At 41.0% G+C, this 102,888-nt stretch overlaps 4 protein-coding genes and 2 long non-coding RNA genes across 8 annotated transcripts; 5 read left to right on the top strand and 1 right to left on the bottom strand.

The window, feature by feature from the left end:
- Positions 1–857: 857 nt before the first annotated feature.
- tp53bp2a (tumor protein p53 binding protein, 2a) lies at positions 858–34,983 on the bottom strand. Of its 2 annotated transcripts, XM_034681551.1 has the most exons (20): positions 34,683–34,983; positions 34,242–34,391; positions 18,964–19,111; positions 17,799–17,912; positions 15,507–15,577; positions 14,649–14,750; positions 13,305–13,479; positions 12,893–13,074; positions 12,623–12,787; positions 10,686–10,733; positions 8,855–9,038; positions 6,493–6,615; positions 6,170–6,291; positions 5,634–6,042; positions 3,860–4,701; positions 2,955–3,092; positions 2,687–2,820; positions 2,401–2,567; positions 2,109–2,308; positions 858–2,019 (listed from the first exon to the last, which is right to left on the bottom strand). In XM_034681551.1, exons 2-20 carry the CDS (start codon positions 34,266–34,268, stop codon positions 1,978–1,980), a joined length of 3,393 nt encoding a protein of 1,130 aa, XP_034537442.1. In that variant the 5' UTR covers positions 34,269–34,391; positions 34,683–34,983; the 3' UTR covers positions 858–1,977. The 2 variants fall into 2 exon arrangements, with proteins under 2 accessions (XP_034537442.1, XP_034537443.1); XM_034681552.1 differs by lacking the exon at positions 10,686–10,733 and having other exon boundaries at positions 1,154–2,019.
- A 1,566-nt stretch (positions 34,984–36,549) lies between these two features.
- Positions 36,550–52,532, top strand: LOC117811559 (exportin-5). The gene is made up of 33 exons (XM_034681906.1): positions 36,550–36,651; positions 37,175–37,296; positions 37,392–37,464; positions 38,275–38,412; positions 38,669–38,851; positions 38,960–38,986; positions 39,091–39,276; positions 41,802–41,878; positions 41,974–42,018; positions 42,106–42,196; positions 42,317–42,400; positions 42,530–42,655; positions 42,736–42,826; positions 42,908–43,036; positions 43,350–43,465; positions 43,546–43,701; positions 44,112–44,153; positions 44,240–44,329; positions 44,447–44,646; positions 44,730–44,832; positions 44,936–45,117; positions 45,383–45,483; positions 45,581–45,677; positions 45,789–45,925; positions 46,047–46,144; positions 46,257–46,303; positions 47,194–47,300; positions 47,865–47,924; positions 48,013–48,107; positions 48,195–48,302; positions 49,296–49,433; positions 49,914–50,078; positions 50,335–52,532. The coding sequence occupies exons 1-33, from the start codon at positions 36,550–36,552 to the stop codon at positions 50,479–50,481; spliced, it is 3,663 nt and encodes a 1,220-aa protein (XP_034537797.1). The 3' UTR covers positions 50,482–52,532.
- Positions 52,533–54,440: 1,908 nt separating this feature from the next.
- LOC117811990 lies at positions 54,441–58,383 on the top strand. The gene is made up of 4 exons (XR_004631103.1): positions 54,441–54,537; positions 57,181–57,323; positions 58,107–58,148; positions 58,364–58,383. It is a non-coding gene; the product is annotated as an uncharacterized LOC117811990 (long non-coding RNA).
- Positions 58,384–59,286: 903 nt separating this feature from the next.
- LOC117811790 (cystatin-SA-like) lies at positions 59,287–60,851 on the top strand. Its single transcript, XM_034682261.1, has 3 exons — positions 59,287–59,642; positions 59,715–59,810; positions 60,710–60,851. Exons 1-3 carry the CDS (start codon positions 59,433–59,435, stop codon positions 60,797–60,799), a joined length of 396 nt encoding a protein of 131 aa, XP_034538152.1. The 5' UTR covers positions 59,287–59,432; the 3' UTR covers positions 60,800–60,851.
- A 3,652-nt stretch (positions 60,852–64,503) lies between these two features.
- LOC117812009 lies at positions 64,504–75,479 on the top strand. Its single transcript, XR_004631105.1, has 3 exons — positions 64,504–64,708; positions 67,513–67,612; positions 73,445–75,479. It is a non-coding gene; the product is annotated as an uncharacterized LOC117812009 (long non-coding RNA).
- A 1,037-nt stretch (positions 75,480–76,516) lies between these two features.
- On the top strand, positions 76,517–101,789 carry efemp1 (EGF containing fibulin extracellular matrix protein 1). 2 transcript variants are annotated; one of them, XM_034682529.1, is made up of 11 exons: positions 76,517–76,727; positions 77,325–77,428; positions 77,587–77,632; positions 77,782–78,072; positions 92,162–92,284; positions 92,413–92,532; positions 96,224–96,343; positions 96,474–96,593; positions 97,418–97,544; positions 97,632–97,821; positions 99,625–101,789. In XM_034682529.1, the coding sequence occupies exons 2-11, from the start codon at positions 77,348–77,350 to the stop codon at positions 99,784–99,786; spliced, it is 1,380 nt and encodes a 459-aa protein (XP_034538420.1). In that variant the 5' UTR covers positions 76,517–76,727; positions 77,325–77,347; the 3' UTR covers positions 99,787–101,789. The 2 variants fall into 2 exon arrangements, with proteins under 2 accessions (XP_034538420.1, XP_034538419.1); XM_034682528.1 differs by having other exon boundaries at positions 76,523–76,737.
- Positions 101,790–102,888: the final 1,099 nt, after the last annotated feature.

The raw sequence follows: 102,888 nt of genomic DNA on the forward strand, positions 1-102,888 counted from the left end.
GCAAGTAAGATAAATCTTATAGGAGTTAGGTTGGAGCCCAGAGGCCAAACATAATGTTCTGATGCTGCAATCAACATTTTCAGTCAATTCAAAAATAAGTAAGCTGACTGAATCTCTATTTTTCCATGCAAAAGTTGCATTGTTGCACATTTAATTGAAGAAAACACTACTCACACATGTGCAGGACAAAACCAGTAGAAGTCATTTTTACTACAGGGGTCGACAGTATCGATGCAATGACAGAGTTCCTCAAAAGGATCTTCAAAAAACATTGTGGAAATATTAAAGTGTATGTATTTTAACTTGCAGTATCTGAAAGTTATTTTTCTACAGAAAACAGTTTGTGTGAAGTGACCCAAGTTACATGATAAGCTAAGTTGTATCATTAGAAAATCTTAAGCTACAACAGAAGTCTGTATTCATTCATTCTGTTTGTCTTTGGGCAACGTTGTAATAATTATTATTATTAACGTTGTAATAATACACTTCTTAACATTGATCTAGTCCAACAAGGTATTATCTTACATGGACCACCCAAACACATTCTTAATATCTGTCACTAAGGAATTATTTTGAAGCAATTGCACATACACTAAGCACAGTGCAGTGAATAAAACTCCTCATACTTATCACTTGAGCAAGAAGTTCCAACTTTAACCCCCCTTTCTTTACCATATCTGGATTCATGCATTAATGTGTCACCTCCTGTCCACAAGAGGGCAGCAAATCATGTATAAAAGAATACACTGAGTACAGATGAACATCAGAACTAACATGGCATCTACTCATTTTTATCAGAATGATAATAAAGTTGGATGAAAGTCACGATTTGGGGTCTTAAAGAAGCAGACTATACATTTAGTACAAAGTATTTTATTGTAAATGTTTGAAACACTACAGTACATGTGTGGTTATAGTCCTGGCAAAACGGCTAAAGAAAAAGCAGTAACAAAAATAAATACATCTGCATGATGAGGTGAGCTTTGGGAACTCACTGTCTGAGCTCCATCTTTTTTTTATCTTTTGTTTTGACATATAAACTGTGTGATCTCTTGATAAGAGCGTGTGGTTTTGTTCTATTTACTACAAAAAAGTGAAGGTTTCTGGTATTAGACATGTCTGTCTACATTACTGTGTTGTCATGGAATGGCTGTAAAAAAATATTCAATTTATACTGCATTACAAGTCCATCTTGGTCAAAGAGCCTCTTAAGAGTTTAAAAGTACATTTTCATTACAACTTCCTTCCTACAGTAACATTTGACTAGTTTCTGTGACAGAAATACATATAGACACAGCAACTATGGCATCTCAACCATGTGCCAATGCAGGGGCGCAGACTGGCTTTCCTGGTATCATGGACCACAGAATAACAGCAATAGATCAATTACAGGCTTCAGAGCCTCTTTTAGCACTCGTTTCATTTCTTCACACCTCCAGTGCAGGTATGCAGAGGTGCAGCCTCTCAACAAAGGTGTGGAGAAACGAGCCTCCAAAGATTGTCAAGGTGACAGAGCATTTCATCATCATCATAGTCCACTTCATGCGATGTAGAGCGAAGTATGTTGGAAGGTAAATGATAGCCCATAAAACAAGTTTTATAAGACTATTCACTAGTGTTTAAAAAAACACTCAATAGCAATAAAATACTGCTTGTTCCATTTACATCCCAATATGTGATTTTCTGTCACTTTAAGAAATAGTTTCAGACACAAATTACAAAAACAACAAAAATAATGGAATAAAGGAAAAACAATGCCAATAGTTTCATAAGTACACAGTGCGGCCTGGAAAGTAAGCGAGGGAGAATCCCTCTGTTGTAGATTTAAAATAAAAAGTGCCACAGAGCTCAAAGTTGATCCTTCATTTTGTTTGGTCTGTCCTCATTTCTTCATTTCAGCAGTGTCCTTCTCCTCCCCAGTCTGTTAAAGCCTGTGTGTGTGTGTTGCAGACTGGAATGTGCAGGGGTCTTTGTGTTTTAAGCCAGGGTTCTCTGTCTCGGCTTTATTCTTGGGTAGAGCTGTAACAGACAAAAAAGGAAACATGTCAAACACTGTGAATTTGTACATGCATGCTTTGAAGTGTTACTTCAGTGACTCGGTGACTCACCCCAAGGAGGTTGCGGGGAATGTAACCTTCAGTGTCACCCATGCGTGCCCACCACCATTCAATCTCGTCCTCGTCTTCTCTGCGGAGGATGGTCATGCAGTCTCCCTCGCGGTATGGGAGCTCGTCAGGGTTTTCACTGTTATAGTCCCACAGACCGTAAACCACACCCCTGTTCATGATACCCATCTTCTCTTGCACGCCTGAGGACAGAGAGACAGAAACATTGTCACAAAGAGGGAAACATTTCCTCAGGACACACTTTACATAAGGAAGAAGCAAAACTTTCACTGACCATAGAGGAACTGAGAGCACTGAGTGTAGCCTTCCTCCATCTCTTCACATTTATCAGCTGCCGTTTGCATGTCGCTGTAAGTCATAGCAAACACTGCTGCACCGGACTCCACCAGGAACTTGCACACTTGCACATTGTTGCAGGATGCAGCACAGTGGAGTGGTGTCCTAGGTTAGAGAGGAGGGGAAGAGGTAGTATATGTTAGTGGAGGTTTAGGGTAAAAGTCATCCAGATTTTTGTTGAAAAGAAAAAAAATGTAGCATACATAAGATTTTTGATAACTTACCAGCCGTCACTGTCGGCTGCATTGACATTGACGCCAAACTGAACCAGAAATTTGACAATCTCTGTGTGTCCGGCACAGACAGCATTGTGTAGAGCAGTGATTCCTTCGTCGTTAGGCAGACTGGGATCTTCCACCTGTGAGACATGACAAGGGGCAAGTGACACTTAGTCTCATTCTCACATCAGATAATGGAAAATCAAAATTTAGATTATACATTCAAAGATAAGAAAGTAATTTGAATTAATTCTTGTTCCAAAATTTTTCTTACTTCATAAATGATTCTCTGGACCAGGTCGAACTCTCCCTCCAGAGACGAGTCCAGCAGCAGAGCCAGGGGGTTGAACTTGACTCTCATGCTGTGATCAATGCGTTCAGAGCCAGTTTTGCGCAGGTTGGTCCTCTTTCCCTAAAGACACAATCATTATTCAGCCATTAAAGACAGTAAAAAATAATTCATATCAAAAACACAAGACTGTGGAGTTGTATCCTGGAGTTGGTGGAAGCATCCACTCTCTGCTGTGTTCAGTCTGGACTGAGAGAAGTGGAGTGACTTATTCTCTCTCTCTTAGTGCGTAACTAATCCAGTTTGTCAGCGCAAACTGTATGAGACTAATTCATTTCTCTGAACCATGATTATGCAACCAAACGAGTCTTAAATGGGCGTAGTAGAAGGAGGGAAAAAAGGGAGGAAAAATGGGTCATAACACTGATTTCTCATTGGTTTGTGTTAAAAGCTGCGGCCTCGTCATAAAACCTGCTAAAGGGGTTTCACTAAGAGCTTAGGAACAAGAACATGTACACTACGGTTTGTTTCAAACACAGACTATGTTAAGTAAACTGAGAGGGGGGTGGGTATCTGCTTAGTGTAAGCAGAATAAGGCCCGTTTTCTCAAGAAACAATGAGCGCACTTGATGTGGATTATCTTATTACATAACATTAGAACAGGTCAATAGTGTTAACCAGCAGGCCATTAATTAGTGTGGACAAACTGTAACTCATGACCTGCCTCTGTGGGAGCGAAAAACAAACATGTGAGGGGGTTTAAAAAATATGCGGCACTAAATAAACAAGAGAAATATTTACAGTGGACTCAGGAATGCATTAACCAAAGCTCTTTATCTCATCTCAGAGAGATGCTTAATAAAAGTGATTCAGCAGTTTAAGAGTCATACCGGTGGCAGAGTGACCTGGCCGGTGACCTCCGGTGCCTTCATGTTAAAGGTGTCCTCTCCCAAGCTGTCCTGCTCCGCTCCGCTGGGGTATGGAGGTGGTGGGTAAGGTGGGAACTCTTCCAGGAAACCATCTGGAGGTGGAGGAGGCAGGTTGGGCATCACATCATCTGAGCCCATAGAGGGCAGTGGTGGGAAAAGCGCATCATCAGGCCTCGGGGCAGGGTGGGATGGCGGAGGTGGGGGGATTATGTCCTCACTCTCTAGGATGGCAGAAGCTGGTTTGGTCTGTTCAGGAGGGGCTGGAATGTGGATATTAGCACCTGGGATGTGGGACGAGGGCTGACCTCCCTCCTGAGTCTGTCCCATCTCTGATGGGTGGGTCTCCGCACCACTCAGTGGGCTAGGAACAGACCCCTCTGATGCTTTCTCTGCTTCACCAGCAAAGGTTGGAGTGGTTGGTGTGGTCAAGGTCTCCATAGCTGCCAGTGTGGTCTTCTGGTAGAGGAGTTTCTGGATGTTGGGCCCTGCAGGACCCTCTGGTTCAGTGATGGAGCTACGTTTCTTCAGGGGCCTTGGGGCGTTGTACAGCTTCTTTCTCAGAGCTTCTAGGTCACCATCACTCTGATGCCTGTAGGGGTTGGAAATGAAGGGAAGCAGCTTGGTTGGGCTCAGGGGCCGGGGGATGCGCTCAGTTTCTGGTTGTGTGCCCTCCGGTGGGCTGGGACCTGTGTAGTGGGCTCCATTATGGTCGACTTCAGATTCTAGGGCGGGGGAGCGGCGGTCCAGGTAAGGGTTCTCTGGATGTGGGGAGCCTCCGCTGGGGATTACTGGTTTACCATACACTTTAAAAAAAAAAGAGAGAGAGAACAACAGTCAGGATTGCAATGTCTGCAGAGATCATTGATGCCAGGTGCTGCAAAGATGCAGAACCAACAAGTACTCATCCTAGGTCGTTATTGCAAATGAGAATTGGTTCTCAATTGACTTACCTGGTTAAATAAGATAAAATAAAAACATGCTAACACCTGAGAAGTATGGTGCTCTTTTAGTTTCAAACACCAGTTAATCCTTCAGTACTATATAATAAATTATTAATGATCTATTGTGATCAAATTGGCCTTCTCTATAGCTATTTAGTAGACTTATGTACTAAATTAAAATCCTTTGAACAAACTCAGAAGCAGCAGGTATGCGTGCCAGAGATAATGTTTGAATAGAAGAGATGTAACATATGGCTTATTCTCTCTGGCTGCTTCTCTGATCAGTGGCGTGTGAATATTTCCCTGAGTGTGCTGATGACGAGAACAGCAGAGCAGAGTTTTCCTCCGTGACTTTATCTCAAGTGACAACGTTCTAGTTCATAGTTGCATTGTGGTTGCATGGTGTTAAATCTGGTTCTTTACTCCTTTACTGCTCATTCCTTTTGAAGGTTAACTCAGTACAGTGGATAAATGCAAACTTTGAGATGTATGTGCGAAACTACACATAGATTTTTTTGAATGCTGGATTTTGTATGTTGTTTTTTTTATATAAACTGTATTCTTTGATTTCCACATGCTATCTGTTCAAATGCCCCAGAAGCTTGTTCTGAGACAAGCTGTCTAATGTGGGCTTAATGTTGAGGATAAGGATACAGAACAGAGACTGTAATGTTCTCATTATCAGCCACTTTTGGGTCTTATAGGAACTAAAAGAAATAATGACTTTTTTTCATGTGTGAATTTAACAACACTGTTAGTCTATTCAATAAAAAAACATAACAGTATAATCTTACCACTGATGAATCCATTACTGCGGTTCTGAGACCTGTTGAGAGCGCCCTGCACACCAGGCGTGAAAGGCTTCCCTGTGCCTGGCTGCTGCGTATACATGGAGTAGATGGAGCTGGCCGCTAAGGTCTGGGGTTTACTCAGACTGGAGTCTTTGGAGGAGGGAAGCTCAGGTGTGAAGGGCCGTACGGTGGCTGCGGGTGGAGTGTCCTGCTTGGAGGGTAGGGGGAGTGTCTGGCTCTGTGAGGGTGGGAGCGGGCTGCGGCCCTGTGCAACGTGGGGCTGCTGGCTGTGGGGCTTGGTTTTTGGGAAGGTGCCTGTGTTGAGGCCTTGTTTGGTGTGGGGCATGACACCAGGGCCTTTGGGTTTGGTGGGGACAGGAGGAGGCACCTTGACTGGAGGCTTGGGAGCAGACTGGAGAGACAAAGAAGCAGATAGCAAATGAGATGGAGGGGTTCATTCCTGCTAGAAATAAACAGACCTGACTTGCGTTTTTTATTTTCATTAGGATATAAGAAGTTAGTTTTTTGGTTCTTCTCACCTGAGCGTCCCTGACGAGGTCATCACTGCTCTGGTTTTTGCGTAGGGAAGAGACAGGAGCCTCCATTGGCTCAAACATGGAAAACGGACGCACCTTCCTGTCTCTCTTCTGTTCTGCCTCATCTATTCACAGACCACATGAAGAAGTAGAAATCAGTTTCATCTCATGTTCATGTACAATGTTATTCATAACAATACAGAACATAAGGCTGCTCAGGAGCTTTAATCTGCCTTGACCACAGTTACTGTTTCAAAGCTTACAGGGAGACCTTTTTAGTGTAATGCTGTTCCTGCATGAGTTGTTTGAGTGTTTATATCTCTTACCCTGTTCTGTGTTAGAGTTGGAGTGCGAGGCCATTCGAGGCAGTGTTGAAGCTGGACCATGGCTGTTGGCGTTTGATTCTGGACCTGAAGAGCCCCAGTCTGCCATCTTGGATGGCTGGAGACCTTGGGGACCAGCAGGAGAGAAGGGAAGAGAGGAGGGGAGAAGAACATAGAGGGACGAATTAAACAACAGCTTTGACATTGACCGGAAGGTGAAACAAAGCACAAATACACAGAGGAAACGAGCTTCAGCCAATATTTGTCTTGGTTTACACAAAGTCCACAGAGGTGTGTGTTGTGTTTTTTCACACTGAGCAAATATAAGTGGATTTTTGAAAAAGTTATTGTCACATTATTTTCTCTTGTTCCTCTTGACAGTCAGTTGCTGAAGATGTCACCTTCAGTCAGATGAGCAAAATAGGCCTCCAGCTCTGGAAACTAGCAAGATCAGCATCACATCAAAGATGGTAAAAACACAAAGACTTCCACTGCGACGCCCGAGGACTTAAGAAGGTAAAACCTCCATCTCAAGAGATGTTGTACAAACACACCAACACAGATCCAGCTAAAAAAAAAAGACTTGATTCTATCTGTCAGAGTCCACACACCTTGTTGGTTCAACTAAAGATTATGTGTTTGTTTCAACTGACCCGTTTAGAGCAGCAGAACAAACTGAGGAGAACGCTCAGCAGACACACTTCAACAAAACAGCAACAAACAAACAAAAACCAAAGGTCGTCCATGAGAGTTTCTTTCTTGAAAGATAAACATCCAAAGAATCGAGCAGCACACACGCACACATGGAAACACACGCGTGTACCTTTTCTCTTAGCCCGCAGCTCTTTCAGAGGCTTAAGTAAGAACATGGCTTCTGAGGAAGTTGCATTCAAAAAGACAAGAAAAACAGAACAGCCTTAGATCTCCCTTTGCTTCAAACATGCCATTGGTTAAGCCCAGATAGGGACCTCCTGAGGGGCCACAAAGACACCACCATCACAACCTCAAGGAGCCCTCCTGAGAGAACGCTCATCGTGTCCCTGCTACAGAGGAGCTGGGATGTACAGATGAACAGATGTAAACTGGATCTTCCATCTCGTTCTCTCCTTTTTCTATACAGCAAATCAACTCAGCATGCGGAAATTATTGCGTGCTTTATAATAAGAGTCAGAGTGGGAGGATCTGTTACTTTTACTTACTGTATGTAGAACTGCATTAAATAGGAAACATGAGCTGGGGGAGAGAGGGAGGGGGTGGTATCCTTTCTGCTATTGTTTGGTGATTACTTATTCTGGTGTCATATCATTAATTTTTAAAAACATGAAGTGCACTGTTGGCCTACCACCCACAGTGGGACTAAGTTAGAGTAAGAGAGTGAGTGTGCAGTATGGAACATGTGAGAATGATACCGTGCAGGCCTCACAGAGAACATCTTTAAATGGGATTTGTTGCCCTGGTCTGTCAGTGATTTGGCTAGACTTTGTTTCCCTCCACTGCACAGCACACATGCTGCTGCAGTCCGTGGGGAAAAGGTGCTGCTGCAACGACAGCTCACTCCAGACCACCTCTACATCCTGACTCCAAAAAGGAGAAAAATCATCACTGTATTCGGTCTTTATTCTGTCATGAAAAGGAGTAAAACCAATGTCCTATTTTCCTGTAAAGCCAGGACTGACCTGAGAACACTTACCTGATAAAAGTTTTGATTATAAATCAAACTCTAACTTACTGAGTAGAAGGAAATTAGTTTTGATCATAATTTAAAACATCTGCTACTTTGCCTGATGTAGATTCCTACACTCACAAGAGACACACACCAAAGCAATCAAAACACCAGTTCATCACAGCAAAACATGTCAAAGGTTCAGGAAAAGATAGTTGTGTTCAGGCTCAGCAACACTAGATCACAACACACCATCCAGGAGGTTGCTACTTGCTACCTTCTGAGCTCAGAGTGACATCCAAATCAGCAGCTGTCCCAGACTCCTTTGCTCCTGCTGGATGCAGGACAGTCTTGTCACATTTCAGTTTTTAAACAAAACCAAGTGCATAAAGAGATGCAGAAAGACAAACAGAGAGCAATAACAAATGATCTGTATAACTAAAGACACTTTTGGTTTCTCTTCTATCCATGATTGTGGACTTCAGTTTCATTTTTGAACTCTGCTGCTAAGAAAGCTTTTGTAGAAAGACAGAAGGGACAAACAGAAGGCCTGCTGTCTATCATCATTGATGGGCACTCCGCTCAGACTAGACTTGGATTCTTCTCTGGTGACTCAGACTCGACTCATATTTGAAATCCGAGGACTCAAGGTTTGCTGACTGTACTACAACAGTGGTCCAGTGTAGCTCTGCTGTAGCTCACCTGTGCCGGCCTTGCTCTGCTGGTCGTGGGATGGTAGGGTGGCAGTGCCGTCTGGGTAGCCTGGTTTTACAAGCAGCTCGTGCCTCACTGGGCCCCGGGGCATCGTGGACGACTGGATGTACGGGCCGACCGCCGCCACCCGAGACGGGCCTGACTGCTGTCCAGCTTGGCCATCAGAAGGCAGCTGCAAAGTGAAAAGATAGAGAAAGAACTCATGTAAATACATGGATGAAAAAACTGTGACTAAAAACTGAATTCAATATTTTGGTTCTGATTGTTGAGATTTGATGAGTATTACTGGAAGCATGCAGAAACTGCTGTTAATATTGAAACAATGAATAACACTGTAAGTCTAGAGCAGCTCTTTAGAACTGAAATGATCATCACATAAAAAGTATGGTGGATGAAAAACAACATGACAGTTTAATACTTTATGACCCTCGTCATCAAGGTTTAAAAAATAACGTGGACTTTGCTCTGAGAGTGGTGCCAGAGGAGGACTTGTTTTATTCACATTAACAGGGTGTATTAAGGAAACTGTGTAAGTATTAACACATTTTTAATAGTGCTCTTCTTTGTTGTTCTAACCTGAGGGTTGATCTTCCAGATTGAATACTATTATGAGATAACTGCGAGGGTTACCTCTTAAGCACTAAGCACTTTGTCACTTTATTTGTCATTTATTGTCCTGTGCTGTTTGGTGTGTTAATGTTAAAAGGAGGTTGACTCACTGCAAACAAAATCTACCTACGGGTACAAATAAAGTAACCTTGGACCTTGAAGGGGTTTGAACTTTGCAGGAGTGCTGGCTTGAGGATGAAGGCTTGCAAAGGGAAAACTTTGACCCATATTGTAGCAGTTACTTTGCTTAATCAGTTGTTGTTGCACTGTTTGTTTTTCTCTATACATCTCCCCTCTTTTTGCATCTTCTAAGTCAAACACAGCAGCAGATGGCAGTTCAACATAATCCTGGTTCTGCTCAAGGTTTCTGCCTGTTAAAAGGAAGTGTTTCCTTACCACTGTTGCCATGTGTTTACTCATGGTGGATTTATGTTGGGTCTCTGGCTATAACACAACAAACAGTCAAGTCTAAACCTGCTATTTACCATATGTTAAGTGTCTTGAGATAACATTTGTGATGAACTGGTGCTACACACATACAAATCTAATGATTTTGAGGTCTGTTGACAGGTTGGAGAGTAAAAGAAATATGGACCCATTCTCCGAAGAACATTAATGTTTATAAATAAAAACAAATAAAACAGGAATAGGGAAATAACTAATGTATTAAGATTGTGAAGAAACCCATCTGTTTAGTCACTTTCAAATAACTACATTGTATTTCAGTTACCCATTTAAGAGTTATAAAACTTCTATCACTCTTTTCTCCAAAGTGTGGTATTTCTTTGTATTTGAAAAAAAGCTGGAAAGGCTGTGTCCTCTCCTCCTTTGATTTGTGATGCAGATAGTAAAATATGTAAAATGCTGTAGATTAAAATGGTACCTTCTTTTAATAGAAATCTGGATGTTAGAAGTTTGTATAGTTTTCTTATGTGTATCATCTTACAGAATAACTTGAATTCCTTTGTGTTCTCTAAATATAAAACTTGGGATAGGACTTTGACCATCTTTCCAGGCATAGCTCAACTCCTGGACAAAAAAAAAAATCTGCAGCAGCTGGCATGATCACAAGCTGTCACCTAAAAAACAAGATAAGCATGGCTCACTTTGCCTGGTCAACCGTTGAATCTAATGTGCCCAGTCATGCTCAAAAGGTCAGATCAGAAAGAAAAGAGACACATAAGTTTACCTCCAACACTAGTTTAGTTACCTGAAGATGAGTGTCTTTTGAAGCCCTCTCTTTACCAGGATAGCCATTCTTGAAAAAAACAAAAGCACAAACATGCAACAGCAGTTCAAAATACCAAATAATCCCTTTTTCCTAACTGAATCAGAGCCTTCTCTCAGTGTTTCCTTCTCTATGTGTCTGAGACTGTGCGGGATGACTACAGGCTGGCAGCTCTCAGACTACCTCTCTGTAGTCAGTGTGCTGAAACGTGCTTTTTGGGTGATGTCAGCCAGACACTTGCTGTTTGGTTGGAGGAGAGAGCGGCTTGGATGGAGTGTGTCTTTGTGCTGAAGTGAAAAAGGCTCGCTCATTATGATTCCAGGCAGGGTGTGGGCAAATCACCTCCTCACTAGGGCCTATTCAGACCTTCATCTCTAAAGCACATACACCCACAGGCTTGCTCAGAAACACACATGCACGCACCTTGCACTGCGTAGCTCTAACTTTATTATACTGCATACGCCAAGGGGACATCAAAAGAAAAGCTGGGCTTCTTTAAAGCTGCATGACTGAGCAAGTTGCTCATTTATCATAAAAAAAGTTTGCAGCAGAGTTCCTGAAGAATATGTTAAAGCTCCATTATAACATGAATTTTTAATGTTCAAACTTATAGGCCACTTAGAAATTCTGCACTGCATCCGCTTTGTAAGCATTAAATGCTGCCTACTGAGGAGGGTACAACACATAAAAGATAACATTTAAGATGGTCCTGTGATTTTTTCATCAAAAGTTATGATTCAGGATCAAATAATACAAAACAATACATGTAGTTAATGAGCTGAATGTTGATTTGGTTGAAAGAAAGATGGTTAATAATGAAGGTCAATGGAAAACTAATTGTGGCTAATAGGAATTCAAACTGATCAGGAAACCAATAAATTAAATAAATCATTTGGTAGAGGATAGAGTTAAAGGATTTGAGTTATTAAAGAGGTTAGATTAAAAAAAACAATAAATCATCCATCATCCAATCAGATTATTGTGTTTTATCTTTTTCATCCTTTCCCTTCATTCAAAAGTTCTCAACCTCAAGCATGTGAGCTTTTCTTCCTCACAGTCTGTTTCAGAGATTGGTCTGTTGACTCTTATTTATAGTCGCATGGCAACTTCAAAACAACTTCTGGAAAGAGGAGCGAGGAGCAGAGGAGTCAGGGAGGAGCGAGGACTCACCACTGAGCGGGTTCAGAGCCAAAGCACTGACACCTCTGGTACAAAGGCTGAACTATTTGGCCCACTCTTTGTAGGATATGTTGAGTCCTGTCTTGTCTTTTGGTATAAAATGCGTTCAAAAATATTTTTGGGGCGGTGGCTGCGCGTCTTTAATAATCTAGTTATTCGCCTCTTCCCGTTTCTGTCAAGCGTGCATCCAGACAAGATAACATCTCCCCTGACATTCCTGCCTGTCTGTGATGTCAGCCTACGCTCATTACTCCTCTCTCATCTTCAGAAGTTGTTTCTGTCAAACGGGACTGAAAAACACAGCTGAGTGAAGAAGCGTGAACTCAGATGAAACTCTGTGACATGATCAAAACAACGATCAATCCCCACCAGCCATGTCTCAGACAGACGGATCATAGAAAGGAAAAAAGACGGAGAGGATTCATCTCCTTCGAGTGAGGAGATTTTTCCACACAGAAGATAGTGAGGTTAAGGTTCCTTACATTGGCAAGGGGGAGCTCTGCATGCCGGGGCATTTGAGGCTATTTGAAGTAAAAACAGACACAAACAGCCTTTATTGAAAAGGCCACTAGAGGGAGCTCTAATCAAAACCAAATCCATTCCCTCTTTGCAGCTTTGAATTACAATTGGCCTGACAAATTGATTAAGTCATATAAACACAGAGCTGAGTGAGCTCCTTTCACAAAATAAGAGCTCATCTGTGACAGAGATCTGTATTTATGTGGTTTGATTATACTTACAGGTAAGTTTTCTTTCTGCTGCAGTGCCGCCTTCTTCTTCCACAAACGATCTCGCAGCTCACTGATCCGTTTGTCCATGGAGGCCACCTCCAGGTTGCGCTTGTTCAGGCTCTCTCTCTGCTGCTGTAGCTTAGAGTTCTGGTCCTGATTGAGCTTGTTCCTCAGCTGACCACAGAGAAAGACGAGACATAAGGACAAAGAAAAACATCAAATATGTGGACCTTTGAGTTGGATTTGTTCTTTGAAGCTTTTTGTTGTATTTCAGCACACCTGCAGCTCCTTGTAGAGGCGGTCTAGTTCAGCCACAGAGCTCTGATTGTCATGGAAGTTGTCCATTTTGCCATTTTTAAGCAACTCAAGCTGTCGACTGAGATCCTCCACCTTGGATGCAGCCATCACTAGTTCTCTCTGCTTCTGCTGGAACAGGTTATTCATCTGCTCGATCTCTTCCACTGGAGAAGGAGAAGGTATGGAGGGGTAGGAGATGAGAATGGGTCACAAGAAGTAGAGAGCGGGTGTGTGATGATGAAGATCCAGGAAAGGGAGAACAAAAGATGCAGGGAGAGACAAAGAATATCATGACGACAAAGAAAGACATAGCCTTATTTCAATCTATCAAATCTGAATCTTTCATATTTAAAGGAGACCTCAAATCATAATTTCAAACAGTCTGCAAGCTTACCCAGTTTGCCATTGCTGAGACGTTTCTGCTCCACCTGGCCCTTGAGGGCTCTAACCTTCTTAAGTCGAGTTTCCTGGTTCTCAATGTTCTCTCGGAGACGCTGCAGTTTCTCCTGCTCAGAGGCCTGCTGCTGCTGACGCTGCTCCTGCTGCTTCAAGTAGCGTAGCCTCTGCTCCTGGAGAGAAAAGATAGGAAAAAACAGAGCAAGGAGCAAATGTCAAAAACATAATTAAAGACATCTCCGTAAACTCTTTTTTGAGTAAACATGGCTGAGTAAGCTTTCTTGAAATGTTACTGTCCGTGCGCCCTTAGGCAAGACATTAGACTGCATGTTCTGATGAGATGTTCAGGGGCTGGCAGTAAAAGAGATGTTGCAGGAGGAGTATCATTTATTCTGCGGCTTCTCTTTCAGGCTGTTAGGAATGTATCTTATATTAACATGCCTGACTGAATACAGAGTTTAAAAGCATTATCAGGAGCTAAACAGTGTCAAACTTGAACAAACAATCGTCAGTATGACACAGGGTACTACACACCACAGCTCTGCAAAACTGGTTCTTCAGTGAGCACAACACAGCATCTATCCGGAACCGTTTCAGGTCATGTGTGCCGATGGAAATACCTGTCTGTTTACTTGACTTGAGTAACTGCACTTGGCTGCTTGAGGAAACATTCCTTGACTTGCAACATCCTCCTCAGGCACACATACTAAAGTAACTTGATGACACAGGTTGTAGCCTCAGGGGCATATTTTAGGAACAGCACAATAGAGAAAGACACTGTTTTTTAAGTTATCTCAAGGCGCCACATGTATCTGGATCAGCAGAATGGAAACATTAAAAGGTGCCTCAGCGAGAAGCAAAATAAGTGGGAGAAGAAAAATGGTCAGCCAAGAATTTAATTAAATCACGCCTGTTTTCTGTCAAACACCCCCCTGCCATCATCAATAAAGCCTGAGGAGAATGAGAAACAAGTCCAGAGCAAGAGAAAGGATTCCTTCAAACACCAGATGAGTCCTGTGCAGTGAGAACTAAATGCAGGCAGCTGTCTCAGGCTTCTCAAATTATAAACACTACACCTGCAGCCATCAGCATTTCATCTAACCTGTCTATCACACAGAACCAACACAAGAGCTCTATCTCAGGATCTTTATGTTTAGAAGTGCTTTTTAAGTTTGTTTACCATCTTCCCTATTCTCTAAACAACTCTCTCTTTAATCTTCCTCCAATTTTTCTCTCCTCCTCCTCCTCCTCCATATTGTGCTTTCATCTCCTCCACTTAACCTCTTCCCTGCCCCTGTATCCACCCATCTCTCCTTTCATCTTCCACTTCTCCCGTATGCACCTTGGAAGCTAGGAGCTGTTGTTGAGCTTCTATCTGTTGCTGCTGTCTGGCAGCCATCTCTTGTAGTTCGGCCAGCGTCATGTCCATGCGAGGGGTTGCCACCTGGGAAGAGGGCGAGATGGAGGGTATAAAAATAAAAAAAAGACACTATTCATCCTTGTGTTGATCTATAAATTACAATGGTAGAGTTATTTTAGATCTATTTCAAGACAATAAGTGAAGCCTTGAAGTCAGGAAAGCATTTATTTTTAAAGCAGAACACAGGAGGAGGTACGTGAAGTATTGCAATCCTCTACCTTTCAATCAAAACCCTCAAAGGAGAACAAAGGAGGCCTCTTTGTGAGGGCAGGATTTGTGGGACACATTTATTACCCAAAGGGTGTCATTCTCAGGTTAATATTTATAAAAACTTTGTCAGTGCTCTCATGTTTGATTAAATTTTTTATTTGCTTTTATCCACCGCAGGATGTTTTCGTGAGCTGAATTAATTATTATCCCAGGAGGACTAGTCAGGTAGTTGTTCAGTAAACAAAATATTATTCTAGGTTACAAAATGTATGTCATAATCAAATCCATGACCCACATTACCGTAATGAAGCATAAACATATTCACAGTCATATAATGAGTTACGGAGGTGTAACAGTGACTCTGAAGTTATTCCATTTAGGTGCATTAAAGTAAGTGTGGGACTGAAATCAGGTAATAAGACAGAGGGACACATATGGGTAACAGGTTTGCAGGTTTGCCTCATATTAAGTATGTCATGATGTTATTTTCCTCTCGTCCTAACCCACAAACAAGACAGTGAACACGACCTGCAGCACACATTTCAGATGATGCTCAAAAAGATGACTTACCCCGTTCTCCATTCTTCTGTCTGGGGGACCCTTCACTCCATTCCTCTTCGGCTCTGAGCCTCTTGACCCCCCTGAGTGAAACACATGATAGAAATCTCCATCAGAAAGCACAATCTAATGCAGAGCTTTGTGTGAGGCGGCTGCCTAGGTAAAGTCCAGAGCAACACAGACCAATTCAACAAAATACTGTCCTTAACAGACAGCTGTGAAAAATGACTGGATATCCTTCCTGCCTTTCTGCCTGCACTGTCTCTGACGAACAAGGTTACACACTCAGGTGCACGCCTCTCTCTGCAGAGGAGGGTGTAGATCAGTGGAAAGCCAGGCCAGCAGACCGGCTCGGGCTGAATGATCTTAGCTCCTCTGGGAAACAACTGAGATCAGTGCTCTTTGAGACTTGCAATAATCTCAGGATTTAACGTAATACATAACCGTCTGGCGGTAGGTCTCACAACAGCGTATGAGCTTCTCTGTCCAACATGAATACACTTTGATCCAATCATGCTGCCGCCATTTGACAGCTGACCTGGTGGGGGGCTAGGGAGGGGGGGGTGTCTGGCCATTCAGATCTCATCCTTAAAGCCTTGGCCTATGACCAAAGCCCTCCAGCTTGCATAATAGCTTTAGATGACCCTTGACATACAGTATGCATGTTAAATGTATGCAAAGAGCACGTGTGAACAGAAGTGGCATTATGGCATTTAAAGAGCTGGTTCCAGACTTCAGAGAAACACATGACAGTATACAGTATGCTGAAGAAAATGCATGCACAGTATCAGGACAAATCAACTATTACTTTCTATACTACATATAGGGTTGAGTCTGCACCACACAACATCTCCTTTAAAATATGAACACCACAGAAACAGGTGGCAAGATTGAGCCAATATCTTCATTAAAAAAACAGAAGCAGAGGTAATGCAAAATCCTGCAGCACAGACTGACGAGGGCTAAGCTAACATTGTGGGAAAACAAGAGCAGGCTAAGATAACAGGAAGGGAAAACAGCCATCTAATCCCTGGGCCAGACTCAAGCTGTGAGGGGTAAAAGGGCTTAAGTTATGCAACCAGAGGCTGAGAGGATATCGCACGACCAAAATACTTGAGTTTTCTGTGTTCTTAAGAAAACTGAAAAGTAACAGGCTTATGACGATGTCACTGACACCCCTGTGTTCAGCCTTCTCTCCAGCAGTGAGACTAAATAAGGCTTGCTGCAGGATTTAAGGCCCCACTAATGTAAAACCCTTTCCAGGATAAAGGCAGTTATTACCTTTTTCAAACCTCTGCAGTGTAAGAGAAGTCCGGCTCACTCCAGCTTTAATCAGGCTGTTAATTTGAGTTGCTTTTTATAAAGCTAAACGCTAGAGGGGGTGTGTGTCTGGTCAGGGGTAGCACAGTTTGTTATGTTGGTGCCAAATGCTTTTGACTGAAGGCAGCACTTGTCCAAAATGAAGACTCTCATGCTAAAAAAGAAAGTCCCCTTGCTTTATTATGACTGTTCACTTATCTTATCATATCTCAGTTACTGTACTGAGGTTTGGGGCAAACACCTATTAAATCTCACTACAACCACTGTCAGTACTACAGAAAAGAGCCATCAGAATAGTTCACAATGTTGATTTCCGTGAACTCACAAATTCATTGTTCCTCAAATCCAAATTATTGAAATTATTTGACCTTGTAGATTTTAAAACCGCACAAATTGTGTATAAGGCAAGGAAAAATGTCCTTCTGTGAAATATTCAAAGATTGTTCTTTGAAAGAGAGGGGGTTTTTAAATTAAGAGGGAAGTTAAGATTAAAGATGGTGAGTGTTCGGACCACAAGGAGAAGTTTTTGTATTTCAGTCTGTGGTGTAAAACTGTGGAACAGACTCAATATGGAGCTGCAGCAATGTCAGAACATAATCCAGTTAAATTAGAAGTATAAAGAAATGATTTTCATGAGGAAGACAAGTGTTGAGAATCACGAGGGGTTTACTTTTGATTGTCGGGTAAATATGAAGATTCGACTTGTGGGATTGCACTCGTATAATGCCAGATGATAATGAATGAAGGGGTAGGATTAGTTAAGTTTTAACTTCTTCCTACTCCTTTTCGCACATGTAAAGTAAAATGTTTCAGTGCTTGCTAATGGAACTGTCTGATTTTGTTTCTTTTGTATAACTATTTCTTCTTTTCTACTAGTATGTTTTTTTTTGTTTTTTTTTACTTTCACATATTCGAAATAAAGACATCAAATCAAAATCAAAGCAATGATCTGTTCGTTGTGGTGTGTTGCATTTATACACTCACCTGATTCCCTGCTAGGGGCTCGATTGTGACGCAGAAAGAAGCGCACCTCTGCCCTGTGTTGTCCCCATCGTTGGAGCACATCCAGCATTCTCTCCCCGTCACCTACGGCTCGCTCTGCGTATGGAATACACAAGATATCGTCAGCGCTAAGGTGTGAGGTAAAACACACCTTTAAAGTCAATATTGAAACTTATAAAATGAAGCTTGGCAGGTTAAGCAGGTGATGATATCAATGTAGGTCAGGTTTTCATGCGAGGAATCCTGTCCAACCTCTACCCTGACACCACTGGCCTACACTGAAAGGAGATTCGTTTCATCAGCTCCATCCGCATCTAGTTGATCTCTGTGAGCAATGACCTCTGGGAAAACCACTGTGATGTGTTGTCAATTATTCGGACTGGTACTGAGCCAAAGGGCTCATCATCCATTCCTCAGCCATTTCCTTCAACCTGCTTTGGACCGTTTCATTACGCAAATGGACTGACAGACTACAGTCAAGTAGAGGTCAGTGAAAGCGATCTATTATAGTGGCATGACTGAAAAACAAATTGGGCACAACTGTAATATGCAGGTTATAAATAGCTTTACATCTAATTCTGACACAAAATGTCATTGCTGTTTTCAAGGAGAGTCATTGGTAGTCTGTAGGAAGCGATGGCTGTAAAACCAGACAATCTTTGCAGCAGTTAGTGTCTCCTTTCCGACTACTTGTGGAAGTACTCAAACACAATAATTGGCACTTTCTTCACCCTTATGGCGGCATCACCATGGAAACAGCTCCGAAGCCTGGCTCCTTGAGTTCTGATTCTGAATACCCCCTCTGACTCTCCGAGATGGGTAACATGGGGAAGGCATGAAATCTTGAGATGTAGGATAAATCTAGGAGACTGTTTATTGCAGGGATTATGGGCTCTACTTCATTTGCATTGCAGAAGAGATAAGCCCTTCAAAAAGAAATCACCATGCAGTTGACCACACAGCTAATCTCCATATATGGTCGACTTCAGACAAGCAATTTCCCTCTAATTAAAAGAAGAAGACTAACAAGTGTCTGCACACTGACTTGCTTGTCTCTTGGGACGCAGCCACATTCCACAAACAAAACAACATGTGACTGGAACTCTACGATAATGATGACACCGGGTGAACTGGTACTGTCACTCACCAGATCCACGCCACATCTCAGATAGGTGGCAGTCTGTCTCCCCCGGCTCCTTGCACAACTCCACCACGTCCCGGCACAGGGTCTCAGGGGTAACGGGAACCTCAGTAAAATGCTGGTCATTGTTACTGAGGTATACTGTCAGGAACATCTGGGGACAGCAGAGGGAGGAGAAGGGGGAGGGGGAGGGAAGGGCAGATAGACATGCAGATTAGACAGAGAAGTTAAATTACAACACCAAATAAAGGATCCTGTTGGATTTAGTGGACGCAAAGTGCACATCGAGATAATTCTCTATAATTTATTTCCCTGTGGTTTAGCGAGTGAGTGTGTTAAAGTGCTGCTGTAATAATATTGCCGCATTCTTGCTGGATATATTGTGCAAGAGAGGGAAAAACAGATTTAAAAGTGCTGCAATAAATGTTCTCTGAACGCCTGAATGGGAGCAGTGAATAGAGTCAGAAACAGAGGAGTGAGAGAGAGGGGAATGACATGTAGCAATGAGGCGTGAGTGGGAATCAAACCCAATGTCGAAGCTTGGAGGACTGCAGTGTGGGGGCACACGATTTAACCGCTGAGCTAAACCAGCGCCTCAGGATTTCTATCAAAGGGTGCAGCAGTGTAGGATTTGAAGGCTTTTTCTGCCTCGGTAGATAACCATTGCAAGCACAAGGACACGCTCCACTGTTCGTAAGATTGAGACCACAACTTTTTACTACGGTAACATTATTACACAGTTTACACTGTTGCCAGTTTTATGAGATCCAGTGCCTTGATTGAATATGGGAGATACAAGGAGGCCCTGACTCTGTGATAGTTTCTGTTGGTTTTATGAGGGTTTCTACCTCTTCTGTTCTGGTGGCTATGAGGAGGGACAAAATGTGTTTTTTAATCTGATTTTTTCAGAACAATCTCCTCTGTAACTTACAATAAAGATACAATAAACTGATTTGGAGCTGATACAATAAACACATTTATTATGGCAATCTTAGAAGGGCGGTACAAATGTGCTTTCTCTTTCTCTCTCACTTTATTTGTATGCGTTTTTACCATAGGCTGTATAAATAATGGACGCAGTATCCATGACAACACCCATCTGCTCCTGAGCACTGTTTTGAAGCCAATAGTCAGCGGGAGCCATATTGATAATGCTGAACTCAACCAAACTTAGTGTGAGGTAGAGAGGCGGGCTTTGAGCCTCCTAGCCAACAGCTACAGTGTTCCCACCTGTCAGTCAAGTCAGTCAGGTCCTTACATGGGCAAAACTCATAATCTTAATATCTCCTTGACCGTCGCTTTAGAAAAAATTATCTACATAGAGCCAAGACGTTGTTTGAACCAGGCTGTAAACATGTTTATTTGTGCTGCAAAGATGGTCCCTCTGAATGAGTGTGTATGTGGTTTCCGGTGTTTCTGCAGCCAGCCTCAAGCTGATGCTTGAGGAATTGCAGTTAATAACACTTCCAAATGGACTTCATATTTTGAGACCCGAGGTTGCCGCTTGGTTTTAACCTCAATCTGCTGCAGTCTGGCCCCTCCCTATATAACGGACCTCCTGAGCCCTTACAAAACCTCCAGGCCTCTGAGGTCTTCTTACATGGGTCTCCTGGCAGTTCCCCGGTCAAAATATAAGCTTAAGGGCGACCGTGCTTTTGATGTAAAGGCCTTTGGAACAGCCTCCCCTCCTCAATCAGGGCCGCCCCCTCTGTCGACTCTTTTAAGACTCGCCTAGAAACACACTTTTATATTTTAGCATTTGAGTCCTCTAGCCCTGAATAGTTTCTCATTTCCAATTCTGTGCTTTCCTTGTCATTTGTTTGTCTCTTTTTAAATGATTGCTTGTTTGGTCTCACATTGTTTTTTTTAATGTATTGTACAGCACTTTGGTCAGCTTCTGCTGTGTTTTTAAATGTGCTTTATAAATAAATTTGACTTGACTTGACTTGACAGTACTTACAATAACCTCAAAGAATTAGATCCAGGCTTGCACCATGTAAGTAAAACAGAAATCTGAGGCACTCTTTAAGCTCAGGGGTTAAAGCTACAGTCCTTGACAAAATCACTCCCAGCCTCGGCCCTTTCCTGCATGTCATCCCTCAACTCTCTCCTCCTCACATTCCCTGTCTCTTTCCAGCTTTCCTATCCAGTTCCTTCCAAAAACAACTTATAAAAGTGGTAGAATTGAATGTGTACAACCTAGTAAAACCACCCTTGTGACTTTCACCCCGAAGAGACCAGGGTGGTTATTTAAGCAAGAGAGAGATAAGTTAAATTGCAGTCAGATTAAAATAAATGGGTACGTGTCCAAAGGGGGCCGCAGATAGCAGCGGTATCTGCTTCCCTGCTCCCATTCCTCAACAAAGAAAGAGAGAAAATAGCAGGCCAGCTCCCAGAATTCCATTTCAGCCTGTCCCATCTAACTGCTAACTAGTGCTGTCACCACCGTGAGACATCCCTCTGTCAAACATACACACACACGCACACACATATACACAAATACCCCTGCAAGAAACTCTGAAGGGGAAAACCACTGAGGAGTCTGGACAAGCTGGATGTGTGTGTCAGTGTGTGACTGACAGGTGGTACTGGAGACTGGTTTAGGGCGATCTAAAAAGAAATGAACTCTCCCGATGAAGCTGCCACTGATAGAAGTGGAATGTGAAAGCCTTCAGCTTCTGCAGGAAAAAATAAACACGATGAAATTTGGCTGAAAGTGGAGGGGTCTCTCGGTAAACATCACATTGCTTGGATTCCTGTCACATTCTGAGCTGAAACGTGGACAGCTGGTTTATTGCTTACAGGCATTTTTAAGAAATCAATACCTATATGATACAAAGATTTTCTCATGGTTATACTATCAGTTAGGAGTTACACTTAATAAGAGAAAGTAGGCCTATCAAACAGAGATTCCACAATTAATTTCAAAGTACATCTGAAAGTTAAATGTCGTATTCTCAACTACAAAGTAAACATGAAAGTTTGAGTGATCATAAACAGATGTGTGTGTATGGCTTTAGGGCCCGGCTGTAATATCCTCCTATCTGTGATCTCGTCGCTAGTAAGAACTTTGATAAGGCCACAATAAACCAATATCACGTAACAGGAGTGGCTTTAGTTGAACTTGTTATCTTCTCTGATCTTCCAGCCTCAGGTTTGACCACAGTGTGATGTTCTCTCTGGTGCTTCAACAATGTTGCGACAGAGATGGATAAATCAAAAAGCCTAGAAGTTCTTAGAAAAGTCTTGTGTTTTCTCTAAGCCTCCAGGTTAGCCTGTTGGTTTGTTTCTGTTCCGAGCATGCCATGAATGGTTGTGCCTATATGGGTACCCATGGTGGGAACATCAGGTCACAAGCACAAAGAGGTTGGGGGGGGGGGGGGGGGGGGGGGGCATGCAAAGCAGCTGGAGCCGTGGTGCTGAAACAAAAGTATTTGAGTTGCTTTTGAACTGCGGGGTGCACAGAGTAAAAGTAACACAGCCTTAAGATAAGAGGCTTTATTCTCCGCTCTTTGTCAAAGCTGGAAGCTCGCTGAGTGAGTGAGTGGGCAGGCGACACGTTTCCTCTGAAGCTTCCTCTCCAACATACACAACCGGAGATGTTTTATTCTTTATCGTGACGATAAGGTGAAGGTTGAAGCAAGGGACAGCTGACTCAGAGGACTTGATTTAACTGGCTTGTTCCACAGGGATGTAAATGAGTGATCCCATCAGCAGTGAGTCATCGTTCTCAGTAATCTACCGTGCAGAGCTGTACACAGACAGCGCTCCTGTGTTCGTCACCGGCCATACAGAATCAGCTTTTTGGAAAGACCTCCCTTGAGAACAAAGACAAAACAAAGACTTTTCCACTCCTCTGCGCGAATCAGAAGAGTTTTGCTGTTTATTTATTGGACAGGGCAATAATCAACGCTTTAAGAGCCTCACTAGTATCATTCAAATGAGTCTGCATTTTCCAAAAGAGCCACTCAGAGATCAGCGCAGAGCAGCTGACGACATCACAACTTCCCAGCAATGTAGGACATTCAAATGACCCTGTTAATATTTGGAGAGTGAAAGAGAAACAGAGGGAGGGGGGTGGGATGTTGGAGGGTGGGAAAGAGAAGGAGTGGAAGAGAGGGAGAAGACAGAAACACTGATGGGAGGGGAATGGAGTCTTAGAGGTGGCGATGCCGACACTCACTGCCAATTCTTCTCCGCACTAAAGTTAATGATCCAGGAACATCACAACACCGTCCACGCCACAATCCAGATGAGCAAGCACTTTGCTGCTGCTGACCTTCATCTATTTAACACTCTGGGTCACTTCTAACGTGCTAAGATGCTTCACACATGTTCTAAACATGCATAATTAATTGAGTTAATCAGGACAAATTTTCATACGCCTTTGCAATATGCATATTGCTTCAGGAAAATTAAAATTAGCATGATAAGAATATGTAACACATTCATATTTTCTATGTCCTACCATTGTAGAACACTGAAGGATTTTTACTTCACTGTTTCATGAGTCCCCTCACAGAATAAAATGACTGCTTGAGCTGACATGTTCTTATTTTTGGGGCCAAACTAAATTATTTCACAACTATATTTTATCCAAAATGTAACACTTGAGTATGCAGAATATCAATACAAAAATGTTATTCTAATGACTAGTGTATCTGGTCTACTTCATCATACTGTCTAGGGGTGGGAATCGAAAACTGGATCCGACTTCGAACCAGTTCCAATTGATCAATAATTGATCAATTCCATCGCAAATGTACACCTCAAATGTTATTGATTCTTCTTAAAGGATTAATTTCCCAGCACTACGTCACGTCTCGGTATATTGCACTGCGTCACATACTCTGTGATGCAGAACTCCTTCAACCACGAGGAAACATGGAGAGGGAGAAGCGGTCTGAAGTGTGGCTCTATTTAAGTAAAAGAGATGAGAACAATGCCGTGTGCAATCAGTGCAATGCTGTCATCCCATGTAAAGGTGCAAATACCTCAAATACGCTGAAGCATTTGTCGACTCGGCATGGAATTAAATTCCAGGAGTGTCGAGTGTTCGACCGTCTCCGTACAAGAGCTACTGCTAACGTTGCTTGCTAGCCAAACAAGCTCCACTGTGACCTCTGTCGACGACGGTAATGTTCACGTTAAGTATATGCTGCATTTGCCAGTAACTTACTAGACACAAATGCCTATTTCTCTTAAGAGGACTTGTGTATTTGCATGGTTATATCACTTACATTTTATATCCTTTTAAGAAAAGGAGTGTTAAGCAGATATTTAGCACGTTCAAGTGTTAAGAAGACGGTTTATTCCTGACTGCATGTGTGGCTTTTTTATTTATTGCATCAGTCTATTTTATGTAGGCTGTATGTTGTTTCAACCTATTGTTCAGTATGTTCAAGTTGAATATGTTCATGTTCAGTCTTGTGTAGACATAATTTTGGAAAAAAATAAAATGGTTCCATTTGGTGTGAAAGACTGTGTAGAACAACTTTTTTCCCCTCAAAAAAATACTCAGGAATCGTTAGTAGAATTGATAAGGAATTGGATTGATAAGCAGAATCGACAATGGCATTGACATTGATCAAATCTTATCAATTCCCACCCCTAATACTGTCCTGACTTTATTGAGGAGTAGAAGGCTTCCTCAGGTGTGTTGCATCAACAGGCAGGTGGTAAAAGTGCCCTGACTTCCTGCTTGGCTCAGCTAGACACCTCATGAGTTCATCAAATATTCATAGATACAAAAGCGAGTAAAAATTAAACAGCTCAATAACAACCTGCTAAATCTACTTCCAAACAGACCAAACATACAACAACAGCTTACCGGGAAGCATCACCAAAGATACACAACCACACAGCCGAATGATACCAATTTGGAAAGTGTATTACAAAAACAAGCTACACGCCCCTTATGTCTGTTTATCAGACTGGATGGCAGAATGAAGAACTGCTGAATCGCATTTCCTTCATACCTGAGACAGAGCACACAAACCGCCCAGGGGAAGGAGAAGGGGACAAGCTGCCCCTGCTGCTGCTGGGGATTGCTATTATGGCGATAGATTTTTGGTTCCATCACAGCATCAGCTCAGTCAAAGCTGTCTGTCACGGTATGGACCTGGTGTGACAGCAATTGCAAACTGACAATTATAGCAGACCAGCGCTAAAGAAATGTGACCGTTAACACTGCAGCCTGCACTGTAGATGTTCTCAGAGCAGAGCAGCTATAAGGCCGGGGCACTGAGGCTATATCTGAGGGATTAAGTTAATCCGCTATATAAAAATATAGCCTTTCAACAGACTACTGGCTCAGTATTACAATAGTAAGCTTAAATTCAATAGCCTGCAGCTAGGCTTCAGCCACTATTTCTTAAGTTTTATAAAGAGTATCCTTTTGTGCAGCTGAGGCCGAGCACTATACAAGTTTGTATTCTAATAAGCAGAATTCAGTGTTCAGTAGCTGCTTTACAGCATTTAAACCCTTACCAATGGGTGCTGTGATGACTTGAAATTCAAGGGCCAGCAGCTCATGCTTAAGAACATCAGTTCTAGACACAACAACGCCAACAGGAGTGCGTGTCTCTCCGACATGAAAGGCTGCAACATCAAACCCTCGGACAAGACAGTGTAATGAGAAAACATCTAAGAGTGAGAGAGCGGCTGCAGCTGGCAGCAAGTACTTGACCTGCCCTTTTTAAAAGACTGCAAGGTTGAGAAAGAGACATAAAACACAGAGAGAGACACTGCATCAGTTGTTCTGAGTTATTGCATTGAAGCCGGTGTCTTTTTCAATGACTCTGCTCTGTGTGAGGGTAAAAAAGGCTGCAGAGTCATACTGCAATATACTGTTGTGTATACTGAAGATATGAGCTATAAAGCTTACAGCCAGCAAGATGCTGATTTGGCCTTCTGCCGTGTAATTTGGATCACTTTCCCATCGGAGCCAGAGGGGCCCTGATGCAGATGCCATTGATTGCATGTCTGAGGGGAACAGGCTTTTCAGGACTCTCCAGTCGTTTAGACCGAGGACTCACAGACAACTTGAGCTTAAAGATCAACACTGAACCCTCGGCCAATTAGAAGAAGGAGTGCTGACTCGGTGTGTAAAGCACTTCCTTCGATTGTACAGATAACGAACATGAGCACTACAGAAATGTAGAGGTGCACATAAACAGAAGACTAAACAAGCAATATGAAAACCCTGCATGTAAACCTCTGTGTCCCACCTTTGAAAACTGCTCTCTCCTTGTGAGGGTCAATTCTACTGTGCTGGTCTCTTAACATCATTGACTAAATGCAATTTGTCACATATTGAGTTAAGAGTAATCAAAAGTGTCTCCCACTGCAGTTTCCAGGTCCAAAAATAGACAAATCACAAGGGATTGACAGTATAATGGAATTATTCTGCAATATCAGGATAACCAGCCAATCAAAACCCACCGTGCCATCAACAAACATTAAAGATAATACATTATCCGACTTTGGTGGGCTCAAATACTCTATGTAGCTAAGTGATTTCTCACTCAAGTCAGATCTTAGCAGAGCAGTATGTTTGACTTGCTGTGTTTCTCTAACAGTTGTACACAGGACTGAAGAAATGTTCAGAAACCCACAAAACCACAAAATGTGAAATATCTGTCCCTGGAGAGTAACTGAATTAACATTCCCTGTATATGCCCCGAGCAAGTTATCATTGCTTGACTATAAGAACTACATTTGAGAGATTTAAACTGTACAAATGTTGTGAAGATGTCTGTTGTCATATTTCACTTCATTCCCAAGAGCAAAAGAAACATAATTGGATCACATCTCTACTCGTAATGAATGTTGTGTCGAAGTAATGAATGAGTCTTTTTAATCTAGAACACAGAAACTCAAAAACCATGTAGTTTTTATTCTATTGTAGATAGACCTTTTCTACAATGTTGTGTTTTCTTGTTATAGGTTAAAGTGTAGTATACTAGTATCAACAAGCTAAATCTACTCAGTGTGCCCATGTGTTGGATTCACTGGTAAGCAATTATTTCCTGCAGTGTACTCATTTCACAACATCTGTGTGTGTTAATGAATACTGCTTAAACACATCAACTAAGGTTTTAAAGCTACAGGAGACCCCAGTGGACGCAGCTTTACCTCTTATCTCTGCTGATTTAGTTGTTTACATGTGTAATTTTTATTGTATGAGGTAAAGTTATGTTACAGGTTATTAATGACTGTTTATAGATTTGTTTAACATTAGTGTTAATTGAGAAACTGTAATTGGATTTCGTTGTCTATAGGATATTTAGTTCCTGTTTTGATGAAGAGTCACTGTCTCTTTAAGATAAAAGTGTGTGTTGCACATAGACAGTAGGAGGAGTTATTTACTGTGTCTGTCATGTTATAAAGTTTATTAGACTAGAATCAAGCATCATCTTTTCAATACTTGGTTTTGTGAAATTTAAAGAACACTGTATTAAAGTTGTTTTTGTTTTTACCTTCTACAACGGCTTTGGAGTGGATGATTGCTCCAAACACAACTGGGGGACACGCGTAAACCAGGACTATAAGCTAGCAATGCAGAGTCAGCTACATTTATTCTCTTGGAAGATTTTAAAAATACCTCTGGCTATCAAACCTGTCACTCCCTGTCTATCTGTTACCTGGGTTCAGCTTTGTTTAACAGCCATCACATCTGATGCAGACATGGTGGCGGTGGTATCAGGCATTAAAAGTTATGACATAGATAAAGTCTATCATCTTGCTGACGGTTATATAGAAGAGTCAGATTAATTTGTCTGTTTCATAACCAGCTAAAACTTCCCCACAGGAGCTTTAAGTTTCACGTATCTATACTTCAAAAGAGCAAAGTAAGCTCTACATACATCCCCTTCTGGGAGGTCCATTCATGTAAAGGTAAAGACTTTTTACAAGCTTGATATAATACTTTGGGATTGAGTACCATACACACATCAGATTTAACGCCTCTGGGGGAAATGGGACCACTAAAAGTGAAGTAAAGGGAAAGTGGACTCTGAGGCAGGATGACAGCAGCAGAAGATAACAGTGGCAGTATATTTTGACCGTGCCTGAGGGGGTCTCACCTCAGGGCTGCTGGGCCGTCTGTCTCCACACACTTTCAATTAAGATATTGCTGTGGTAGGCGAATGAGTCAACCAGGTCTTGTTGAGGGAGTCACCTCTGAATCTGATTACAGTGAGTGGGGAAGACATTGCAGCATCATCCTTCCATGTGTGGGTCTCAGTCCTCTCTGCCACGACTTCAGGAGTTGACACGGTTCCAGCATAGCAGTCCTTCAAAAAGGCAAGGCTGCAGAAACTCCCTAATGACTTTATACATTATTCCTCTTCATCTCTCTTTCACTCTCCCTCACTTTTCCTTATGCTGCATTGAGGGGGATGAAGGGGCCGAGGGAGAAAAGGTCAGGGGCACCAAACACGAGGACGCAGGGGGAATCAGAATGTACAGGAGCCTTGTTCAGCTGCAACATTCAGAAAAAAGAAACAAGCAGCTTTTACAACCCACCGAAGCTGCAGGGAGCTGAGCCACTTCGATCAGGACAACCTCTTCTCTCTGTCTGCACTGCAGTACTTAGCCTATCTCTTTATAATCTGCCCTCTCGCAAAACTCTTCCATTTCTGGTCTACGTGATGAGACAGTTCCTTCTTGGTGCTTATCTAGGAGATAAGGGAAATGGGAGGCAAAATGCAGCAGAACGGAGAGAATGTCTCCTTTTTCCTGAGCTTTCTTTGACAATCTGAAAAAGTGGTTGAGAGTAACGAACACAAAGCAAATTGGAAGTTATTAAGAATACTATACATCGGTGGTAATTACCAACAAGTGAAGCAGTCAGAGAGAAAACTAGTCTGCTGTAGGGGAAATTAACATATGCAAAACTGTCTTTTATCGACACTCATCTCATACGGGAAAGTAAAAGCCAAGAGGCAGCGATTCAAACACTCTAATTGGCTTCCTGGAAACAGCAGACTGAATGATGCCTTTGTGCTTTTTAATCTGTCATATGCAAAAGAGACATCGGTGAAGCAGGAGAGCGGACGATTCACGGAGAAGAGCACAAAGCCCTTTTCCACTACAAGAACTTTTCAAGGAACCTTTTTGAGGACTCAGGGGCATGAGCAACAGCTAGGACAGAGGAACCAGGATCGGCTTTTACTTCCCCAACAAAAGTTTCCGTCTTAGTTTAGTTCGGAGTCGCACCTGGACTAAAAAATGCTCAGATGTCAGTTAAGCTTAGGAGCAGAGAGCGCCATTCTTTCAGCGAGCAGTAAATTACAAAGAACAGCGTAGCAGCTGTGTTATCATCTCAGCCTAAAAATAACAGTGCTTTCTGTTATCACTCTAATTAACTTATCTTCATGGCTCTTCAGACACGGTGCAAAGAGGAAGGCACAAAAGGGGGCTTTGATTCCTGACTTCTCTCCTCTATCCAGTTCCTGCTGTAGCCTCGGTCCTCTGGGGACCATGGAGGCAAAAAGGTGCACCAGTTTCCTAGAAGGCTGACTCTAAGACCACCCTGGATACAAATCAGAACCAGCGCCTCCCCTTTCATCATGGCTAGAACTGTGTTTCAATCCTAGACAATGCTGGGGTAGTGATTGCTGCTTGAAAAGGGGTCTTCCTGGAATTGGGCTACTTAAATACTTAAATGAGACTTTCTGTTAATCCCATAGATCAGGGGTTCCCAAAGTGTGGGTCGGGACCCCCTGAGGGGTCGCGAGACACCAATGGGGGGTTACGAGATGTCTTTGAGATTTTACATTTTTTTTAAGTTATCTAAATGTTCTTATTTTACTCATTATTGTAAAAAATATAGAACAAAAGATTAGTTACATTTGAAATAAAACCCTGCATATAAGTACATTTAATCAGTTTGCTGCCTTTCTTTGTTGCCAGGTGACTCCTAAAGTTAGGGTTAGGGTTAGCTAACAGTTAATTAACAAGATTATCAGTAGTAGCAGGTTGATTCACAGCAGCACAGGAAACACAGCCACATGACCATGTAGGTAAAATAATTTTAAATTATGAAGTAAATGAAGTATGAAGCAACATTTAACCACTTGGAAGGACAGTGGGGGTCACAAGTCTTTGGCACCTATATTTTGGGGGTCACGGGCTGAAAAGTTTGGGACCCTCTGCCACAGACGGTATAAATAATGGACGTAGTATCCGTGACGTCACCCGTCTGTTTCTTAAGCACTGTTTTGAAGCCAATCATCAGCGGGAGCCATATTGGAAATGTTGAATTCAACCAAACTGCTGTCGAGTTAGTGTGAGGTAAAGAGGCGGGCTTTGAGCCTCCTCATCAACAGCTACAGTGTTCCCGCCTGTCAATGAAGTCAGCTGTGCCTCTCATTGGAAAACTTGTAATCTTAATATCTTCGAAATGACCGTGTTATGAAAAAATTCACTCCGTACAGTGAGAGCCAAGAGAGATTAGCTGACAACGCAAGTTTTTTTGTACCAGGCTGTAAACATGTTTATTATTTCTGCTGTAAAGATTGGCTTTTTTGAATTGGTGTGTATGTGGTTTCTGGTAGTTCCGGAGCCAGCCTCAAGTGGACACTCGAGAAACTACAGTTTTTAAACACTTCCCCATTGGCTTCAATTCTCATTTGCGGCTTGGTTTCAACCTTAGACAATGCTGTGGTAGTGCTTGCTGCTTGAAAAGGGGTCTTCCTGGAATTGGGCTACTTTAATAAGAGCTTCTGTTGATCCCCTTGATTCCTCTTGCATACTAGTGACTCAATATTCAAAAGGTGGGTACATTAAAACCTGCTCTGGTGACTCTGGTGTACCTCCCTGCAGAACCTGGATAATGTGATGCTGCTAGTACTCTGAATAAAATAAATTAGCTCCTCTAAAAGGATGATCAAATATTCCAGACAGTATTCACAGTTCAGATTTGTGTGCCAATTGTTGGAGACAGTGCCTGGCTAGATACCCTGCTTAGCTGAGAGCAAAATCTCACAACCTGGCTGCAGTTTATACAACACCCTCCTCAGCCAACACGGTAATCTCCACCACTATTCTTCTTAAGGTAAAAGTCACAACACTGCCCTTGGCTGCCCTTCACTGTCACTGTTGTGTCGTCCTGCTTACGTAACCACCACAGACTCTCCCACAGTGTAAACACAAAGCCTGTGGTGGATGGACACAGAAAGACCACTCAGGTTTCTGTTGACACAAACAGCAAAAATCAGACTTCCCAGAGCGTCATCTCATTTTCCCACCATCATGAAGCAACAGTGGGATTTGTTGCAGCGTAACAGAGACAAGGAACAAAAGTGTGTGGTCAACAAATGCAAAACTAAGCCATGCAGGCAGGGCACAAAAAGTTTATCAACGTGGAGATCTCCACAGCAAGCAAGTTGTGTCATGGGAGAGGAATGAGGAAGTGAGGTGGGATTTGTGCAGGCAAGGTTTGAAATCCAAAAAAGTTCCCTGGTACCCTCTGGTCTGTTTATTTTCTGTTCTAATGTGCTGCCATAGTAGTTTGTTAAACATAATTTATCTTCACACACCAAAAATAGATGATGAATAATAAACCAGCAGAGAATTCAGGCCCTAATGTTGCATTAATAAGTGTCTGCAAAACAATGACCTATTTAGACACGCCAGTAAATCAGGCGTGAATTAGTTAAAGCAGGCTATGGTTCAATAAAGAGAGAGCAGCCCTTATCAGGGTGCTGCCACCGCACACACACACACAATGTGCTCTCAGCAACATGCTTTTAAAGTGTCCCTACAGCTCATTGTGTGCAGGAAACAGTGACCCCCTATTTACCATCCCAGCCAGCAATTACGACACTACATTCTCACTACCCCCGAGCCCCTGGCCTGTGAGCAGGGTCATGGGCTACGGCTGTAATTCATAAGACAATACGTCGCATCAGACACGGCTATAGAGAGGCCATTTTGTGTTTATCAGGTGAACACCAGAAGCTGTAACGCATTCAAACAGAACAAAAACACACACACAGATATATTCTCTGGTGACAGAATTAGAATAAAGGTGCTAATGGGGGACGGATCTTGTATTCAAACATGTAAAGGTGACTATTTACATTAGTTTCCACAAGGTGATGACAGATGAGTGTGAGTCAGTGCTAGACTGAGGTCATGCACCAGACAGGAGTCATCTAAATACGACTGTTTCCATGGCTTAGATGATTAATTCACTTACCAAGCAGGTCAGAGAGGATACGGATTACAATAGTAGGACGCTAATTTACTACAACAGAGGATTACCCTGGATATTTCATCATTGTTAACAAAGTATGTTACACAGCCCGTCTTTACACACACACACTGTGTGTTCATCAAAGCAAGCCCAGAGAAGCTGAGCAAAAACAAGAAACACCAGTACAAGCATTCTGATGACGACAGGTGAAACCATGATTTAAAAACACGTAGATTATGAAAGATTTAGCAGATCCATAGAAAATAAGCAGACAATTAATCATTTTGGTGGATTAACAATCTAAAAGCTAAATATTCTCTTCTTCCAGCTTCAAAAACATGATGATCTCTCTCTGTATGTGATTGTAAAGTGAATATCTCCTTCCCTGGGCTCTGAGAGTTGCTTTCACTACTTCATAAAATATTTCACACGCATTAATTGTTAGTTGTGTCCCTTTATTCCGTGCCATTCTCTGATTAACACATTGTAAACATAAGAATTTTGCTGGATTTAAATGCTTACTAAATACAAATCCATCCAACACTTATGCTACCTTTGCACCTCTTCTTACAAACAAGTGGGCAAAGCTGCCACTCAGGATAAAACCTGCAATTATAACTAATGTTTCCATTTTAGGGGAGGTTTGCTACAGGGAGCAAACACACACACACACATATGCACAGCCCTCTCTTTATCTGCTGCCTTCTCACACATAGGGAAGAAATGCTGAGAGATGGGGGCTTGCACTGCAGTAAAAGAAAGAGACATCTGATGACGATGATGATGATGATGATGATGATGGTGATGATGTTTATTATGATGATGACATGGCTGGAGTCCAGAGCCAGAGCTTAGGTTTGCGTATAGTAGCATAAGCAAGATTTGTCAGGTGCATTGTGCCCTATTGTGTGCTCTCATAGGAGCCGGGATGTGTGTATTCTAACTACAGCATGAAGGAATAAATGAACCCGAGGTGAAGTGACTGAACCGTCCTGACAGGTAAATGTCAGCTGTCCCAGAACTGGATCTGTGTACCTGAGAAGACATTCTGACGCGGGGAGACTTTGAACCGGTCTACACGGTGGCCCTGAAGTGCAAAACACAACAGTGATTCAGAAAGCACTATGGCAATTCAGAAAAAGGATAGACAAGTCCAATCAGCGACAAGTCATGACCCCCGAGGGTGCCTACTTCTTCCAGTTTGGTTAATCTTGTAGTGTTTTCAGATTTGCCATAGTGTTTTCTGAATTGCCTTGGTGTTTTCTGAATTGCTGTTGTGATTTGCACTTCAGGGCCACCGTATAGACCAGTTCAGTAAACACAATGGCAAATCTGAAAACACTACGGCAATACAGAAAAGACTACGGCAAATCAGAAAAGACTACAAGATTAACCAAACTGGAAGAAGTAGGTACCCTAGGGGGTCATGACTTGTCGCTGATTGGACTGGTCTATCCTTTTTCTGAATTGCCATAGTGCTTTCTGAGTCACCGTTGTGATTTGCACTTCAGGGCCACCGTATAGACCAGCTCAAAGTCTCCCCCTGTCAGAATGTCTTCTCAGGTACACAGATCCAGTTCTGGGTCAGCTGACATTTACCTGTCAGGACGGTTCAGTCACTTCACCTTGGGTATAGTTATTCCTTCATGCTTTAGTTAGAATACACACATCCATGCTCCTATATGAGCACACAATAGGGCACAATGCACCCAAGCTCTGGCTCTGGACTCCAGCCATGTCATCATCATCATAAACATCATCATCGTCATTTGCACTGTAGGGCCACCGTAGATCTAAGATGATCATGTATCCGCGGGGTAACATCCCACTAAACAAATGAATGATGTAACTTATAACGCAGTGTACCGATCACACACACACTCACAGCTGTCACAGATCATAAACTTCATAACAGAAGCGTGTGTTGCCATAAGAACTGGCCCAAAGGAGCAGACGCATTCACTTGCCACGTCAATTTAAATGTCCAGCAGGTAACACAATGTTCACACACGGTGCAGTAATGTTGAAAACACATCATATCAAGCAGTAGGAGAACTTGTAGCTGAAAATGTGAACTCACCGGCATCATTTTAGCTTCGTACCGCATTGAGCTAACAACACAGCATGAATCCTCGCTGGCAGTTTCGACGAAAGCTGAGAGACTGGATCACTTTAATCCCAGAGCCTTAAACCCGCGATGGGCAAGGCTACTTTCTCCTGCCTGGGGGTCCTGCGTTAAAAACACAACACATCGTTATTCTACACAACACTAAAAAACGACCCAAATTAAACACACGTATGTTAATTACATGATGTGTAGTGGACCTGTTGCAACAAATAACGAGGCCTTCACCGCAAAAGTTTCCCTTGTAGTTTTCTGTGCATTGTTTGGAACTTTCAAACGGCTCTCTAAGAGTGCGAGTAACCGTGAAAAAAGACCTAAAATAAAGCGAGTAAGCTGACAACGACACTAAAACATATCTTTAAGAGAGATATTGACTGTTTTCTAGGTTTTTCTTACCCTTGGATGCGTAGGTAACAAGCTGACTGACAGCGTTGCTCGGTCGCTCGCAGCCTATCCCAGAGTGACGTATCAGGACGAAACTCATTCCAGTTTGGAATTTAAGCCCCGCCCCGTCTGAGACACAAAACACCCCCAACAGAGAGGCTCGTGACCGTGTAAACCATGAAAACCGAACCCTTTTAAAGCCAAACTTACTGGGAATATAAACCTAAAACAGTATTAACACTCCAGGTCGATAGTTATCACTTGGACAACAAGATGCGACGCAGCTGCTGAAACTTAGACGATCAACCTGAGTCCATAAAACAGAAGTAAGACGTCTCACTCTGCTCAGATTTGACAGGTTGAAAGGGTGGTTAACGCTGTAGCAGGGGCGTCAAACTCATTTCAGTTCAGGGGCCACATACAGCCCAAGTTGATCTGATGGCAGTGGGCAGTGGCGGTTCTGGGGAGGGGCCAACAGGGGCCAGTGCCCCTGTAAAACTGAACCTGGACCCTCCCCCACTCTCCACACCAAACAAATGTTATACAACAAAAAAAGCTTTGGTATCGTGCCGATGTTACAGGCGGAACACATGCATGTGGCACTTGGTTCCAGTCCCTTAGAACGCTAAGGGACTCATGTTGAGTGTAAGCAGCTGCTGTCAGTCTGCATTTTGATAAAGTGCACAGCAGTATATAAGTCTAGCATATAGGGATGCACCAAGCGGCAACCTCCGGTCTTAAAATATGAGTCAATGCGGAAGTGTTAAAAGCTGCAGTTCATCGAGGATCCGCTTGAGGCTGGCTCCGGAAGTACCGGAAGTCACATACACATGAATGGGGAAAAGACGATCTTTGCAGCATTAATAAACATGTTTACAGCCTGGTACAAAAGATGAGTGTAGTCTGAATAGCTAATTTCTCGACGTCCTCTCACTGTGAGGCGGGTGAATTTTTTTCTAATTCGGCAATTTCGAAGATATTGAGATTACCAGTCTTCCAATGAGAGGCACAGAAGCCTGTGGGAACACTGCAGCTGTTGGCTAGGAGGCTCAAAGCCCGCCTCTTTACGTCACACTGGCTCGACAGAAGCAATATGGCTGCCGCAGCCGATTGGTCTCAAAACAGCTCTTCAGAAACAGATGGGTGACGTCACGGATACTACGTCCATATTTTTTCTAGTCTATGGGATGCACTGATGTTTTGCCAGTTTGTTCTCAGCCGGTCCTCGCCCTTCTCAGTCTCTTTGGTCAGGGTTGAATGTGTCAAGCAATGACTCAAAAAATCCTTATTAGGTCTAACATTTCAGGCAATTGCCCTTCCCAGATACTCCAACACCTTGCCAAACTTTGCTGTAAAAACGTCCATCTGACCTTTAATACAAAATCCAGAGAGATATATTCTGATATCAATGATTTCCACAGATGAATTGAAGGAGGTTCATCTCCTACCCATTTGGTCATAACAGCCTTTCGGCCCAGAATAAGCAAAAGATGAACAGTGTTCTTATGTATTCTTAATGATTAGGGGACACATCCCATCTTCTTTTCTTTTATCCTTTATGCCTTACTCTATGTTATGTCCATATACTCTTGGTATATTGATATGTTTGTACATTGCAAAAGTGAAAATAAAATTGTCAAAAAAATAATAATTTCGAAGTGAGCTCTCTGTCATTGTATAAACGATCTTTTAACATGGCCATTTTACTTCATTTCCCAGAGTTCCACTTCGACGGCGAGCCGAAGGTTCAAACCACGCAGGCAGCACATTTTGTGCACGTTGGTACCTCCCTGAGCATTTCGCAGCACACTGAAGTGCAGGTGTTTTGCATAAGGGAGCTCCTCGCTGTCTCCTCTAGTGTGAGAAGCTACCTGAAGTCATGGCTGAGCAGGTGGCTGTCGTGTGTGAGCAGCTCATCAAAGCTGTGAATGCGATGATGGACGCAGAAACAAGCCAGATTTACCGACTGGAGGCCCTGAAGGTAGCATCGTTATGGGGTGCTAGCTAGCTTCCAGCTAGCTAAGCCTGTCATTTATTAGAGCTGTTATGAAAACACAAACTAGTGTCGTTGTAGCTTAATAAAGTTAGTATTATCCTTTAGCTCTGACAGCTTTTTATTGACGTAACTTAGGGTTAGCTGAATCTGCAGTGATGGTGACCAGATGCTTGTGAGCTAGCCGGTTGGTGTGACATTATGATCACATCAACACTGACCGTTCATTCATTCATTCATGGGAGGGCTAACATCTGGCCTGGTATTAACAGTCATATAGAATATAGTTAAAGGTAGTGCTCGATTTATTGGTATATGCAATCAAAGCGTTTTCAATTACAGCTAGCTTGAGTGGCTAGGTGTATTAAAGTATCCTGTAATGTTGCAAAAACATCTGTTGCCCCCTGTCACCAAGACATTAAATGTAAATGTAAATATGAAGTAAATGTGTTCGTTATGATTTAACCTCATATAATTCATCCCATGCTGTCTGCTTTGTTTTTCTTCACAGTTTTGCGAGGAGTTTAAAGAGACGAGCTCCCTCTGTGTCCCATGTGGCTTACAGTTAGCCGACAAAGCACAACCAGCTGTAGTGAGACACTTTGGTTTGCAAATCCTGGAGCACGTCATCAAGTCAGTGTAACTCAATGATCATGCATTCATTAAAAAGGCAAAAAAAATTCACAATCAAAGTTTCATATGTAAAAGACCTTTTGTTTTTGTTTCAGGTTCAGATGGAACAACATGCCACAGCAAGAGAAAGTTCAGCTGAAGGAGTGTGCAATGCAGCTGTTGGCAAATGTAAGCATACAAGTAATAGATTAATAGATTTGCAACAACATAACCATCTTTTTATGGTTGTAATGAAACATATAGTAAACAAGTAAGTAAACTTTATTTAGTATAGAATCTTTCACAGACATAGTCACAAAGTGCTTTACAGAGAATCAATATCAACAAGACAATACAATGAGCAATAAATAAGATAATAAAGAAAGCAGACAAAATGACATCAAATTACAACAGAAGGTCGAAAGCCATAACAAATAAATGTGTCTTAAGCTGCTTTTTAAAAGTCTCAGTCAAATCAGCACAGCACACTTTGGGTGGAAGACTGTTCCAGAGAGATGGAGCCACATGCTCAAAGGCACGGTCACCTTTAGTTTTAAGCCTGACACAAGGCACAGCAAGCAGACCCTGGTGTCGGAGATATGACATCAGGATCTTAAACTGTATTCTGAATTTGATTGGTAGCCAGTGTAAGGAAAATAGGATGGGAGTGATGTGGGTTGCTTTACCGGACCTGGTTAACAGTCTTGCGGCAGCGTTTTGAATTAATTGTAGTTGGCGAAGAGAGGATTTATTGAGGCTGGGGAAGAGAGAATTGCAGTAGTCAAGCCGTAAGGCAATAAACACATGAACAAGCATTTTTAACTCTGTGTGAGACGATGGATTTAATTTTAGCTAAGTTTCTAAGGTGGAAGAAGCATGAGCGGGTTATTGATTTAATGTGTTGGTCGAAGAGCAATTGATGATCAAAAGTGACATTATACAGCTTCATTTACTGTCATATCTGTAGATCTTTATAAAGAATGTGTTTTTTCTCACCAGGGTACTCATTCTATCCTGGAGGAGGTGAGCCACATCAAAGACGTCCTGTCACGAATCACAGTGGAAATGATAAAAAGAGAATGGCCTCAGCACTGGCCGGATATGCTGAAAGAGATGGAGGCTCTCACTAGCCAAGGGGTGAGTAACTTATGTAATACAGGAAACAGTCTTAACATTTTCCACCCACTATGCAATTTGAGTATACTGTTATGTAACCTCTCAAATGCAAATAAGTACCAGTCCAGATGAGGTAATTTTTGTGTAATGTCGTCATGTTACATTTGAACAAAATCCCTTTCAAGCTAAGATGCTGCCGTAAAAATCCAGTAATTATTGGAAGTGTTAAATTCATATCTGTCAGAATAATTCTAAAATTCCCTTGTTGTATTCATAGGAGGCACAGACAGAGCTGGTGATGTTGATCCTGTTGAGGCTGGCAGAGGACGTCATCACCTTTCAGACGCTGCCCACCCAGCGACGCAGAGACATCCAGCAGACACTCACACAAAACATGGAAAGCATCTTTGGGTTCATGATGGCCATTCTCCAAGCTAATGTCAAAGAATACCGGAAATTGGTCAGTGGTTTCCTCACTTTGTTCTGCAGAAACAAGAGAACTATTTCTGTTTCATGGAAATAGAGAAACTGTTATAAAAGATGTCTGATTTGTGTTCTTTCAATGCAGAAAGAGTTACCAGGACATGAACTGCAGGTGAGAAAACATTCTGTCACTCAACCTTTCATGAGCTTGTTCTCTCTGATTACTTCTGTTTCACTCTCTTCGCCCTTTTTTGTCACGTTTTTTTCCTCACCCAGGCCAGAGCTCACTGTCGAGTCGCTGTGGCTACCCTGAATACACTTGCAGGGTACATAGACTGGGTATCTCTGGTGCACATTACAAACGGGAACTGTCATCTGCTGGAGATGTTGTGTTTGCTGCTGAGCGAGCCGGAGCTGCAGCTGGAGGCAGCAGAGTGTCTTCTTATCGCTATAAGCAGGAAGGCAAGTTGCATGCTTAAAGTCTGTGGTTAAGTCACAAGTTGATAGCTGTACAGATGTTAAACTCTTAGTCCCATTTTTTAGTCAGACAGTGAATACAAGTAGAATCTGAATCTTGAATAGAACCTATTGGAGAATTAGGCCAAGGGTTAGAGAAAGAAGTCATGTAGATTCAGAGCAATAGCACTACCATGTTAGTATTTGTTAGAGTTATCTTAGCTCTTAATTGGTTGTTGTTGATATAATAAAAGTTATTTATTACAAGGAAGAAGTAAAGTTGTTGCAGTAACAAAAGTGAGACAAATATAACTGAAAGGACACACAAGTGCTGCTCATATCAAACAAAGATATATAACAAATAGAGGGTTCTGACCCAGATTTCAAAAACTATCTCTCAAATAAGTGAAACAAATGAATTGAAATAAACTCTAACTAACTAAACAAACTAACCAAACTGGACCACACCACAGCAGAGCAGCACAGCAGCACAGCTTCACCTGCTGTTTCTAACATATCATCTTGAGTTCAGCGGGAGTGTGCCCTGTAATTAAACTAATCCCTAATCTATTCTGGACTCTCACGAGTGCCATGTAACAAACTAGAGTAATGGGTCAATGCAACTAGTTCTGCTCGGGCAATTTACGCACACTGATGAGTAGCCAACTAAATGCACAAGAAGGCACCAAGGCGAGCCGATGACAACTGCCTCCTGAATGATGGTGCTGGGCCGGCTTTTTAAAAATGAGTCAGCAGGTGGTCTCCTCTGACTTGTTGATTGTCTCTCAGCCGCTGGGTAACGATAAGTTCAGAGAAAGTCAATGCAAACATTTTATTGAGGTGACATAATCACACATGAATTCTGATTGATCCTGCAACGCTTGATGGAAAATTTACACTCACAATGCCACGACTTCATCATAGTACGAGTATAAGTAATGAGACTGACTCTGAAATGAAGGTGATCACCCTGTTCAACTCTTGACAAACCCAGACAGGACTTATAACAAGAGATAGACCGATTAATACTCAACTCAACACAACTTTATTTATAAAGCACTTTAAAAACGACCACAGCCGAAACAGAGTGCTGTACATAAATAGACAAACAACGCAGGCATAAAACAATTAAAACACAGGATAATAAAACAATGAAAACAATAACACAATAGAAACAATAAATAAAAACAAACCATAAAACACTAAAACATGAGCAGAGTCTCATGCAGGGTTGAAAGCCCAGGAATAAAAATGTTTTTAAGACAAGTTTTAAAAATGGACAGTGAGGAGGCTTGTCTAATACGGCTGATTAATGGCATTTTGAAATGATCCTTATAAGGCAATATCTGTGCTCACAAGGCCAACTAAGAAAATAAACAATTAATGTCTGCAGACACTGCAGGCAGCCTCGTCAGTGTGGCTGCTGTCCAGCGATGTTAGCACTTTCCCTTATGTCCATTTCACTACTCTGCATTCTGCTTTTAAATTTCTTCAGTCATCATCATCTTTTCAAAATGAAGATATTTTCCTATCCATAACGAAGACGTGATAAATCTAAAACAGTTACAGGGCTAGTGTTTAATAAAATCTGTGATGATGTATAGAACAATGTAGTTTAATATTGCTTCTAGAATAAATCAGTCTAGGGTGCCGCTGGACTAGCGGTCTAGGCAAGGCAAGGCAAGGCAACTTTATTTGTATAGTGCATTTCATACACGAGGACAACTCAATGTGCTTTACATTAAAACATTAAAAGCAATGGAAACATTCAGACAAGCATAAAAGAACACAATTAAAATGAAAAATATAAGCACTAAGCATTAAGTCTAAGCACACGCCCCATGTGCAGATGCTATAGTCCTCATCACAGGGGTCACAGGTTTGACTCCCGACCTCTACCATTTGCTGCAGGTCTTCACCCACTCCCTACTCTCCGCATTTCCTGTCTCTCTCCAGCTGTCCAATCAATAAAGGCGAAAATTCCCAAAACATAACTTTAAAATAAATATAAGACATGTTCTGAGTGCTGCAGTATAACCATATTTAGATTTTCTATTTCATAAATTAATAAAAAATCCATCTGAAACACATTTCTGGCTGACATAACGATGTATATTAAATTATGATATGCATGGGGTAATAGATGTTATTCTTAAATTGTTGTTTTAAAATGCAAAAAAACCCACATGATTATATATCGGCTGACCTGCTCTCTAATTATCGGCATCCACCTTTGAAAAAACAATATTTGTCGACCACCACTCAAATCAAACATCTCAGCCAATTGTCGTGACATTTTTATGTGTGTACTTGATGATGATACAGCTGACTAATATAAAACATTCATCACTCAGACTCTTTGTGAAGCCAGTTAAAGCCCTCTATGTGCCTCTGGTTAGACTTCTTTAAGTTTATGATTGCAGAGCTGTGGATGAGGTGAGTCATGCCGCAGTGTGCTCGGTAGAGTAAGTGGATATTTGCATGAAGAAACGGTAGTAAGCCATTTTTAATCAATTGTGCTGTTGCCACAGGGGAAGCTGGAGGATAGGAAGCCATTCATGCTGCTGTTTGACGATGTGGCCATCAACTACATCCTCTCTGCAGCACAGTGAGTTCAACTGCTTCTCTGTTCCATCACTCCTTACAGGCTTCAACCAGCTCTTACCACTGTCACTGAACGCTTTCTGCTCTGTTTGGTTCCAGGTCAGCAGATGGATTGGCAATATGTAAGAAATCCCCTGAGTCACAGTGAGTAATTTGTTGCATATTGTCAAACAGTGTAATCAGACTGGCTGTGACTTGTTGTGATATATTGTGTGTATTTGTGTGTTGTAGAGTGGTGGAGGTGGTGGAGCGGAGTTACGTCTTCCTAAAGAGGCTGTGTCAGGTGCTGTGTGCTCTTGGAGGCCAGCTCTGCTCATTAGTGGTGAGTTTGACATGAGTTTCTGAGTTGACATGGTTGTGTGTTTGACCTCGAGCTACATAAACACTTTGATTTGTTTTATTATGACTGATTAGAGGGAACTATTGTGTTCTTTCCCCGCAGGGTTCAGACGTTGAGGTGGAGGCTCCTGCAAATCTCAGCAAGTACACGGAGGCCCTTTTAGCTTTCACTACACATTCCAGTCAGGTGGGATGAAAACAAACATTTTCTGGACTTCTGTAAATCTCCCTTTTTTTAAAAAAAGACTTGTTGAAGCAGTAGAACATTCACACTCAAGCTGTCTTTTTCTCATTTTTAAACCTACTTTTCATGCAGTTTTTAAAGTCATCCACTCTGCCAACCTGGGGGGCTTTGTTCAGACACGAGACTCTGTTTAAGTCTCCGGTTGTTTTGGAGATGGTGATCAAATACCTCAGAGCTTCAATGATCAACCTGGTGAAGGTGAGACACGGATGTCAGTGCAATCATGTCCAGGGTTTCTGAACTTTGTGTTTCTAAAGGCTTCTTCTTCTTTTTTCCAGACTGGTTTTCCATCACGAGATGACAACCCAAGCTGCGTGTACTCCCGTGTGGACTTTGACAGCGATGAAGACTTCAATTCATTCTTTAACTGTAAGTGTTATAGTCTTGGTCTTCAGCACTTCTCCTTTTTATCTCTTGAGGTTTTTTCATGTTTTCTTTTCTCTTGAACAGCTTTTCGAGCGCAGCAGGGAGAGGTGGTGAGGATTGCATGCCGCATTGTTCCTCTGGAGGCTTTCCAGATAGCATCAGAGTGGTTACAGTATCAAATCACCAGCCCTATTGACACTGGGGATATCACATGTAAGTGTTTGTCCTCATTCTTGACAGAGCATCACAGTGATGATCTTTTTATTTTTGTATTTCTCTGTGTGAGATAAGTTAACATGGGTAATGTGTGGCACCGAGTAACTAATCAGGCTTGGAAAAAGTCCTGTTTGGTTAGAGTAATATGTGAGCATAAGCCTAGCAGGCCAACCGATTTCAGTAAACTCAGACCAAAAGGTGCAGGACAATATGTTGGTTTGGGGTTTTTTGAACATTTAGCTCAAGAAATTTGTTTCACTAAGCTACTATGTTTCTGATTTCCAAATGTCACCCCCCTGCATCTCTCCAGCTAGGACAGCTGAAGGCCTGTGCTCCCTCCTGTCTCCGTTTGTGGTCCAGTGGGACGCAATGACCATCTTCATGGAGTGCATGGTCGCACAGATCTTCAAGAATCTGGAGGAGGAGGTAATAGAATTCAAACAAAGTCTTGTTGTTAAAATGTTGACTTGTATTCATGTGAAGTTTTTCTGCCTCTGGATGTGTAGAAGTTGCCCGTGGATCAGGGCATGGAGCTGCTGCAGGCTGTGCTGAACTACGACACCAAAGACCCACTCATCTTGTCGTGCGTGCTCTCCAACGTCTCTGCGCTCTTCCCATTTGTCATACGGAGACCACACTTTGTGCAACAGGTCCTTTACAAGGTCAGCTGAGTCATTTTTTGTCAGATTATGCTGAATATTGTTTATGTGCATCTACAATGCATATTTTATTTCTGTATCTACCTAGAGAAAAATAGAAAATATGTACATATATCTATATGTTTATTAGGATGTTTCAGATGTAGATTTGATGATTTCCATGATTATGGACTTGTGGAAGACTTAAGTTTAAATTATGGTCAAATCATAAGAAAACAGTGTCTGAAGAATGTCTTCTGAGCACTTTTCTTGTGCTGATGTTTTTTCTTTGTCTAAAATGTGTGAACTTTATCAAAAAGTTGTGCTCATCGTATAATTAGCGCACTATTCTTCTGTGTCTGCATCTCTGTTAGAAAATAGTGTGTATTTTTCCTTAACATGAGCCAAACAGTGTTGTTCTCTTGTCCCTACAGCTCTTAAAATCGATTACATTTGAGGTCAGTCAGGATAATAAGGTGAGAACTGGACCGAACATTTTTACTTTTACTCACTTTTCATGTTCAAGACCCAAAAATATGTATCCTCGATTTGCTATCTCCAGACTCCTCGAACCCGAGCTGTGAAGAACGTGAGGAGGCACGCCTGTTCCTCCATCATCAAAATTTGCAGAGATTATCCACAAATAGTCCTGGTAAAAATCCATACATTAAGGAAAACATGCTTGTCATTGATCACAGCTTTATGCACAGCATGTGTGCCGGTTTTTGAAGATGCATTAATATTTGATGTTTCATTTTGTCCCCCCCAGCCTTGCTTTGAGATGTTTTACGATCACGTGAAGAAGATGTTCTCAAGTGAAACGGGGCTGACTCACATGGAGAAGTGTTCGCTGATGGAAGCTCTGGTGCTCATCAGTAACCAGTTCAAAGACTTCGCCAAACAGAAAGCCTTTCTGGATGAGCTGATGGCCTCAGTGGTCGCAGACTGGACCTCAGAGGAGATGAGACAGTGGGTGTCAAAGTCTTTTTACTCCCCTCATGTTGTAGTTATAAAGATTTATAATAGACTGCTATCTCTTCCTTGTGTTTCAGTGTGCTGTGGGACCCTGCTGTGTTCCTGTCCTTTGTTGGGGCCGATCAGGTGGTCACTGATCAGAGTAAAGATCCAGACACAGCCGGTCTAAATAGAGGGCGGGTAAGTGTGTACATGTGAACCTGAAAGTTTTGACTAAGGCGTGAAGATGTGATGTGTCACAGTTATTAGTACATTTAACAATTCTCTTCTGATCTTCCTCAAGATAATCTTCTGTATCTACGCCATGTTGGCGGTGGTGAAGAAGGCGCGCTGGCCTGCAGACCTGGATGAAGCAAAGGCTGGTGGCTTCGTGGTGGGATACACTCCGACCGGAGCTCCCATTTACAGAAACCCCTGCACGGCCCAGTTTCTGGTCCTACTGCCCAACCTGCTGGCTCTGATCAGGTACGGTCACTTATGCCTCTTGTTGTCAGAAAGAAAGAAAGAAAGAAAGAAAGAGAAAACAAAAACGACAAGATACTGACGGCCAAAGGGCTGAACTCGAAGCTTCAAAGGGAACTTTAAAATCATCAGGTCTGTCTTGAAGTCACACATGCGCAGGTCATCGGTGTAAAAGGGTTTCTAGTAGGTCCAACAGTGCCTCATCAGTAATTCCTTCTATTCCTGCTGATCTGTGACCGGTCTCTTCTTCTTTTCCTCCTCCCTTCAGGACTCACAACAGTCTTTTCCTGCCAGAGAACATGGCTCGTCTTAGTGAGTCCTTCTCCAGGGCCCACGATGTAATAGATGCAGAGAAGAATGTGGTTCTAGGTAAGAGGAAGTTCTTTTCTGCAGATGTCTTTTGACTTTAGTCGGACATCCTCTGAAAGTACTGAATATAACCCCTCTCAATGTTTACTCTCTCCAGGTCTCTCACAGCATCTTCTGGATATTTACGATACTCCAGTGTATAGAACCAACTTGGAGCGCATGCAGGGATTTTTCACCACACTGTATGACAACTGGTGAGACAGATGTTGTTGCAGTTTTCCCCAAACTTTCTTTCAAGGACGTATACCTCACACTATGTTGCAAATAAGATTAAACCTCCTCCTCTGCTCTCTCTACCTTTCAAGCTTCCAAGTCCTGGGGAATGCAGGTCCGTCTCTGCAGCAGGACTTCTACACCATGGAGAGGTTGGCTGAAGAAATAGCTGGCTCTGCTTTCGGGTCTCTTGATCATGTGCCAGACCACAGACTTCGACCCATGATTCATATCCTTTGTTTGATTTGTCTTGACTTCCCCTTCCCTTTATGTAGAGGTTTTATCTTGTTCATAGAAACACTTAGATGAATTAGTTCTCTCCATCATCCATTTTCTTTAACGTGTTGTACGCGTCTTTCTGAAGCAGCTGGTGATATCATGCCCTCAGGAGTACTACAACAGTCTACTCCGCCCCCTTCTGGGCCCTCTGTTCGCCTACATGCTGCAGGTCGGGATTTACACAGCCCTCATTCTGTCACACTCGTTATGGATCTCACCTTAACTTGCTCTTTACCCTTTCAGTCAAAGTCTCACCGCTTTCTCTTTGTTTGCTAACACAGAGACTCAACAGCAAATGGCAGGTCATCAACCAGAGGACCTCAATCAAGTGAGTGGGAAGAAAATGCTTGTACCTTTTTGTGTGTATATGATTGGATCAGTGCCTGAAAATTACAGCACTGAATCTGTGGAGGATGGTCTAAAAATAGGAGGTACCTGTAGGTCCTCAAAGATGGTTATATTACAATAGAGCAGGGGTTCCCAAAGTAGGGGTCGGGACCCCCTGGGGGGTCGCAAGACACAATTGGTGGGTTGTGAGATGTCTTCCAGAATGTTTTTTTTTTTTTTTAGGTTGTCTAAAAGTAGTACATTTTACCCATTATAGTAAAAAATATCGATTAAAGTAGTAGCTAAACTTGAAATAAAACCTTGAAAATATAAAGTGTAATGAGTTTTCTGCCATTCTTTTTGCCAGATGACTCCTAAGTTTAGGGTTAGTGAACAGTTAATTATCAAAAGCATCGGTAGCAGTAGCTTAATTCATAAAGGCACAGCAAACACTGCCACATGCTCATATAGGTAGGCTAATTTTCTGCAGACTAGCTAAATGAAGCCGCATTAAATCACTTTGAGGAACAGTGGGAGTCGCGAGTCTTTGGCACCTATATTTTGGGTGTCGCGGGCTGAAAAGTTTGGGAACCCCTGCAATAGAGGATGTAGTGAAACATATTAATTGAGCTGTTATGAACACTTACATAAAACAAGAATGTTCCTGTATTCATACTATACTGTTTTGTAAAGCTGGAGCTCAACAGCTATGAAAGCAAAAGACCGATTGAACTACCTTTTGATGAATTTAAACCCAGTTTAGAAAGCTCAGCAGAGAGCTTTAAAGCCATTTATATAACTGAATGCATGTTCACTTGATTGCTATCTGTTCTATCCAAACAGGATCAGTCTAAGTTTGCCCACTGGTAACATATTTGTTTTGGTTGTTAGTGACGAGGATGAGGAGGAGGTGGTGTGTCACGACAACCAGGTGACGCAGGAGATGTTGGAGGAGCAGCTGGTGCGTCTGCTCACCAGGGAAGTCCTGGAACTCCTCAGTAAGTTTCCAAAACTGCTTCAATATCAACACAAGTTCAAAAGTTGTTCACAGGTTACAGTGAGAAGATAGAAGTGTATTGGTATTTTTCAGTACATATGAGGTTAAGGCCCAAGAAACTATAAAATTTATGTAGAAGTCATTTGTTACCTTAAAAGAATTGACATATAATTTGCTATAATCGAAGTATTCGAAGTGAAGGGTTTGTTTGGAAGTGCAGGTACTTTGCTTTTGCTGGTATTTGTATGATTAGTCATATTATAAAGCAAATCAAGAAACAAAGCCTACTTCTAACTCTTTAATACTACTAATGCACTTCAGCCTTGTGTTAAAGTTGTGTTTCTGCAAGCCACGCAAGCTCAAACAGATTAAAGTGCATTAGCAAAGTGCAAAAGTTCTGCCATAATTCCTAGATAGAGCTGAGACGCAGCATATCGATGAGACTTTTTCTTTCTAATCCAGTGATATTTGATGTTGTGTATGCAGAGAGATTACAAACTAATGTTAAACTGAAGACCAGAGTCATTTCAGGGCTTTAATACTCCTTCTCTGCCTTCACTTCTAGCTGTGTGCTGCATTTCCAGGAAAGTGCCTGAACCAGCAGCAAACAAGGAGGAAGCCGACGGTAATAGTCAAATTTAAACACACAAGTTAAACACAGTGATTTTCTTTGCCTTTTATTCTCATTGTTGTTGCTTGACTTCTGCTCTCAGAGGATGACATGATGATGGATTCAGTGCAGACGGCGACTCCTGGTCCGCCCACAGAGGAGTTGACGGAGCTGGGGAAAAGCCTGTTGAAACATGAGGTGAGCCCAAAACACATCAGAGAACATTAAAAAGGAAAACAAATGTTTCTTTATTTGGGCTCAGTGTTTCTCTTTCTCTATATTCAGAACATCTACATGACTCTACTGACCCTCTCCTACACCTCACTGTCGTGGAAGGACACCACAATCTGTCACCGAACTGCTTCTATGGTCTGCTGGACCCTCCTGCAGCAGGTCAGCACTTTGTGTCAGTAAATGTTGGTTGAACAAGAGTAATTGATGCCTTTATTTGGTACTTGTCTGAGCTTTCAGCATCACTGCTTTGTTTTTAAATAGTTTCTTGATGTCAGTAGAATTCTACATCACAAGTGTATCTCTTAAAATACGCTTTAACACCGGATAAGTTAGAAATGTCACCAGATTTAAGAACATTTGAAGCTGTTTCTTGTATTTTAATGTTATACACTTGATCTTTATACTACATTGTTGTGTCTTTTACACAGCTCTACCTATAGGGGATTTTTGAGACTTAACACAAAACCAGTTTACGTCAGGGAAAATGTACCTACAACCAAAATAATGGCAGATAAAGAGGACTTTTGACCCCAAATTAAAAACTGATACTTTATTTTTAGATCATTCACAGATTTTTAAGTGATGTTGAAATTTGAAGACACTCAGAGTGCAGCTTTCTTCAACAAAAAGTACTTTAAATGACATTTTAAGTATACAGTTTATTGTTAACTCCTTGGGGTGTGAGGTCTGATCACATGAAACACTTGAGTACATGTGCTGCACACATGATGAAAGTATTACAAGCTATTAAATTAATGTGTGCCATACTTAAATAGTCTACTGTGTGACATAATTTCTTTTTAATCTCAAGTAAAGCCCTCTGCATTTTACTTTACAGTGGTAATTTGAAAGGCAGATATATAATCTCTTTAATTTAATATCAATAATAATAATAAACAGGGCAGAGTTTTTTAAAAAGAACAATATAAAAGTTAGTCTGATAAAATCAACAAGATACAGTGTGAATAATAATTCAAAGGAATAGGATAAGATACAGTGCAGTGAAGAGATGTAGTCAGAGTGAATTTGCCAGTTTAAAAAGATGTGTTTTGAGGCGGTATTTGAAACTGGATTCCCCCGAAATCTCTGGACTCCTTGTGGTCAATTTAAACGTAATTTTGAAGTTTTTTCACATCATCCCCGTCCCCTCAGGTTGTTGCGGGTAATCTTCTTCCGGAGGCGGTCACATGGTTCTACACCAGTGTTCTTCGGGGCCTCCAGGTTCACGGGCAGCACGAGGCCTGCAACTTAACCCTCAGTCTGCTGGCTATGCTCATCTATGACAACCTGGTGAGTCTAACTGCTTTATCTCTGCCAGTCATCTCTGCCTTTTTTGGGTCTGTTTCCCTTTATGTCGTTGAAAAGAACTACTATTTTTGATCGTTTTCACTATCATCAATCTGGAGATGTCATGCAGTAGTCAGGCACTATCTACAAGTTGCATGTTTTATACAACTTGTAGTCTAAATTTAGAACATATTTAAAATACTATCAGATGTGAAGAAGATAATTATGACATCTTCACAGTTAAAAAGCTTAACATGGTAAATATTCAAGATTTTTACATGAAAAATAATTCCAAATAAATTGATCAAGTCTCACTTCAGTACCCAAAACCCTGCCTCTTTTAAATTCAAGTTAACAAAGTGATTTGTAGTTTTTTTGTGATTTATTCCAGTATAATTTCCCCATTTCTGTGATTTCAAGAGAATGCAGTGTTTTATTCTCTTAGCTTATACACACATCTGTCTGTCTGTCCATGCGTCTTAGCGGCCTCGCTACACAGAGCTGAAATCAGTGATGACACAGATCCCAAACATCAATGTGGAGGCTCTGGACCAGTATGACCACAGGCTCCTGGACCCCAACGTCCAAAAGGTCGGACACAAGAAGAGGAAAGACCAGTTCAAGAAACTCATCGCAGGAACTGTTGGGGTAATGTCACGTTCAGCCACTAGAGGGCAGCACTGTTCTGTCGTAGCTCACTGTAGGCAGGCTCACCAGGAGTGACCAGAGAGAGACCGGCCCAATAATGCAAGTCATTACTCAGCACTGTGATTCTGGCTGTGCTGTAAATCTTCTGTGCTCTGCAGAAAACAAATGTGTGGCTGCTCCACAGGGCTGTACAATCAAATGAAAGTCTTTCTGGTAGGTCTTGCACGGGTGTGTTTAACCTCTCCTCTCTCAACAGAAAGCTCTATGCCAGCAGTTCAGGAAGGAGGTCCATATCCGGAACCTTCCATCGCTCTTTAAAAAGGCGAAGGCGGATAAGGATGTGGCGGACGCTGAAGCATTGGGGCTGGCAGCTCTCTTCTCCCCGGAGAATACCACCCTGTAGGATCACACAGAGGATCTAATGGACTTCTTACTGACTGAAGACAGACCTGAGTGTGATGTGTACAACGGGGTTTCCCTCTGAAAAGCGGTGCTACCTAGCATAACTGTCAACACTTGTGGTTTTCAATAAGTCCTTTTTATTTTGAACCCTCATTACCTCTTACACTTAGAAGTATTATCTTTCTCTTAGTCAGTTTTTTACCCACTTTGTCTCCATTACCCTGTACATACCAGTAAAAAAGGTACGTACATAAGGAAATATTTCAAGTCCGTTAGCTTTTGTGCCAGGTTGTGTTAAGAGACAAACTTCAATCAGCAGGTTAGCCATATCTCTGCAGCACTAACTTTATAGAGTCGCCAAAAAGGACCCTCACATAGAAGAATCCTGTAATCCTCATTGCATATTTTGGGCCTCTTTAAATTTCATAGGCAATATTTGTTCATTGCCCAGTGTCTCTTGCACAAATATGATGAATGGAGTGTTGGGATCAAACCGAGATGTAGGCTATACTTTCAGGATAAGAGGAAAAATACTGACTATATTTTTGAATACCTTTTACTTTAATACATTTTGTTTGGCAAAGATTAAGAGTTAGTTATACCTGCGACAGTTTGAAGGAAGCAGGTCTAGATTATTATTTTACTTTGTTGTACAGAACTACATGCGTGTTCAGGATTAGCTGGAACATAAGGTGTACTGCTTTGTCTACAGAGGATGCCAAACTCCACACTAAATGAAGTTTCTCATAGTTACTGTAACAGAGAAATCATCTGCTGACATCCAAACAAGCAAATCCAGAAAAGCCTTTTCTGCAGGAGTAGCTTGTAAAGAGGATGTATTGTGTGGGTTTTGCAGAACGTTTTTGATCCAAATGTTATTGTTTATTTCAGAGGTTAATGTTGACAAATGTGTCTTGTGACCACAGCGCTGCTGTCCAGCTGATATATCCTGGATCAAAAACAAAAAAAAAAGGCTTCAGAGAAATCCTGTTGCACGTTGCTCTATTTACCCATTTTTTGTTTTGACTGTACAATGTTTAATGCAGTTTCTGACTCAGATTGAAGTATTCAAGGTACCTCGGGTGCGACCTTCCCTGTGATGGGCTGAAGATACTTTATGTGAAATCCTCTAAAGGAAAAGAGCAGCCAGACTGAGTTTTCATACTGTAGATTGAAATATGACTAACCGTTATCCACTTTGAAGATAAAAACACAGTTTTAAGGGGCAATGGTGGTTTGCATTTCACCAGGGGCACAATTTATGTGTCCCAAATGCTATTTTGAATGTCCTGTTAAATGCAGAGCATATATCATACTACAACCAAGAAAGCCACATTTAGTGCCAAAACACTCACCGTAAACTTAGCTGATAAACGTGACCATGTAAAAGTCTCTGACAGACAAACATTACAAACAGTTTCACGTAGATTATCTAAGGGTAATCTGAACACATAATTTTTAGCTCAATCCAAGTTTTTTTCATATTTCTAGCTGTTCAGCTGTGATGCTATCCTGTTTTTATTTTGTATCATTGTATGTGTTTGTTCTGGTATTGCCAGCTGTAAGAAAAGCTGAACCAGCACTACATTCCTTCTTTGTCCAAGGGATTGTTTCTAAGCGTAACTTGTTGGATGTATTTTACTCTTACTGGTCTGTCATGTAGAGAGTCATTGTGTATTCCGTAGATTTAAACCAAAATAAATTGGAGCTTTTTTGGCTTTGGTTGAGGTGATTAAAATTGCTTCTAGCAAGGTCTGAAGTTCAAATACTCAAAAAGGAAAAAAAATCAACCGTGTCAATATCCTATTTGCCCACAAACACAACGATTCTGAAACTTTTGGTAAATTTATTTCTGTCTTTAAAAATTGTTTGTCCACACGTGGCCATGAAATATGCTTGTTCAACACTAAAACACTGTACAAAAGAGAAAATAGTCTTTTAAGAAGTGTAGTGTGGTTTATACTTTGTTGTTTTTGAAACAAATGGAAAATAATTATTTCAATTTGTGTGAAATTATATCTGGAAATCTATTAAAGAAATTTTCTACTCAAAGTTTTCAAAAATGTTTGCCAATTCTTTTCTTTGGATGTTGACGTTAAGAAATAGTTGCAAAGATTCACTGGGTTGAAATAAAACCTGAAAAATAGATCTGAAAATGGGGAAATTATGTAAATTGAAATGAACTATATTTTCAGTTAGAGATTTGAATACTGGTTATAATATTTAATTTTTTATAGGAACTTGTCCTGAAATGATATTTTCATGTTGCGTAAGAATTTTTTAAAAATGTTTTATTTGTGCCATAGAACATTGTCGATACAATTACACAATATTCAAGACATAAGTACATAACAAGCATGCAACATTCTTCTGAGCTCTTTGAATAAAAACTTGTATCTACATTTTAGCCTCTATGGACTTGATTTTTTCTTTTGGTGGCAAAACAAAAACTATAAACATCCAGAGAGAAAGTACCAAAAATAAAGTAAACCAAGCAGTATCAGCACTAGGCCTAATAAACTTTCGCATAACACTAATAAAGTATAACGACACAAAGAATTAAAGTGAGATACAAGAATAAAGTCAAAATAAATTGAAAATAAAATAAAAATAAAACACATGAATGTTCCTACAATGCACCTAATCGACAAAGTCAGGTCTCAGAGGTTTAATTTTTCAATTTTAATGGCTGTTTATCAATTCAAGTGTGTGAAAAGACACTGATAGCTCTCTAAACATTGATATGTGATTCAGGTCTTGAAAATAATATTATTTTTAAAGCACAGATTTCAGACCTGAGTATATTTTGCCCAGGTGATTCAGAGCATAAATACTCTTATTACTCGTTTGTTACTTGAATCAATATTTTCTAAACAATCGGTCCACAATTCATGTTTTAATTGCTTTGGTATTTATTATTTTGTTATTGAAAAACTTTTAAAGGTATTAAAATGTTGTAGATAGAATTGTTCAATTCTATATCTATTAGATAGTGATCTGCCTCCTAGACCACAAAAGTGGTCTAGGAGGCAGATCACTATTTTACCCTATCACCCTATCACCCTATCACCGTACTTATTTCTCCACATACTGCCTTCCAAAATAATTTAATCTTTTCACACTCCCAGAGACAGTGTATTCTAGTTCCAGTATTGGTTTTGCACTTGGGACAGTTTGGGGAGGCTCCTGCTGTAAATGTACTGTAAATATATGGAGAGATATAAAGATTATGTAATATATTGTATTGCATTTCCCTATATCTGTTGCATATTGAAATCCTGGAGGGCAGCGACAGAGCTTCCTCCAATGTCTCTTCATCTATTGTCTTATTTAGGAGTGTGCAACATGATGTTCTTAGTGGTGCAAGTTTGTCGAATTTTAAATTCTGTAACGCAGAATAAAATCTTGATATAAAGTGGTCATGCTTTGAATGATTCAGGAAGAAACTTTCTAACATATAACAACTGAAGAAATATAGGGTATTTGCCTTCTTAAATACATAATGCCTGACTTGTAAATAGTTGTAGAAATAAGATAAGATAAGATATACTTTATTGGTTCCCCATTGGGGGAAATTCTTTTGTTACAGCAGCTTACAACACGGGACAGGGGAATACAACAATGTACTAACATAGTTTAAAAATATAATAACAATAATAATAGCAATGACAAAGGTAAAATGGAATGTAATAAAATAAAATAGAATAAAATAATTTAAAATGAAATAAAATATGGCAACTATAACAGATGTATACACACTGTGTACACTTCTATCTGATAAATAGATAAGGTAAGTTATTGCACGACAAAAAAAAAATCCTTAGTGGGTAGATTGTACTGATCTCTTAAAAGTTCAAATGTTTTGAAGCTCCCATCACTCAAGAGATCATAAAGAGGGGATACTTTCAAAGCATACGTCTATCAAATTGAATCAGATATACTCCAAGTCGTTAGGGGGCAGTCGTGCGCAACTACACCATCGAAGCTCAACGAAGAAGAGCTGTGGCAGATCTGATTGGCTGATCTTGGATCATGGAAACATTCATGATGTTTACAAGTATGTTACTGGTGTTGTTTTTGAATAGTTTTATAAGAATCAATAATTTAATGAATAAGTGTAGGTTGTATTCTCATTCACAAGGCAGACGTTTGTGTCTCGTCGGGTTTACGTCACATAACCAGCCTACGAAGACATATTCATGTGTTAGCTTTAGCGTTAGCCGACAGGAGGCTTGAACTACAGTTTCTATAATGCGGAAGAGTAAAGAACTGCAGTATCCGATGAACTAGTGCATGTTTACTCAGCATTTACTGAAGTTCTGGTTATACTCATTTCACATTTTTAAGTTCACTGTTTCATAATTATACTCAAAATCCATCGGCAGCTGATTTCATTTACTGTTTTAACAGCACTGCTTTTATTTATTGGTGCAGGGATGCAGGTTTTGGACAATAAACCCATTGTTATAATTATAATGCATTGTTAAAAAAAAATGTAGGAATCCCAAATACATACCCCCCAAAAATAAAATCCAACCCCAAGGTCTCAAGCAACATCAAATGCTTCTTGTAAACTGAATTAATGATAAAGTTGCTGTCACACTGACATGGCTTTTATACTATGATATTTATTTTATTACTCAAATACATTTAAATTCAAGACCTTCATTATAATTGACTTTTTTTTTATCATGTGTTATTTGAATTCTCTTCTGCTCAGATGAAACCAATATAAAACTGTGAAAGTTAACCAGGTAATTTGTCCTCAATTATTACTGTTATTCAGGGTGCTTTGAATCTTATTGTTCTTGAGATGAATTGGGTCTGAGTCGTGGTTAAATTGTAAAAAAGTAAAGATAAGATAATTTCTTTAGCTGTAGCAAATTACTAATTTCATATGACTGCATTTGTTTCATGAAGAATTCAAAAAATGTGAACAAAGCTCTGCTGCATTATGTTTTTGTAAAGGTTGATTCTAAGGGATTGAAGAGTAGTTGAGCATGCTTATGATGTCTAAAGTCTAACTTAACACACTATTTATTATGCTCATATCCAGAACTGATTATTTTCTACTTTTCTTTGTTATATAAAAATAAACTTCATATCTTTAATTAGGACTGTATATATCATAGAAAAAAAGAAAAGAAAGATGCCACCTTTGGGATCCATTTAAAAAGGGTTTGACTGATATTGGTTTTTCAGGACCGATACCAGTTAGTAGTTCATTGAAACCAATTTACATTTACAGTAAAAATGGAAATCCTGTCAAAATGTAGAATATGGACCTGTCATTCAAGAAAACTAACATTATCACTCAGCACTATAGATTAATATGTGCAACAGCAATAGAGGTGACTTTTTAAATTTCTGAAGACTGTACACCTTTTGCAGTTCATATATGTATTAACCTGTAGTACAACTGCTCCGGTTCTTCACTTAAGTAGCAGTAGTTGTTGTTGAGATAGACCAGTGAGTCAAAATGGATCTATGCATAAAGACAAACCTGCAGCGGAGCCAAATTAGCCCACTTTTAACAATTACTGAGAGAAGTAAAAAATACAGATAATCAGCAAAATACTGAATATTTGCCAGGCCAAATAATCGGTCAACCTCTACATTTGATATCTTTAGCTAATTAAATTATTAAATGATTTATAAGAACAATCGCTTCTTGATAAACAAATAATGAAAATAATAACCAATTGCAGACCTATTGTACTTTTTCCTCCTGTGCGTACTGGCCATGAAAAAGCACACACAAAAAAAATTGCACCCACCTCCAGTATGCTCTCCTCCACCCACACTTCACTGGGTTTCAGGTTTCTGGATAACTAGTGTTATCAAATACAACAAAGGGATGTCATTTTTAAGGTTCTTTTACCAGAACAGTATTTCTGAATTAAATATTAAAAACTAACCCAGAAGTTTTCCTTGTTTTCCTCCCATGATTCCATGTTGTTGCTCATGCAACCACCCTACAGACTCTTACTCCTTCATCTTTGCTCTTCACTGCTCCTGGCTAAAAAACCTTCTCACCAATGTGCCTCTTGTGAAGAATAATCTGCAACTATTAGAATAATACTTGTGCATTCATTTCATGTAACCTGGGAGTTTCTGGAAGATGAAGGACTCAGAAACATACAGAAACAGGAGTAGTGACAAGTACAGTTCAGATTAGATACTCTATATTTGATATGAACTATATTTGAGTCAGTAATAGAAATGTGTGGCACATACCAATCAAACTTCTTGAAACAAAGGTCAGATGTTCATAGGTTGTAGCCCTTCTATTGAAGCATTAATTCAGATGAATCTAAGGGGAACTTATTAGACAGACTAAAAGTGATCACATCTGTACAATACACCACATAAAGAATGCAAGACTCGTAGTATGAAAAGGCTGTCAAGATGTTGCCTTAGAGAAAAGAAGCAGTTCCTAAACCACTTCTCAGAGGGTCAAACAAGGCCAAACACTCAGGGTGGGCCGAGAAAAAGCAATATTTCAAAGTGGGTGACTAGAAAAGTCCTATTCACAAATGAATCCAGGTTTGTGGTTTATGTTGTGTTTAGGTAGACACACTGGAACACACTTGGAGGATTCGACGGAAGACCTACGAGTCACTGTTATGTACTATAATAATCACTGTTACGGACTTGCCTCCACATTGATCCAACCTCTACCCTGCTGTTATTCATGTAGCTTCTTGAAGACTGAAAAGACCAAGTGTTCTTCGACATCACTTCTTTGGAACATTTTCAAATCACGCTGGGATAACAAGGGCCATACATTTTTGCACAAATTTTTGGGGTCCTTGCCAGCTCTTGTGCTCGCTGTCATGAAAGGTTAGTGCACCAATACTAAGATATTCTGAAATTCAAGCACATTCTCAAGGAGTTACTTTCTTACTCAATTCTGGGCATTTAATACAATTTGTAATAAGAAAATATTTATTTAAAACATAAGAGGTACCCTGACGAGTGGTCTCAGACAGTTGGACCCTGTCACATCTACCAAAATGGGAAATTTGGGAATTACTGATATACAGTACATTTCAGATATATATATTGAAAGATCATTTTGAATTAATGATAAGTAAATTCATTATTGTAGAATTCATTAAATAATATAACATGTTGATTTAGACAAGGTAAGTGTAACTGGAAGGTAGAAATTAGGGGGAAAAATGTAAGATTATGCTAGATGAAAAAAAAGATATTATTGACTCTAAATGTATTCACCAACCTTACAACTTAAAATGTGTGATTAAATAATATTAAGTTAGTGTATTTTTTGTTGTTTTTGTATATTTTGGGGTGGGGTGGGGGGGTGGAGCGATCAAGAAGAGATTTATGTTGTAAAATTTTCATAAATGATTCAAAACAAAGCAAAAGCAATTGATTGCATTATTGCCATTTTAATTTCACTATTTGCACATAATATTGCATCTAGTGTGACAAGCTTCAAAGTTTTAAGATGCCTTATGTTTGCACCCAAAGGAATTCCCCTTGCACCTGTACTCCAGGTATTCACAGCAGTGCTGTCCTTTTTCAGGCGTTATTCATTTCCCTTATAATCTCCCCTGACTTTGATAATTAATTGACATATTATTTTATTTCAACATGTAGTAAATGCCAGAAAAGTGATGAAGCAGTAGTTGAGCTTTCCAGGTAAGGCTGTTTAAACACATGATGATTTTTACAGAAAATCCCTTTTCACAGCTTGAGTACATGCAGGTGGACTTTCTGAATGATGTGATTACTGAAGTTGAATTATGGTGGGACATCTGTAAATGATGTGCTACATTTTGATGTTAAAATATTGTTGTGCTGGTTTGTGGAAAGGATAAAAAAATAAATAGCCTTGGTTTTGTCTTTATTCCCAGGACAGGATGGCATCTCAGGGCTTTAAAGAGGATCGCCTCATGAACTTGCCTGCCTGCTCACCTGATCTCAATAATAAAGGAGATCATTTACAGTAATGGCAAGAAATACAGCTCAAAAGAGCATCTTCGGAAAGCCATACAAGGTGCAGCACACAGTGTCAGCAGAGAAGTCATCAGAAACCTCACTAAATCTGTTTATCAGTGACCTCTGACCCTCACTGAAAGAAAGGGAGGTTATATTGGACCTCAAAGAAACACTTTAGGTTTGAAATGTTTCAAAGACATTAACAGTTTTATTTTGTATACAAATGTAAAGAAAACTTGTTTTTTTTAAAGTTTGAATATAGTTTGAGTAAATATTATTTTAAATCAATAGAACGTTAAAAATGGTGCCTAGTTTTTAATTTTCACAAGTTATATGCTCTTATCACCAACTTGCATAATAATTTGTTACACTCATTTCTGCGGATTCTGCATTTATTTAAAAATACATCATTTTAATCACACAGTTGAAGAAATTTCACTATCTGACTTCCTAACAAATTTGAAAACGACTGTAAACATAGTTTTTACAATATTCACAAAAATTCAACTTGTTTAATAATTTGGAACACGGTGTAATAGATGTTTGACTTATAACAAAAATTTAAGGTAATGTGGGAAATTGACGTTTACAATTTTTCACATGGTTTCTGTAGCTTGATGAAGGTATCAGTTGACAGAATTATCTCTCTTTTATCTTAATAGATTACACAACTTCTCTATATTTATTGTGTTTTATCATTCTTCATTTAATTAGCCAGTTTTCCTCCAGCTGCAACAGCTTCACGGCAGCCTAGCAACGCGGTTGCCGTGCAACCCTGAAGTTTCTGGTCAGACTTGGTGGTGGTTTTCAATCCGGACTCGGAGCTGGTTTTCAATCCGGACTGTCTCCTTTTAATGAACAGATAGGAAACAGGTGTGCTTTTGGAGCTGGCATGTTTTAACTCGGCTAAACGCAACTCAGCCACTTGCAGCAGATGAACCAGGACCTTCATTTGATACTTTAAGATCACTTGTTGTGTTCAGGATGTTCGTCTGTTTTTTTCTGGTTCTTTTTGCTGCTTTCTGTCGCTTTTCAACCACCGGACAGATGATAACCGGGAAGCCACTGGACGTCCCGGTGAACAGCACCAAGGTTTTGAATGCAGCTCGGTTTGCTCTGGTTGAATTCAACAGAGCCAACACAGAAGAACACTTTGATTACAAGATTGTGAACATAACATCGGCGAAAATTCAGGTATTAAAACTTTTCGGGTGACTTTAATTTCAAACAATAAGCAAGCTTTAACATTTGTTTGTGTTGTTCCAGGTGGTCGCGGGAATAAACCTCATCCTCGACGTGCATCTTGGGCGCACAGTGTGCAAGATTGACATGTTCCCATGTGTTTACGACTCTCAACCCAAGGCAAGTTCAAGAAAGAAAGTGCTGTAAAACACACTCAAAGAAGGGCAACCTTCATGTGATACTATTGAGCATCTTAATTAGTTTGATGCACCTGTGCATTATATCAATCTGGAAAATGTCATTAGGATAAACCAGTGGTGGACAGTAACAAAGTCAATTTACTTGAGTACATTTTTTGAGTATCTGTACTATACTTCAGTGTTATTTTTTTTTGGGAAACTTATGACTTTTACTGCACTACATTCAGAAGACAATTATTATACTTTTTACTCCACAACATTTCTACCAATGCTTTAGTTACTCTACTTTTGCTTTTGAAGTCAGCTCATGAATTTCCTTCTCTTTTCTGAAATCTGATCCCTAAGACAGTAAAATGTGTTTGTGTAGTTCTGTTTGTCTCAGTGGTTTAGCCGTACCTGTATATCTTGCGTTTCCACGGTTGAACGTGGAGCAAACGCAGAGCAAATTTCACTCGGGAGTTCATTTAGAGGTGGTAATGATGGCTATAATTCTCCACCTGAGCACCCATGGCCATATCTTCAGCCCGTATTAGAGGTTTTTGAAATGAAGAATGATACGTATTGTTTGGAATGTTCTCCCTGTTTCCCACTCTGCCAAGTAATGGTTTCTAAATAAACAGAATGTAACAGAATGTTCTCCTATGTAGTCTTAACTGCACTTATGTATTGTGAAAATACAATGTTTTAAGAAGTACTTTGAATACTTAAGTATTTTTAAAAGCAAGTACTTCAGTACTTTAACTCAAGTAATAATTTGACAGAGCAACTTGTACTTGTATTGGAGTAATATCTGACCTGGAGGATCTATACTTTGACTTAAGTAATGAAGCTGTGTACTTTGTCCACCACTGGGATATACTAATTTGCCATTTATTTCAGGATCTTCAGTGCCACTTCATCGTTACAGAAGTCCCTTGGAAAGCCTTACGGACTCTCGCTCATAAGAAATGTCACCTACATACAAATTGACTGATACTCTTATTGCTTGTGGTGCTGTTGCCTAGTAAACATGTAATACTAATTGGTGTCGTAGTGTGTTCATCTCAAATATCAGATATTATTCAGCTTCTTATTGTACTGTACACATCCTGTATTTATGTTAAAAACACTGGGGAGCTCATTGCTCTCAGATACACCACTTACCAGTACATTGATTAAGTTCATTGACCTACACTCATTCTGCATTGTGTAGGGCAAAAATGGCATAATTATTCCAGTCAGTGACCAGGGCAGCTTTACTGTGCCTCATCTCTCAGTGTGTGTCCTGGCAGCTGTGTAAGGCTCTGGTTGCGTGTCAAGCTTGGTCAGACACATGGCTGCTAAACGGAGACGAGGCTACACCTCTCCACATTACAATCACGGTCTCCAGAAGGGCTCTGTATGGAGGATTACAGGCATTTTCAGATTACTGCTCAGCAAGACTGGACTGTCTGCTGCTCTGACCCCCTTTTTTATGGAGGGAAATAGGCGGCTCACCGATAAACACAGGCAGCAGGGGGGGGCGTGGGGGAGAAATTATGTCAAATACTGTATATATCTGATGTGTAATTGGGTGAAGTTGGCTTGGAGCATTTGCCTAGTGTGTTTATGTATATATAGATATTTGATGTAGTTCCATTTTAGGGGCTTTTTTCCTCAATTTTACATCCATCTTTTAAGACAAGAACATTGACATAAACAAGGATTATTGATTGATATATATATATAATAAGTTGTATTGATTAAAACAGTTAAGTGGCATTGGGGTTAAAGGTGCTTCATCTGTTTTGCTTTGCTTACAGTAAACAGTCACATGGATAAGCGGCTCACACACACCCACTCTCTCGCCCAGCCCATAATGTCTCTAATCATGGATGTCTTAATCAAACTGAGCAAAACATAAAGAATTGGCTGGCACAGTGGATTAGGTAGCAGGGGTGAGGAATGTGGGGGGAAGGGGGGGACACTCCTTAACGTAGGATGACTAACATGGAAGCTCCAGTGCCAGGAGTATGCCCTGTCCATCTGCCATCCCACTCACCCACCCACTGACACAGTAACAGGTGCGTGCACACAGATACACGTGTGTTTTCGTTGCACGCGCTCACATACCCCACCCCACACTCTGGCCCTACCCCTGTCCTTGCTTAGCCTGGGCAGCAGATGGTGAGGGGTAAGGCTTGTAGCGCCCCCTCCCCACTCCAAGCCACCAGCCCATCAACCCCTATTTCCCCCCCCCCACGAACACCACCCCACCCCTCTTTGTGTTGTTGAGGAGCCTGACTGTTGAAAGGCGAGCCCCAGCTTGCCCCCCCCATACGCACTAACAAATCCTTGGCTGGCTGCCATTGGCGGGACTCAGTCAGGTGTCCTAATGCTTCAGTTAGGGGAGGAAACGCTGGTTAATCTGCCCATCGCGTGCCACTGGCCAAGGCCTGGCCTCTTTGTGTCTGGCACCCCTCTGATCAGTCCCTCCACCCCTTCATCTGTCTTACCCCCTTCTCTTCCAACCCAGTTTCTCTACCCTGAGACGGTGTCATCCTTTCTTAAAGATCATCCCTTCTTCCTCTCAGGAAGTCTTTTAACCTACAGTACATTTTCTGTTAGACAAATCCAGTATCTCTTTGAAGGTTGTCCTACATCATTGATGATGGATCTGGCTATTTTGTTGTTGTATCAGTTATTAATCCCACCTCTTTTTTTGTGCTGACTCATCATAGGCATCCATACCCCAAGTGCACCTTACAGTAAAACTGTTGCCATGGAATATTACACCATTTTTCTTTAGAACATCTCTGCAGCTTCACACATACAGTACGTCACCAAGCACTTCTGTGTGCACTTTGTGTTTAGATGTTGTAGTCAAACACAAAAAATACGTTTTTTTTCTTCTCTTCTTTCTTCTGCACATTTAGACCAGCCTAAATTCTGGTGCATTGTGAGATGAATTTGGCTAAATAAGAAAGCTATTCTTGACGGACTTGCTGCTTTATAGAATCCCAGTTTGAATGCTTTTATATACTGTAACAGACTGAGACTAGTGTTGAGGCATCATCTCTCATCTGGCCCTTCTACATTTTATTCTTTCAGCTATCATAATTTTGCTTTTTGATCCGTCATACATCACATAGACTTTCACCTCTATCTCATTATGCAGGGTTAGCGTCACCCCTTCCTCCTGAGAAGGTGCACTGCTCTGATTAGGATGAATGATGCTTGGATGCTACTTGGAGGAGGTTGATGCGGTGTGGTTGTGTCACCAGAGAGAGGTCATTACCATTTGACCCCTGCTGACCTTATTTTAGATTGACCCTGGGTTTGGTCATCGCTTCAGAGCACAGCCAGGAGTATAAGGTCAGAGTTCAAAGTATCCTCAGCTGTGCTGCCATGGAAACCACAGGGTTTGGTCCTCTGATGGTCAGTTTTAATCCAGGGGACAGAGAATATTTAAAACAATATCATTCTTTTTTTTGCTTGTACTTTATCTCACCTTTGGATGGTTTCCTGTTAACTCCTTCAGATCAAAGCGGATGTTTTATGCAGCTACAGCTAAACCGTTGATATGTTTGTGGACTTTTAATTACATTTAGAGATATGCAAATGCACAAAGTTGGGTTTAATGGTTCTTCTAGTGACTCGTATGCTTCCTGGTTATTTTTCATACATGTGGCTGTGATTTCTCTAGTGTTAGAGTATCATCATAAACTGCTCTGTGCATTATATTGACTCAATGTTTGACTTTACTCTCTGTTATTGTGTTTCATACGCTTTCTTGGGATCCCCATCACATTTGCTTCGAACAGGACAGCACAGTTCTCCCTCCTTCAGTGTCTGTGTCTAAAGCCTCAGAATCCGCCATTATGGTCAATCGAAACACACCCGTGGTTTGTTTTTCCATTTCCTGTTTGTGACTGTTGTGAAGGGTTTCCTTGCAATCAGTGCTGATGTGGCTGGGTGTAGGAGGGGGGGAGCTGGGGATCAATACTTTCAATGTAACGTGTGGCCAATGGAATAGAGGAATGATTTATGTAGGGATGGCTACTCCCCGAATCAGATGGGATTTGTGTTGGGTGACCGGATGAGTGGAGGGGAGGAGGGGAGGTGGCACAGAAACCCAGAGAAAGAAGAACAGTAAGCGGTTAAAAAGTGCGCTCTGCTGCTGTTGATTGTGGCACCACTCCTCTCCTCTTCCTGCTGTCGCACTCTTCTCGCTTCTCAAACACACTCCGTGCTCCCTGACTGTCCCGTTTAATCTAAGCGCTGTAGTATTATGAGACTAAGGAGCGACGGGACGCATACACACAGCACACATACACGCACACACACCAGGAGTTTAGCAGGTTGTGGACCACCAGCCAGAAACAGCATATGTCCCTCTCGTCTCCAGATTAATGGGAGCATGTTAGTATTACCATACAGTCAGAGAGGAAGGGATAGGGGCAAGGGGTAGGGAGGGGTGTGAGATGAAAGGTGGAGGGGGGAGTGTAGGAGCCTTGCAGAAGGACTGAGATTCAGAGGGAAGCACGAGGCAAGAGGAATGAGAGCAAGTCTGCAAGGGAAGGAGGTTGAGAGCAAGTCTTGGAAAGAGGCAGAAAGATGGAAGTGTGGAGGCGGGAAAGAGCCAGAGAAGCGAGGACATAACAACCATAGAAAAATGTGTGTATGTGTGTGTGTGTTTGCTTTATTGCAGTGGCCCCACCTACCCCTCCATCCTGTTAAGGAGGCACAGTCCTAAGGAGGAGGGGTAGGATCCCCTCCCTCAGCCACCGACACTCACACATACTCTCTCATACACACACTCTGCTCTGTGAGGAAGCAGTCGCTGGAGAGCTGTGGATAGACCATGCAAGGTTCTGCAGGTGTCCCACCCTTCTCTCACCACATGGATGCATTAAAAAGGTACTATTACCATTTGGTTTTCTTTCTTTTTAGGAGTTTATCTCAATTCTTCCTCAGTTTTCTTTCGCTCTTTTTTTTTCCGTCTTCATCTTGTAGATTTCCTCTCTGCGTTGTTCGTTATAATGTATGATCCTTCCTCGCTAACGTGTATGTGTTTGTGTGAGACTGCATGTGCGTTTATGTGAGACTGAATGCATGCTTGTATGGTTGTTTACAAGCACTGCTGTAGCCGCAGGTCAGACAACTTTAGTAGAGCGGACTCTATTAGCTACATGTGTTTCTGCCCCATTGTATTTTATTACCCAGTAATGTTTTTCTCAAAACTAAAATTTTACAGGGGTCATGGCTTGAGCTGCTTGTTGCATAATTTATTCTTGTATTTTATTATGTTTTTATCTGCGCTCAACTCTTTAGGTGGAAGGAGATAAAGCGTATTATGTATATCCTGTGTAAAGCTCTTGAAATGCGTATTTTGATGTTTGGATAGAAGCTTTTAGTCAAATCAAGTTTAGTGGATATACATGGCAGCATCTTAACGATAGCAGCAGGAGTATTGTGGGTTTTGGGTGTGATGAGGATGAGTGTGAAATAGTTGGAAATGAACAGTTTTTTCAGTGTTTAATGTTTGTCACTTTGCCCAGCATTTGTTACAGTAACAGTGACCCAATTCAAATAATTATTACTGAGTTGATGTGCAGCCATGTGGCATATTGTTCATGCTTTCATCATAAAAAAGTAACATTTTAAGTCAAGTATGACCAAATTTGTCGAAGACCAAAGCCAATAACATGTTTTGATGAAGAGAAATAATTGCGATAACCCTTAAACCTTGTATGAGTGTGTATGAGTGTGTGTGAGAAGAGAGCACATGTCTCGCATGTAACGTGCTGTATTGGCAAACGCCCAATCTTACCCCTCTTTAGCCCTTCCTAGAGATGAAGGTACTTCGTAAAGCAGTGCTCATTTAATTACTGATATTACTGGACTTTTTTCTTCATACACCGCAGAATCTTAGGATTAAGATTTATAATAATTCTGCGTTTAACATATCTGGCATTTAATTCAAGAAATGTAGCTGTAGTATGAATTTACAGGCATGACTAGGCTAAAATATCACATTTGGGTTAAGTCTACCCCAAGGTTTTCCGAACCCTGAACAAGATATTTGGCTCACCTTTCTAGCTTTGGTGCATGTTTCGGAACACCATAATGCTGACCATATGTTAAACAATGTTGGAGTTTTCAGGACAGGCCTACTCTTATTGTCTATCAGTGGTTTTGGGAATCCATTTGGGTTATTTCATCCCTGTTTGGAAATCAAATTGGTGACCATTTGTTCAAACAGATTTGACAATTATCCTCCAAATCCATTCCACAAATCTCTTTTCTCCACAGTATCTCCCTTCATCCCTTTCTTCTGCTCATCCTTTTGGTTCAATCTGCATTGTCTACCCCTTTTTTTTTAGGCTTGTATTGACCTGTTAATAATATTATCCACAGAGCGTGTGGCAGGGCCAGGGTCACCTCCCTCTAGGGTTTGGATGGTCAGCCCCTGGCCACAGTTTGGCCAGTGAGCGGCCAATAGGACTGAAGCTCTGGTCATCCTTCAATCTAGCTCCTTTCACAGCAGAGGTCACATGAGTCAAAGGGTAATAAGTTTAACCCCTCGAGGGGTGAGGAGTCAGAGGTCATAAGGAAGGCTATAGGGAGAAGGTTTGCATCATCAATCAGTGGCACTCCTGGTTATATCTGTGCATATCGATGACACTTGCTCGTTTCTGCCAATCTCATTTGCATGGCTTGCTAAGCACAAAGGGAGGCCGTTGTACTCAAACAAATGTGAACAAATATAAGATAAGAATTGGGGGAGGATGGCTATTGTTGTTTATTTTAGGACTATTCAAGTCTTTCCTGTTAAAGATTTCTTTCACCCCTTTTCAACAATTTGAACTCTACACTATGCAGACATTTCAATAAGGTCATGTTTATTGTTTTGAAACGCCGTCCACTTTTGTATATGATAAAGCTGCAGAAAACATATTCTGTTGGCTTGAATCAGGTTTTCTGTCATCTTTTTAGTATGCCTTAATTGATCAACTCCTCAACACATTATATATTTTTTCAAAATTCTCCTGATTTTAACCCATAATGAGCCAGTTATTACAGTATGCACACTTGCATGCGACACCCTTAATACCATGATGCATCGAATGTAAACCGCAAAGAGCAACGGCTATAAAAAATGATTTTTTTGTTAGGGAACATAACGCAGTTTTACAGTGTCTTCAGGTGAAAAATAAGGTTTAATTGTAGAGCTTGAGGCTGTTTTAGTGCACTACAACAGTTTTTCTCGGCCTTACTGTCATCTTTAAAAGATTATAACAATCAAGTCCTCAAAGGCAACAGTGATCGTGTGACAATTTCTCAAGTTCTACTGCAGATGAGCAAGTGTATCCTTCCTTATAAACTGAAATGGTACTGCGCTGATGTTTCAGCATCTCCCAGAGGTCTCCTCTCCCTGGCTGATGTTAGCGATGTGTCAGCATTAAGCTAGGCCTGCCTGCTAGGATGCTGGGGCCGTGGTGGCGACCAGCCCAGCCTGGCCAAACGCCAGACCAGACATGTCTTGGCACTAGACAACAGACGGGGCAGGATCAAGGATTGGAGGAAAAATATGCTCATACAGTTTACAGCATTATTTATCCATATTACCTGTAAAGTACAGCAATATGCGTAGTATGCTCTGCCTTAAAGATTGAAAGATTAAAGATTTCTTTCTGCTGCTTTGCCTTTTTATCCAACAGTGCATCGTGAAGGAAGGAAGAAACAATGGGAGAGAAGCAGGGTATTAAAGAAGACACTCGACAGGGATCCCAGGCCCGACCAGGATGCCACGGTTACATGGTATGTCCCTTTGCCAAATGAGCCACAGTGAGACATCTAATGTATATTACTCTAAGGGAAGCCCCACATGCACACTACATAAATGAGGTGAGATGCATATATGTTGGACAGAGCACTCGAGAGGATGTGTGCATGCCATTAAGTGTGTGAATGAGAGAGATGTACATGTTGCTCAGTCAGCTCTTGCACAGACAGAGACCATCAATCACAAATGCACGGTGAGCCGCATTGCTCTTTTCCTGGTCCCTCAAGTCCTTTCTCTGGGCTGGAATTACACAGCACTTTACCTGCAGCACTGCATTTTTCTGGACTTTGTCTTTGCCCACACCGTAACTCAAGCAACACATTTGTGCGGTACCGTATCTTTTCAAACTCTGACGAGAGATTAAATTTTATGGCAATTCCTTTAAATCAGCCACGTATACACAGTCAGCACATGGTCGGATTTGCTGTTTCTGTCAGTTTCAGTTCTCGCGTTGCAGTAATATGCAAACAAGGTGAAGTCTTTAGTGTCTTTGGCATTTAAATAGACCAAAGATAACAGCCGTTGCGTGCGCTTGCATGGTAACATCTCACCTTTCTTCGTACTGTAAGCAGTGCTAGAACATGTAATGCTATTGAATACCCTTAACATGCTGCTATTGTTCACCTCTATTAGCCTCATAACAATGCTTCTTCATCTGTGTGTGGCATCTTATTGCAGGGAGCAAGTCCACAGTGTCAGTTCTAAAGAGCTCTGATTACAACTAACCCCTGTGTGAACAGTTTTTTCCTTTTGTCCTAATGTTTAACTAAATAAACAAGCAATCCACCCCATGCTTGTTTTCCCCTCTTATAACTTAAACATGTAAAATATCAACTCTATCGTTCCACAAAATGATCTCAGCTGCAATAAATTTACATAACCCTAAGTCATAATGACCTCAGCTCCACAGTGGGTGGTGGGGGGTTAACTGTATGTGATGGATGAGTGTAAAGACCTTGGGTTTTGGATAAGACAGGAGGCAGAGCATGCAGGGGGCAAGGTGCGTTTTGCAATACCTGCTACAGTTTTTGAGAGCGCGTGTGATAGGTAGCAGGTGGACTGGTTGTTGTTGTGATAAGAGCGAGCGATTGATCATGTGGTCAAGGTCTGGTCTTTCAGCCATAGTTTGATCAGCTGAAAAGTTCACTTCATATTTATCTTCTGAACTTCAGCAGTGAGTATCTCACTGTGTGAAAAAGCTGACTGTTCACAAGTGCTTAAATAGGACAAAGAACTTTACTTTTTTAACGTGAATTCAGTACCTCCAAAATGTTATTTCTTGAGAGTAGAAAAACATCTTTTGTTTCAATTTTAGCCTCTGGTTTATGGATAAAAGTTAAAGATACTAAATGTTTAACTCTACTGTGAAAGCAGCAGAGTTGTCCATTGAGACAAATAAAGATGCTGTTTTTCAACACTGTGGAAAAAAGAAAACCTGCTCATTGTAAGGTCTTACTGTAGGGATGCAGCACGCGGGTTATTAAGAAGTACTCCCCGTAATATATCATATCCCTGCTTGCTTTGTAGTGATGCTGCCAAAACTCTGAAACGTGACCTAATTACAACGATGTGTTGAGAGTTTATGAAAACATCATTTCTTTTTCATTCATGAAACCGTGAAGCTATGAACTTGGGTATTGACGGAACTTTGAACTCTTCAAAAAATGTAAAAAAACAACAACAAACAGACGTTGGTAGTAAAATTAGATTAATCACATTTCTTACAGTTATGTTAAGGACTGCAGGTTTAAAATTATACCTGAACTAACATATAAACACCGTAACAAGACGTAGGGTGGTTAATCAACGCAGTGCTGCAGTGGAGGTTACTTCAACATTAACTCTGTGGTGCCCTTCCTTTGGCTCAGAGAGGAGCCGAAAGACTCTTCATTTAAAAAAAAACTATTATTCTAGTGTTACATGAACAAAATGTTCAGATTTACATCCATTTTAAGTCGTGTATTGTCTAGATTGCACAAATAAATTTGGACGTAATGTTTTTTGAGTATAGAAGTCATCATAATGGGAACTAATTGCATTCAAGCTCTTTTCAGGGATCCTTTCTGTATGTAAGGCCCATACCTAAGCAAAAGATATTCTTTATGGAGTTGCTTTAAGTTATGACTTACTTGACTATACCTCAAGCAAGCTTAAATTGAGTTGCTATCTTTGTAAGACTTTGTGAATCAGTATTAAGCTGCGGAGAGAAGTTGAGATTGCGAGGCGTCAGTCAGTGCTGGTGCTGTGTATTAAATCAAGGTGAGTAAGAGGGACCTTGAAATGACCAGAGGCCTATAACAGAATGCTCCCTGGGAAAAGGCCGATCCTCCAATGGGCCTAAATCGACTCCCCGCTCATTTACATGAGACATAAATTCACATTTAAATGGCAGAAAATTACTCGGGTGGCTGATACACTGGGGCACATGAAATTATAATTGTAGTCAGCAGTGTGTGTGTGTGTGCGCGCGCGGGTGATATAAGATTGAAGAGATGTGCGGAGGAATTATGCGTCCAATAACTGAGATGGGATGTAAATATGGTCAGGACAGTCAGTGGTCTGATGTGCTATCAGCCCATTTCATCCGAGACTGCAGTGCTGGAGCTAAATGGCAGGCAGACCCACACCAAGCGAATGGCAATGAAAACTGGCCCACACAGAGCTGTACGGAAGTGTTGTTGTATGAATGAGCTTTCTAGCATAAAAGGATTGTTTACCTGCTAGCAGAATGTTTTAGAAAAGGTGAGATTTGTCAGTCCTGCAACAACTGTTTGGTCATAAATCTTCCAGTTATAGTCTTTCTGTAATCACTTGGTCTGTACAATATCTTCAGAGTACTTCAGAGTCTAAGAGTATGACTTGAAATATTTTGTTTTGTCTGACTAACAGTTGAAAACACAAAGAAATATAGTCGGTTGGTTAGGTTAGTTCGTTTAAAAACAGCAAATCCTTACAGCCAACAGCCTGGGTCACAAGCCTGTTTGCTAAAAAGAGTAAATAGACAAAGGGTTCTATGAGTATAACGTAAACCGCCGCAGGACGAGTCAATCAGTCCAAAGGATTCTTAATTCTTCTGTAAAAAAAATTTAAACTGAAAAAAAAAAAATTAAAGAAGTGTATCACAAGACTCCATAAAACAATATCTTTCCTTTATTTCACATAAGAACACATTCTAAAAGCTTCTACGTTCGTTTGATGCCCTCATATTTGAAAAACAGCACACTTGCAGTTGTACCACTGTAGTCATTGTGCCCTTTTCCACTATCTTGCCCTTCTTTCCCCCCTTTCTTTGAGCATTTTTTGTCTTCCTTCTCTACAGTAGCGTTCCTCTAACGGAAAGACCGGGACTCATACACATGTCACATCAGTTCATGGAGATCCACATTGTTTTTAGCCAGCGTGCACCTCTGGGAGGTCTACGGGTTGTCTATGTTTCACAGTATGTGCTCGCATCCCCCCGAATGTGACCCCACATCATTTTACACCGCTCATGCACACTGTGCTGCCCATTTATTAACTCTCACGTTGTACATGTACGTGTACATCTGCATTTCTCTGCATATATTCTCACAGACTGGACTTCTTTCTATCTGAATCTCACCACATGTCATTCAGTCCAAACTGGACCATCAACAAACAGTACAATATGACTCACCAGGAGGCCCCTTACAGACCTGTTTCATAATTTGCACTGCTCTGCCCATTGTATCGGCCTTCTTTGAAAAATTTACCTCCAACTGATACAATGCGTCAGTCTTTTTGTTAGAGGAAGACAATTGCTTGTAAGGAGAAGGTCCAGAGCCTTAATGAAGTGCTAAAGAGCACACATTGGTTACTGGGCACAAAGGTCACTGAGTGCTCTTAACGTTAGATGACAGCTAACGGAGCAGGCCACACTGTGAAAGGACGGAGACTAAAGTTCATACGGTGATATCATTATTTTATTGTTCAGTGCTGTATGTGGGAGTCAGTTAAGCGTAAAATTAATCTGTTAAAAACTGGAAAAGTAAAATAGCCATTGATGACTAACAGTGAGAGACTAACTGAAGAACACAATGATTTGTGGTTTGAATAGCTCGTCATTGTCAAAGTTGTAACGTGCAGCAGGAATTTTTTAATCACTACTCACTACCTCTGTCTCTAAAAAAGGAGCCCTGTTGGCAAAATCTGAACTTGGAGTCTTGCTCCTTGTTTCTAATCAAATGAAGTAGCAGTAGTACATGCTTAATATCTTGGCGAGAGGTGTACAGTTCCTTACATAAGTATGCACCTCCCTAGACTTGTTTATTTCTAAGGTAACCTGGAATTCAATGGAACTTATTTGGGTTTTTTAAAAGTAGACCAAAGCAGACCTTTGTCGGATGAGTGAGTTTAGCTGAGGCCAATGGGTTGCACCTCATCTTAGTGAGGGGTTCATAAGAAAAACACTGTTTTCATATTTTATTTGAAAATAATTTCAAAAAGTAAATACTGCACTACACTCCCTGTAATACACTCAACTGTAGGTGTTCGTCTATGATATAAAACCCAATACAAATTATTTTAATTTGAAGTTATAGCATAGCAACAAATGAAAAAGCACTTAGAAAAGCTATTCAGGCACTGTAAGAAAGACACAACATGAGATCATGAACGTTTTTAAGATCTTAAGACTTTGTCACTTTTAGCAAAGTATTTGATTGAAAACATTTCTACTAATAATCCACTGAGCACATGCCTTGCATCCCTCCTTTTGAAAATCAAGTTGTGTGGACAGAAAGTGTTTGCAGAACTTTTAACACGCACAGCTTCAAATGTTTCTCTGAGAAGTGAGCATGAAGTATAATTTCTCATGTGAGAACTAGAATTATCTTTATTCTTTCTAATAGCAGTATTGCATGATTTTTATGCTAAACTGTTGGGGGACAGGTTGGGGGGGGGGGGGGGCCTCATGATGTTGGGACAGATGGCATTTAGCTCTAGCTGTGCCGAGCTCAGTGGGACCCGAAGCTTAAGAGGTTAGGCCTGTCAAAACCACTCTGTTCATTCACTGCCTAACAAAGTGTGGACTGTCAGCCTGTTCCGTTTAATAAACTTAAGATTTTTCTTTTGTCAACGCCCGAGCAACACTTTGCAACTCGATGACCTGAATATCCCAACATGCACCGAGGCTCAATGGGAAAGATGGCACCTTTCTGGCCTAAAAGTTTCTCAAATGTGTGGATTTATGTTATCTGGGCTGTTAAAGTGCAATTACTGATAGTGTTCCGTGAATTAGTGTTGATAAGTTTGGGTCGACAGGCTCTTTCAGGAAGATATATATGTGACCAAGAACATGTGGATGAACAGAAATGGTTTGTTCAAGCAATTGCAAAGTTTAAAAGGTGTTGATTATCGTGTACGTTTTTGTTGCACTCAGTTTTTAGAGAAGAGCTTGATGTGTAAATACAGACAAACAGAGGGAAAGAACACAGTTAGATCTGTGTGAAAAGTTTAAGTTTGAATCAAATCAGTATAGTTCTGGTTTATCTGCACCAGTGTGACTCTCAGGCCATCAGAATGCTCTTTATTCTACTTTCATGATGCATCAAAGTCCACCTCAAGTCAGACATTTTCAGAAAAATCATACTTGACCACAAGAGGGAGACATACAGTAACATGCAGGAGGGGGATTCTCCACCTTACTGTACATGGCCCACACACTGCTGATCCTCACTCTAAATGCCCCGAAGCTGCCCTCCGCCATGATACTGCAGAATGGTTGGGTAAACACATTTTCATTTCTCCTCTCCTCTCCTTTCTCTTCCCCGTCTCTCAATTTGTTTCAGTGCTTGTTGGGGTCAAAGGCTGAAGGCTGGTGAGTGGTGACCTAAGTGAGAGGCCTGGGTGACATCTGACCTCTAACTGGGTGTGCTTCTGACCCTAGAGGATACTGCTCAACAATAGGAGGCACGTGCCTTGGCCTTGTCACCATGGTAACACAGGACCTTTTGGAATGGTAGGGGGGTGGGGGTCAAAGCTCTGTCTTTATCCTGATCTGTGTTAACCGTCTGTTGCCAATTGACTCTTATGGATATAACACGTGCCCACCACAGACGGTGTGTGTGTGGAGGTTTTTTATGTGTGTGTGTGGAGTCTAAGGGCTGACTGGGTAATCTCTGCAGGCAACTGTGATGGTGTTTTATATTCTCACATTCACCTGGAGAGATTCTGTAGTTTGTCTTAAATGCTTTAAAAACACTTGACCCCTCTAAACTGTGTCTATATTTAGATTTAATTATCTTTATCAAACGCCCGAGAGCCTGTGAAGACCGTGACATTTATCTTAGCATTAAATTGTATTTGTTGTTCAGATTTTTTTTTTCTGCAGCATGTTGAGGGTAAAAAAACATCTGCCTTCCTTAAAATGGTGATCAAAGAGGATTTCACACCGTTGCTAAAGGTAACGTTCATTGCTCAAGAGAAGAAATGTTGCCATGTGCCATGCCGCTCACCAGATTAATCTTTTCATGCCTCTGTTACAAGTCAAAACTGTTAGTGATTCTTTAAAAGAGGAGAACAAGGGGAAGACAATGAAATACGGTCCTGAATAAGGGCCAACAGGTGCAGTCCACCTGGAGGAAAGCATGTTTCACACCTCATGCTCTGCCTCTTTGATGCTGGGCAAGCTGCACTCTTAACCACAGAAAACCACCACCAACCCGATCCTGCAGACATCCAGCCACACCCACTCCACTCTACTATGAAAAATATATCTCTTCATATTCTGTTTAATATAAAATCTGTCACATCTGCATTTTTCTCCTCATTACTACCAATCCTCCTGTCTCTCTCCTGAGTCCTTACCCCACTCATCCCCCTCCACCTCTGATTTTTCTGTCTCATCCCCTTCTACTTGTGTTCTGCTGTGTTTTGGTGAAATCTCAGCTGGCAACTGTGAGTCGTTCACTAGCTGCTCTCACAATGGCCTCTGGGATTATGCTAAACACAGCGCCTCGGCTGCTCTCCCCATCGACCGGCGTCAGCGACGCCCTTTGGAGCTCACAGGAAAGAGATGGAGGGCTCTCAATGAAGATGTCACTGCAATTACACATGTGCATTTCACAGACACCCTCTCTGTCTGCTCTTCCTCCTCTCGCATACCCCGTCCCCACTTTTAAAAAATTTCTTTTCGACAGTCTTTTGAAGTGCAGCCTCATCTCTTGCAGCTCCTTCATAATGCATGCCCATTTTGAATTTGCATGAATTCACGTTCCAGATGCTTCTGCTGCCATCTTGACTTACAATGATGTGTACTGTACAGTATTGACCATTGTGTTATCGAGGGATGAAAAGAATAATAACCGCTTGTTTTTATGAGTTTGGGTTATTTTTGTATCACAGCTCCCACTCTAAGGGCCTATTTTATAGAGACCTAATATGCTGTAAACTGTTCAGCCTTTTTTGCCCCTGGACTGATGTTGGGGTGAAGGAAGAGCTTTCTGATGTGGATGATACTGCATCAGGAACTGATTGGCTGCTACTCAATAGCCAACAGTACCTGATGCATTGCCTTCAGCATCGAAAGAAACGTCACAAAGTACCGACTCCTTCTGTGTTCTGAAAAACACCTCGCTTGTGTATGGGCCTTTTTCTTTTAGGCCACATCTATGACCTCCTCTCTGTGATTTGCAAGAACTGTCTGTTTGGTTTCCAGTAAATATTTTCTCCTCCTCTATAATGAGTCTTATATAAAATCTTATATTAATCTTGATAAACTGTTTCAAAATGTCTTTGATTGATCTAGTGCTTTATCAATAGTGCTTCCCTTTTTTTTAACTGAAAAGTAGCTTACCAAGTTAAATAAAGTTTCTGTGAAAAGTCTAGCTTGTGTGTTGTCCATTATTACACTGTTAACTTAGCATTAGCTATGGTTTATTTTCAGGCATTTTCTGTATTTGTTCATTCAGTCAGTATGTCAGCAGAGATGAACATCCTAATACTGCACTGAACCATTTCTCTGCTCTTAAATCTCAGATTTTTGAAAATTGACTTATAACATGTCAAATACTCACATTAAAGATTTAATAATGAAACAATGAATTTGAATCTTTAAAGAGAAGCCCAATAAACATTTTAGTTCCGTGCACCTTCAGAACAGGACGCCATGCAGAATCCTTCTTCATCCACACCCTGTAAGGAAGGGTCAAAAGGTCAACATTAAGGGAGGCGGTGCCAAGTCCATCTCCATCCACTCCTACCAGCAAGCTGTTGGCACACATACACAAACGAGCCTATGCACACACAAACACACAATCTATTGCGGTCTCATGGGAAAGCCAGGAAGCCATGCCAATTCCAGCAGATGTTCCTGAAGTGCAGGCATCTTGTAATACCATGAAATGTATTAGAGGCTAATGTAGTGCTTGCTGACAGAGGCCTTCAACACATGATTTGATTTTACCACCTGCTGCACACACAACTATACATATACATATATACAGGCACTGAGCCCCTTCACAGCATGATTGGGGCTACATGGATCAAAAAGTCATGGAGGGTCACACTTGAAGTAACATACAGAAATGAATGTGTTAGCCTTTGGGGATTAAACAGGATATGGCTCCAGATTGACTTCAAATACAAAAATGTAGACTATCATGTCAAACTCTCTGGGGGAGTGAAAAAAGACTGGTGCCAAGCAATAATGCATATTATCCTAACAGTAAAAGTTTGTTTCAGTGCCAGTAATCAAAAGCCAGGATACAGTGGTAATCACCTAACTGTTAAGTTTGACATGAGAGATTTTAGTCAGGGGCTGTATTGAACAGACAGCTAAATACTCTTTTTCAGCATCAGTCCATAGAGGGAGCCCGTGCAGCCTTACGCAGATGGATTTCTGCACCCCGGTGAGAGACAAACCCGGAGCTCAACCTGCCCGGTACACCGCCCCCAGCATGTCATACTGTACACGCCGCATGTTCATCACCAGAGCTTCTTGCGCTCCGACAAACATCTAACATCCACCACAAGAGCAGTCCGCCACGCGCACACACTCGGATCTGCAACAAAAAAACACAACCGGGGACTTTTTTTTTTCGTCTGCACACCAGGAGTGTTGGAGATCCACAGGTAATCGCAGGTACGTCGCCATCATACACTCCAAAAGATCAAAAAGCAACTACACAACAGAAATCGGATCAGATAAAAATGCAAAAAAACTGCTTATGTAGAGGAAATGTTGAAACATGCGAATCAAAATGCGCATCAACACTTGTTTCAGATGTGGTTCGCTTGTTTTAGAGAATTTCCGGTAACAAGTGTCCGTACCTTAAACAATGCAGAATTAAAACAACGCACATATAGTGGTGGATTGCACAGCTTAAGTTTCTTGTGTGCATGAACACATATTGATTCAACACGATCTTTGAACGGCTGATCGACTCGTTCATTTTTCCTGATACACAAGGGCATGTTTACGCACGCATCTTTACGCGTATTACGCACTAATCCTTTTGGAGAAAACACAGAAGAAAAACACTTCACTTAGTTGAAGTCGCAGATTTAGCTGGAGTGCTGCCAACATAAACATCACGCCAGCAGCGGGAGATGTTGGGACTCGTTAAGCAATGCCATCAATGATGTAATAACGGGTATTAAACATGTAGGCTTGTCAACGAAAAATGATCTTGCACGCTCCTATCCATTCCATTCTGCATCTCGTTACAGTGCTGCTCTGACGTTTGGTCGACATGCTGGGGATCTGCGTTTGCCTTTGTGCGGTTTTCACACATGTCCTCCCTCAGGAGGCTGAGGAGCCTGTGTCCTACACGGTAAGTGGGCGAATCTTTCATAACCAAGTTAAACCCAGCCTGCTTTAAGCTTGTACTGTAATTTGCAGATGAAATTGCATGGATTATGTTTCTAAATGTTGTATTTATTTGACATGTAAAGAGAGCACAATGTGTAATATTCCATATGCCCTTCACAGTGCACAGAAGGGTACGAGTATGACAGAGTCAGAGAGCAATGTAGAGGTGAGAAATTGCCTTAAATGTTTCTATTTTTATACCCAAGGATTTTATTCTTGATTTTGTCAGTTTTTATCTCAGCCTCATTAAAGATATCCTCTTAACCAGTGACCACTGTCTTCTTTTTTTCCGTCCTTCTTTTTCCTCTTTGTCAGACATCGACGAGTGTGCCCTGTTAGACGATGCCTGCAAAGGAGGCATGCAGTGTATCAACCACTTCGGGGGATACCTGTGCCTCCCCAAGAGCGCCGTCATCTACATCAGCAAGGAGGGCGAGCAGGTACCTCTGCCAGAAGCTGTCCCCCCAGTCCCTCCTGTCATTCCTGTCTTGCCAGTCCAGCCTCAGCTTCCACGTGTGTTTTCTGGTGACACGAGGGGGTCTCAGTCCAGCCAGACCATCCGCTGTACAACAGGATTCACTGCAGATGATCAGAACCTCTGCAGAGGTAAGATCAGACACCCTCTCCCTCATCTCTGTTGAGCTTTAAGATGAAACACTGTATCTGCAAAGTTTCTTTGAAAGAAAAAAAAGACAAAAAAAACTTGGCTTTCATTTTTTCTGCTTTAACACATGGAAATATACTTCCTCAGAGAGGGGTGTTGGCAAGCTCCCTAGAGGATATATTGGACTCAGTAGGAGCTGTGTGTAAACACAAAGTGTGGTTTAGAAGAACAAAGAGATGGTAGCAATGCTCTTTCCATAAAAAAAACATTTGTGTAGTGTGCATGGGAGATGTTTGGATGCTTGTTTTTCTCCTTGGTACCAACTTTGACACCTGGACTCAAGTATTGGCTGATGCTGAGCTCCTTTGAATTCAAGTGCAAGTTGAAACAAATATAAAATCAAGTAGTAAAAACACTAATTGATGACATTTGCCAGCTTTTATAAAAGTTACATTCTCTGCTAACATAGCATTGTTGTAGTTTAGTTTTGCCACAAAATAAATGATGACAATTCACCTGAAACCTGTGAAATTGTTGATGCTTTTGGTGGTAGAAAGATGCATTGGCTGCCTTATTTTCAATACCTCTCACTGCATTTTAGGCAGTACAAGAGGCAAACACTAATAGTATTACTGGTATCAGAAAAATGTTACTGTGCACTTCAGTGTACTTGCAGAATGAAACATAATTATTACAGGAGCTTTTTTATAGTCTGGATATCAGTTGTTTCCTTTTCTTGCACTTGGCAGTGCTGCTGCAGGAAAAACAAAGCCTATTTTTGTCTTAAGTAGAGCTGTGAGGGTATTTCATAATTACTTGCAAACAACTTTAAAGCCCTTTGGTGAGCAGAGCAACAAAGGTGAAGTGTTCATCCATCCCTCAGACATCATCCACAGCTACACCATGAAGAGTTGCCAGATGTGTTGTAAGGTCCTCAGCTTTTTTTCTACGTGATGTCATGTTTCCTAAACTCCTTGGACCTCTGGTCGCTCCCAGCGTGATGTTTTTGGCCAGAGTTCAGCTTCTTCCTGAAATCTAAGACATTCCTCTTGTTTTGGGTGTTGAGGTGATCTGCTTCAGGGCCGAGGAAAGGAGTTTCATCACATTGTGGCAAGCTGTGTGTCTTTACACCTACAGGAGATGTTCTTTGGGTCTTGACTGGCTTGTGATATTGGTAGCTGCACAAGATTGTGTGGGTGTGATCCTGTGTTTGAGCAAGACTCTTTGATCTTTACAAATGGGGAGTGGTTTAAAGATTTATATGTTGCCTCTGTCTCTCTCTCTCTCTCTCTCTCTCTCTCTCTTTCTCTCTCTCTCTCTCTCTCTCTCTCTCTCTCTCTCTCTCTCTCTCTCACACACACACACACACACACACACACACACACACACACACACACACACACACACACACACACACACAGGTGCCCTCGGTTGCTGCTTTGTGCCAGATATTCACAGCTGCACCTGAGAGAGAGAATGTCTGTAGTTAAATTTCTCACATAAATGTAATGTAAGGCAGAGTGCATCATGTTACAGTATATGTGTTCAGTGGTTTGAAGCTCCTCTTGTCAATAGGCAGACATGTGGTGAGTAGCTGTGTGGTGAGGCCTGCGGTCACAAAACCCCAGTGAAAGTAACAAATTTGATTTTACACCTGGGGCAAAGATCCATGTGAGGCGCTTTATGTGTTTCTCTGAATTGGAACCAATTAGGTTTTATTAGAGTGTAAAACATGGCAGCATATCAGCTAAAGTAACCACATAAGCGGGCTGGCAGGAGTATAACACTTATTCATTCACTGGCAGTGCATGGGCTAAACAAAGATAGGCTGTTGCTGTCAACGTTAATGCTTTGAAATGATCTGAGTTTTAAAAAGCGTCTCGTGCCGTTATGTGGGCATATGTTTCTGCTGGGAGAGTGATATAATCTTTGTTTACATCACTCTCTGGTTTCTCTATCATTACCTTTAACTCGCTGCAATGAGCCAATTGTTCTTTTTTTGTTCCACACAGTGGCTGTTTTGCAAAACTACATATCTTGCTAGCGAAGGAATTCCCATTAGCTTTCATTGGGGGGGAAACCTCAGTGTATCAAATAGCGCTTACATCAGGCTCCTTCCCTGCTAACTCACCACTCTGTGGAGGAAACCTGGAGTGCAGAGTCAGGTAGGGCAAAGGGGAGGCTGAAGGCTGACACTGACTAAATAACCACAGAAGTGAAGCAGCACTGACCAAGCCAGATTGTACCAACGTCATGGGCTGTACTGCTGCTGAGTTGTTTTTGGTGACTTACTGCTGAGTATGTGGTGAATAAAAGAGGGATCAGCTAAATGTTCTGGAAAAAAATGAAGCCAATTTTCCAAAGTACAACTTAAATTGTGAAACAAAAACGTTTTTTTTAAGCAAAATTGCTTCGCTTACCATTATTTCTGCTGATTTAAAGCAAAACTAACCACAAAAAAATTACATTCAACTCTTCACGCTGCTTTTTCTACTTTCAAATTACTATCCACTCCCAATCATTGATGACTTTTTTTTGCAAATGTAGAATAAATCCATTTGGCTCTGAGTTTGAACCCGAGCCTGAGAGAGTGTTGTTGTGCTGACACATAGCGGGATATTGGCGCCCTGCTTCAGCTCGACCACACGTAGAAAACCATGAACCTTTACTGTATGTGTGACAGCTTAATGATGCCTCACATTTCCATGACCTCCACCACCCCTCTAAACATACACACACACACACACTCATAGGCACACTTTACCGTGTTTAATGCCTGGAGATGCCTACTTACTGTACAAGTGGCTTGTTGTAGTCCTGTGTGTGCACATAAACTCTAACTCCAGCAGAGGTGAGATCATGTCCGCTTTGAAATGACGGTTGTCCACCAAAAGTCGTTTAATCAGTCTCCAAATCTGTAAAAAGAAGGTATTTTATTTACAGTTGAGTAGTGTTTAAAAGTACAACATCATGTGACCTGACTTCAGGTGGATAACGGCGGCCATATTGCCATATGTCATTCTCTGCAGGTTATGTTATTCTTCCCACAAATGTTCAGTTTACACTTCATCTGCACCCCATTTAATTGTCATCTCAAAATTAGATCTCATTTCGCAGCAGTATGGGGCATGAAAAGACATGCCACTCCTGTTTACCTGTCTGGTTTCCTGAGGTCATGTTGGCCACATTACCACCTACATGCCTGACTAATTTCAGCTACGTCTGGACGTCTTCACCTGCAGTGGCTGGAAATCTTTCCTAAAGTATGTTCTATTAAGGCTGTTAAGCCTCTGTGTGACAGAGAACTTGTGTACTTTTCCGAACAAGGCCGAGCGCATGCAATAACATTTTTCCACGCAGATGCAATGCACTTGGGAGGAATATCTCTGGAATGTCAGCGTTGGTTGTTTTTTTCCGTTTGCTCCCGTCTTTTGTGATGGTTGGAATTACTCACCACCTTGACAGATAAGCATCGGATCGATCTGTGAGGAGCAGGAATGCAGAGAGCAGAACAAGAACAACTTGAGGATTTTGACCTTTACAGTTTGTGCTTCAGAGCTTCCTGTATTGTGATTTCATCCTGACATTTCCACTTGAAGAAACAAGCCCCAGCACCAAGTCTCTTCTGATCCACGGACAATGTGAAAAACGTTGTGAGGATACACAGGGAGCTATTACAGTTTTCCGGAAATTCCTTTAGATCTTATCTTGTTATTGTTTGTTTCTACCACAGATAAGCTACACAGATTTGGTAGATGTTGTTGCTCAGAGAAGGAACACTATAACACTGAGGTGATTGGAGCCGGATATAAAAGATCTAGAATTAAAACATTCTGCAGAGATTTTCATGCTTTACAGGAAGAAGTGGGATCAAACTCAAAGCCTTTTCTTGATGAAAACTGACCCTCTTTGTTTAGGGTTACTCAAAGAAAAAGACACCTGAGGCCTTTGTGCAGGTTGAACCCTCCTATTACCAGCTAAGCTCTTGTCCTCCACCTGCTCTCACACTGATGATTTGCACCGTCCCGCATTAGTTACTTTGTGATTGTCCTCGTGCCCTGTGATTTTACCGTCCATCTCATTGCACCTGCTGCACTGCAGCATCAGCAACAACCACTGCTGCAACTTTTAACCTTTGAATTATAGGTGCTTAGGGTTAGGCATTGGCCTTTGAGGACAAGAAGCTATTGTGATATGGGATAACTATACTCCTTTGTGCACAACAACATCTTGTTTCTTCTTCTTCATCTTCCAACTGGTACATTTTAAGCAGCCACTCGCTAAATACAAAAACACGTATGTTACTAGTTGTTACTAACTGTAGAATCACGGTGTGCAAGATGGCGGCCTCCGTAGAAGGGGACCTGCTTCTTATGTAGATATAAGGCTCATTCTAAGTTAACAAAACAAAGCAATTGTTATATTTAAGTAGGGCTGATAATTATCGCGATATAATTTTTCTCAATATAAATATGACAAATGTTCAATAAAAGTTTGATATATTTAAACCTATAATTACACCCCCAAACCACTGAAAAGGGAGGGACGCTAATAAGCCTAAATGCTAGTTGCCACCTAAAATTAGACAGAAGAAGAAGATGGCATTGAACAGCCAATCATGCGCAGGGTGACAGGTAGGCAGGGCTTAAAGCCGCTTGGAGTGGAATGTAAACAGAGCTGAAACGAGTGGCAACGACACGGAAGAAAACTGACACATCTTACTTAGCAATGTCAGAAATGATGGATTCAAGAAGTTTATCAGAAAACTAAATCCAGATACAAGCTTACAAACTGTCTTATTTCTCCAACTTTTACTCAGGACCAAAAATCTGCCTTTGAATTTAAATGAAATAATTATTTGATATTTATCTTGATAATTATCGATATCGACTGATATGAAATATTTTATCACGATAACATAATTTCCAATATCGCCCAGCTCTATATTCAAGTCATTATACACTAGTTTAAACATACTTACAATTTCTACAAAGACTGTTCTGCTAAAAGCTGCTAAATATTACACACTGCACCTTTAAGGCTTGATCAGTGTGTAGAAGACACTGTATGGAAGAAGAGTTATTTAAATCATGTGGAACATCTTGGCTATGATGTCTCATTATGAAACACAAAGTGCCTCAAACCTGACATGTTGGATTGGAGTCCTCTTCCAAACTCATCTACATGCCAATATTCCATTTTTGTCATAGCGCCACCTTCTGGTCAAAGGCAGTATGCTTCAACTTCAGTTGATTAAAACAGAATTTCCACTGTGTTCTCACTTCTTGTTGTGTCTAAAACATATGACAGATCAGATCCTATTTGACTGTAAGGTAAAGGCATCACATCAGCAACACATTGACTGAGCCACGATGCACCTCACCCTGAAGTGCAGAGGTGCAATGGCCCAATTAGCGTTGGGAACAGCCCCACTTTGTTTTTTATAGCACCTGTGCCTGTGAGGAGTTTTGAAACAGCTTGACGTTAACAACGACCTCTTTATGACCTACAGAGGGAAAAAAAGACCATAAATGACAACTTTGACTCTTTCAGAAAGTCCCTTACAGGAGCTTTAATCATTTTTGAGGCATTCATAATCCATTGTTAAATATTGATATGCATTGCCCAAAGTTAACACTGCACAGACACTATGCCGATTTTCTGAGAATTTAATGTTGCAAGATAGACTTGTCAACATGACAGTTCAGACAGCCTTAAGATTTCCAAGATCAACTTATCACCAGTATCTGCAAATATCTAAATTAAGGAGAAATCATAAATTTCACTACTGTCATGCCAGATTTATGTGAATCATGACAAATTATTTTCATCACTTTGTTTGCCAAACCGCTTCTCATAACTGGTAAGATTTTTTCTTCAACCGTTACTGTGCCATGCTTGGTATCTCAGCTTTGTAATATTAACAATAGTTCATTACCATTACTAGATTTTTTAACGTTTGTTAGTCTTTCCATATTCTACCACTTATTGGTCATGTTTTATAGTCAGCACTTATGAATTAACATTGCTGAGATTTTTTGGCGTCAAAAATCTCTTTCCATTCTGTAACCTGGGCCAGAAAACCTGTTGATGTTGAAATTCCTCAGCTGCTGATAAAAAAAAAAAAATCTCCATCGCTCTTTAACTGGATGTATTTGACATCAATTCCCTCATGCCAAACAACATCTCAAGTCAACACATTACATTATGTTCAAATAAAGTTCAGGTAAGGACTTAAAGCCCCAATAAAGCTCCTGAACACAAGTGTTTTTCAGACAGTGAGCCCGTCTTTCCCCCCGTGTTATGTTGTGTTTTGCTGCTTGGCTCTCGCTGCCATCACATCCATGATGGCAGAGCGAAAGCGAGGGGGAAGCAGCTTTGCCGTGCGTCCTCAGTGTTACTGTTTAATGTTGCTGTTATTATTCTCTAAGAGGTCGGTGCCTGTCCAACGTCCAGCTGCTTCCTCCTCTGATGTTCTTACATGTGTTGCTCTTTCCGTTTACCTCATGATGGAAAGGGACACAGAGCTGCTATAAATCACTGTTGCACTCAGCTGGTTGACATGTGATTGTATGGTCTCTGTTTCTCACAGTTTCTGTTCTACTTGTTTTTGTTGACCATATCTTCACTGTTTGTGTGCACAGGTTTCACTCCTCTCATGCAACATATTTGGCTTTTAAGACCCTTAATGGCTCAAGCATGACTACTGATATTTCATTTGGGCAGAGAGATTGATCTTCTTCATATTAAATAACAGGATTTCAATCTTTTTAGACATTTTCAGAGTAACAGGAAGGATTACTATCAGTGGGGAATGTAGCTGGCACACTGGACGGATTTTCAAGAATGTCAGGACTCTGCCCGACCTTTAGAAGAGTGTGGAACAAACTCACAAATCAGTAAGTGTCAGCACGGCTGAAACTCCTGTTCTCCCTGAACAATGACAGGGGAATCTTGGGAGTGGTAGGGAAAGCAAGAGCATGGAAGTACTTCATTCTCCGAAACAGATAAAAATACACAGAAGAAGATAGAGCGGGTTGATTTGTTTAATTTATTTTCTATTTAAGTTTGGACTTGCTTTGAAAGGAAAACATCACCACTGCCATTTGTTCTGAGGCGCTGTTTAAGATGCTTTTCACGCTGAAGTGCAGAAAAAATACACAGAAATGTAACAGCTCTCAGTGCAGAGTTTGCCATGAGGGGTGAAATTAAGGTGCTTGAGCAAAACCAAAGGCCCGGGGGCTGGTGTATGACATGGGAATAAATTTGACGTTGTGAAATTTTATGGGCTATTAACATCGCACTTCTTGCCCCCTGCTTTCCCAAAGATTGAATTATCCAATAATCAGAGGGAAACAGAGACGCTGTCCAACAGCAGGATGGCTCCAACTGTTCTTTGGAACAGCTCCTGCTTTCCATTGCAGCGGTTCAGTGAAAACAAGACTAAATGCTCTGAAGTGATAATTACAACAAGCCCTATCATGTCAGTATAAATCTGGGGCAAATAACACATTGTTCTGAATTTGGGCCAAACACATTTTAGTCCCTGTTTTGGACGTTTGCACTCATCAAACATGCATCTCTTCGTATTCCTGCTTTCTGTTTAATAAAAAGGCCATTGAATGCTCCAGCACCTCAAACAGGACCTCTGATGCACACACACCCACTCCTCTGCAGACACACACACACACACATTCTTTGAGCTGCCGCCATTCCCCGTCACTCCCCCCAACTCCCACAAGGCATTTAGAATTAATCTCCCTAAAAAGCAAGGAGTTTTTAACTCTGACATCACATAAGCACACACGGCCGTAAATCTAACTTTAAATCTTAAAAAGCCCTTTTTTGTTTAAAAAAAAAAGGACCCTCCACCCTCTCTCCTCATTCTTTCCTTCCACATCTTCCACTCTTCTGCTGGACAGCCTTATCTCCCCCTGTCATGTTGCTGCAGCCTGGCTCTTACAAGAAGCATTAAAGCTGTGTTGAATACATTTTCAGAGAAAAAAATACGACTTCAGAGACCAGAGTCACTTCTCCCCACACGCAACACATCATCACATTTGATGGCTTGTCACGTAAAATCTGTTTTCCCCTGTAAACTATATGGACTCTGCTGAATGTTGTGAGCTGTGGAACTTTATGGGACCAAAGATTGAGCCAGTGTGGGATGCCCTCCCACCCCACCCACACACACGCACACACACGCACACACACACACACACACACACACACACTTACACATACACTTACACACAAACTCTTGTGGAACTTTGTGTTGGCAGCATCTTAAAGGTTCAGTGACAAAGTAGCAGTTACCACAAGATATTCCCGTGAATGGACCTTTGGATGGCATACAGCACATATGCTTTTATTTAGCGCTCTCCAAGCTTTCTAGAAGGGAGTGAGGATGACTCTGACTTTTCCGCACACAGATCACTTGGTTAACAGTTAGCCATGTGCAGTACTTTGTTTCTGCAGCAGTTCATTTTAGAGGTCAGTGTTGAAGCATCATCCAGCTGATGCTGATGTCTGCCCTGCACCAGGAACACCTTGTTTGCTGATTTTTTTGTGTCCCTCAGGTTGCCCAAAGCATTTCTGTATTGTCAATAGTAACAACATTGTGTCTAATTAATGGCAGGCGATTTAAGACAAAGTGAAGTGCACATTATTTGATTCTGGTTAGTAGCAATTGCACAAAAATGTAGCTGACTCATGGAGAACTATTGTAGTCTTATGTTGACCACCTCTTGTTTAGTTTAGCTATCGCAAAATCAAGTAAGCATTCTACATTTGCTCAAACTATCTCCCTAATAGTTTCTTAGACCTGTTGTTTGTCATATACTCTATTATTCATATCAGTACAGTACGGTGGCCCTGAAGGACAAAACAAATCTACAAAAGATAAAACACTTTTACAAAGTTGGAGACAATTTCAGAAACGACGGAACACTTTTACCGTTAAGCCTGACTCTGTTTAGCCTGACTCTGTTTAGCCTGAGGCTATGTGGTCTGAGGCCGTTTCATCTGAATTCTGACACATGATGAAGGTTTTGCGGAGATATAACGGAGCTTTTCCGGAGACATGATGCTTTTTCATCTGAGGTCTGACACCTCACTCTTAGACCCGAGGATGTCCTAATATGTAAACCATCTCCATCTCCATTTGGTTTCTCTCCTCTCCTCCTCACTTCTGGTATCTGGTACATTCCCTTTCTGTAAAAATGAAATGTTAATTTGTTTCAGAAATGGTGAAAGTGTTTCATCTTTTGTACATTTGTTTTCCTAAATGTAAATTTGTTTTGGCCTTGGTAAAACTGTTTTGCTGATGTAATTTTGTTTTATAAAATGTTAAAATGTTTCCAAAATGTAAATTTGTCTCCAACTTTGTAAAAGTGTTTCATCTTTAGTAAATTTGTTTGGTCCTTCAGGGCCACCGTAGCACAGAAATTAAAACAGACATCTGTCATGACGAGTATATCTATTAAGAAACCTTTATGACCGGCTAATTGTTGCTTTGCCATGAAATCTCTTCCTTTAACAGGCTGCATTTATGAATGATCCTCAATCTCTGATGATCCTAAAACTTGTGTTTTTCACAAGGTTTGAAATAAAGACATGTCTAGTATTACTTATGAACAAATCTCCTTCAAAAATGGCATTCGCATCATCTTTTTAGTGTGATCAGAAGCAAATGTTAGCCTGCTAAAACACAAAAGTAAAGGGGTTAAAGTTGATATTGTGAAACTTGCTAACATTTAGCCGAGCAGCATTGCTACTGTTAGCACTTTTGACATGACATGCCATAACAAAATTAATTCATTTTTCTTTCTGTCAACAAAACTGTATCAATTCATTAGGATCACAGTCTTGGCGCCATTGCAGTATCAGGAGCACAAAAATCTCAGACTTGTGTTGTCAAAATCTGTTGCCAGAGGGCAGGGCATTTCCAGACTCAGTGATTCATCAAATACATCCAGTAAGTAGGCGTGGTTGTTTTTCACAAGAACTGATCCTGGCTTCTCACTAATGCTTCCTCAGGTCTATTTGTTGATATTCATTAAGCTCTTTGTTAGCATTGTACAGCATGAAACGGTGGCCAATATAACAAGTTTTTGGGCCAGAGTACAAATTGACCTTTTTTCACCGGTTTTGCACCAGTAGAACTAGGTTATGGTACACAGGGGAACTCTTGATCATAAAATGTAGGAGTTTGAACATGTTTTCGTTACAGTATCAACCATTCTAATGAAGCCCAGTCTGCTCAGCTGTCAAACTTTTCAACTGTCTGCTGCAGACAGTGCAAACAGTAATGTTTGAGCCTCCTAGCCAACAGCTATGTGTTCCTGTCCGGGAGTCAAGTGTAATCTTAATATCTCTCCCCCCGTACAAGCCGTTTTTTAACCAGGCTGTAAACATCTTTATTAACGCTGCAAAGATCGTCTTTTCTGAATTGGTGTCTATGTGGTTTCCGGTGTTTCTGCAGCCAGCCTCAAGCGGATTCTCGATGTATTGTAGTTTATAACACTTCGGCATGGGCTTCATAGTTTGAGACCGGAGGTTGACCGTCCCAGTCTCCTCATTCAACAGCACTGAATCCACTACCTCTTTACCTTTGTACTAACACATTGCGCCATGAAACTGAAAAATATTGCTGTCCCAGTGTGTGATTTCAGTTGCAGACAAGGAGTAACAGGGCCATAAATATCCCACCTTGAACTGGCAGCATGTAAGGGCCAAGAAATTGGCATGTGTCAGCTCAGTTTGATCTATCTAAGATATATTGGTTGGCTTTAATGTGAACAGGATTTTGCCATAATTTTGTTCCCCAGCAAACCAGCTGGCTTGTATAGCTACTTGTTGACACAAATCTGCCTGGTAAAAATAACCTGAGTTTATAATATTGTTTAATGAATGGGTAATATCAAACAGCCATCCAGGCAGATGCATCCCAAAGCTAGCACTGTTGAGTTTGGATGTATATCTGATTCTGTACGTAACACATGGGGATAACATTTCTCCACATCAAGGTGAGTTCGATTTTTTTATGCTAAGAGGTTAAATGTCGAACCCAGCAGAAACCATGTAATGTGCAGGTGTTCTAACAGCCATGCTATAAAGCCCTCAGGTTGTTGCAGGAGGGTCAGAGTCCCAAAGCATGATACTGCTTTATTCAAAGCGTCTGGTTTCTCTTGGTGCTGGTTGTTGGTGCACTTTCCCAGCTGCCTTTCAAACCACATCAGAGTGTAGATTTCTCAGATCAACACTGCTTTTATCTTTGGCCTCTACTTAGCGGGCCAGTGAGAAACACACCTTGTCTGTGCATTCCTCTCAGTATGCAGTTTGCACCTGTTGTCTCTCATGAGCACATTAAGATAAGCTCAGCTTTTGTCCACAAGGTAGTGAGTCCATCTTATCACTGTGAACTTCAGAGATGGGCACATTCAAGCCCTCTTCTCTTTCTTTCCTTTGTGGAGGAAAGACAACTCACCTTCTGTGCACCTTTTTTGTTTTGAGGCCTCTTCTACAGCAAATGGAGCCACTTTCTCACCACTTGCTCCTGCTGTGAGGCTGGTATACAGCAGTGGCACCAGGAGATTTTGACTGGAAGAGCTAAGGGCAAGTGCTAATTATTTTAGCACTGACACAATGAACAATAATCAATATTTGTACCACAGAAGAAAGAGAGTTGGATATACAAAGAGAATGGGATTACTAAACATAATAAGAAAGCACAGTTAAGTACGTACATACAAATTCATACTTAAGTTAAAAAAATAACACCACACACAAAAGAAGCATCCGTGGGTTTACAAAATACTTTAGCTTTCAACCAAAAAAAACCTACTTGAGCACTGTCTAGAGTTTGATAGGTCAAAGCAATACTTGTCAACTGTCCCGTATTAGCCTGGACATCCCGTATATTGGGCTAAATTGGTTTGTTTCATACGGTACCTCAATTGTCCCATATATTGACTATTAACTCTTGTAAATCAGCACTGTGCTGAAACAGATGCAGCAAAAATGCTGATCAAAAATGAACTTCAAATATCTGTCAACTGTGACTTGTCATGTAAGGACTTAAGCCAGTCCAGAGCAGCAAAAGTATGGAAAAAGTAAATTTGGTGAGTCAGACTCCTCTTTTGCATTTCATTTTTCTTTTGCTTGTTTTTTGATGTAAAGAGCCAAATTGTGGTTTCTTTGAGGTTTATTCATATGAGGTTACACAATGATACAGTAAGGATTAGAGGGAATTTACACACTTTCTGCATTTCCAGTTGAATCAGAATATGAATATACGCTGAATACACACATCATGCTCACACCACCATGGCACCGTGCACCTGTCCCTTATTTAGTAGTGAGAAAGTTGGCAACCCTAATCTCCCTAAAAACCCTAAAACCCTAAAAAAGTTATATATTTGAAGGTATAATTTAAGTGAACATATCTATAAACAGTCAAGTGAAAGGTAGTTATAGAATTTAGACTCCTGACTGAGTGAGCAGGACTCTGACTCAAATTGGGGGTCAGAAACTAATAGTGTTGCCACAATGTTTACCAGTTTAGAATGCTAATGGAAACTAATGTTTTTGCCACAGTGTCAACAGGCAGAGGTGAAATGTGCAAAACTCTGTTGTGTGATCAAATTATCCGTATTTTTACCGATCAGAATCAAGTATTTAACACAGCTGGGTAGTAATAAACTCTTAACACACTTTACAACACTAACTTATTGGGTATCACCAAATAGATTCAACACTTGTGGTAACTGCTAGACCAGAAACTGCTCGAATAAGTGCTGTCAGACTTATGATGTCAAGAGCCAAGTGATCAAATCACACAAGAAGCAGCAAAGGTCAATGAGCATCATTAATCACGTTACAGGAACATCTTTACATTAATGAAAAACATAGGAGTATTGAGCATTATAACTGAAAGTTCTTCAATCTGCTATTGTTCAGTCACATATGTGTCAAATCACACCACAGTTGCACTGCTCCCCCTCCTACTTTCTTGCATGTGTGTGTGTGGTACTGAGGATAACTGTCTGTCATGCTTTTAAACTGATGCCCACTGGCTGTCTGCACATGATGGGTTGTGTCAGACCACCCAGGAGGACTGCTGGTGGGACCACAGGGATAAGCGTATACAGTATGGGCATATTTGCAGTGAGTGTGTGTGGGAGAAACAGAGAAAGATGGAAGTTCAGGGAAAGAGCAAGAAAAAAGTGTTTTAATATCATTAAAGGAGGGCAGCAGGTTCTTAATGGTGATAATTATAGGGTTGTTTAATAATAACAGAAGGTGCCGAGTGCAGCAGACATTCTGGCAATGACTTTAAAACTGGAGTTGAGAACTTTTAAGTTTGCAAGTCATAAATATGTCCAGTTGTTTACAGCACAGAAATTCGACATAGAGGTAAAAAATGTTTTGCAATGTAGCGTCTTCCTGGCAATGCCTTTGTGTTTTTAAGCTCCAGCAACCTACCAGTTATCTTGTTATATAACTTATTAATGATGGGATGAGAGATAAAGAACGCATGTGTCTGGATCTGTGGGTTTTTCGTTTGATGGATGTCTGTTGAGGAGGAGAGCGAGGCGTTATGGTCGAAAGCACATGACTTATCAGTTGAGGTTTTTTTCCTCCCTTTCACACACACACACACACACACACACACACACACACACACACACACACACACACACACACACACACACACACACACACACACACACACGTACACAAACTTCCCCCTTCAAGAAGCTGTCCTGTTTGTAGAAGATAGGATCTGTGTTTTCCCCCTGCACCCGGAGCTGATGAATAAAAGCCCCCTTTATTTAATCTCTCGCTCTCAGTGTGAACATGTGTGTTTATGCCCCACGTGTGTGATGTGATGGTGTCAGTGATCACACATTTTTACTGTCTGTGGAAAACAGTTCACACATCACAGATCACAGAGTACATACAGTTCAGACATGCTGCTTTGCTTTTGTCTGCCATATGTGCCTGCACACAGGAGGCATTAACTTGGTGCAGCTTCCCTTCAGTGTGTGATTTTGTGTGTGTGTGTGTGTGTGTGTGTGTTTATTGCAGACATAGATGAATGTGCGACAGGTAGACACACATGTGGCCCCGATCAGACGTGCTACAACACCAGAGGTGCTTACACCTGCCAATGTCAACCAGGCTACCAGAGGAATGGAGTTCACTGCATAGGTGAGCAAAACACACTCTCTCATCTCACTGTATGAAGAAAGCTGGTGTCAAGTGTTTGAAAAGTTGTTGAATCATCTCTTAAAAACTGACTTCAAACCTTTCCTGTATGTGTTTATGTTTTTCTGCAGACAGAGATGAGTGTCTCCTGACCCACTACTGCATGCACAGATGTGTGAACACACAGGGCTCATACTTCTGTGAGTGCAACCTAGGTCACAAGTTGGCCAGCAACAACCACAGCTGTGTGGGTAAGTCATTGAAAAACCATGTTTGCTCATGTGTAAGTGTGAGTAAGTTTGTATAGTATCAAATTAAGGAAATGTATGAAGAGTTCATTTGCAAAAACAGACATCTCCGATTTTATAAATTTTCAAAAAGCAAATGTCTTTTTAATATAGATTTTTTTATAAAGTTAAATTTTTAAGATGCCTCTGATTAGTAATGTCATTTTGACTTAGTCAAAGCAACCCAACTTCAATTGATTGATAATACTTAAAGCTAGTAATAGAAAAAAAGTGTTTTTTTTAAAACATATTTTCAATTTTAAAAAAGTGAGTTATCTGTTTTTGCAAATTAACTCTTCATATTTTTCTCTAGTGGTTGTTGTTCAGAGGCAGGTTGTTAGATATTTTTTTATTATCTGCTGACTTGAATGGAAGCGGTAGAATTTATAATGATAATCATAATAACCATTATTTATATTCTGATTTCTAAATCTGTGTTTGCAGTGTTCTGTACACAAAAGAAAAACAGAACCACAAATAGGTGAAAAAGAGATCTATGTTATTTATTATATATGTTAAAAAACTAACAAAAGAGCAAGAACAAGTGCAATTACAGTAAAATCTAGAATATAAGTAATGGATGCAGTTTGGTTATGGGGCTGTGATGACTTTTTGAAGCTCTTTTTAGTACCGTCTGTTTTCACCATCCTGCTAGCTACACGCACGGTAGTTGTGCTCAGTAGTGGTAGCATAAGTTGTTGTGAAGTGTGGACTGATGCACTGCCTGCACCAATTCCCCAAGACTCATGCGACTAACTTTCTCTTGTCACTTGTTGTCTTGAATTATTACCATGCTGTCTTACTAATCACCCAGCTGTATTGAAGACTTGATTCTGATTGGTCAAATCCCTTGACAACAGTTATTAGTTCTGAACACAGACTGTATAAAATATGGACATAGTATCTGTGACGTCACCTATCTGTTTCTGAAGAGCTGTTTTGAGGCCAATCGTTGGCGGCAGCCATATTGCTGCTGTGGAGCCAGCATGACGTAAAGAGGCGGAGTTTGAGCCTACTAGCCAACAGCTACAGTGTTCCCGCAGTCAGCTGTGCCTCTCATTGGAAGACTTGTAATCTCAATATCTTCGAAATTGCCGCGTTAGAAAACAATTCACCCCCTCACAGTGAGAGCTGATCGAGAAATGAGCTATCCAGACTACACTCGTCTTTTGTACCAGGCTGTAAACATGTTTATTTCTGCTGTAAAGATTGTTTTTTTTTAAATTGGTGTGTATGTGGTTTCCGGTACTTCCGGAGCCAGCCTCAAGCGGATCCTCAATGAACTTCAGCTTTTAGCACTTCAGCATTCGTCTCACATTTTTAGACCGGAGGTTGCCGTTTGGTTCTGAATAGCTAATGCAATGCCAGGGACAACCTGATCACACATGTACTGTACAGGATTCCTGTTTAAAACATTACTCTCCGAAAGTTTTCTGTAAACAACATGGAGGGTTTTTAAAATATTACTCTGTTTATTCGGAGAGAACAAAACTTCAGTTTGTTGGTGAATGACTGACGAGTCACTCGCAAAGAAAAAAGACAAGAGAAAGCAAGAAACAGCGAGGGATGTTTAAACATAGAAGAAGCTGAGTCAGGAAGACACAGATCAAACTGATGAGAACAGACACAAAGCAACCACAAACTGCAACATGGTATGGGCTTTGGCAGTGTTACCACACTAGTTCAGTGAGAAGAAAATGCTGACAGAAGAAGGTATTAAAAGTGTGTCTTATACAACAAAATTTACGGTAATAAAACACATGGTATCACTTCTTCTTTTTTTTTTTTACATATTAGAGGATGTCAGCTTTTGTCAGTTTTAGCTACCAAGTTCTTAAGTTAACACTCAACATGCTTCACTCCTTCCCAACCTCTCTCAGATGCATTTTAAGGTCAGCCCCGGCTCTAAGAAAACAAATGGTGTTTTTAATCGCCTGGAAGTTTGGAGCTCTCATGAGATTATGCAACCACGTAATCTGACCCCACACAGTAGATCTCTAGCCGGAGCTAAAAGATGTTGTTAAAAATACAGTGATGTGATAGAGAACAGTTAAGATCCAAAACATGTATAGAAATCTATCAACACCCATAACCTGCTCCAAGCTTTGCTCTTAAGTCTGTTAATTAATACTGTTAAATCTGCAAAATGGGAAATAGATGAGCCAGATGGAAAGTGTTATTGTCTCTGTTTTGACTTTACTGTCTTTCCTGTCCATTGTGACAACAATGTGTTAATCATATTTACTGCTATGATAAATGGACTGTAATGTTTTTATAGAGTGCTTTTTCTATTCTTCTGATCTCTCAAAGGGCTTTTACATTACATGTCACATTCACCCATTCACACACCATTCATATACTGATGACAGAGGCTGCTTATGTAAAGTGTCAGTCAGTTTTTTTTTTTAATCACTTAGATTTTATTTCTATTTTTTCAATTTAAGCACAAACAAAAGACAGAGGAAACACAAAAAAAACAAAAACAAAACAAAACATCAACATTATTGCCCGACTTGTAATATTCACAGTTTCCGATAAGTTCCACAGTCATAGGTTTTGTGCAGTATGTTTGTAAACTTTTATGTTTAGAGTAAAATGGAGGTTAGTAATGTTTTCAACAGTAAGAAGGGGAGCAGCCACCACACACATCCTCTATTCCAAAAAATGTAGTGTCCATTTTTCCCACCTTGTAATGTACAAATCTTTTCTTAATCTGAGCAGGAAAGTCATTTTTTCCATCTCATGAATTTTTTTTAGATTTCAAACCAATTTTGTATTGTGGGTGGATCTGCCTGTAACCATTTGCAGGTGTTTGCGTTTTTAGCAGCGGTAATGAATATTTTTTAGAGATATTTGGTGTCTCCTGTTAAGTCATCTGGCAGGTCACCCAAGTAAAGAAAAACTTTACTAACATAAAAAAGTTAATGGAATTGACAATCCCAGAATTTGTTTCATAATATCTGAAATATTTAACCAAAATTGTAGTAATTTTGGACAGTTCCAAAAAATATGGTGTCAGTCAGTTTTAAAAGCTGTTTTGAGGTTAAGTGCCTTACCCAAAGACAATTGGGCATGTTGACGGCAGGACCTTGGATAAAACCCCCAACCTTCCGATTCAATCAATCAATCAATCAATCAATCAATCAATCAATCAATCAATCAATCAATCAATCAATCAATCAATCATTCTTTATTTGTATAGCGCCAAATCACAACAAACGTTATCTCAAGACGCTTTTACAAACATAGGAGGTCTAGACCACTCTATGTCACATTATGAACAGAGACCCAACTTCAAGACAGGCTAAGACTCAGTCTGACCCCACCTTAATCCATCATGAGCATTGCACATCGCAGTATTTAGCTAGTTACAGTGGCGATTGAGGGACGACTCTACCCCTGAGCCCCAGCTGCCCTTTGACCTGAGAACTCAACAGAGAAACTACAATAGTGCTAGAATAGGAAAGAGGCAGTTAGATGATCAGCCAAAAACAGCTATTTAAAACACAAATCACCTGATTATTGAAACACTAAAGCCAAATAAAAACGGGATTATGATCTAAAATGAATAACACAATTGTATAACATTATGCTTGAACTAAGCCCTACTTTCATTGAACATTATGGATGTGTTAAATATCTATTTTTGTTCCAGATGTGAATGAATGTGATGTGCAGAGTCCCTGCCAGCACCACTGCTACAACCTGATTGGCTCCTTCCTCTGCCAGTGTGACCAGGGCTATGAACTCGCACCGGATTCGGTGTCCTGCCAAGGTGGACACACAAATATACACCAACACATGAACACTCTTATTTACACAAACACACAAATATATACAGTATTAGATAAAAGCATGTCTGCCTTTCTCGCACTAATCTTTGTGTGTTCATATTTTCTATGCAGACATTGATGAGTGCAGCTTCTCCAGCTACATGTGTCAGTATCAGTGCATCAACAGCCCAGGAAGTTACTCCTGTGAGTGTCCAGAGGGATATCAGCTCCAGGGAAACAGGTTGTGTCAAGGTACTACAGTCCTTCTTTTCCTCTCTGTTATCCTTCCAGCAGCCTTTCTTTTAACCATTTTTAGTTGTTTGTCTTTCCTTCCTCTTTTATAACTCACAACAAAGATCTTTTTCTCTTCCAACCTTCCTCCTCCCCTTCCTCCCCTGCTCTTTGAAGATAACCTGATCACTCCTGCTATCACCATCTATTTTCCCCCCTCAAGCAGGAATGAAAGCGGCTCTAAACCTGGTTACTGTCATGGAAAAATGCAGAGGTTAAGCAACATAAACATAACAACTTTGTGATGCCACCTCTGTGAATTTATATGCATGATGTTGGTTTCTTGAAGTGGATTTATTTGAAGCTCCAGCCCTCGCTCAAAGAGTGAGCTGTTATTTTTTCCTCTCCCCCCTCGGTCAGGTGCAGGTTTTACAGGGAAACCATGAAGGGACCTTTTGGTGATGAATCCAGGTTCCTGTGCCAGAAATAGCCCTGTGGTTTGGGGCACGTTTGATGGGGTTATTTTCATCATGCAGCAGGAAAGAGCTGCAGTTACTCCTGTATGGGGTTGCATCGGGGGCTTCCCTCAACAACAAACCTGCAGGCTTCCCTCTTCTGTTTCTGCATCTCTCCACAGCTGTTAGAAATAAATTAACAACCCTAAAACGCTGTTCCCCAATGGTACAAGTCCTGAACTTTTAACCGTGTTTTTACAGCCCTGTTTCATGAAGCATGTGGAGTTTTTGTGTGTTTTGGAAGTAGGAGACACTAGAATTGTTATTCTGCTATTTTTGACTGTTCAGTTTTATCTTTCTCTCTGTTTCTGTCTCCCTGCCATTCACCAGACATAAATGAGTGTGAGACGGGGACCCATAACTGCCAAGATGATGAAATGTGCTGGAACTATTACGGAGGCTTCCGCTGTTATCCCCGAAACCCCTGTGAGGCGCCTTACGTCAAAACCTCTGAAAAGTAAGTAAACATCATTCAGTTCGTAAGTGTCACTGCAGTCAGATCAGCCAGTTTTTATAAAGGTTGTCATAACTGTGTGTTTTCCAGTCGCTGTATCTGCCGGTCTCCGCCCGAGTGCCAAGGCCCTCCGTCTATTGTCTACAAATACATGAGCATTCAGGCAGAGCGTACAGTGCCAGCAGACATCTTCCAGATTCAAGCCACCAACATCTACACCAACACACACAACACCTTCAGGATCAAAGCTGGCAATGAGGCAGGAGAGTTTTTCCTTCGTGTAAGTGAGAATTATGACTTTGCATGAAAACATGGGGGAGGCTGGGGATAATTGGCTAAGATTAAATGCTAAACTGCTGTAAAGCTGTCATAATATGCTGTTTTAAGCCAAATACCTCAAATTTATTCACACTATTATTGTCCTCCTGATGCTACCTTGTATGATTACCCAACCTGCTATTTTATCAAAATATTGCACCAGTAGGACACCAGTAACAGTGATGATGTTATTAAGCTCTCAAGACTAGAGTCTGGTGTTGTACTTTAGCTTTGTTAGGCTGTACTATGTTAAGCTAATAGCTAACATAAGCATGCTATCCTTCTATAATTACATTTCTACTATGCTTCTGTTTAGACTGTATATTTTTTCTATGTTCTAATTCATATATGTTGCGATGGCCATCAAAAAAGCAGAAGTACACTAAAATAATAAATAAAGCTAGCTATGCTAGCAATGTTGTGAGGCTGTAATGCTGAGTTATAGATAACTTTTGCATGCCAACCAAGCGGCAACCTCCGGTCTAAAATTTGAGTCCAATGCGGAAGGGCAAAAAACTGCAGTTCATCGAGGATCCGCTTGAGGCTGGCTCCGGAAGTACCGGAAGTCACATACACATGCATGGGAAAAAGACGATCTTTACAGCAGAAATAAACATGTTTACAGCCTGGTACAAAAGATGAGTGTAGTCTGGATAGCTCATTTCTCGATCAGCTCTCAGTGTGAGGGGGTGAATTTTTGTCTAACGCAGCAATTTCGAAGATATTGAGATTATGAGTCTTCCAATGAGAGGCGCAGGTGACTGCAGGAACACTGTAGCTGTTGGCTAGGAGGCTAAAAGCCCGCCTCTTTACGTCACACTGGCTCGACAGCAGCAATATGGCTCCCGCCAACAATTAGCCTCAAACAGCTCTTCAGAAACAGATGGGTGACTTCACGGATACCACGTCCATATTTTATACAGTCTATGGTTTTTCCTTTCATATTTTACGGAGATTTCGCCGGACACAAAACGAATGAGGCTGAAAACTTGTCTCCGTGGGTCGGCCGTACCCATTCAAACTCTGACAGTGTCCCCCAGTCAGGATTGTAACTAGTATATTGTTGTTTTCGTGCTGGTGGCTTGCATGTATTTGCTCCATCTCCTTCCTCGTCACTCGTCTCTCCTCCAACTTCAAATGGAGATGCCAAAAGATGGTGAAAAGAAGACCTCAGCGGCGGAGTACGTCGGTCAATTCAGCTTGCTGTCTCTCTTCGGTCAAGTTTCCCTCCCTGCTTGAGCCGCTTTGAGCGTTATGGCGTAACATACGTATAGACGGGAAGAAAACAGAGACAATTTTAAATAGCCGCAGAAGCACGGGGGACCTTTCTAGACTACAGAATGAAGCAAATCAAATGAGGTTTTTGATTTCCCCCAAAAATGGGACAAATTGTGTCCTGGGAGAGATTTTTATTTTCCCGGGACAGCTGGTGAAAAAAGAGAACAATTCTGGGAAAAACGGGACAGGTGGCAACTCTACAACATGCGCCAAGTGACAATGCTAACATGCTAAAGTTTAATGAGTCAAATATTAAACCATTTTTTCTACATTTTTTCAGAAGTCAACTCAAGAGTGAAAAAGACTTCTAAATAATAAAGATTTTCTTGCAGCTCAGTGAATTTAAGCTATATGCTAACAGCAGCTTGCAAACATAGTTACAACTCTTTGCCACTAGCATTGCTTAAAACAACTCAAATAAATCTTTCAGTGGTTAACTAAAAAAAAAAAACATACTTAATTATTGTGTGATCCTATTTTCTTGCAGCGTTCCAGCAATGTGAGCGCCATGCTGGTGCTAACCAAGCCTCTGACAGGCCCCAGGGAGTATGTGGTGGATCTGGAGATGATCACTCAACATCTGACCATGAACTACCGTTCCAACTCACTGCTGCGGCTCACCGTCATAGTCGGGCCCTACGCCTTCTGAGCACCACAATAACCAGCAGCCCAAATAACTCTGGGTCAGCAAACACAGCAGTGTAACACAGCAGATGCCAGCAAAACATACTGTTCATTTTCATGCAATACAATATGCATACAACATATAGCACAGGCAGACTCATACAGCATCACAGCAGTTTCAATAGGCTTGACAGACCAGTCCACGCTGTCATGTGACCACTGGGCATCTTTTTTCTCTAGAGGTGCTGGGAAGGGTTGTGATAAAGTGGTATGTTTTTTTTTTTACTGGTTATGAAAAAGACTGTTTATTCCTGATGCCTCTTCATGGCCTAGAAAAGCAAACCAGACCATCAGCAGGAACACATAGTAAGAGTAATATTTTATGCCCATCGCAGCTGCCACAGATTTAGATCACAGTGGAGCGTTTTCCAGCATGCAGACTGAAAAAGTCTTTAATGTTTTTAAACTTTTTATTTCAGAGAATCACAGAAAGTAGATTTAAAGTTAGAGAATACTTTGCAGGCATGTACAGGACAGGATCAGCAAACAGGTAAGACCAATCCAAGAGATAAAAAATGATCAGTACAAAAGTATAGTCCCTCAAAGTGGCTTTGACAATCAAATAATTTCACTCCAAACATCCAAGTCCAAACATTTCCTACTTTAAGTACCTGAAGTGGAGATTTTTTTCTCTCCTTTTGTACAAAAACCAACTGTAAACAGAGTGATGGCACTCGGAAAAAAAGAGGCCTAGTGGACACATATCCTTTTAGGGATTTATCTTTGACGCAGTTTTACTTTCATTCAACGCTTCTGTCAAACCAGCACTGCTTACAGTAATCTGTGTGCATCAGTGGAGCACTCTGTTGTAGGAAAATCTTAATTTTTATATAAATGTACATGAAAAATATTCATTATGAGCAGCTTTTCACCTTGTAAATCACAGCCTCTGTTGATAAATGTCATAGAGTATAGAACTGCTGCGCCACACTGTTCATGCAACTTTCTGTATAGTTTTACTCATGAGTAATAATTTCCAGAGAAGTCCAGAACAGTTCAGAAGTGTAAAGGGAGTGAATGTGCCAGCAAGTTGAGCAAGTACTAAACTTTGTATGACAACAGGCTTGATGCTGGTAGACTTCACTCACAGGAGTTAAGTCATGTATAAAAAAATCTATGTGTGTGTGTGTGTGTGTGTGTGTGTGTGTGTGTATATGTTTGTGTGAGTGTGTGAGTGTGTGTGTGCCTGGCTTTGTTTATGTATGCAAGTGAAAGTGCAAAGAGAAAGTGTGAGAAGGAGTTTGTTCTCTTGCCCTCATCGGACGTGGTTGAGCTGTTTATACGTTTCTTTGATGCCATCCCTCGATCCAGAGGCATTAACAGAGATTTGTGGAGTCGAGAACACGCAAAGGAAATAACTTTCACAACACCTCTGCCAATCGACTGCTCGCTGGTGCCACTTTGATTCTCCAGAGGAACAACCCGACTTTCTTATGTCGGTCCCAGTCTGGAAGTCACACTGGCACCAGGCTGGCTTGCGTGATAAACATAATTACAGCTCTTTACCCTGTAGCTGGTTCATGTGTGACACAGGGGATTATTAAAGTGTTAATACAATGCCACCACACTTTTGGCAGAATGAGAAATCTTTCACTACCTGCTTTGCCTTTCATGACTCCACGTGTCTGCTCTGGCGAATTTCTGAAACACTTTACACTGTAGACACACAGCACTGAAAAACCACATTAAATTCCAACATGTTGTCACATTTTTTATGTGCAGAAAGTGATCCATAGTTGCCTTTAAAGTCTTTCATGTGGTTTAAGCAGTGAGCATGCCATGGTGCCTTAGAGGTGTAGACACAAAAAATGTACACTAATCTTATCTCAACTGTCAACTTCCTTCATTTAAATGCCTTAATGTTTCTCTCTTCTATTTAAAATATATTTTGTCATACGTATCTTATATTGATTGTACTCTGAAGAGCTAAAGTTATGTTGTTGAATAAAATTTGATGGATAAATGGGGTCAGGTTGTTCTGTTTATTGTGTCTTCAGTTTATAAAAGAGTAGAGAAAGAAAACAAGCATGTTAAAAGTGACTATAAGAAGTGCAACTCTGCAACAAAATCTGACTTCATGTACAGTTAATGGAAACTTCAGCAGTTGTGTGAAATGCTCTGCTGCTTTTCCATGCTTCTGGGAAAATGTGAGGATGATTTCATCGGAATATAACTATGATAAATGCAGTGAACATGATGCTGGAGCCATCATATCTATCTTATTTAAAGAGATCCAGAGGGGATGTAGTCATATAGTATGCTGAGGGACAAATGTGAAGATTACACACACTCACACACACACACACACACACAGGCACACACAGGCACACACACACACACACACATGCACACACTCACAGGGCTTATTTAGATGTGAAATTGGTTGGGAGTGGTTTTATGGTAAGTTGTTACTCAATCATTCTGCTGTGTAGAGCTTTAGTCAGAGCAGTGTAGGGACGTGTAAGATGATACATTATGTGTCATTGCTCCCCTAACCCCATCTCCATTGGAGCTCTGTGTTTTTGCTGTCCGTGCATGATTCAACCCCCAGGAGAAAACATTGCTCACCCACATTTCTGTGACTCACCCATGTGCTGAACTTCATAGGAAGGGCAACATTTTCAGGTTGTTGTTCTTGATTAATAATCCACTCAGGGAAACAGTGAAGATCATTAACTTAATCACATGCATGTAGTAGAGATATGTCTTTTATCACTGCTAGATTAATGAAAAGATGAAAACCAAAGTGACTGGCTGAAGATCTTAGAGAAGAACAAAAGGGCTGAAAGTTCAGTAAGTTGAATTTTTGTTACCTTGTGTCATCTCTCCACTAGAATACTCCAGTGATGCAATAACAATCCTCCACTTTTACTGTTGAACTCTAAACTTGTTTGGGGTCAGATCTTCAAGAGCTTTCATTTTAAACAATCATATCTACACTGTCATCCAGTCACAAAGAAATGGGTAAATCAAGGAATGCAGTCTCAGTGAGGGTGATACATTTCCACAAAGGGATTTGTCTTTTTATTGCATAAAATCTAGAGGTTAGGTTGCACTTAGAGAACAG

This window comes from Notolabrus celidotus, chromosome 4 (genome assembly GCF_009762535.1).
Source record: "Notolabrus celidotus isolate fNotCel1 chromosome 4, fNotCel1.pri, whole genome shotgun sequence".
Taxonomy (NCBI): Eukaryota; Metazoa; Chordata; class Actinopteri; order Labriformes; family Labridae; genus Notolabrus; species Notolabrus celidotus.

Bases quoted from the DNA above. Each gene is read 5' to 3' on its own strand.
- LOC117811790 (XM_034682261.1), top strand. From the start codon at position 59,433: ATGTTCGTCTGTTTTTTTCTGGTTCTTTTTGCTGCTTTCTGTCGCTTT. The intron at 59,643-59,714 runs GTATTAAAACTT...GTGTTGTTCCAG, and splicing joins TAACATCGGCGAAAATTCAG to GTGGTCGCGGGAATAAACCT. The intron at 59,811-60,709 runs GCAAGTTCAAGA...CATTTATTTCAG, and splicing joins TTTACGACTCTCAACCCAAG to GATCTTCAGTGCCACTTCAT.
- tp53bp2a (XM_034681551.1), bottom strand. From the start codon at position 34,268: ATGCGGTACGAAGCTAAAATGATGCCG. The intron at 17,913-18,963 runs GTGAGTGACAGT...TTCCATACGCAG, and splicing joins TGAGATGTGGCGTGGATCTG to AGCGAGCCGTAGGTGACGGG. The intron at 4,702-5,633 runs GTAAGATTATAC...TTTTTTTTAAAG, and splicing joins CAGTAATGGATTCATCAGTG to TGTATGGTAAACCAGTAATC.
- efemp1 (XM_034682529.1), top strand. From the start codon at position 77,348: ATGCTGGGGATCTGCGTTTGCCTTTGTGCGGTTTTCACACATGTCCTC. The intron at 77,429-77,586 runs GTAAGTGGGCGA...TGCCCTTCACAG, and splicing joins AGGAGCCTGTGTCCTACACG to TGCACAGAAGGGTACGAGTA. The intron at 97,545-97,631 runs GTAAGTAAACAT...TGTGTTTTCCAG, and splicing joins TACGTCAAAACCTCTGAAAA to TCGCTGTATCTGCCGGTCTC.
- LOC117811559 (XM_034681906.1), top strand. From the start codon at position 36,550: ATGGCTGAGCAGGTGGCTGTCGTGTGTGAGCAGCTCATCAAAGCTGTG. The intron at 44,154-44,239 runs GTGAGAACTGGA...TGCTATCTCCAG, and splicing joins AGGTCAGTCAGGATAATAAG to ACTCCTCGAACCCGAGCTGT. The intron at 45,926-46,046 runs ATATCCTTTGTT...AACGTGTTGTAC, and splicing joins CAGACTTCGACCCATGATTC to GCGTCTTTCTGAAGCAGCTG.